The sequence below is a fragment of the Pelobates fuscus genome, chromosome 2, assembly GCF_036172605.1.
Source record: "Pelobates fuscus isolate aPelFus1 chromosome 2, aPelFus1.pri, whole genome shotgun sequence".
In the NCBI taxonomy this organism is placed as follows: Eukaryota; Metazoa; Chordata; class Amphibia; order Anura; family Pelobatidae; genus Pelobates; species Pelobates fuscus.
Window position 1 is genome coordinate 48509145 of NC_086318.1, and position 144179 is coordinate 48653323.

The window sequence follows — 144179 nt, forward strand, 5'->3', positions numbered from 1 at the left end:
TAAGCCCCACACCAGCGCAGATGGGACCGTGGTCTCTGCGCCCAAGCTACAGGGAGCTGAGGGGGCCGTCCTCCCTCCCCAGCGGCAGTGTGATTTGTTGGGAATTGGGAGCCCAGTCTCCATTCCCCAGCGGCAGTGTGAATTGCAGGGAATTGGGAGCCCAGTCTCCATTCCCCAGCGGCAGGCTGAGTTACAGGGGGCAGAGGCAGTTGGTCCTACCCCCCAGCAGCAGCGTGATTTTTTGGGAATAGAGAGCCCAGTCTCTATTCCCCAGCAGCAGGACACTGAATTGGGAGGAGAGACAGTCGGTCTCCCTCCACAAAGACTGAAAGTAGGCATGGGAGAGGAGATTGTTACCTCCTCTCCCCAGCGGCGGATCATCAATGGGCAGAGTGTTCTAATGGGAGAGGAGCTGGTTACCACCTCTCCCCAGCGGCAGCTTAATGTACCAGGGGGAGACTGTAAGCCCCACACCTGTGCAGATGGGACCGTGGTCTCTGCACTTCCAGCACAGGGGGTAGGGACGGTCGGTCATGCCCCCCCACAACAGGGCTGTTTAGCCAAAGGGGAGACAGTCTGTCTCCAGCAGCAGAGCTGTGTAACTAAAGGGGAGACAGTCGGTCTCCAGCAGCAGAGCGGTGTAACTCAAGGGGAGACAGTCGGTCTCCAGCAGCAGAGCTGCGCAGCTAAAGGGGAGGCAGTCGGTCTCCAGCAAGGCTCCAACCAGACTACTCCCGGGGTAGTGCTGGCACCAGGGCAGAGTACCGCTGGGCTCTGCCCCCTCAGCAACCCACCAAAACAGCCTACCAGTCCCCCACACAGCCATGGTGAGGCACCGGGACCTGGACAAGTTTTTCTCTTACTCAGGTGTAGTAACCATTTATTGTGGGTGGGCTGTACTGCTGTTTCTGTTTTGTGGGTGGGCTGCTGGACTAACAAGGGCACTGACCGGCAAGAGGTCAGGTACCCTGTTAGTCTGTTTGGAAAAGGGGAGAAATGTGGCGAAACCAACCTCGCCACTGGGCCCTGGAGAAGCCTGTTTGCTAGCCTCCTACCTACTGACTATGGCCCCTGGGTTATTTGGGGCATATTGTACTTTATATGGCGGCTACTGGCCCTTTAAGCACAGTGAATGGTATTTTATTGTACTGCTGCTGGCCCTTTAAGAACTGTCCGGGGACATATTGAGAATTTGGGTAACAATACCCTTTAAGACTATGGCCCCTGAAAACGTATGGACTTTTATTTGGTGTGTATGGCCCTTTAAGAACCGGCTGGGGACATCTTGTAACTTTGGTGAACAATGTCCCTTTAAGACTATGTCCCCAGACCTGTAAAATAACTTGTTCCTGGCTTTCCCCCACTTGGTTCAGTAAATAGGGCTTACTGAACCAAGTACCACACAGGCGGACCACCCAGAAGCTAAAGTGTGCAGGCAATTTACCTCCCAGGCTGTGAGGTTACTGCAGGTTAATTGCACGTGGCGGCGGCCATCTTTGTTCAGTCGAACGCGGTCAGCGGTATATGCTAAAGATTCTGTGGAACCAAAATCGGCTACACATTTTGCCGAACACCGCTGACCCTTACCTTCTCCCATACTGAACTTGCAGCTCCAGAGACTAAGTCCCGTTCGAAATGGGACTTAGTCGTTTTTTCGCATGAAATTGACCGGCCGCACAGCCCAAATCTATGGAACTGTTTTGGGCAGGAAATTGTGCTTGCGGCCGGTCATAAAGGACTTCCAGCTAACTTTTGATCCACTGGAGGGATTTGGCTGATTTTTGGAAGGGTGTATGTTTAAAGTGTGCTGATTCTAAATATGTGGTTTTTGGGAAGATTGGATGTATGGATTTAAAGTTATAGCACATGTATAAAAACTGTAGTTTTCCTGGCTGTAATAATTATGTTAACTGGTTATCTGAGGGGAGGGGATGTGTGGGTTGTACCATGTATGTGATTGGTTATTTTATGCCTCCCCCTGGGTGTGGCCTGTATGTGGATTAGTGTAATAAAAGCCAGGCTGGATGAGCCAGTCCAGAGTTCCTGTTTTACCCTCAAAGTGATGTGTCGTCTCATTATTGGGGAAAGGATTTAATGTATGCTGTTCCAGTTGACTGCTAGGAGTACAAGCCTATTCGTATGGTTCCTATTCAATGGTCTACAGCATTCATACGCTTGGGAGAATTTAAAGGTTTCTCGGATTCGGTGATTATGGTGTCTGCCAGAGTGCTTGGAGTCCTCAGGAAGCGCTAGGAGCATCCATTAACGGAGGTACCGAGTCGGGGTGCCAGGTGATCCGTTACATTGGTGGCAAGCGGTGGGATGGCGTCCTAGTGTGAGGTAAAGCAGCTCGGAGACACAGTTCGTTTGGATTTACAAATTGAGGGCAACGCTAGCAGTCGTGCAGCGCCCCTGGGAGCAGACAAGTATGGAAGGTTCTGGCTCTGGAGATGATTGGCTGGCCGAGGTGAGGCAGCGAGTGGCCGAGTATGGGGATGATATACCCATGGAGACACGCCGGGTGATCTGGAACCAGGTCATGGCCGAGCGAAACACAAGGCTGGACCGAGAATTCCGGTTGGCAAAAGAGAGGAAGTATGCTCAGCAGCAGGAGCGTTACAGCAGCCGGGTAGAGGCTGCATCCGAGGAGGTTAGCCGTCTTTCCCTGAGGCGGCGGGAGGAACCCGAAGTGGGGGTCCTCATAGACTGGTCCTGTGAGGAACCACAACAGGCAGGTAGAGATGGGACCAAGGTCACTCCACCGGGATGCTGGGCAGCCGGCCCAGATCCCCAGCAGCAGCCAGAGTTGCCACGTGGGGAAGCAGGTGGCCCTTACTCACAAATGTTGAGGGGCCTCACGGATTGGTCCTGGGAAGACCCACAGATGGCAGGTGGAGATGGGACTGCGGTCTCTCTACCGGCCCTACAGGGATGCTGGGCAGTCGGCCCAGATCCCCAGCGGCAGTGTGCGTTACAGGGAGCTGAAGGTGCCGTTCTTGCTCCCCAGCGGCAGTCTACGGTGCAGGGAGAGGAGCCTGTTATCCCCTCTCCCCAGCGGTTGAAGGTGTGTAAGGGAGAGGGGTTTGTTATTCCCTCTCCCCAGCGGCAGCACAGCTCACTAAGGGGAGACAGTAAGCCCCTCACCAGGGCAGATGGGACCGTGGTCTCTGCGCCCTGCCTACAGGGAGTACAGAGGGTCAGCCCTGCTCCCCAGCGGCTGAAAGTGTGTAAGGGAGAGGAGTTTGTTACCCCCTCTCCCCAGCGGCAGCTTAGCACACCAAGGGGAGACAGTAAGCCCCACACCAGCGCAGATGGGACCGTGGTCTCTGCGCCCAAGCTACAGGGAGCTGAGGGGGCCGTCCTCCCTCCCCAGCGGCAGTGTGATTTGTTGGGAATTGGGAGCCCAGTCTCCATTCCCCAGCGGCAGTGTGAATTGCAGGGAATTGGGAGCCCAGTCTCCATTCCCCAGCGGCAGGCTGAGTTACAGGGGGCAGAGGCAGTTGGTCCTACCCCCCAGCAGCAGCGTGATTTTTTGGGAATAGAGAGCCCAGTCTCTATTCCCCAGCAGCAGGACACTGAATTGGGAGGAGAGACAGTCGGTCTCCCTCCACAAAGACTGAAAGTAGGCATGGGAGAGGAGATTGTTACCTCCTCTCCCCAGCGGCGGATCATCAATGGGCAGAGTGTTCTAATGGGAGAGGAGCTGGTTACCACCTCTCCCCAGCGGCAGCTTAATGTACCAGGGGGAGACTGTAAGCCCCACACCTGTGCAGATGGGACCGTGGTCTCTGCACTTCCAGCACAGGGGGTAGGGACGGTCGGTCATGCCCCCCCACAACAGGGCTGTTTAGCCAAAGGGGAGACAGTCTGTCTCCAGCAGCAGAGCTGTGTAACTAAAGGGGAGACAGTCGGTCTCCAGCAGCAGAGCGGTGTAACTCAAGGGGAGACAGTCGGTCTCCAGCAGCAGAGCTGCGCAGCTAAAGGGGAGGCAGTCGGTCTCCAGCAAGGCTCCAACCAGACTACTCCCGGGGTAGTGCTGGCACCAGGGCAGAGTACCGCTGGGCTCTGCCCCCTCAGCAACCCACCAAAACAGCCTACCAGTCCCCCACACAGCCATGGTGAGGCACCGGGACCTGGACAAGTTTTTCTCTTACTCAGGTGTAGTAACCATTTATTGTGGGTGGGCTGTACTGCTGTTTCTGTTTTGTGGGTGGGCTGCTGGACTAACAAGGGCACTGACCGGCAAGAGGTCAGGTACCCTGTTAGTCTGTTTGGAAAAGGGGAGAAATGTGGCGAAACCAACCTCGCCACTGGGCCCTGGAGAAGCCTGTTTGCTAGCCTCCTACCTACTGACTATGGCCCCTGGGTTATTTGGGGCATATTGTACTTTATATGGCGGCTACTGGCCCTTTAAGCACAGTGAATGGTATTTTATTGTACTGCTGCTGGCCCTTTAAGAACTGTCCGGGGACATATTGAGAATTTGGGTAACAATACCCTTTAAGACTATGGCCCCTGAAAACGTATGGACTTTTATTTGGTGTGTATGGCCCTTTAAGAACCGGCTGGGGACATCTTGTAACTTTGGTGAACAATGTCCCTTTAAGACTATGTCCCCAGACCTGTAAAATAACTTGTTCCTGGCTTTCCCCCACTTGGTTCAGTAAATAGGGCTTACTGAACCAAGTACCACACAGGCGGACCACCCAGAAGCTAAAGTGTGCAGGCAATTTACCTCCCAGGCTGTGAGGTTACTGCAGGTTAATTGCACGTGGCGGCGGCCATCTTTGTTCAGTCGAACGCGGTCAGCGGTATATGCTAAAGATTCTGTGGAACCAAAATCGGCTACACATTTTGCCGAACACCGCTGACCCTTACCTTCTCCCATACTGAACTTGCAGCTCCAGAGACTAAGTCCCGTTCGAAATGGGACTTAGTCGTTTTTTCGCATGAAATTGACCGGCCGCACAGCCCAAATCTATGGAACTGTTTTGGGCAGGAAATTGTGCTTGCGGCCGGTCATAAAGGACTTCCAGCTAACTTTTGATCCACTGGAGGGATTTGGCTGATTTTTGGAAGGGTGTATGTTTAAAGTGTGCTGATTCTAAATATGTGGTTTTTGGGAAGATTGGATGTATGGATTTAAAGTTATAGCACATGTATAAAAACTGTAGTTTTCCTGGCTGTAATAATTATGTTAACTGGTTATCTGAGGGGAGGGGATGTGTGGGTTGTACCATGTATGTGATTGGTTATTTTATGCCTCCCCCTGGGTGTGGCCTGTATGTGGATTAGTGTAATAAAAGCCAGGCTGGATGAGCCAGTCCAGAGTTCCTGTTTTACCCTCAAAGTGATGTGTCGTCTCATTATTGGGGAAAGGATTTAATGTATGCTGTTCCAGTTGACTGCTAGGAGTACAAGCCTATTCGTATGGTTCCTATTCAATGGTCTACAGCATTCATACGCTTGGGAGAATTTAAAGGTTTCTCGGATTCGGTGATTATGGTGTCTGCCAGAGTGCTTGGAGTCCTCAGGAAGCGCTAGGAGCATCCATTAACGGAGGTACCGAGTCGGGGTGCCAGGTGATCCGTTACACCCTTTTATTCCAGAAGTTTGGTCCTTAAGGGGTTAAAGTGGCTGTGTGTTAGATAATCGGCCAGGTTTCTGGTTCTACGAAACGTCATAGATGGAAGTCTACACAGACCCCCTAAAAACCCCTCCACCACCCCAGGTACAACTAGGTTTATCGGTACATATGATAAGAACTGGAACCAGGCACTTAACGTGCTGACTAAAAATTGGCCTGTATTACAATACGACACTAGTCTTAAAAACACAATTTCTACCCAACCATCTATGACGTTTCGTAGAGCCAGAAACCTGGCCGATTATCTAACACACAGCCACTTTAAACCAGTACAAACTACTCCTACTTGGTTACAAACTAAGGGTTTATTCAGGTGTGGCCACTGTAAGGCCTGTGATTTTATCTTGTTGTCAAAAACAGTGCACAATAAAAGAACCTCCAAAGACGTGGTGGTCAACACTTTTATTAATTGTAGCTCTACCAACGTAATATATCTCATAACATGTGTCTGTGGTTCACAATATATTGGGAAGACATATCAACAATTACGTCGACGGATTCTACAACACGTTAACTCCATTATGAATCCCCACATGGATACACCTATTGCAAAACATGTTCGACTCAATCATGCTTCCCAACCCAGCGTACTGAAGTTTCAGGTGATCCAAAAAATCTTTCAGAACCACAGAAAAGGGGATATTAATATCTCCTTATTGAAAGCCGAGTCCAGATGGATTTATTCCTTTCAAATATTATAGCCGAAAGGACTTAATGAGGAATTTAACTTCACTCCATTCATCCATGCTTAATAGGACACTAGTGCTAATACATTGTCTATACACTACTGGTTAACAACTTGGGACACGGTTTAGTTTTATTGAACTGAATGATTTCAATTGACACATTGTTAAATATAAAAATTAATAACATACAAAAGATCAATTCTAATATAAGGCATACACATTTTCCCTTTAATCGACACCATCTTTGCCACAGGCTGGCATTGTATTGAATTACTTCAACTACCTGTTCCCTTGAAATCAGGGGTTAACATACTGAATCCACAACTGGTTTCAGGAACATTTTTTCACTTGAAAAATGATTGCATTACTCCTAGGACATTGGCATTACAAAATAGAAGCACTAAAAGAATCTTTGTTGCACTCTTAACACATAACTACTAGTATGACACTCGGTACATATATGCTCTTGTTACATTTTGTCCTCTCATTTATAAAAGTATCCATTTTGGGAGCAAATATGAGGGTTTATGCACTCTGTATCTAGTGCTTATGCATGTTATGCTCTTCGTGTATCTCCTTGTTGTAGCTGAATTACTATTATTTTTTATAAATATGTAATACCTTTAGGTATAATTTATTTGCTCATTTAACTGTGTACCCATCCGTGTATTTTGTTTCAGACCCGGACAGGGTTAAAGGACCACTCTAGGCACCCAGACCACTTCAGCTTAATGAAGTGGTCTGGGTGCCAGGTCCAGCTAGGGTTAACCCATTTTTTTTTAATATAAACATAGTTTCAGAGAAACTGCTATGTTTATAAATTGGTTAAGCCTTCCCCCTAATCCTCTAGTGGCTGTCTCATTGACAGCCGCTAGAGGCGCTTGCGTGATTCTCACTGTGAAAATCACAGTGAGAGCACGCAAGCGTCCATAGGAAAGCATTGTAAATGCTTTCCTATGCGACCGGCTGAATGCGCGCGCAGCTCTTGCCACGCGTGCGCATTCAGCCGACGGGGCGGAGAGGAGGAGGAGAGCTCCCCGCCCAGCGCTGGAAAAAGGTAAGTTTTACCCCTTTTCCCCTTTCCAGAGCCGGGCGAGAGGGGGTCCCTGAGGGTGGGGGCACCCTCAGGGCACTCTAGTGCCAGGAAAACGAGTATGTTTTCCTGGCACTAGAGTGGTCCTTTAATGACGGACAAGACCAGTGCCCACCCCCTCTCTTACGTAGGCAATTACCTTCAGCCTATCATAGGAGAGGGCGGGATATTTAAACGACAAATTTATCTTTACCCGGTTCCCTTGAAGAGCCGTCAGTCGGCGAAACGCGCGTCGGACTAAGCTAAGGGAGGGTGGAAGTTCTAGACACTCCTGGGCTATTTATTACAAGTATACCTACTCACCCCCTTTTGAGATTTATTTTATCGATTACATTTCCGTGTAGGACAGCAACTCTTTGAATAGACAGTAGGCTTTATCATAAAGCTCACGTTTGCAGGCTACTACCTAGCGATTAGTGATTCTGACGGGTGGAGATCTAGTTAACTTTGGAAAGTGAGGGAACGTTGGTGATTTTGGAGTTCAGATTTTTCCTTTTTTTACCCTTTCCCTCCTGTACTCCTTTATCTCTCTATTTTTTGCCACCTACTAATGTGTGGCAGCTTTCCTACTATATTTCAGTTATTTGATCTCCTCTCCTTTCACACATTTTGTGTGAGTTCTGTCCTTATTCATATATTTAGTTTTTTCTTTTTTTCTATTTAATATATTTACTTTTAAACTGACTATTAAAAGTTATATTTTAATCCTGAGACTGCTGACCTTAATACTAAATACCCTGCATTTGCAAGATTACATTTATGCATGCATTTATCAGTGGTACTAGTATTCACCTTGTTTCTTCATTTCAATTCAGTAGGGTTTATCCCCCATTCTATTTCAGCAGTTTGACACACTCTCTCTATTTGCAAAATTTCATCTTTATATATTTTCATATAGACCCGGTAATTTTGCAAAACACCATAAAACCTGTACATTGGGGGTAATGTTTTACTCGTGAGACATCACTGAATACAAATATGTGTACTTTATTGCAGTAACAGCTAACAGTATTGTGACATTCAGAGTAAAATGCCATGCAAAACTAAAAATCTTTTAAAAAAATTCTTAATTTCTCAATTTCTTTTTATATTAAATTGTGTTTAACCCCTTAAGGACCAAACTTTTGGAATAAAAGGGAACCATGACATGTCACACATTTCATGTGTCCTTAAGGGGTTAATATACAATTATTTGATGTGACATGAAAACCCTGTTTCTAAAAAATTATATATGATAAGTGTGGGTGCACATAATATGAAAGAGGTGAATTATGCCTGAACAGACATATAGCACAAAATCAAGGTTTTGTTTACGTTTTGTTTTGATCACAACTTGTACAACTACCTCAGACCATAAGGGGTTACACAGGTGGGCTAGAAGTCTACATAGGTGGGTCAAAAGCAGTGAGTGCCTGGTGCAGATGTGTCATATTGGTAAGTACTTCTAACACTGGGTGTCTCCTTACCTTATGAAGCTGAATGCTTAAAGGGACACTCTGGGCACCATAACAACTTAATTAAAATTATGTTGTTATGGTGCAAGGAGTGACCGGTGAATGGTCTAACCCAAATGTTGCCTCCAGTTCCCCCAGCAGAATCTGGAGGAGTGCCACAGGGAGACTCCAAACCAATCAGTAGCTTTCCATTCATATGAATAGGGAGCTACTTATGCACTTACTTATAGAGAAGCATTGATGGACTTTCTGTGCATGTAAAGCAAGCACCGAGAATATGCCAATCTGAGGCAGGGAGGGTGCATGGGATGCCAAAATAATGGATTTCGGGAGGGGAAGTAGAGCGGAATGGACACACATAATATGAGATAGGTAGTCGGAATTAGGAGCAGTGGAGAGAGAAAGAGCAGTGCCCTAAGAGAGGGAAGTGAAAGATTTCCATTGATAACAACACCAGATTGTGTGAGCTGCATGTGCACTGTCCAAAGTGCTTCTACTTTATGGTTAATCTGTGCTCTGCCAAAGTGTTATTTTTTTTTTTACTATTTGCTCTAGCAGCCATCAGGCAAATAGTACCGTACTTAAAATTATAGGCACTTGCAATAAATAAAGTGAATGATAATTTGCAAAAGTGTATTCTACTAGATGCATTCAGTTACGACTTTGTGTAGTATCAGTTCTTGGTAAATATTGTTCAGAAAAAAAGCACTGATAATAAACAAGATGTAGAATGCATGAGCGGGATGTAGAGACAGCATGACGGAGAGCGGGACGTAGAGACAGCGTGACGGAGAGAGACAGGGTGACGGAGAGAGAGACAGCGTGACACAGATAATGAATGTGTGAGAGGCAGTGAATTAAAGCGTGTGTGTGAATGAGACAGCATGTGACACAGTGTCACTCAGGCAGAGATTCCAATCAAAGCAGTTCCCGTTGATTTGAGTTTCCTGGTTCCCTTTGTATCATGTGACCTCTGTAGTCACATGGTTGCTGTTACGTCACACCCGTAGTTGGATGGGATTCCTGCTTTTGGGCGGGAACTCTAAAACCTGACAAGATGATGCGTTTCCGGCAGCGCGCAGAGTGGGCGTGGCCTAGCAGTTGGCGGCTCGCGCTGATCGGGCAGGTTAGAATGCTCACAGAGTAACGGACATAACGGATAACGGGGGAGGGGCCGTCACTGACTGACACCGGGTCACCGCTCTCTGGGGGGTAAACTGCTATGGCTGGCTGGGAGGGATGGGGATGGTGTGTGGCTGGGAGGGATGGGGATGGTGTGTGGCTGGGAGGAATGGGGGTGGTGTGTGGCTGGGAGGGATGGGGGTGGTGTGTGGCTGGGAGGGATGGGGGTGGAGTGTGGCTGGCTGGGAGGGATGGGGGTGGAGTGTGGCTGGGAGGGATGGGGGTGGAGTGTGGCTGGCTGGGAGGGATGGGGGTGGAGTGTGGCTGGCTGGGAGGGATGGGGGTGGAGTGTGGCTGGCTGGGAGGGATGGGGGTGGAGTGTGGCTGGCTGGGAGGGATGGGAGTGGAGTGTGGCTGGCTGGGAGGGATGGGGGTGGAGTGTGGCTGGCTGGGAGGGATTGGGGTGGAGTGTGGCTGGCTGGGAAGGATGGAGGGAGGCTGGCTGGGAGGGATATGGGGATGGTGTGTGGCTGGGAGGGATGGGGGTGGTGTGTGGCTGGCTGGGAGGGATGGAGTGTGGCTGGCTGGGAGGGATGGAGTGTGGCTGGCTGGGAGGGATGGAGTGTGGCTGGCTGGGAGGGATGGGGATGGAGTGTGGCTGGCTGGGAGGGATGGGGATGGAGTGTGGCTGGCTGGGAGGGATGGGGATGGAGTGTGGCTGGCTGGGAGGGATGGGGATGGAGTGTGGCTGGCTGGGAGGGATGGGGATGGAGTGTGGCTGGCTGGGAGGGATGGGGATGGAGTGTGGCTGGCTGGGAGGGATGGGGATGGAGTGTGGCTGGCTGGGATGGAGTGTGGCTGGCTGGGATGGAGTGTGGCTGGCTGGGATGGAGTGTGGCTGGCTGGGATGGAGTGTGGCTGGCTGGGATGGAGTGTGGCTGGCTGGGATGGAGTGTGGCTGGCTGGGATGGAGTGTGGCTGGCTGGGATGGAGTGTGGCTGGCTGGGATGGAGTGTGGCTGGCTGGGATGGAGTGTGGCTGGCTGGGATGGAGTGTGGCTGGCTGGGATGGAGTGTGGCTGGCTGGGATGGAGTGTGGCTGGCTGGGATGGAGTGTGGCTGGCTGGGATGGAGTGTGGCTGGCTGGGATGGAGTGTGGCTGGCTGGGATGGAGTGTGGCTGGCTGGGATGGAGCGAGGCTGGCTGGGATGGAGCGAGGCTGGCTGGGAGGGATGGGGGTGGAGTGTGGCTGGCTGGGAGGGATTGGGGTGGAGTGTGGCTGGCTGGGAAGGATGGAGGGAGGCTGGCTGGGAGGGATATGGGGATGGTGTGTGGCTGGGAGGGATGGGGGTGGTGTGTGGCTGGCTGGGAGGGATGGAGTGTGGCTGGCTGGGAGGGATGGGGATGGAGTGTGGCTGGCTGGGAGGGATGGGGATGGAGTGTGGCTGGCTGGGAGGGATGGGGATGGAGTGTGGCTGGCTCGGAGGGATGGGGATGGAGTGTGGCTGGCTGGGAGGGATGGGGATGGAGTGTGGCTGGCTGGGATGGAGTGTGGCTGGCTGGGATGGAGTGTGGCTGGCTGGGATGGAGTGTGGCTGGCTGGGATGGAGTGTGGCTGGCTGGGATGGAGTGTGGCTGGCTGGGATGGAGTGTGGCTGGCTGGGATGGAGTGTGGCTGGCTGGGATGGAGTGTGGCTGGCTGGGATGGAGTGTGGCTGGCTGGGATGGAGTGTGGCTGGCTGGGATGGAGTGTGGCTGGCTGGGATGGAGTGTGGCTGGCTGGGATGGAGTGTGGCTGGCTGGGATGGAGTGTGGCTGGCTGGGATGGAGTGTGGCTGGCTGGGATGGAGTGTGGCTGGCTGGGATGGAGCGAGGCTGGCTGGGATGGAGCGAGGCTGGCTGGGATGGAGCGAGGCTGGCTGGGATGGAGCGAGGCTGGCTGGGATGGAGCGTGGCTGGCTGGGATGGAGCGAGGCTGGCTGGGACGGAGCGTGGCTGGCTGGGACGGAGCGAGGCTGGCTGGGACGGAGCGAGGCTGGCTGGGACGGAGCGAGGCTGGCTGGGACGGAGCGAGGCTGGCTGGGACGGAGCGAGGCTGGCTGGGACGGAGCGAGGCTGGCTGGGACGGAGCGAGGCTGGCTGGGACGGAGCGAGGCTGGCTGGGACGGAGCGAGGCTGGCTGGGACGGAGCGAGGCTGGCTGGGACGGAGCGAGGCTGGCTGGGACGGAGCGAGGCTGGCTGGGACGGAGCGAGGCTGGCTGGGACGGAGCGAGGCTGGCTGGGACGGAGCGAGGCTGGCTGGGACGGAGCGAGGCTGGCTGGGACGGAGCGAGGCTGGCTGGGACGGAGCGAGGCTGGCTGGGACGGAGCGAGGCTGGCTGGGACGGAGCGAGGCTGGCTGGGACGGAGCGAGGCTGGCTGGGACGGAGCGAGGCTGGCTGGGACGGAGCGAGGCTGGCTGGGACGGAGCGAGGCTGGCTGGGACGGAGCGAGGCTGGCTGGGACGGAGCGAGGCTGGCTGGGACGGAGCGAGGCTGGCTGGGACGGAGCGAGGCTGGCTGGGACGGAGCGAGGCTGGCTGGGACGGAGCGTGGCTGGCTGGGACGGAGCGAGGCTGGCTGGGACGGAGCGAGGCTGGCTGGGACGGAGCGAGGCTGGCTGGGACGGAGCGAGGCTGGCTGGGACGGAGCGAGGCTGGCTGGGACGGAGCGAGGCTGGCTGGGACGGAGCGAGGCTGGCTGGGACGGAGCGAGGCTGGCTGGGACGGAGCGAGGCTGGCTGGGACGGAGCGAGGCTGGCTGGGACGGAGCGAGGCTGGCTGGGACGGAGCGAGGCTGGCTGGGACGGAGCGAGGCTGGCTGGGACGGAGCGAGGCTGGCTGGGACGGAGCGAGGCTGGCTGGGACGGAGCGAGGCTGGCTGGGACGGAGCGAGGCTGGCTGGGACGGAGCGAGGCTGGCTGGGACGGAGCGAGGCTGGCTGGGACGGAGCGAGGCTGGCTGGGACGGAGCGAGGCTGGCTGGGACGGAGCGAGGCTGGCTGGGACGGAGCGAGGCTGGCTGGGACGGAGCGAGGCTGGCTGGGACGGAGCGAGGCTGGCTGGGACGGAGCGAGGCTGGCTGGGACGGAGCGAGGCTGGCTGGGACGGAGCGAGGCTGGCTGGGACGGAGCGAGGCTGGCTGGGACGGAGCGAGGCTGGCTGGGACGGAGCGAGGCTGGCTGGGACGGAGCGAGGCTGGCTGGGACGGAGCGAGGCTGGCTGGGACGGAGCGAGGCTGGCTGGGACGGAGCGAGGCTGGCTGGGACGGATGGGGATGGAGGGTGACTGGCTTGGAGGGAAGAGGATGGGGATGGAGGGTGACTGGCTGGGAGGGAAGAGGATGGGGATGGAGGGTGACTGGCTGGGAGGGAAGAGGATGGGGATGGAGGGTGACTGGCTGGGAGGGAAGAGGATGGGGATGGAGGGTGACTGGCTGGGAGGGAAGAGGATGGGGATGGAGGGTGACTGGCTGGGAGAGAAGAGGATGGGGATGGAGGGTGACTGGCTGGGAGAGAAGAGGATGGGGATGGAGGGTGACTGGCTGGGAGGGATGGGGGTGGTGTCGTCAATACTTCTTGCTTATTTTATTTATTTTCCATCTCTAATGTGCAAAATAATTTATCCTGTTACAAAGTTAACATCTGATTTGAAAGTGAAACCATTCTTTTTCATGAAGGCTGTGCAGGTTATATGCAGGGAGGTGTGGCTAGGGCTATATAAACAGTGATTTAAAGGGATCCTTTAGTGCCAGGAAAACAAACCTGTTTTCCTGGCACTATAGGCTCTTGGAGTGCCCCCAGCCTCGGCGCCATCAGCCACTTAACTTAATCCTGCACCAGACTCCTTCGGCGCTGGTGATCTCTCCTCCCCTGCTGACGTCAGCTCCCGAGTGGAGCCAGAGGCGCGCGCATTCAAACTCTCCCAAAGGAAAGCATTACTCTTTGTTTTACTATGGAAATCGTATTTGACGATGGACTCTGTGACTCGGTGTAAATTGTGGAAGCTGCCTTTAGTTTCTTTGAAACTGTTTTCAGCTGCAGGTTTAAAACTAGGGGGACCTGGCACTCAGACCACTTCATTGAGCGGAACTGGTCTGGTTGCGTATAGTGGTCCTTTAACTCCTGAATGGCAGATAATTGCACAGTGAGACTGCAAATGCATGATCTATACACCAAAAAGTAAAGTTGCGTTTTCTAGAGTTTCCTTGTAAATAGTGTCCCTTTAAATTCCATAGCATTTAAAAGATATTGTGTATTTTTCCTACGCTTGACAAAAGGCGAAACAGCAGTCAAGTTTTGCAAAAGCTGTCTCTAGTAACATGTGGGGGAAAAGGCATTGTCTAGGACTCTAGGAGGCTCTTGCTGGTTCTTTTATCAACATCCGTGTTGTTCTCTTGCTGGCGGATGAAATGCCAGGAAGTGAAAAAAGATGGTAGTGGTAGCGGGGGATAGCATCTGGTAAGTATATCTAACTTACACTGCATCCCTGGGGCACAGCACATCAAGTAAAGATGTCACCACAAAATAGACAAAGACTTCAGAAGGCGCCTCTGGTGGCTGTCTAGTAGACTTAGTGCTGCAATGTAAACATTGCTCTAAGTGCAATAGGGACACTGCACCCAGACCACTTTAAAGGGACACTCCAGGCACCCAGACCACTTCTGCACATTGGAGTGGTCTGGATGCCAACTCCCACTACCCTTAACCCTGCAACTGTAATTATTGCAGTTTCAATGCTTTCCTATGGGGAGGTCTAATTGCCGCGCATGCGCATTAGGTCTTCCCGCCGGCGGGCGTGATCAGTCTCACCAGCCGGCTGACGTGGTAACGGGGAGGAGCAGTTTGCATAGACAATAGTTGAAGAACCCTTTTATACCTCTTTTTGGATAACTTATTTGGAATTATGTGGACTAACAACATTTCTATGCCCAGGACTAATGACCTGAAGCTAATAGTTTGTACTTCCCCTAAATGTATCTGATTTGTCTTGTTTTTTTTTGTTGTTTTTGTTTGTTTTACTATAAAAATATACGGTAGGTAAATATAATATTTATTAGGAGAAAAACGCAGACCTGCTCTTGACTAGCCATTCTACTACTCTTGTCTGTGGGCTCCATGTGATAATTTGTAATACTATTAAATGAACACTCCAGTGTTGTTATAAATAAAGACATTTATTAACCCCTTAAGGACCGCTGACGGTTCAGGACCGTCAGCGGTAAAATGTGCGTTTGGACCGCTGACGGTCCTGAACCGTCATAACGGTCAGGGGCTACTTACCTGATCGCCGTCGGTCCCACGGCGGCGATCAGTGCTCCTCCCAGTCCAGGGGGACTGCCTGTCTGCCCGGGCAGTCCCCCCTCGGCAGATCAGGACCCCACGGCCATGTGATCACTCGATCACATGACCGCAATAGGTGTCTGTGTATCTGCCTGCAGGGGGACTGTCTGTGCTGACAGGCAGTCTCCCTGCAAGTGTAAAATCAAAAATAAAGTGTAAAAAAAAAAACAATCAGTGTAAAAAAAAAATGTGTGTGTTTGTATATATATATATATATATATATATATATATATATATATATATATATATATATATATATATATATATATATACATACATACATACATACATGTATTATATCTATATATACCTATATATAATATATGTGTATATATCATATATAATGTCATACTAAGTGTATTTTTATATTTATATATACGTATATTAATATAAAAATACACTTATATTTAAATTACACACGAATATATACAATATATATAATAACTATATATATGGTGTGTGTATATATATATATTATTATAAAATACAAATAATATGTTAATAAAAATAAATAACAAAAATAAAAAGAATTTTTAATAATTACAAAAAAATTATATATATATATATATGCAATTTTATTCCAACAGTATTTTGATATTGATATATATATATTTATATCAAAATACACTTAGAATGTAATGATATATATATATCTATGTATAAATAAATAAATACAAATAATACGAAATATACATATGTCCACATACATAATTACATAAATAATTTCATAAATATACACGTAGACGTCAAATATATAAATATGTATATATATTAAAATTCTACGTGCATATTTATGTAATTTTTTTACCTAATTAAGTAATTTTAATGATTTCAATTTGAGGGACCTGCCTGCCAACGCAGGCCAAAAGTCCAGATAATTTAATTTGCTAGCACTGTGTTTAACCCTGTAACTTTCTATGACACCCTAAATCCTGTACATGGGGGGGTACTGTTTTACTCGGGAGACTTCGCTGAACACAAATATTAGTGTTTCAAAACAGTAAAACATATCACAGCGATGATATTGTCAGTGAAAGTGAAGTTTTTTTCATTTTTCACACACAAACAGCTCTTTCACTGAGGATATTATTGCTGTGATATATTTTACTGTTCTGATACACTAATATTTGTGTTCAGCGAAGTCTCCTGAGTATAACAGTACCCCACATGTAGAGGTTTTATAGTGTTTGTGAAAGTTACAGGGTCAAATATAAGGCTTGATTTTACTTTTTTTTTTAATTGAAATTTATCAGATTGGTTAGGTTGCCTTTGAGAGCGTATGGTAGCCAAGGAATGAGAATTAGCCCCATGATGGCATACCATTTGCAAAAGAAGACAACCCAAGGTATTGCAAGGTATTGCAAGCCTTTTTTAGTAGCCACTTAGTCACAAACACCGGCCAAAGTTAGCGTTTTTTGCATTTTTAACACACAAACAAATATAAATGCTAACTTTGGCCAGTGTTTGTGACTAGGTGGCTACTAAAAAAGACTGGACATACCCCATTTTGAATACCCTGGGTTGTCTACTTTAAAAAATATGTACATGTTAGGTGTGTTTCGGGGATTTATGACAGATAACGGTGTAACAATGTCACTATTGATACATTTAATATATATATATATATTGAAACCGCAATTTCCTACTTGTATTTATAGGCCTATAACTTGCAAAAATAAAGCATGTAAACACTGGGTGTTTTTAAACTCGGGACAAAATTTTGAATCTATTTAGCAGTTTTTTTCATTAGCTTTTGTAGATAAGTAAAAGATTTTTCAAGTAAAAGTCCAAAAACATGTTTTTTTTTTTTTTTTTTTTCACCATATTTTATTATTTTTTTTAAATACAATATATGACATAATATAAATACTGGTATGTAAAGAAAGCCCTTCTTGTCGTGAAAAAAACAATATAAAACTTGTATGGGAACCGTAAATGAGAGAGCGGAAAATTACAGCTAAACATGCACCACAAAAATGTTAAAACTGCTCTGGTCCTTAACGTACAAACATCGCAAAAACAGGCCGGTCCTTAAGGGGTTAATAATGCTGGTGTTTTGGGCAATCTCTCCTAGGCAAAGGCTTCCGCTTTGTGCCTCTGCACAAAGCAACCAGGAAGAGAACCCTCCCAGGTGTCTGACAGTTTGGAGATTACAACCATGTCATTTTATAAAAATGACAATTTCTCTTAAAATCTGCACTATTTAAAACTAACAAGAGGGCACTCTGTTGCATGATAATCATATATTTCATATGGTCATCTCAGCGCATCTAAAATATAATGGCAGTTTAGTTTCTGTAGCAGTTACAAATGCAAATGTACGTTAGTATAAGAAATCACCATGCGTGTGCTTGAGGAACCTCTGCTAAACAGTTCTTTCATAGCCTGGTACACTAACACTGGGCTTTGAAAGTGCTGTTATTTAGAGAGACCCCATGACACACAGACAAGGATCACAGAATCCCACGCAGGCACACAAACTGGGAGCCTCTGACCCATCCACCACAGAGAGTGATCACAGAGCACACTTTACTGTTAGTGCTGAGAGCTCCTCTTCTCTTTCACTCACAATCCACAGACAAGGAGGAGGTTGGTAAAGCTGCAAAAATGTGAGGCAAACCATTTCTCATTATAACTGCCATTACAATGACATGCTGGCAATAATTATAACTCCCTCCCTGCATGTTTACTAAGTAGTGCTTTCATAATCTAGTGCACACACACACAAGACTATGCATGCACTGTTTAGTAGACATGGGCATAAAGGCAAACATAAGGGTTATGGGCAGACCTGTAGAGAGGTATTTACCACATGTTGGCCTGTATTTGCATTCCCTTTCTTGCTCCATTCCGGTCTTGCATATCAGCATCCAGTGCTGCCAGAGGCTGAGCGGTGTATGTAATGGACTAAGGCCTGCTGTATGTTAGTACCAGAAGTGTGGGTAAGGAGACAGGCTATGGAGCAGAAAGCTGATAAGCTATCCATGCTTGCACATTCAAAAAAAAAAAATATTAATGAGGTCAACACTTGCCAAATACAAGATGGTATTTTCTTACCTATAGAGGTCCTTTCCAATACTTATCTAAAATATATTTTCCTATTTGCTTATTTACTTGTTACGTGGTAGGTTTAGAGAGATTTTTTTTTTAGATAATTAAAGCTTATCTCCAAAAAATAAATGTAAAATGTAAACTGATGTAATCAAGCACTCATTAAGGAAACATTTTTTATTTATTTTAAGGTTGTATCACATTTATTTCCTTTTGTTTTTCTTTTTCTTAGCAATGGGCAAAAGAAAGGAAACTAGTCCCGTGACCCCTGTGGGGCATGATAAAAGATCAAGGCGGGATGATGACTCAGAGGACGAATCGGAGTATGTAGAAGCTACGCCCCGTGCATCATTGGGCAGTAAAAGCTTTTCTGAGTCTGTAAGTTGAAAATGATGGCGGACCATGTCAAATTACTCCCCATTTTTTTCATCCTCTGTTAGGAATTGCTGTTCTCTATTGTAATGATTAAATGTTTTGCTCAAGACTTCATACTTCTACTTGGCACTCAGCCCTGTCAGGTTTATAATAGCATACCTGGCAAGTGTCGAACCTGCTATGTTTTAACTTCTCTTTTATTTTCTGAATGCTGTGTGAGGAGTATCCCATAAGAATGACCGTTTATAAAAGTGCTGATTACTATTAGAGATCAACAATTTTATAAATAATTAATGAAGGGATCCTCTCCTGAACTAACAGAGCGGCAGGCGTGCTCTACATGAGTGTGCCTGCATACCCCAGATCAGAATACTGGTCGTGCGGAGGGAGCCCTTGAAGAGTGTAAATAGGGAGGGCTTGCAAACTATTTTCAGACATACCCCCATTTAATACATGCATGACTTGTTTATAGCTCTCATTATATTGATGGCAATTACTTGTAAACATAGCTGCTTTTGTTACCTTGGACATTTGAATTTTTTTTTATACACTCTGACTCTATGCTTTTATTGTACATTTGCGGTAACCTTTAGTTATAGCTAGTATCTTAGGGACATGAATGCAATATATAATACTTGATCCTCCTTTTTAGACCACTGCTGAGGTTGGAATAATTGAAAGTATCTCGCTGAAAAACTTCATGTGTCACTCTAATCTTGGGCCATTTCGTTTTGGACCAAACGTCAACTTTGTAGTTGGGAACAATGGAAGTAAGTATGATACATGTGCAGTGTTGCAGAATGACATGTGATTGGGTTTCTGAAAGCTATGTTCAGTGCGTGTTTTGCATGTTTGCATGTTTAAAATATGTCTGTTGAATGGAGAATGTAAATTAAGTTCAGCCAGTAGTGGGAACTTGTATGTAATTTAGCGCAGAATTTGTTTGGTGGTTTTATTTTAATTTTATTTTTTACGTCATGGTTTATTTTAGCAGAAACCCCTCCCTCCAGACTATGAATACATCCTCAATAATTGAGATAAATAACAGTCAATAAACTATTTTGAGGAGTGATATCAATCACTATTTTGCGAAACTTCCCTATCCAATGCAAGAAGTGCTCCCTCTTGCTGTGCTGGAGAGTGTATAGATCTATGGCAAATTATTTAATGATCAATGCAGGAGAACCTATTTTAAATGGGTTTTTCTTTTGATCTATATATTTGCCAACAAGCCTGCAAATTTTAAGCAAGGCAAGCATGCACCATGACAGGCACGCTTTAAGGGACCCTCTACACGTCATAACCATTACATCGTGCTAAAGTGATTATGGTGCTTAGAGGCCGTCTGCCAGTAATCTGTCAAACTGTTTACAGATTGACACTTAAATTGCTGTGTCAGGTGCCCACTGTCCGTGCAGTCTGAGTTGATATGATTCATGGCATTGTAATCACTACATTTGTATGAAAAAATAAATAAAATTTATGAAACCATTTAATGGTGAGTAAAGGACTGTTTTTGAAGGTCTTGGCAAGTTTTATAGCACAACTTGTGTATTCTAGTGGTTGGAGCATTTGACCAGTGCAGCAGTTAATACAGTTGTATGAAATTCAATGTTTTAGAACTTTTTCAACCTTTTGCCAATGTGTATCCTGCATTCTTTTTATTTCAGGCGGTAAAAGTGCTGTTTTAACAGCTCTTATTGTGGGCTTGGGTGGAAAGGCAGCAATTACTAACAGGGGATCTTCAATTAAAGGATTTGTAAAGGATGGGCAAACGTAAGTCTTCTTTTTCTGCTTGATTATCCATGTCACTGATAGAAGTATTAGAGCTATCCATTTTTTTTGTCCCCCCCCCCCCCCCCAAATTCAACTGTATTCCTAATTTTTCTAGCTCTTTAGCTAGTGTAATGGGTAGATGAAATAGTGACAACCCTCCCAGTTCTGCATTGCCCTATATGGTAGCGGGACAGTGGTACCATGGCAGAGGTCTGTTGGGGAGTTCCAAGTGGGGTGTGCAGGAGTGGCAGACATATGAATTAATGGCATATGCCACCTTTCTACTTTGGGCACTCCCACTGTCTGTGCCTGCTTGATAGATCAGGCAGAGGGCATGCAGATCATTAGGACAATAATGTTTAGCCACAATAAAATCATAATAGGTGTTATGGGGAACTGGAAATATGCACAAGGGAACACTATGGGCACCCAGACCACTTATCTCTTTAAAGTGGTCTGGGTGCAGTGGCCCTGTTCTCAGAAACTGTAAAGTTTACCTTGCAGGGTTTACTCTACCTCTAGTGGCTGTTTACCAGACAGCCACTAGAGGCACTTCCGGGTCCTTAGCGGACATTTGGTCCACTAAATGACGCTGGACATCCTCACATTTTGCTTTCGGACATCCAGCGTCCGCTAAAACCCCGTAGGAAATCATTGATTCAATGCTTTCCTATGGGGAAGTCCTAATGTGATCGCCGCGCATGTGCATTAGGTACCCCCTGATAACTGAGGCGGGACCTGACCCAGCGCCTAGGGACATAGGCGCTGGAATCATGTAGGTGACAAAAGGGTTTTAACCCTTTCAGTCCGAGGTAGGTGTACACTTTAGGGCTACAACTTTGTATTCCTATTACTATAGTTTCCCTTTTAATGTGGTGTGGTGAGATACATATGCAGAGGATAAATTTAGGTTATTTAGAGAGGCATCAGGGGTTGAGGGAAGGTGTTGAGAGACACAGAAGGTGGTATGAAGGGATTCAGGAGAAAACTGGGGGAGTTGTCAAGTGACGCACACAAACTTACACCATGCTTCTAAGTCTTATTGAACATGTACGGGTCATGTTTAACCTTTTCATTCTCCAGGTCTCTTACCATCACTGTTACCATCACTGTTGAGGTCCCTCGGTTTCTCGACTCTTCCACTGCAGTTCCCACCCATGTAACTGTAACATAAGGCAATACATATGTATTGCAGTGAGCAAGAACACATTTCTGTAGTCTCTAAAGCAGTAAACACCAAAATGTACCTTTTTTGCTAGAACATTGTGTAGCTAAAAAGACTATATATTATAGTCTGTTATTGGGACTCTCTTGATGACTTTCAGAAAAAGTCAAATATTTGTCTTGCAGCTCAGCCGATGTTTCCATCACCTTACGGAATAGAGGAGAAGATGCTTTTAAACCTGAAGTTTACGGGGATTCCATAACTGTGCAGCAGCACTTTACTATTGATGGCAACCGCAGTTACAAGTTGAAAAGTGTTACAGGTACCCGACTAGTGAAAAAAAATAATAATTTTAAAGCAATTTGATTTGGCACAACAGATACCTACTAAAGATCAAAATAGACCATTTTCTTTTAAGGGGCTGGTACCTACAGCCTATGAGGTTAACTATTTCTGTACCAACTCTGTCAATATATTCATACCGAAGATATAACTATATTGGCATTTTTGTAATGCAGTTGTATAATGATATGTCTGGTTTCAGATCAAGCTTTCCATTTACCAAAAAGAAAATAAAAAAGTTTATAATCTTGTAAATTCGCTAACCCCCTCTTACCTGATCCCTAGCCTTCATAAACAAAAAATGTCACTTAGAATACCTTAAAATTAAAGGGACCCTATAGTAACCAGAACAACTAGAGCTTAATGTACTTGTTCTGGTGAGTATATTTTTTTTTTTTTTTTTTTTTTGTCTTTTTTTTTTCTAAAAAAAAAATTTGTTCAACCTAGACTACTATGTCACAATTTTTTTTTTTTTTTTTTTTTTTAATAAATCTTTATTAGACAAACATTTTTTCATTTTTTTGACATACATCAAATATGCAGGAATTAATACTTAGCATATATGCACATATTTCCAATAAATACATGGATCTTTTATGTTTAACATGCATAACACACAAATAGTAGTCACGTATTCACTCATAATCCGGCATATCAGTACTAACATACCAACAAAAACAACAGTAACAACAATAAGGCACAACAGAAACAAAAAAAAAAAAAAAAAAACATCCACCAGCTCAGAGCACATAATCAAAATATGTTCTTTTCCACCTATAGTGGGGTTATTGACTTCTATTTTCAATTCAAGCGATCTTTCTCTATTTCAACAGATATCTATATATCTCGTATAAATCGCATTGAAAGATAACCATCTATGGGGTATTTATCCAAATAGTGAACTGTAATTATCTAACCATTCCCTGTACCAATTGTTTTTTCTAGAAGTAGCATTCGCGTTTTTGATCATTTCATATTCCATTGATATTTGATGCCTTACTTGTTCTATCAGTGATCGTTTATTAAACGGCTTGGATATTTTCCAATTTCTCGCAATAATAATTTTAACAGCGACTAAACAATGGATAGCCAGACATATCTCTTTTTGAGAATCAAAAGGCAAATTCAAATGTATAAGAGCCGAAGCGGCATTCTCCGGAATTCTATCTACGGACATAGATGTAAAAATATTGAAGGCCCAGGACCAAAGAACTTTAACAACTGGACATGACCACCAGATATGTATGTAGGTGCCTAAATGGCTTCCACATCTCCAACAAGTTGGCTCGACAGAATGAAACATTTTGGCTACTCTAACAGGTGTATAATACCATCTGTAGAGAACTTTGAAGTGGCATTCTGACAGATTTAAACAGTGGATATATTTATTTACCCGCGTTAAAGAGGAGTTCCAGTCATCTATCGTAATTTGCACTTTCAAGTCTAGTTCCCACGTCTTGATCACTCTATAGGGAGACTCCTTAAGGGATTCCAACATTGCTGAGGCAGCAGACATGCTCTTTTTAATAGGTTGCAACTTAAACATAAATTCCAAATTTTTAGCAAAAATGGACGTCGATTTGAGCACGTTTTTGTGTATAAAGTTTTTTATCCGCAAATATGTGAAAATTTCTCTAGATGGAATGTGAAAAGTATCTTTTAAGGACTGAAATGACAAAATGTTATCGCCTTGCATAATTTGTAATATCTTAATTTTATCTGCATTAGCCCAGTTCTTTAAAGAAAAATCTATTATAAGGCTTTGCAGTATATCTAGTGTACATGTCTTGGGTATCTTATTGATTAGGCCTAGTTTTTTCTTAATTTTTATCCACTCTTCCAAAATTTGAAATAATATCGTAGATTTCTTGAACATATTGGTTAAAGAATTATTTGTAACTGTCCACATCGCAAATTGCAATGTGTCAGTTTGCACCATTTCAGACTCTAAAATATACCATGGTTCGAGGACCTGCACCGGATCCTGAAGAAGATAAATATGTCTAATAATATTTGCGTAATAACTATAGGTAATACTAGGGTAATTTAGTCCACCATTAGACAATTTTTTAGTTAAGATTTTTTGAGCAATTCTGGGTTTTTTATTATTCCAAATAAAATTGTTAAAACTGGCTTGGATCATAGCCAACCAAGGCCCCGGTATTTTGAGTGGCATCATAGAGAACATAAATAGCCATTTAGGCAAAATGTATGAATTAATAATATTAATTTTACCTTGCCAGGAAGTTTCTAAATTTTTCCATCTTTTAAGTTTGAAATTCATCTTTCTCATGAAAAACATTGTATTCCTCTCCATTATGTCTGTCACATTGGCGGTTATGAGGAGTCCCAGATAGTTTAATTCCACATCAGTCCATATAAATTTATAAGAATGGGTTAAGATGTTTACCATATCACTATCGAAATTCAAAAACATTGCTGTGGTTTTAGTTACATTTAATTTAAAATTCGACAAATTGGAGTACCTTTTAATTTCCTTCATTAGCGTTTTTAAAGAGGACTCTGGAGATGTAAGAGTGAGTAACGCATCATCCGCGTATAATGATATCTTAATATCCATCAAATTCGTTTGGACACCTTGGATTAGGGGATTATTCCTAATATTAATTGCCAAAGGCTCGATAGACAATATATACAGCAGGGGGGAGAGAGGACAACCCTGTCGTGTACCATTTTTGAGTGCAAACCACCCTGCCGTAATATTTGGACCCACCGTTCTAGCAGTGGGGGAGGAGTATAGGGCCATAATGGCGTTATGTATCCAGCCCGTGAACCCAAAAGCGATAAGGAGTTCACTGAGGTAGCCCCACCCGACCCTGTCGAAAGCTTTCTCAGCATCCAACGACAGGGCCAGGAAGGGCCTTCCATTTCTATTAGCCCAGTCCAAAGTATCGATTATTCTCCTAATATTGTTGGATACTTGCCTACCCGGCACAAACCCTATCTGATCTGGATGGATCAGCGTCGCAACAATAGACTTAATTCTATCCGCGATAATGGCCGCGTAGATCTTCATGTCCACATTAATCAAGGCTATAGGTCTATAGTTACTAGGATTGTGACTGGGTTTATCAGGTTTCAGTATCGGAACAATATTGGCCTGTAGTAATTCAGTTGGAAAAGATTTATTTAGAGCTATTTGATTAAACATTTCTGTTAGAGGATTAATTAATAGGGACTGCATTTGTTTATAATATTTATTCGTGAAGCCATCGGGGCCCGGAGTTTTGTTAGTAGGAAGTCTATTTATTTGAAATTTGACTTCATCAGCCGAGATGATCCTATTTAACATTAGTAGATCCTGCGGTGTAACTTTTGGGATCTGGGTTTCGGCAAGATAGTTTTGTATATCTTTTTGATTGGGCGACAATTTAAGATTATACAGATCTTCATAGAATTGATTAAATCTGTCCCCTATTTCAGCCGGTGTCGAATAGATCTTTTGGCCATCCGTCAGTTGTTCCACCCTGTTTTTTGCATACTGATTTCGTAGTCTTTTAGATAAGTTCTTATTGGCTCTATTACCAGTATAGTAATTTTTTAGTCTTAGTTTATGGATATTTAATTGAATTTTTTGTTCCACTTTAAGATTAATTTGTTTTTGTAGCCCATTTAACCTAGTTTTTGTTTCTGCGGCGGGATTTTGTTTGTTTAGTTTAGATAAATTATAAAACTCAATATATAAATCAGTTAGGGTCTTCCCGTTTTTGGACCTCATTATATGTGCTAATTTAATTAGGTAGCCACGCATAACTGATTTGTGAGTGCACCAATTGTTTGCAGGCGAAGTATCGGATGAGTTGTTTTCTAACCAAAAAAATTTTAATAATTGGGTTATTTCTTCCTTGTTCTTCGGGTCATTTATGAGGGCGTCATTCAATCTCCAAGTATTATACCCCCTTGTGGATTTGTTACCAAAGTCTAGTAAAATAAGGCTATGATCCGACCATAGACTCTCTTTAATTTCGCTTGATTTGCATAAGGGTATCACATTGGCCTCTAATAAACAAAAATCAATACGAGCGTATGAACCATGCACGCACGATTGATGGGAATAGTCTTTATCCGTTGGATGTAATAATCTCCATATGTCATGAAGGTTATATTGTTTACAAATATTTTTTAATTTCTTAGATTGTTTGGCAGTTCTTTTATCATTTGTAGTAGCAGAGATATAAGTTTTGTCCATTATGGGATCTCCCACACAGTTAAAATCTCCTGCTATTATTAAATACCCCTTAGCTACTTTGTCCACTCTATCCATTATTGATGCAAATTTTGACATAGGGTCAACATTCGGTAAATAAACATTTACTAAGGTATAGATCTTTTTATCCATTACGCATACAATAATTATATATCTGGCTTCTTGGTCTAGTTCAATATATTCAATTACCAATTCAATATTACTATTGAAGACGACTGCAACTCCTCTTTTTTTCTTGTCTCTTAAAGAAGCGTGTACAATATTGGTAAATTTAACCCCGCCCCATCTTTGTTTAAGATCTTGCAACCAGTGAGTTTCCTGTAAGAATGCCACTTGAATGTTATGTTCACTAAGGGTATCATATAATCTACTCCTTTTTTTGTTCGTGTTTAAACCTTGAACATTTAAAGATAAAAATTTTAACATCTGTGTCTATCAGAAAATTAAACAGGTGTAATTATATTCAAACCCCCAGTCACCCCACATAGGAGTACTCTTGTCATTTTTTTGCCATTCCTTTGTCCATAAATTCAGAAGCTCTGAGCGTGGGATAACATAAACAAACATAATAGAAAAAAAAAAAAAAAAAAAAAAACCAACCAAAAAACAGACAACAAAAAACTCCATCACATTAAAATTGGATCGAAAAAGATCCAACATGGTCATCCAACATACAGCTAGATTTAGAAAGAAGGTGATTCTTTCTGCTCTATTTTAACCGTAGATTTCCGATAGTAATAGAAATCAACGTCAATAATGTAGTATTACTACACCAAGAGGGGCGAGCCTACCACCGGGCCCAGAAAAAAAAAAAAAACGCCTTAGAGAAAACCACTTTATCGCATCGAAGGGGAGAAAGAGAGAAAGAAAAAAAAAAAAAAAAAAAAAAAATTTCCCTTTCAGGACATAAATCATTTATATCATTTAGACCAAATCAACTTCTCACATTAATATATTAATGAGACAACATCATATCAGCTATTAAAAATATATATACACTGTGTTTTTTTCTTTGCATTATATCATTGTTTCAGTATGTATCTAAGTATACCCCTTCATATTGGTCTACAGAAAATTGCCCTCCTAGTGCATGTATATGTGGTAACAATTTATGTGATATAATACTACCCTAGCAACAATTTCCAATCCTATCCCATTTACCGAAAATTATATCCCCATGTGGATTTATATTTTATCAATGTACCTCACTGAGGTCTTTTCTTATTTCTCACTACTGTGTCTCTTTGTTGTTTTAAGTTATATCCTTTTTCCATGTATCTTTAAACCCGTGTGTGTGTCATTATATTTGTGTTACTCCCGTATTTGAGTGCCGTTCTAAATTAAATTATGATACAGCAATTATTACTATACAAACATTTTGGTCAAATTCTTGTCAAATTGTTTACCATCGCCTTAGTGTTAAAACCCATATTACCGGCTATTGTTTATAATAGCCCTTTCATTAGGAGCCCTTTCCATATACTCCTCAGAACGTGAAAAAATCTTTACTACTTAACACTTGTTAGGTCAGAATTAATGCTCACCTAACAATTATAGGGGTTATTTCTGATATATTCCCATTATCTCAACCAAAAACCACCTACATATCCTTAACACCATATCCTATTACACCCAAGAAAAGAGGAAAAAAAAAAAATGAAAAAAATTCCCTTTAAGGACATGAATCATTTATATCATTTAAACCAAATCAACTTCTCACATTAATATATTAATGAGACTACATCATATCTTCTATTTGAAGTATATATACACTGTGTTTTTTTTCTTTGCGTTATATCGTTTTTTCAATGTGTATCTAAGTATACCCCTTCTTATTGGTCTACAGAAAATTGACCTCCTAGTGCAAGTATATGTGATAACAACTTATGTGATATAAAACTACCCTAGCTACAATTTCCAATCCTGTCCCATTTACCGAAAATTATATCCCCGTGTGGATTTTTATTTTATCAATGTACCTCACTGAGGTCTTTTCTTATTTCTCCCTACTGTATCTCTGTGTTATCTTAATTTGTATCCTTTTTCCGTGTATCTTTAAACCCGTGTATATCATTATATTTGTGTTACTCCCGTATTTGAGTCGAACCTTGCTGTGAAATAGTGTCGTTCTAGATTAAATTGAATTATGATACAGCAATTATTACTATACATACATTTTGGTCAAATTCTTGTCAACTTATTTACCATCGCCTTAGTGTTAAACCCATATTACCGGCTATTGTTTGCAATAGCCCTTTCATTAGGAGCCCTTTCCATAACTCCTCACTACGTGAAAAAATCTTTACTACTTAACACTTGTTAGGTCAGAATTAATGCTCACCTAACAATTATAGGGGTTATTTCTAATATATTCCCCTTATCTCAACCAAAGACCAGCTGCATATCCTTGACACCATGTCCTATTGCACCCGAGAGAAGAAAGAAAAAAAAAAAAAAAAGAAAAGAAAAGAAGAATTCCCTTTCCCCTTCCTTCCTTATAATATCAGATACTAGCCCTGGCCCCTGACTCCGCTATTTACAAAGTCAATTTGTTCGCTTTCAGCCAGTCCAGCAGTTTGGTATTTGACTCAAATACCTCTCTTTTCCCTTCAAACGACAGGCTTATTTTGGGCGGATAAAGCCACCTATATTTTATCTCATGACGTCTGAGAACTTGAATTGCTGGATTAAACATTTTCCTTTTTGCTCTCGTCTCGAAGGATAAGTCCTGGAATACTTTTACGATTTGAAAACTGCCCGAAGTTGGGTGATTCTCTCTTACGGCTTTCCACACTTTTTCTTTATAGTCGTCTGTATTAAAACATGCAATGATATCTCGCGGCGCATCATTCTGGATGGATTGAGGTTTGAAAAGTCTGTGGCACCGATCTATTAAGTGATTATGTGAATTACACTCCACCCCCAGCGCAGAAAAATATTCCATCAGGGTTTGTCTCACATCTTCTGGTCTTCCCTTTTCTGCTATATTTCTAAAACGCAGATTTTTACGTCTAGACCGGTCTTCGATAGCGTTCAATTTAGTCTCCAGGTCCAAAATCTTATGATTGGCCGTTTGGCAGTCTTCAGCTAGATTTTGTACATTAAATTCCAGCTCTTTAATTTGGTCCTCAAACTTGTCTATCTTTGCCGCAAGTACATTTATTTCTTGTTTAATTTCTGATTTTATTTCTGTGGCTGTTGTAGCCAACTCCATTTTGATCTGTTGCAAGTTGTCCTTTAAGGTAGAACAAAAAAAAGTGATTGTTAACGGCTCTTTATTGGTCTCCGAATCCAAGCATTCCACGCTAACGTCTGTGTCATTCATCATCTGTTTGGAGTTTTTATGTTGGGGAGAGAAGTAAGTTGATAGAGATTTATCTTGCGTTGTATCTTTTTTGTCCTTCCTTCAAGGAGGATTTTGTGTCATGTGTCTTTTTAGCAGCCATATTCAGGAGGCACTTAAGGTCATATACAGTATATAATACTATACAATTGCTTCCAATATTTAATGAATTTGATGAATATTAGGTGGATTATATTTAGCAGCAATATATTTAGCAGATATATTGCCACTTGATATTTTTACAAATCTTTCGGATGCAAAGGATCGAGAGAAGAAAAAAAAAAAAAAACCCACGTCCACTATATTGGTCCCAAGGTGCAATTTTCATGCTCTGTACTGTATATTTCACGGTTTAAACATATTATGCTCATATTGTGCACTCATGATAAATTATACCCTTGGGACAACTTTTAGCATTAGGTTGTAGCCCTTTCCTCTTTTCTTTCTCTTTCTCTGTCCCTCTAATGGTTCAGTTACAGAATATGGTCGGAATAGGCATTATTAAAGGCATTGAAGGCATTATTAAAGGCTTCAGACTTCAGGCTTCAGGCTATTTTACCATGCAGAGGCAGAATACGCTGAAAATTTGAGTCTTCACATACCACACAACAAGTTGAAACAGCACAGCGGCTGATATATATTACCGCACTGAAGCGTCGTTGGGACTCCGATTATTTCAATTTTCAGCGTGGCTGTTGTTTTAGGGGCTGAACCACTTGGGTCCGGGCATCCGGCGTTTGTATAAGGCTGTCATCTCTGTCCTCATTCAAGGCTGCAGATGGTCGGACTGCCGCCTATAGAGTTTCGGATTACTGCAGTGCGCAGTTCTAAGTCCCCCCTTTGAGTATTACCAAATTCCTGGCATGCGATTTGAAAAGCCAGTTGCTGGTATACGGTATGGAAGCAAGTAAAAACTTAATGGTGCTCGCGGTCGTCTCTCGCCGGGCGCGCCATTACATGGCAGACCGCCCCTCCTCCTCCGTCATCCCGCCGTCAGCACGCCTCCGCACATCCGCACGTCATGACGCCTCTCCTGTTCTGGTGAGTATAATTGCTCCCTTCAGGCATTTTTACGCAAACACTGCCTCTGAGGAGGTGCTGATTGGCAAAAAACAAACAAACTGCGTTTGGTCCTGCCCCTTGCCCATTTTAGCCAATACAATGCTTTCCCAATGGGCTAAAAATCTGCAATTTTGATGATGTCACCAGGGGGCGAGACCAGCGCCGCAGACACGTGGAGAGCTGAAAATAAGGTGAGTTTTAACCCATTCTGAGTGGACTAAGGGAGAGGGGGGAAGCGGGGGCGGCAGTCACCTAAATGGTAGGTTTTCACTATAGGATCAGGAATACATGTTTGTGTTCCTAACCCTATAGTGATCCTTTAATATAGGAAAAGCTCGATACCCTACACTCATTCAGTACTCATTTGTATTAATCTACATACATTTACAAATCTGTAAGAACTGTTCCAGTTTTGTTAAATATCTATACTAAAAAATCTACCTTCAGGTGGTCAGTGGTACCCACCATGACTACAGATGCAGTTATATTTAAATATACTTTTTAATTTTGTGGAGGCAGAAAGTTTAGTTTTGTACTTCCTAACATCAAACTATGGAACAAGCAGCCAAGAATTGGAGTATTTGTTGTGAAAGCAAAAGGAACACTATAGGGCCAGGAACACAAACATGTATTACTGACCCTATAATGTTCCAACAACCATTTAGCCCCCTTTACCTCCTTAAATATAGTAAAATCTTACCTTTATTTCAGTCTACTAGTGCTGGCTCAGCCTCTGATCTGCCTGCTTGACTGACATCATCAGAAGTGTTGATATCAGCCAATCACAATGCTTTCACATAGGAGACTATCAAGGAGACAGATCGGGGGTAGAGCCTGCACAAGCCAAACACAGCTGTGGCAGATCAGCATCTCCACATAGCACTGCTATGAATCAATCACTGCATCCCTATGATAAAAGTTCAGTGTCTCCATGCAGATGGTGGAGACACTGAATGTCAGTGCTGCACACTGTGCAGCAATCCCACAGGAAGCACCTTTTAGTAGCCATCTGGGGAGTGGCCAGTGGAGGTATCCCAAGCTGTAATGTAAACACTGCCTTTTCTCTGAAAAGACAATATTTACTGCAAATAGCTTGAAGGAACTGATTATCCTTAACAGAACAAGTGCAATAAGCTTTAGTTGTTCTCGTGAATATAGTGTCCCTTTAAGGGTTCTTGAGAATTCTGTATCCTGTATATAAATCCAGCCGGCTAAGCTTGGGAAACATTTTGATCTATTAATATATTAGCAAGAAATTATACTCTTGACTTGATCATAAACAGTTAAATGACATTTGCATTTTAAAGCTAAAATGACTCCTAATTAATTTGGACTGCAGGATCAACTTTAGTCATAAGTTAGTTGTGGAGTTATGGAGGTTGTTCTGTTCAACGCCTGCACTGCCTCTGAAGCAACAAACCGATCACTGATTTGGGAACCCAGACTTTAACCTTCTAAAATACACGCTTTATTTCAACATTTGCTTACTGAGGAAAGCTTAGTTTGATGAGCATTAAGAGTGGTGATCATAGGAAGATTACGTTTCTATAGATTCACGTGTGTGTGTGTGTGTGTGTGTGTGTGTATATATATATATATATATATATATATATATATATATATATACACACATACAATCCAGCTCACTCTCTTAGTCACTAAACAATGATTTCAAATCTCACAGATTGTAATAGTTTTTATTTAAAAAACCCTCACCTAGGCAAAAAATAATGGGGAATAATAATAAAGGGCAGACATTAGGCTGCTAGAGTAGGACCTGCCAAGAATGGGGTACATTGACGTTGTGGCTGGCTTATGCAATATGATCATATAATGTAACCAAACCCCCATTATTTTTTGCCTAGGTGAGGTATTTTTTATTTTATTTATTTAAATAAAACGATTACAATCTGTGAAAAATATACATCCAAAGATTCCGTGCTCTTCAGGCTTAACGTCTTGATGTGTACTAAATGCCGGGTGCCGGATCCAGGTCATATATATATATTCAAAGTGATGGTCCGCACTCACGGTCTCCGTTAAAACAAAGTTTTTTTACTCACATAAAAGTACAAATTATGATGACATGTAATGTCAACGTTTAACGTATTCAAATTCACATTAACAGATTAATGTTTCGACCACTCAATGGTATTTATCAAGATCTTGATAAATATATTTATTATGAGCATGCATATTTCCTACCTAAACATGTGTTGGGTATTTTTTTTTTATTTTTTTATATTAGGGGCACTGGTTTCTTCTAAAAAAGAAGAACTTACAGCAATCTTAGACCACTTCAATATACAGGTAAGAGGCATGATAGCTCAAGTCAGGGTAAAGGAGCACTCAAAGCACCATAACTACTATGCTCCTAGGAGTGCCCTGGTGCCATCCTAGTGTTATTTTTCAAACCGTTTTAGAATAGTCCACTACCAGATGCCTACAGCCTCAGCTTCCATTCAGCCGGTGAACGGGGTCCTGTATCAGTCTGCTTTGCTGCCAAGAGACATCCTGCTTCTACTGCAGGAGAAGATGGGATGCTGCACGGGTGACAGGAGTACCTAGAAAAGGTGTCAAATCTCTCTAAAACAGTTAGAATAATAACACTAGGGCACTCCACACGCATCTGACTGCTATGGTGCTTGCAATGTTCCTTTTAACATAATATGGGTAACTGACTAAGAAATTTAAATCTTTAGACCACAAATAGTTAAATTAGAGAGATTCTCAGTTTGCCATTTGTTAAAGCTGAACTATTTTCACCTAATATTTATGATCTCCTGGTCAGTTTCCCAGAATACTCAGTTTAATAATTAGCCATTTATGTTACATAGCTGTAACTATGTAACATAAATGTGTTAAACTATCTAAAAGCATTCAGCATTCCGCTTTTTTCTCTATGTGTGTGTGTGATCTGTCTTGAAACCCTTCTTTGTGATATATAAGAATTGCCAAAATTCAGCTGTTTGGCAGTTATTTCAATTTTAATAAAGGTTAGTTTTTTTCGTTTATTTCCAGGTAGAAAACCCTGTGTCTGTTCTTACTCAAGAGATGAGTAAACATTTCCTGCAGTCAAAGAATGAAAGTGATAAGTATAAGGTGAGAGAGCAAATCCTTCAACACATTCGTATTTGTATATTTTTTAGAATTGACCGTTTTTTTTTTTTTTCATGTTTTTGCAAAACTACAAGCATTGGAAGGGGGGTACAGAATAAAGAAAAGGGGGGGGGGGGTAACATTGTACAATACTATGTTTGCCAACATTCACCATCATCTTTACCATACTTTTGGCTTTTGTACCTGTGGTTGGCCGTATTTGTATATTTTATATATATTTTTGTCCTTTTACATTATAAGAATCTATACCTAGAATAATTTGGATAAATGTTCACCTATAACTTTTTTCAGTCGGGAATACAGACTTACCGTACGAATATTGGTTAGGTTCTAGATTACCACAGTAAAGCAAAATCAGTCTATTTTTGAAATTTTTTTTTTGCTTGTGCATATAGAAGTTACCTTTACACTATCATGCCTTATAAGTAACCAAAAAAAGTGTTTTAAGCAAACACTGTTTTTGGTTAAAGTAATGCAACAAAAACAGAGAATATGAGAATGGACAAAAGCTTAGAGAAACTCTGTAGCTGGCCCTTTGATAAATCCCTGCTCAGATCTCAAAATAGGTTTTGCTCACTTGTGCCATTACAGAGAGAACAGTTCCGAGGCGCATCATACTATTCTCACCAGGGCCGGTGCAAGGATTTTTGGCTGCACAGGCAAAAATAGATTTTGCCGCCCACCCCCTTCACCCCACAGACGCTGGTTCTCTGGGTACTGATAGGCATGCAACACTTCCCCTGCTGCTGGAAAGGCCTACAAGAAATCTCTGGTTAGTGCCACTGACCTACGCCCAGCCACGCATTAACTCTCTCATTGGCTAACAGCGCTTAGCTGAAGCTCTTAACCAATAAGCGAGGTCCTACATGGCTGGGCTTAGCTCAATAACAGGAGTTTCTGGTGGCAGCCTCCTGAAAATTAACCCCCTACCCAAGCAATATTAATAATCACATAGGCCTGCCGTTTACTCCATGCCTACCAAAAATTGGAAGTCCTTATTTCTTTGCAATTATACCCTCCTAAACTAAAATTCCATATTTCTCTGCAATGTACCCTTTTCTCCTCAATTCACATCATGGCTAGCTTTCCATAGCAATTAGGTCAATTACCCCTTCCAGGTTCCCTGTGTGCACCCTTTTCTAAGCTTTTCCAGCTACTTCTGCTCTACACACTTACAGTGTAACAGTCACAAAACACTCACTCACAGATAGGGGCACACAGTCATACACACAGGAACATAAATTCACAGAGATAGACATAACAATGACATACAAAAACACATTCAGTTACAGTCAAATAAAATCACAATCATAAATATTCTCATACACATTTACAGTGACACTTACACACTCACAGACATACATCTACAGTCACACTCATAGATGCACAAAATCACACAGACACAGACTTACAATTATGCATGCAGGACATGCACACTCAGTCAGACATTTATGCTCTGACACACACAGAGACAACACACTCACATTCACAGACCCTGATACCCAATCACTTTCATACACCAGACAACACACTCACATTCACAAACCCTGATACCCAATCACTTTCATACACCAGACAACACACTCACTTTCACACACCAGATACTCACTCACAGTCACTCATGGAGACACACCATAGGTGAACCACCATCAGACCTTGTAGCTCCTCATGCACACTGAGCTCCTGTTGCTGAGAGCTACTAATTCCTTTATGCCCCATAGTGCTCCTCACTGTAACAGGCAGTATGTATGTTGTGGCAGCTCCTACCTGTAGGAGCTGGAGCCAGCCTTCAGAGTGGGAGCTTGTTTCCCACTCCCTCGCGGTCTGATGACATACATCATGTTATGGGAGGGCTGATACAGAGCAGGGGGGCGGAGCTTTGCGGACAGCAGCCAATTAAACTTCTGCAGGGCTGTTACAATGCCTCAGGGAGGTCCTGCAGCATCCAGGCTTCCATAGTGTGCCTCCGTAGCAGCAGCTCTGCCCTTCAAAACACCGGCAGTGTGTGAGTTGTGAGGGGCGTCTGCTGTGGGCTTAGGGTGTCAGAAATATTTAAAAATCCAAGTCTCTGGCCAGGTGCCAGAGATTTGGATTTTTGCGCCCCCCTTCTGTGGCGCCCTAAGGCGGCTGCCTGTGCCGCCTTATGGACGCGCCGGCCCTGATTCTCACCCATAATGGCAGTCCAAAACCAAAATGCCAGCAAGTTCTTTGCACAAAAGATACAGCAACCCAGGACAATCATTTTGGCCTTTTTTGGGTCTAATAGGCGAGGTGTAGTTGATACCCCTCTAGGCAGAAGAGGGGTTAAAGTTTGTGTAACATTTCATTGTGAAACGCTGCACATGACCACTTCAAAACACTGAAAAAGATGTCTTTTTTTTTCTTTTCTTTTTTTTTTTTTTTCTTTAATGCACCATGTATATTAATGTTAAAATACTGGAGATTCATCATCTGAATATAATTAAAGTGCTGTACTTGCGAAGATGTGTAAAGCAAGTTTGAGTTATTACTGTATCCCTTGTTTCCCCAGAAGTCATATAAAAAAGTATAAAGATTTCCACCAACATTTTTGCTTTTTTTTATTTTTTTATTTCCTCATGATCATTTATTCTGGTTTATTTTAAGTTCTTCATGAAAGCGACCCAGTTGGATCAGATGAAGGAAGATTATTCTTATATCATGGAGACAAAGAATAAAACGAATGATCAAGTTAAATATGGTGTTGAGGTAAGAGATGATCTTTAAACTGGGCGAGCTTGTGTCTAGGATGGTTCTGAAATCCTAAGGCATGACCATATCAGGTCTGTTCACCAACAAATGACGACGTTGGCTACCAATGCAGTAGCCTTATTGTGTGTCATTGGATTTATTTTGGTTTCATGTCTTATTTGGTTACTAGCTAGAATGACCGTGCCAGTGTGCAGATTTTATTTTTTTTTTTAAATTCTTTATTTTTGAATCGGCACGGAGTGCGGCATTTCGAAATACAGTGGCTCACGCAGGGGCCGAGTACAAACATTTTTACAGGTTATACATCAGTAGACAGATGATGTTTTCGCATATTAGGTGTTGATTCATGCCGCTCCGTGTCGCTTTTAAATGAAATATAAAGGAAAAAAAAAAAAGGGGGGGGGGGGGCCGTTTCAGCCCTGTATTCAGGGGAACAGGAAAAAAACAATAGCATAAAAATAGAACAGTACAATACAATGGAAACATTGAAATGGATCAGAACAATGCAATTTAGATGAACAGTGTTATATATAAGTCGTTTCACATGGATTGAGTCATAATGGTGATTTACGGTCTGTGTTGCCTGTGGCCGTATAGGCTTTGACAACTGTGAGTCGTTTCGGTGCTGAGCTGGCTCTTTGAGGTGTTACGGCTCATACCGAGGTCGACCTCCATGATGTGATGTGTGTCTTACAGCGTAAGCTAGTTGTATATTAGCCCTTACGGTCTTTAGGCCGCGTATAGATAGAGAGGACAATGTAATGCATTGTTGTGTTCGAGAGAAGCATAAGAATCTGTTGTAATATGTCCAGTTGTTTGTTGTTTGTGCAACCAACAACTGGAAATGGTGAAAAATAAGAACAATGGGGGGGGGGGGGGGGGGAGGTGGGAAGGGTGGGTAGGGATGAGAGGCTGAGGGGTGGGGAGGGGGGGGGAAGCACCGGTCGTGGGGGGGGGTGCGGCGGAGTGAGGCCAATTCGGCAGCCTCTGTCTGTCAGTGTCATATCGTAAGGTCCCTATTCGTCTAGGTAGTCTTCCCAGGGTTGCCATATTTTTTTAAAAGATTTTTCTGTGTTTCTGATTTGGGCAGTGAGTTTGTCCATCAGATATGTGTCTTTGATTTTTACAGTTACGTCTGCGTCTGTGGGTAGGTCAGGTTTTAGCCATGCTTGGGCAATGGCCCTTCTGGCCGCTAGTGTGATTTTGTCAAAGAGTCGTTGTTCTGTCCTGGGGAGGCCGTCTATGGGTTTGGACAATAAGATCGACCAGGGCTCCAGCGCAACAGGTTTCAAAAGAACGTCCGTCAAGAGCGTCTGTATGCGCGTCCAGTATTTGTGCATTTCGGGGCATTCCCACCACATATGTATGAAGGTGCCCTTACCCCCGCATCCCTTCCAGCATATGTCGGTCGTGGTTTTACCCATTTTGTGTAGTTGTACTGGTGTGGTGTACCATCTCATAAGCATTTTATAGGATTGTTCTTGGTGTAGTACGCAAATAGAGGTTTTGGCTGTCGCTTCCCATATGTCAACCCAGTCCTCTCCCTCCAACGTCCCTCCCAGGTCCGTCTCCCATTGGTTAATATATCGCGGGTCTGTGTCGTCTTTGACGGGGGCGCTGAGATGTGAGTAAATAGCGGTTATTAAGCCTTTTTGTACGGTTTCGGCATTACATAGCTGTTCGTAAAATGTAATTGGGGCGTGTGCTGCTTTTTTAACCTCTGGAGATCTGGCGAAGTCTCGTAGTTGCATGTGGCGGAATACGTCCTTTGTAGTCAGGGTCGTCAGGAGTTTAAGACTGTCAAACGTTCTGAAGGCTCCGCCTTCGTACATTTGTCTGTATCTTTGCATCCCCGTGCTCTCCAAGCCCCTAAAGTCCCTTGCGCTCAGCCCGGGCTCAAACGCCTTGTTTCTCAAGTACGGTGTCAGTGGCGAGGGGGTGTGCTTGAGTGCGTATTTGATAGCCGTCTTGTCCCAAATTCTTACCGAGTTTAGGACTGACGGGCAGGTAGTGTTTAGGGCGGGTCTGTCTTGTTTGGGGACCCATATCCAGTATTGTGGCAGGTCTGGGCCCATGAGCTTAGTTTCCAGGTCGACCCACCTATGGGAGCCTTCTGGAGCGTGCCACGCCACTATTTGGGCTAATTGGGCCGCTAAGTAGTAAAGATGTAAATTTGGGAGTCCAAGCCCTCCTCTTAACTTCGGTCGATACAACACCTGTCTGGCTATTCTATGTCGTTTTTGTGCCCATATGAAGTTGTCTATGTGTCTTTGTAGCGTGGTGAGGTCTTGTTTACTAATTTTGACCGGTAGAGCCTGAAACAAGAACAATAGGCGTGGAAGCAGCGTCATTTTTATGGCATGAAGCCGCCCAATCCATGAGATTGGCTTCTCTTGCCATTTGTCTATGTCTTTACATAGTTTTTGCACCGTGGGTGTGTAATTCGCGTCGTATAGCTTCTCTGGGTCTGCGGTTAATTTGATCCCTAAGTATTTGACTTCGGTTCTCGAGAGGTGAAGGGGGTGGTTGGCTTGTATGGCAATGCTTTCTGCTGCACTTAATTCCAGTGGCATTGCCACTGATTTATCAAGATTAACTTTATAGCCTGATACTTGCCCGTATTCATCTAGGAGGGAGAGAAGGTGTGGCAGGGATCTCTGGGGGTTGGTGATTGTGACCATTATGTCGTCAGCGTACGCTGAAACTTTGTACTCCTCTCCCCCTGCCTGTATGCCTGGGATGTTCCCGTCTTCCCTTATCCATTGCAGAAGTGGTTCAAGCGCTAGGACGAACAATAAGGGGGAGAGGGGGCAGCCCTGCCTGGTGCCGTTGGCGGGCGTGAATGGGGTCGTGGCCGCTCCTGGGACAGCTGTCTGCGCCCTGGGTGCGGTGTATAGGGCCTTTATGCCCCTTATGAACTTCTCCGGCATTCGGAGGTGCTCCAAGAGCGAGAAGAGGTAGTGCCACAGGACCCTATCGAACGCCTTCTCCGCGTCCAGGGAAAGGATCAGTGAAGGCGTCCGGGTCTTCACTGCCCACCATATGACATCAGCGCCTCTCCTAGTGTTCTCGTATAATTGTCGAGATGGCACGAAACCGACCTGATCCGGGTGGACCAGTGTTACCAGCAGGGGGTTTAGACGAGTCGCTAGAATTTTGGCGAACAACTTAACATCGAAGTTTATAAGCGAAATGGGCCTATAGTTCCCCGCCTCCGACGGATCTTTACCGGGTTTCGGGATGAGGGTGATGTCTGCTGTTAGTGTTTCTGGGTTGGGATGTCCTCCGTCCATCCATTCCGCATATACCTTAACTAGTCGTGGGATTAGGGTGTCTCTAAGGATCTTATAATAGGAACCATCGTACCCGTCCGGTCCCGGGGCCTTGTTACCTTTAAGTGCTGAGATGGCTTTGTCGACCTCCTCCTCCTCTATTGGGGCATTTAGTGTCAGTATGTTCTCTGCCGTGAGATGTGGTAATTTTGTTTTGTTCAAGTAGTTTGCGACAGTGATCGCATATGTCGCATTGTTACTATTTAAGTCCGGGGAGTGGTCATATATGTTTGCCAGGAGCTCCGTAAAGACCTGGTTGATTTCCGTGGGGTTGTGTGTGATCTGCCCTGTCTTGTTTCGGATTGCCGTTATGGTTTTAAACTGTTGTTTGGGGTTGAGTGCCCGGGCCAGGAGGGTGTCCATTTTATTAGAGCGTTCATAATAAAGTCGTTTTTTGCGGACTAGATCCCTACCGAGTTCCTCAACCGCCAAGGACCTAATCTTGTGACGGAGTTCCCGAAGGTCTTGGAGACCTTGCTCCGTGGGGGTTTGTTTGTGCTTGGCTTCGGCCCTCCTCAGCGCCTTCTGGAGCTCGAAGAGGGTTTCCGCCTTCTGCTTTTTTCGCCTAGTTGCCAATTTGATAAGGGAGCCCCGGATGACCGCCTTATGGGCGGCCCATATTGTGGTTTGCGTTGGGTCCGGTGTGTCGTTTTCCTTGAAGTAGGAATCGATATCTTTCTGAATAAGTATTGCTATTTCTGGGTCTTTAAGGAGTGTGCTGTTCAACCTCCATTTCCAGGGCGGCCTAGGGCCTGGGATTCGTAATGAGAGTTCTATATCTGCGTGGTCTGACCACGTAATGAGGTTGATCCGCGCGGAATGGATCCACGGGATCCCGGCCTGATTAACCAGAAATAAGTCTATGCGGGAGTAAGTGGAGTGTGCCGCCGAAAAGAAAGTGTAGTCTCTTTGTCCCGGGTGTCGCAGTCTCCAGGGGTCAAGTAGTTGTGTATTTTGCATGAATTGAAATAGTAATTTATCTTGTCCCCCAACCCTCGGGGCCCTCTGACCTCCCGCCGGTGTGCTACGATCGACTGGTGGACTGGGGGTAGCGTTCAGGTCGCCCCCCAATACTATTATACCATGCGATAGTTTCTGCACGATACCGTGTAAGTTGTCCCAGAAGGTTGGGTCTGATTGATTAGGCGCATAGATGTTTATTAGGTGATAGGTGGTGGCGTGTATGGTCCCAGTAAGGATGATATACCTACCCGTGGTGTCGGATTGTGTAGTATGAGTGATAAAAGGGCAATTTTTATGGATGAGTATTTCTACTCCGTTTTTTTTCACCAGAGCTCTGGAAGAGTACGCCCTGGTGTATAGGTGGTCGGTTAGGTGAATCCGGGCTGAGCGCAACATATGAGTCTCCTGCACGAAGGCTATGTCTGTCTTTTGTCTTTTAAGTTCCCTCATTAATAGTCGCCGTTTGGTCGGCGTATTAAGGCCGTTAACGTTAAGGGAGGTAATTTTAAGTGTGGCCATGTTTCGGTTTAAATGAGGTCCTGTCGGTCCCGTGAGTGTCGCAGTCAGGTCTGTCCGCCGCGTCCCCCACCAGGGAGCGGTGCTTGTGGACTAGGGGGGGGGGGAGGCAGTGACCGGGTTCCTTTTAGAGGCCGGTGTGGAGGTGGGAAGGGAGTCCTCGCTAGGGAGAACACGTTCTATCTGTGGGTGGAGTAATTGGAGGCTGTTCGTGGGAGGGCCGACGAGGCCCAAGGGCTGTCTCGGCCTTGTTGTACAAAGGGAGGGTAAGGGGAAGGGGAGGGGTAGTGGTACAAAACGGGGGGTAGGGGATCACTCCGGTCTTATTCGTGCCGGGTGTATCGGGGGGTGGATGCCCGCTCCGCGAGTACTTCAAGTAGCACGGAGGGGACAAACAATCGCCGAGCACCCTGCCGAAGACCCGAGTATCTAGATATCTTAGGATATAAACGTTAGTACCCTGCCAAGTTCGGTAAGGGAAATGTGTAGTCTCATACCAAATCAATTGTGCGTTCACAGAGTTACAATACAGTTACGAAGCAAGCTTATTTGACCTTAAGTAGACATTCAGTATTTGCGTAAGTTACATTAGACATTAAACATTAAACCTGAGGCATTTACCACTTTGAATACATTTAGAGCTATTACATCTAGTACCCCCTCAAAAGTCCTAATCCCCTCACCCGGGTATCATTCTGGGTCAGCAAGGGGGGGGGGCATCGACCCGTCTACGTCAGAGCTGCCGGGGTATGCTACTTTGTCACCCGTCCCGTGGGATAGGGGGAGGGGGGGGGGGCAAGGGAGAACAGGGATGTCCGGTGAGATTAAGAAGTGTTAGTCACCTCTGTGGGGGTTGCCCCGGAAACGGGTCTGGGGGGGTGGAGTTAGCCGTGGGGTATTAAGCATTATCCCATACCACATATCACCCGATAGTCTAAGTCATGACCCCCAGGTTCCGTCATCACCAGAAAGCCCTCAAGGTCTCCTTAAGTACTGAGAATTACACGTAAAAACAGAAAAGCAGAAGATAGTAAAACAATAATGAGATAATAATAAAACAATAGAGCAATAGAGTAATACTGAGGGTTGGGGGGAGAGGGAGTATACACTTGCGTTTCTGGCCGTGGGTGCGACTCTGTGCAGCGTCCCAATGCCTGGGGATAAACCAGTGTCCCATTCGGTAGTGGACTCTGGTACTGTCCTGTTTGTAAATGGGTGGTGTAAGAGTCACAAATCCGTGCAGCACGGTGGTATCTCGGACGGGCCAAGCACGGGTAGGTCTTCTGTATAAGTGTGTTCTCGTCCTTGCACAGTTTCTGTTTCTACGCAGCAATTTGAGACTGTGGTCGCGGGTTAAAGTAGTAGCCGTTCCGTTACTGCGTCATATTTCTTCTTATGTTGTCGCGATGTAGTTAACGGGCGATGCTTAGTTACCCATCTAGTATCGGTCCCTTGCGTGTCATACAAAATGCTAGGGTATATTGTATTCCGTTTGTTTTCGCAGTGTCCTTTCTCAGGCCCCTAGGTGTTGTACTTTGATGTGTGGTAGCAATCCTTCTGCAACAGGTCCAGTCTTGTCTTGAATTCATGAGTGTTGTTTACTTTGGATTTTTGAAGAATGTCTCTGATGTTGGTATCGTCTGTGGGTTTTGCGGTCCGCAGCTGTAGCCATCTGTGTTCAATTTAGTAGTCCACTTTTGCGTTGTAGCTTATGATTTGGGTCTGATTCTCATCTTGCTGATTTGTGCGGGGGGGGATATCGTTAGGGTGAGTTTGGCCAGTAGTCAGTAATGTTTGGTGGAGGGAAGGCCCCTGTGGGACCCCTATAGTGCGCCGCCATCCAGGCCTGCTCCATCCCTGGGCAAAAGGCCTAGTGCTGGAGTCCCTCGTTGGGGGAGTCGGAAATCTTCTGGGACTTCTATACCTAGTCCCCGGAGGAAGGCCTTTGGGTCCGCCGTGGGCAGGAGTACAGCTGGTCGCGGGCCGTTGAACACCAGCATTTTAAAGGGGTGTCCCCATGCAAAATTGAGGCCCTTTGCCCTGACTAGGTCAGCAACAGGCTTCCATTCCCGTCTCCTGGCTAAAGTGGCAGGTGCAATGTCCTGGTAAAGGTGGAGTGTGGAGCCATCCAGCGTGTAAGTGTGGCGGCGTGCGCTTTTAATAATCGCTTCTTTGGTGGAGAAAAAATGCCACCTCATTATCACGTCCCTAGGGGGGCTGTCAGGTGGGCCCCTAGCTCTCAGCGCTCTGTGCGCCCTGTCGATGGTCCATAGATGTTCCGGTATGGCAGGTAATTGATCTTTGAACAGTCCCAGCAATACAGTTGTTAAGTCTGCATCTTTTATTCTTTCAGGTATGCCTTTAATTCTTAGGTTATTCCTGCGGGACCTATTAGAGGCATCTTCTATCTCTGCCTCTAGTTCAGCCACTCTAGTGAGTAGGTGGTTGGTGGTGGAGGCTGTTTCATTATGGGCTGCTACCACGTGGTCCATCCTCCATTCCAGGGCCTCGGTGCGCTGGCCCACTGCTTGTATCTCCTCCTTAACCTCCCTTGCTGATCTCTCTATCTCCCCAGCCAGATAGTGTCTTACCTCTGCAATTGAGTGCAGGATTTCGGCATTAGTCGTCTGCAGAGGTCTGTGCCCATATTCTCTTGATTGTGGGGAGTCCGGAGAGCCCGCGTTCAGATGGCCGCCGCCTATTTGGTTACATGCGGCCTGGGCGTCGCGAGGAGTTCGGCGACGGAAGGGGTCCCTTCCTTCGGCTTTTTGCCGGATTTTTTGTTGTTGGCCATTGCCCTGATTGTCCACCCTTCAGCAGGCAAGTTTGTAGGTCGTTGGCAGGGGTGAGTAGCGTTTTGCTTAGCGTTTCGGGTCTGGCAGGGCGCAGAGCTCTTCGCCTAGGCAGCCATCACCGTCGGCGGTCAGACCACGCCCCCAGTGTGCAGATTTTTAATGGTCTCTGTTTATTTTAACCTGCAGCAAACATTGACTTGGTAATTTTCACTTTTATTTCCTGATTTGCATTATTAATTAAACCTTTGTTGGATTGTAATGGCAGATAGTGGGGATAAACTCACTTTATTGATTTGTTCCAGGGCCAACCATACATTATCATAGCCTGAAACGGACACTTTGGGCAACAACGTAACATTAACGGAACACTATACTGTTGGGAATACAAATCTGTATTCCTAACATTATCCCGGCCAATGAAGGGTTAAAAACCCTTTTTCATTTACCTGATTCCAGCGCCAATGTCCCTCGGCGCAGTCTCACTAAGGGCAATAGAGGCACCGTAATCAGACCACTGAGCTGAAGTGGTCTGGGTGCCTATTGTCCCTTTAATGCATTTGTTAGGTTTTGGAACACTAAATATACTGCATTTTGTGCATACTCAAATCTTTTTTTTATTTATTTTTTATTAAGAAATGAAAAATGTATTCCCCATCAAATTCGGGCTGCTGCAGTTCAGCTTACTTAGTGCTGTCTACATATACTTAGAAAGAAGTCTCTTTGGGATGTGGCATGACTTAAACTACAGAGATTTGAGCATGTACAGAACTACAACATTTTAGTGAGCAGCTAGGGTTCCTCTGTGGTGATACCTGGTGGGATCCACCAAGCAGGAGCACCTTTATTCCTCTCTCTATATATGTACTAAACACCCTGGAGGCCGTTTGACTACTATCAGAGGCATTTACTTTTGTAATTATATCCACATACCCCTAGCTTTTGTATGCAAGTGGTAGCATTTATATATTCTATAGAGACAATTTTACTCTCTTTTCTCTGATTTTATTCCCCTTCATACATCTTTGCCTATACTAGTGACTGCAATTTTGTCTGCCCCCAATGGTATTACAACCACTGCCAGGCACTTTACTTACATTGCCTGTAAAAGTGATTACAGCCTTCTGCCATCAGTGGCACCATAACCACTGCCAGGCATTACTTATCCCTACCAATATTTCTTTTTCTGACTAAATGCTAATACTGTAGCATATGTATTGTACACAGTGTATATTATGAAATCCCATAGAGTACCATCTGTAGACCACTATATGTAACGCAGACATATTTACTCCAGATATTTTCTAGAGCACTTTATCTCACTTCACTCACACACTTTTGGTAATTTCTTTACCAATTTTAAATCAATTTATAATTAAATTTTCTGTCCCAATAAAGGTTGATACCCCCCCTTTTTTTCATGTGACGTTGACCTTAAGAGGTATATATTTTGAGAATGAGTATGGATCCCACTTATGTGTAAGTGGTCTTCCATCCCATTCTCTTCCTTTCTTTGTGTTATTTTACATTCTGTTTAATCTACAATTTCTTAGCTCCTGCTCTGTTAATAGCCTTCTAAATCCTGCTGGAGCCTCCTGTGTTTGATTAAAGTTCAATTTACAGAGCAGAAAATATAAACTTTTTATAACACGTTAACATCTGATTGAAAATTACACTATTTTTGTTTTTATGTATGATGTGTCAGTCACGGCCAGGGGATGTGTATCTAGGACTGCATAAAGTGAAACAAAAGTGATTAAACGCGTCAATGTCAGAGAATTGAGCAGTGACACTGGATGGTTGTGCTGAAGTCTGTAGCATCCCTTTAAATATTACTTACTGACATAATTCAAATTATTTGTTTACTTAATATTTTTTTTTCCTGGCAGTAAAAAATATGGTTGGCTATTTTTCTAGAGACTTCATGAACTTCGACGTGAGTGTATGGAAAAAGAGGAGCGATTCAAGAGTATTGCATCTTTGGGAGAAAAGCAGGAAAAACTGGAAGATTTAAAGCGTAAAATGGCATGGGCTGTGGTGAGATTCCGTTTTATTTTTAAGTGTTCAGTGGTTAAAAAGATGTGAAAATCGGATTCAAATCTTGCAGGTTTTTCCTTGAGAGATAACGTTTTTTGTACATCCAAGACAATACATTGCTTTTTATGTTCTGTCCATTTATTTTAAGCTTTAGTAGTAAACACTACTCTGGTTAACAAGCTCCTAACCTGATTAGACCTCACCCAATGCTTAACATCTTAAAGACCAAGTTTGGAGAACATTTGTGACCAAGGCCTTTTTGGCACTTTTGCCATGTGTTCATTCTACCATAATTTCCCCTATATCTGTTTAAGTGCACTGTTTAAGTATGCCTTCTTTGAATTTTATGGTTTTACATTTCAGGACATAACAATCCTCTGTTTATTGGCAGATCTTAAGGTTAGGTAAACAACACATGACATTACACTGTGTTGATTTATCTGACAAAAATAAAGCCAAAATGGAGAAGAAATTTTGAAAAACTAAGTACACCCCACACTTGATTGATTTAATGCTCGGAGAAATTGCAAAAAAAAAAAAAAAAAAAAGTTACATTTCCGACTCTGCAGAGCTAAATTAGCATGTTGGCCTCTGGGAACAACTCTTAAAGGGACACTCCAGGCACCCAGGCCACTTCTGCCCATTGGAGTGGTCTGGGTGCCAACTCCCACTACCCTTAACCCTGCAAGTGTAATTATTGCAGTTTTCATAAACTGCAATAATTACCTTGCAGGGTTAAGTTCTTCCCTAGTGGCTGTCTACTAGAAAGCCACTAGAGGGCACTCCTGGGATCATAGCACAGATAATCTGTGCTATAGCGTCGCTGGACGTCCTCACACACTGTGTGATGACCTCCAGCGTCGCTAAAATCCCCATGGGAAAGCATTGAAAAGCATTTTCAATGCTTTCCTGTGGAGAGGTCTAATGCTATGCGCTTTGGGTCTCCCCAGCCAGCGTGCGGGATCAGTCTCCCCCGCCAGCTGACGTAATGACGGGGAGGAGGAGGAGGAGGAGCGGCGGAGGAAGAAGCAGCGACGTGGGACATGTCGCTGCCTCTGGTAAGTAACTGAAGAGGTTTTCACCCCTTCAGCAACCGGGGGTGGGAGGGAGAGGGGACCTGCAGTGCCAGGAAAACGGATTGTTTTCCTGGCACTGGAGAGTCCCTTTAAGTGGTACACCCATCACATGTCTGTGTGGTAACTAAATGAGGTAAAGCGCAGTAATGCGAATGGTATTTACCTAACTTTAAGACCTGCAAAGGAACAAATAATTATGTCCTGTTATGTAAAACCATTGAACTCAAGAGGGTGTAATTTCTTCTTCCATGACTGTTTATAATCCTGTAAAGGTAAAAAAGAACATTCTTTACCCCTTATGTATACATAACACAATATTAAATAGGAATAAAATATTTTTTTAAATGGATACATTTAAAAAAAAAAAAAACTAAACCTTTTCTCTGTTTTACATGTAATCATTTGTCATCGTGTGCTAAAGCAAACTAGCTCAAAATAGATTTACTAATTATTCCTGATTGTTTAAATGCCCAATATGTGCAGGATACCAATACATTTCTAGAAGTTTTCAAACAAATACTGCAAGGAGTGATTTCCGGTTTTAAATCTAAAACTTTGCAAAATTTGGCATTCCTACATTACAACTTTTACAGTAGTCACAGAATCCAAAACTGCTACGCCAAAGTATATCTTTGTAGAAAGTTCATCCCACAGGCTATGTAACTAAGAGCATTTCAAAACTTTTCAGTTAACCATTTTATCACAAACTTTGTTCAAATTAGTTACCTTTTGTGGTTGTTTATTTTTTTGGGTTTTTTTGGGGGGGTGGTTGTACAAATGTTATTTTAGGAAAATGTAGACCAAGCATTATCTAGTTTTACATTTTGTTTTTGGGGGTAGGGACATTTGTCTTAGGCCCACAAACTACCTAGCATATTGGCAGGGAAGCTGATGTTCATTCTTTCACTTTAAAGTGGCACTGTAAATCCTTCACCCTCCCCCTTAAAAATTAGTATTTCATAAAGGTAGAATCTTAATGAAATAGTAATTGACTGTGTTGGAATTTAATTCCAACCCAGTTAGAAGAGATACTTAGAAAAAGTAGGGACTACGGAGTTACCTCTGTCTAGAAGTGTAAATCCCCCAGCAGTGACTTTGACTCACCAGGAGCTGAAGAGAACCCGCCACCGGATGGGTCCACCGGACCACCAGCAGCTATATCCCCATTGGGGGTCTTTGCAAATTCTGAAAAGTACCCAGACTGTGACAGTGCCATTCAAACTTCAGGTTTTCTTGCTGGATCTTTTTGCCATTTATTTCTTGTATATGCAAGTGTATATTTTTTTTTTTTATATCACACATTTTTGGAAAACAATGTGGAATATGTTGGCTTTATATAAATACTACTACTACATTTACAGAAAACATGTTTGATGTTTGTTTCCAATTCAATGTTTGATTTAGGTTAATGAGACTGAAAAACAAATTAAGCCTTTCAAAGAGCAGCTTGTTGCTGAGGAAAACCGTACTTTAAAGTTTGAGCAGAAGATCGAAGAATGGCAGGTGGGTGTGTATTTGGGAGTAGCTTGGAGACCTTGATTGCATTGACTTGCTATTGGAACTTTAACAATTTTTTTTCTTCTTCATATTCACCTTTTAAGTGCACTTCCACTTCCGATGTCCATTTGTCCTCCTGAAATGTCATTCTGTAGTGCAGGTGTAGGCGACCTTTGGCACTCCAGATGTTTTGGACTACACCTCCTGTGATGCTTTGCCAGCATTATACGTGTAAGAGCATTATTTGGGGTGTAGTCCACAACATCTAGGGTGTCGAAGGTTGCTTATCCCTGCGTGTAGGGCATCACATGGGTTATCAAGTCAAAACATAGACTTGCATCCTTAGTTAGTAGAGAACGGGTGTGTTACTTCCTACAGTGAGGGGGGAAAGTATTTGATCCCCTGCTGATTTTGAACATTTGCCCACTATCATAGAAATGATCAGTCTATAATTTTAATGGTAGGTGCATTTTAACAGTGAGACAGAATAACAAAAACAAAAGAAAAGGGCATGTCAAAAAAGTTATACATTGATAATTCCCAGATTTTACGTAAAGTCATGATTTTATTAAAGACACGGAGGCGAGTATTATGCATAACTCTTTCTTTATTTCCTCAGCAGCAAAGATAGAGGAATATAAATATTATCAAAAATGAAAGAAAAAACTGTATAGGCATAACAGGCAGCCAATCACATCATATAGGAAGTAGCTATATAAGTCCTGTGTCTCCCATAATCCCCCTCTTTCTTGCGAAACCGAAAACCAGGTAAGACTAACGATGCTCCATTAGATCCAAACAGGAAACAGGAGACAATGCGAAAACTTCAAGCTACAAAAGATAGAAAAATATGGTAATTTCCAAACTCAAAACTGTAGACTTACCAAACATAACTGTGAGGAGCCATACATAAAACCGGATTCTGAAATATAAAATATATAGAATTAGAAACTAGCAAAAGCTTCCAAAATCATCTAAAATATGATAAAATACATGATCCAAACTTAAGATAAAAATACAGACCTGAAAAAACATACCTGAATCGTATCGAAGCATCTCTTATCCCAAATCCACACCGGGAGGGTGGGAGGGAATAATACTCGCCTCCGTGTCTTTAATAAAATCATGACTTTACGTCATGATATTAGTAAAATCTGGGAATTTTGTTAAAGACACGGAGGCTCATATTATGCAAGTTCAAAGCTGTGCTACCACTCGAGATGCGATGTGTTCAATGGGTCTGAAGTAGAAGTCTCGAAAGGTCGATTCCCGAGACCAATCCGCCGCTCGCATAATGTCTTCCAGTCGACATCCCACCGAAGACGCTTTCGAAGCCATCGCGCCCCGCACAGAATGAGGCGTAAATACAGAGGTGTCTATACCCGCAGAAGATAGTAGCCAACGCATCCAACATGCCAGAGTAGGAGTTGAAACTGGTCGGTGAGGTGACCTGAAAGATATGAACAGATCATGCAGACCTGCTGAGCGAAGGGAACGTGTAACCTCCAGGTAAGCTTTGATGCAATCCACCGGGCAGAGTGCCGGACAACCTGAAAACCTAGGGTATGTAAATGACTTGGATGCAGACTTAGTCCTCCTGGATATGTCAAAAGTAACGCCCTCCGGGGTGAACGCAACTGCGTCCCAATCCAGGGCCCTGACGTCGGAGACCCTCTTGCAAGAAATCAAGCAGAATAGCATCACCAACTTGGATGACAATTGCTTGAGAGTCAGTTCCAGGTTAGGGTACCATGATGATAGGAACTGTAACATCACGTTGACATCCCAAAAGGCAGAAAAGCGAGAACGAGGAGGACGAGCAAGGCGAATACCCTTGAGAAGGCGACATACAAAGGGGTGCCTGCCGACAGGGAAACCGTCCAAACCCTTGTGGCCGGCCGAAATAGCCGAGCGGGAAAGGTTGATCGTGCGGTATGCCTTGCCTGAATCGAACAAGAATGTGAGGAACTCTAGAATCAAATGTAGAGGGGCAGATACGGGATCCACTGCCCGTTCCATGCACCAACCAGACCACGATCTCCATGAAGCTCGATAGGCTGAACGAGTGCCTGGGGCCCAGGCGTTATCGAGGAGCAGGAGAGTTGCCTGCGGAACGTCTGGGACAGTCCAAGGTCCCCTGAAAGGAACCACGCTATCAGGGGTAGCTGGTGTTGCAACACCAGCTCGTGTGAGTTCCCATCCGGATCCAGAAGGAGGTCCTGGAAGACAGGTATCAGCCGAGGGTAATCTATCGATAACTCCATCAAGCGAGGGAACCATGGTCGTGATCTCCATAGAGGGGTTATCAGTGCCAAACGACAGTCGTGGCGGACCATCTTCAAGATCGTGCGCGCGATCATGTTGAACGGGGGAAACGCGTACAGGTGACCCCGTGGCCATTCTTGGAGAAAGGCGTCCGTCGCTACCGCTGCTGGGTCCGGTCTCCAGCTGTAGAACTCCGGCAGCTGAGTGTTCAGCCGAGATGCGAACAGATCCATCTGAAATCTTCCCCACAGCATGTCCAGGCCCTGGAACACCGAAGCGTGTAAGCGCCAATCTCCAGAGTCTCTTAAGTGTCTTGAATTCCAATCCGCTCCCGAATTGTCCAGACCCGGAATGTGTTCCGCTGTTACCGAAACGTTGTTGTAGAGGCAGAACTGCCAGAAATCTTTCGCCAGAACCGCCAACATCTTGGATTTCGTACCCCCCAGGTGATTTATGTAGCGGACCGCCGATACGTTGTCCATCTTGAGGAGAACGCAGCAATTCGCCCGTCCTTGGGTAAGGCTGCGGATCGCGAACGCCCCTGCCAGGAGCTCCAAGCAGTTGATGTGTAGTGATTTCTCCACGTCGGACCATCTGCCTCCTGTGGAAACGTCGCCACAACGAGCACCCCAGCCGTGCAAGCTGGCATCGGACTCGATCACTACGTCTGGGATGGAGCCGAAAATTGCTCTCCCGTTCCATGCCTCCATGTGTGCCAACCACCACACCAATTCGTCCCTGGACTCCGCGTCCAAGCGTATCCGAGACTCGTAGGAGTGACCTGACCGAAGGTGTGACCCCTTGAGCCGTTGGAGGGCCCGGTAATGTAGCGGGCCTGGGAAGATCGCTTGAATAGAGGCCGCGAGAAGGCCAATTATTCTCGCCAGCTGTCTGACGGACAAGTCTGAGACACGAAGAGCCCTTCGAATTTCCTTCTGGATGGCTTTCACCTTTGAACACGGTAGGAACAGAAATTGTTGGACGGAATCCACTCTGAAGCCCAGGAACTCTATGGACTGGGCGGGAACCAGGACCGACTTGTCCCAGTTGATCAGAAAACCCAGCTTCTGTAACAGGTTGGTAGTCCACTCCAGGTGAAGGAGGAGGTCCTCCTTTGATTGGGACAAAATCAAAATGTCGTCCAGGTAAATAATGAGGCGGACCCCGCGGGTCCGGAGGAACGCCACTACAGGCTTCATGAGCTTGGTGAAGCACCAGGGAGACGAGGAGAGACCGAAAGGCAGGCAGGTGAAGCGCCAACGACGCCCATGCCATGTGAAATGGAGGTAGTCTCTGAACTCCAAGGCAATGGGAACCGTGAAGTAGGCGTCCTTCAGGTCCAGTTTGGCTAACCAGTCTGACTGGCGTAGAAGGTCTCTGAGGCAGTGTATACCTTCCATCTGGAAGTGTTGGTAACGTAGGAAGGCATTGAGGGGACAAAGATTTATCACAGGGCGAACTCCGCCCCCTTTCTTGGGCACCAGGAAAAGATTGCTCGTAAAGCCTACTGCGGCGAACGGCAATTCCTCTATAGTGCCCTTGGATAGCATTTCCACGACTTCCGTGGAAATCATCTCGTCCTGATCCGGTGGAAGAGACAGTTCTCTGGGGGAACAAAACTGGACAGGCATGGAAACAAAGTCTAGACGGTACCCCTTTACACATTGCAGAACCCAAGCATCCGAGGTGATATTTTCCCACTCTCGGTAACATAAAGCCAGCCTCCCCGCCACCTGAGCGGGAGGGGAAGAAAGGGTACTCACCGTAAGGACGTCTGCTGGGGGTACCACCGCGGGGGTATCTGGAGCCCCAAGCCCGACCTCTGGCTGGGAAGAAGGGAGGGGTTCTCTGATCTTGAAATCCCCGGGAGGGAAAAAAGGAACCTCTGGTCGCGCGGGGTGCGCCTCGGAAACCACGGCCGGGTGGACGGTTCCTGCTACGCCCGGCCCCTCCGAAAACCTTAGGCGCGAACACGCGCTTCATGTTCGCCTGCGCCTTGTCAATAGCGGTGAAGGTCTTGACATACGACCCATGTCCTTAACGAAAGAGGTGCCGAACAGCAAACCCTCATCGGTCGGCTCAGGCTCCGCCACATTCATGGCGACCAGCTTAGGGTCAATCTTTAAGAGAATAGCTTTTCGCCTCTCTGTAGACATCGCCGTATTGGCGTTCCCTAGTAAGCATATGGCCCGTTGGACCCAACCTACGGCCACATCGATATCCAAGGCCGAGTCGCCAGTCCTGGCAGAATCAAGAAGCTCGTATAGCTTCGAGAGGGGTCCTAGCGTATCCAGGATCTTGTCCTGGCACCCCTTCAGGGAATGGTCAAGGCCCTTCTTGGGCTTCCAGCCCGACTTGTTTAAGAACTGGGCAATCTGCGGGTCGATGTCTGGGGTCTTACCGGCAGCGCCCGGGAGGGTAGGGCGTGGGCATTCGGCACGCAGTTTATTACGGCCTTCCTTAGAAAGGGGGGTGCGGATGCGTTTAGCCACATACTGGGCAATATGGTCCGGGGGGACCCATTCAGCGGACCTGAGGTGACGCAGGTCATCTGGGTCAAACAGGGGGTTACCCTGCGGGTCGAGGATTGTCTTGTCGTCCCCAGAGGGGCCTAATATCTGACCCAGGGCTTTGGCAGAGGACCCCGAGGGGTTCACGCCCGTAAGGGGCAAATCCTCGCCAGATATCTCATCATCAAAGGAGTCATACTCCATAACGTCGGATTCGTCCTCCACACTCCGGTCGGTATCCGACCCATCATCAAGGGCCCTAGCCCGTTTCCACAACCTAGCCTTTTTAGCCCGGCCAGGGGCTCTTGTGCGCGTGGGGTGCGCGCTATCTGTGACCGCCTGTAGCGTGTCAGTCATGGCAGGTAGTACCTGCATCGAGGAGTGGGAGCCGACATTTTTAGATTTGGCCCGAGCCTTACGGGCCCCAGGCACAGTCTGAGTAGGGGAAGGGGACCCCTCACCCTGGGGGGTAGGGGTAGTCATAGTAGGCAATACCATAGGATGCAGGGAGTGGGAAAAAGAGGAGGATACAGCCCCCATGGCTGAGGCAATAGCCTTTTGTATAGAAGAAGCCATAGTGGCCTCCAGTAGGGCCTGAAACTCTTGAGAGGCCATAGGGCCCTCAGTATTATCTGAGTGAACGTCCCCAGGGGGGCCTGCAGAGCCATCCTCCCTATCCTGCATACTGGAATAACAACAGTGAAGGGACTAAATAAAATAAATTAAATAGAGCCACTAGAAGAAAAGGGTTGATTAACCCACAGCAGAAAGAACAAGAACAAGAAGGACCAGACCGTCAGAGTGCCAGGGGATCCAGAGAGGGAGAACGAGGCGACCGACCGCGCGGCAGCACAGCAAGCAGAGCAAGGTCCGCCCAAAATGGCCGCCGCACGTGAGGGAGGCGCTCGCGGCCGGGCACCCGGCGGGGGAAGGGGCGCGTGCACCCTACCCGCGCGGGCAGCCCGTCAGCGGGGAGAGGAGAGCACTCAGCCTCGGCCGCGGAAAGAGAAGCGGTCACGGCAGGGAGGCAGTGCCCGGACCAGCGCGGACGCGCGGGAGAGCAGGGGAGGGAAGGGATGGAAACCTCCTGGCAGAGGGATAAAAGCCCCCAGGGAATCCTGGAGCACACTGACGGTACAGGTCAAACAAACAGGGAAAATGCACAATAAAGGCAATCAAGGCAAATAAATTCAAACTGAATACACATAAATGTAAAACAGCTATCAGAATCAGAGCAGAGCAAAAAACACTTATCTGTCTGAGGAAGCAGCAAAGAAAGAGGGGGATCATGGGAGACACAGGACTTATATAGCTACTTCCTATATGATGTGATTGGCTGCCTGTTATGCCTATACAGTTTTTTCTTTCATTTTTGATAATATTTATATTCCTCTATCTTTGCTGCTGAGGAAATAAAGAAAGAGTTATGCATAATATGAGCCTCCGTGTCTTTAATAAAAAAAATTTTTGTCAGTGGGCAAATATTCAAAATCAGCAGGGGATCAAATACCTTTTTACCCTCACTGTAAGTCCCCACTAGGAGCAGAAAACGTGAATTGCTTTTGCTTCTCCCATATACAGTTCAGCATGTAAAGTATGCCTTGCTCAGCACAGGACAAGGTCAGGAACCTCTAAAACTGGTCTGGGATTTTTCTTAACCCATAAATGGCTGTCCACTATGTCTAAAATCTGCCAGGACTGATTATAGCTGAATTTTGTTGCATAGCTCCTTTAAAATCTAGGAACTAATTTCAACCTTCTTAAGAACAGAGATGGTTAGAATGAGATTGGTTTATGCATCAAAGAAGCACTTCGGCATTAGGAATATATACATTTATTTCTAACTGTAAGTTACTTTCCTACTATATATATATATTTTGGTCCCAAATTGTCCAAAATTAGAAGTTACTCGCTTTTAGGCAAACCATGAAACGGTGAAGCTTCTTGTTGTAGCTCCACCCCACCTCTAAGAGATCATCACTGGTGATGCTCTCCTGGACCAATGCAATGCATGTCATTGAGAAGTATTGAGGTGGGATGCACTCAGTGAGTTAGGAGTAAATTAAGCAAGCCTTTAGCAATTATGGCAGTAATGCCTAGTCTCCTCTGCTACCTGGGAATCATGGGAAATGTAGTTCACACATGTTTTGGCTGCTTAGATTAGTCATCACTGACTAGTTAGTACCTGTACCAGAGTTTTTCACATGAGTTTGAGCACTTATCCCATTACAGAGAGAACATCTCCACTCCAAAATGCAAAGCAGGTCTTGGCACAAGAGATCGATCAACCCCAGAAACTGGTACTTTTATTAAAGTATTAGTTTTAAGACTTCTCTGACATTGCTAATTCTATAGAAAAATGCAAAAAATTTGACACTTTACAGAAATTAACTTAATAAGTCTCCCCATTGCCCCATCCTCTATTTAGCCTCTTCAGGGACATTCAGCTGATATTACTCTAGGTTTGAGCAATGGGCTCAATACCTGTTTTCTTTTTCCAGGAAAAAGTGAAAAATACTGAAGGAAGGTTCAAAGCCATACAGGAGCAGCTTGAAAAGATAAGCCAGGATGCCTTGGCACTGAAGCCACAGGCTGTGGCCTTAAAGGATGATGTCCAAACAAAAAAGAAAGTATGGAATGAAGCAGAGGTAAAGTGTTTTTTGTTTTGTTTTTCTTTTCTCAAATCATTTTAACCCAGACAAGGCACTCTGATAATTTATTTATTTATTTTTTTTTTTTTTTTGGTTTCCCAGGAACACTGTAGTCATCAAAGCAATTTTAACTTAGTAAAGCAGTTTTGGTGCATAGATCATACCACTTGCAGTCTCACTGCTTATTTCTCTGCCATGTAGGAGTTAAATCACTTTATTAATTCAGCCCTAGTCACACTTCCCTACATGTAACATGCACAGCCTTCCTAAACATTTCCTGTAAAGAGAGGTCTAATGTTTTATACTTTATTTGTTTATTATTTGCACTGATTATAGCTTGCTAGACATTGCAGGAGCCTCCGGTGTGTGATTAAAGTTCAATTTACAGAGCACGATTTAAAAACTTCTTACATCTGATTGAACATTTTTTATTTTTTCATTCAGCCTTTGTGAGTCACATCTAGGTGTGGTGAGGGGCTGCATGGACAGAAATAAGTGATTTAGCTCCTAAATGGCAGATGATTGAGCAGTGAGACGTACACAAACTGCTTCATTAAGCTAAAGTTGCTTTGGTGACTTTGTCCCTTTTAAGGACATCTCTAGTGGCTGTGTTCCTCCAGAACAGAGCCAAATACAGTTTTGGAATCCAATGCTGCTCATTGGAGGAGTGCAGCGTTTGCCACACATGCATATTTCCAATCGTTTGCTTCTCCATAAGAAGCATTGTATTGTTTGAGATTGCGGCAGATGTTTTCAGAGGCAGCAGTGGAGGAATCTTAGCACTGGGGAAGAGCTGAGAAATATTAACTTTTTTTTTTTTTTTTCGTTTAATTTCTTAACAAAGGATATCACAATGATGGAAGCGAACCGATCGTCCCAAAATCGGTTGCTATAGGCTATAGGTTGCTTTTAAACCTGCAGTTTTTTTGTAAATGTTGCTTGTCACACATTTTGTTACCACAATAACACAATTGCCAGGCTGCTGAATGCATTCAGACACACACACACACACTGCCACTCTCACTGCTGTACACATACATTAATTCACACACACTTAAAGCACTCTCTTCTTGGTGCCAGGCTACTGAATGCATTCTTTCACTCAATACCACTTCTCACTAACTGGATGCTGAATGTGTGTACAAACACACACTGGTTACCACTTCTCCGCTTTGCCATGCTGCTGAATCTCTTATTTCATATGCATAATGCCTACTTTGCACCCTAGCTTACTGATTGCTTACTTTTAGGTAGAAAATGCCACGTTTCCTCACTACACTGCCAGGGTGCAAAACCCACCCTCTTTTTCACTTGACCCAAAAGGCACTGCCAGGCTGCTGATTTTGCTTTAAGTAGAAGCAGGAGATCATGCTTTTATTGTGTTTTTCTAAAAAAAAAATATCTTCTCTTGCTGTTTTTAAGGATCTTCTTTATTTGCATAAATACAATGTTTTCCTAATTTTAGGTTTTTTATAACCGGCATCGAATGGATTTAAGACGCCTTGAAAGAGATTCGGAGCAACTTCGTAAGCGTATTATTGAGCTTCAAAAAAGGTTTGTTTGGATTGGATATATTTACTGCACCTTTCCTCAAGATGTTAGTAATTTTTTCATAATTTGCTTTCTTGTTAGTTAAAGGGGCACCTTTAACCTGTTCAGTGTAGTGGTTTTGTTTCCTGGGTGCCATTTTTGAACAGTTTAACCACAAAGTGCTGTTTATGGCACCCATCCTATCGGCACAATTGTTTCGTTGTCCATGCCCCTACATGAATACAAGATCACTGTGCTTCCATTGAGAGAAATGGTTAGAAAATATGAAGGCACCTTATAAATGCCCTCCTGGCCTTGCATTGTTGACGGAGTTCAGACTTTTGTGTTATTTTTCTTTAAAGAACTGTCACCTCGGCACTATATTTTTTTTATCGTTTTTTTTTTTTCTTTTAAATCAAGTTTTGAAAGGAAATAGATTTTATTAACCTCTTAAGGACCAAACTTCTGGAATAAAAAGGAATCATGACATGTCACAAATGTCAGGTGTCCTTAAGGGGTTAAATGACTTATATGTTTAAAAAAGAAAGTGTGAGACACTAATCACTGCCTTTAGTATATAACAGCATCCTTCAGCCATATACATGCACCTTGGGTCAGACAGTGTTTGAATTTGTAAAATCAAAAATCCCCAGTTGCAGGGTGTATATAATAAATGATACTCGACACCTGTCCCACATGCACAATAACAAGATATACGCATAATAGGTGAAGTGCTTAAAAGTTGTAAAATAGTAACCTATAGGGATAGAGATAAAAAAGAAAGGGAAACAAATATTGCTTTCCATAGCAAGTACAAAGTACGCCGGATGTGAGGAGCCACTAGGTGGAAATAATCATTGCGTTCCAGTAGTTAATCTCATTCTATCATTTGGGTTTTAGTAGGTGTCTTTCCTAAAATCAAACTGCAGAATCTCATGCATGATATCCAGAGCTTTGTATAGTTCCATTTGGCAGTATGTTTAGCTACTGCTCTACTGTAAGTTAATAAAGTATTTAAAGGGACACTTCACTTCCTAAATCAAAAAATAAACAATTTTTTTTTTGGATAGGTATACCCCAATAAAAATATGCATTCATGGTAGTGAATCTAAAATCATCTTGCAAAAGCTCCAATTAATTAATGACCATTAATTTCCTTTAATGACCATTATACCACATTCATTTAACTCCTGCACCTGTTATTGGTATTATGCTCTACATCTCCCATTATACTCTCACAGCCATAATGCTATCAAAGCATCAGGGATTATTAATAAACTCAAAAATAGTTTTGTGAAAAGGAAGACAAAATAATCCAGTGTGCCAGATTCCATATGAGGCCTCATCATACGGTTTCTTCTACATTGGAAGTAAAATTAAGAACACCTCGAAGAAGCCTTCTTTTCTGCAGTGGTTAGGGGTTTCCTTGTGAGGTGAATAGCCACCGTGCACCGTCTCCTAGAAAAGTACGGGAGAGCCTGGGGTGTGTAGCAATGACTTGTTTGGTTCTTGTATTGTTATACATATTTCATTTTCTGTTTTTGCATTTAGTGCTGATAATACATCTGAAGATGAGAACATGGCACGAATGAGAGAAATTGCAGAGTTAAAAGAGAAACTGAAGGCTCTTCAGGACCAAGAAATGACCACCAATCAGCAGATCGATCAATTTCAGCAAGCTATTTATAGATACAAGGAGGAACGCACGCGATTATAGTAGGTTCACCTGGTTAGTTTTATTGGAGGTTTGTTTTTGTTTTGTGTCTGTGTGTCTCGCTTTAATAATTTCCAGGCAAAATATCTGTAATTCAGCATAGTCTTCTTCTGCTCATATGGTGGGTTCATTTGAATACAGAAATGAGCAGTTAGCTCCATATTTTATTTTAGGAGTATGAAAGAGAGTAAGATGTAGCATATTATAAACATTGTACAACAAACAGCTGTTAGCATTTTTACTTACATTATAATGCTATTCTGAAACCCTGTTATATCTGCATGATGGTATGGTCAGTTTGACATGAGCTTGCTGTGATAGTCATGTATTCTGTGTCTTGTAACACCCCGATTTTGGAGTGTGCAGTATGTATGTGTCAGAAGGCAATAAGTCAAGATCCTTATCCAGAATCATGAAGCCTTTTATAGGAAGTGCTGATCCAAGTTTAAAATAACCCCTAGAACTCAGTGCAGTTCTTAATCGCCCCAACATTCTCGACCTTTGTTAACATAGCAAAAGTGTATTTTCAGTTGGGCATAATTGACTTGGATAATGCAAAAGTGTAAACTCCACATTATCAAGGCCACTGAGGAGTGGGCAGTCTGTCTGGGTGCCGTGGAGAGCTCCCATTAATTTATTAAAAGGTGTAACCGCATGCACAGACTCTGTACCGTAACAACTTAAACTGAGCTGTAGTGTTTTTTTTGTGCATAGAGTGCCGGTTTAAGTTTAGTGCTGGATTTCATAGAATGTCAACTTTTTGAAACAAAGAAAATAAGAAATTATTACTCCTAATAAATTGATATTTATTAATTTTTTAAAAATAAACTACTTAGTAACATTTATTTGGATTTAAGGTTTAAGGTTTACCTCATCGTCTAGGCCACCTGTAATGGAAATATGTATTTATATTCTCTAACAACTGTCTGGTGCATAGACCCTGTCCTTGCAGTGTAAATCATAGTGAAGCATTGGAGTCAAAGCCTTTGTATGAGAAGCATGCAAATGGCAGAGTGCAGAACCTGCCACACATGAGCCATAGGTCCCCATTCTTCCATAGGAGAACGAAGCATTGGATGGGATCAAGATAGTCTCGATGGAGGATTTGGCCCAGCGGAGTTCATCCTGCTACTGGATAACTTGTGACTTTTTAAAAGCTTTGTTTTTATTTTATGGGAGGCCCTGACAACCAAAGAAAATCTAAGGTTTATAGTATGTTCATTTTTATCCTTAGAGTGTTGCTTTAAGTTGCTATTGCTTTTTATAATACAATTGTGAATTTGCCTTATGTTAATTGTTTTTGATACACTTATATTGTTTTGATCTTCACAGTAATGAAGAGCGTGACATGAAACATAAGATGGAACAACAAAAAAGGCAGCTGAGGGAGTTGCAGGACAGCAAAACTGATCGGTTGAAGAGGTTTGGACAGAATATGCCATCCCTTCTTCAAGCAATTAATGATGCTTATAATCAAGGACGGTTCCTAAAGAAACCAGTTGGACCATTGGGTAGTTTGATGAATTTTTTGTTTTGCACAATTTAGACCGCACATTAGAAATCTGCAGAAAAAAAATGGTTTAAAATAAGGTATCTGAATTCGCTGTGTTTTTACAATGTTCTCTGACCAGACCAGCAGGGCCGTTTTTAAAGCGGGACAAACTGGGCAGCTACCCCATGGGCCCCGCTGTCACCACCCTTAGGGTCCCCCTCCCGCCTGGCTCTGGAGAGAGGAAGGGGTTCAAATCTTACCTTTCTCCAGCGCCGGGCGGGGAGCTTTCCTCCTCCTCTCCTCCTTCCTAGCAACGTCATCGGCTGAATGCGCATGTGCGGCAGGAGCCGCACGCGCATTCAGACAGTTCATAGGAAAGCATTACAATGCTTTCCTATGGACACTGGCATCTTCTCACTGTGATTTTCACAGTGAGAAGCACGCAAGCGCCTCTAGTGGCGGTCAATGAGACAGCCACTAGAGGCTGGATTAACCCTCAGTGTAAACATAGCAGTTTCTCTGAAACTGCTATGTTTATAAAAAAGGGGGGGGGGGGGGGGGTTAACCCTAGCTGGATCAGGCACCCAGACCACTTCATTAAGCTGAAGTGGTTTGGGTGCCTATAGTGGTCCTTTAAGCGTGACTGGGCCCCTTGTTTTACGGCAGCAGGCTGGGAGGAAGTGACTGCCATGAGTCACTTCTTCCCAGATAGAGTGAAACCGCGCAGGATTGAGGAGAAGGCCGTCAGGAGGGAGCTGGAGTGCCAGAGCCTCACTCTCCCAACTACCTCAGTCTGCCACTGGACCCCAGGGAACCCCCCTCCTGAACCCATAAGGTAGGGCTGTAGGGTGGCTTTATAAATGTAAAATTTGCATGTGTCAGTATTTGTGTGAGTATGTCTTTCAGGATGTCTGTGTGTGTCACCATTTCTGTGTGTCTGTGTCACCATTTCTGTGTGTCTGTCTGTGTCACCATTTCTGTGTGTCTGTCTGTGTCACCATTTCTGTGTGTCTGTCTGTGTCACCATTTCTGTGTGTCTGTCTGTGTCACCATTTCTGTGTGTCTGTCTGTGTCACCATTTCTGTGTGTCTGTCTGTGTCACCAATTCTGTGTGTATGTCTGTCAGGGTGTATGTGTGTATCTGTATTTAGTAGATATGTTTCTCTATGTGGTCTGTGTGTATCTGTATCTGCGTGTCTGTATGTTGTCAGTGTGTGTACCTGTATACCTGTGTACCTGTACCTGTGTGTGCGTATGTTGTCAGTGTGTGTACCTGTATACCTGTGTACCTGTACCTGTGTGTGCATCTGTATATAGTCAGTGTTTTTCTGTGTATCTGCATGTGTGTCAGTGTTTGTATATATGTCTCCGTATGTGTGTCAGGTTGTGTCTGTATGTATTAGTGCGTCAGTCTGTATCTGCATGTGTGTTAGTGTGAGTGTCAGATGTGCATACATCTCATCATTCAAATCGTCAACACTACACACAAGTACACCCCTGCATTCAACCTTCCATCACTACATACAAACACAGTCCTGCATTGAAACGTCAACAATACATACAAACACACCTTTGTGTTAAACACCAAAAAGCATAAAAAAAAAAAACTACACATAGATGCATGCTTGCATTCAAAAACCAACACAACATACAAACACACCCCTACATTTACACAAACATACTCCATACAAAAACATGCTTCCATTCAAACACACAAACACAGCTCAGTGCTAAATACAACTCTGCAAGCATGGGAATATGGTTCCGCTACTGCGTTGGGAAGTGGAGAGCGTGATTGGATGTCAGGGGGCCCCACCAAATTCTTGACCATTGCCCAATCAATATTAATGATGGCCCTACAGACCAGTAAGTAACTCTACCAGTCATTTTAATATATTTGCTTAGACTTCTTTCACAAACTCCTGTTATATGTAGTGTCTTGTATAGGACAAATGGAATTTATGTCTGAGCACATAGCATTTACACGGTGATTACTAGAAGTTTAATGAAAGCTCCATGTCATTTTGCAATTAGAGATGTCCCCCCTTATTGTTGCAATTCTAAGCAGCAAGACTGTGATTAGTTAGGGCAGATACAGGGATCTGTGAAAGCAGACAAGTGCAGAGAGACGGGGATCTGTGAGAGCAGACAAGGGCAGAGAGACGGGGATCTGTGAGAGCAGACAAGGGCAGAGAGACGGGGATCTGTGAGAGCAGACAAGGGCAGAGAGACTGATCTGTGAGAGCAGACAAGGGCAGAGAGACGGATCTGTGAGAGCAGACAAGGGCAGAGAGACGGATCTGTGAGAGCAGACAAGGGCAGAGAGACGGATCTGTGAGAGCAGACAAGGGCAGAGAGACGGATCTGTGAGAGCAGACAAGGGCAGAGAGACGGATCTGTGAGAGCAGACAAGGGCAGAGAGACGGGGGATCTGTGAGAGGTGCCTGCCTGCACCTTAATCACTAGATTGTTTTTCCTCTTCTTGACCATGAGTCAACCTGGCAGTTTTTCTTCTACTGGATCAGGAATTGCTTTGATAGTTTGGATTGTTTGGCTATTTTTGTTAGGGCCACAGACTCATCTGAAGAATATAATTCCTTCATCTTTAAATATATCTGGAGCATGCACATTTTAACTCTTTTGTGTTCAAATATATAATGTGTTTGCTCAGAGCAGCTTCATGTTTCTCAACATAACTACTGATATTTCGTATATCATCTGTTATTTTTGTTGAATATAATTATGGAGCTTTTTAGTGTGTCTTGTCAATATTCTGCTATATTCAGGAAGCATAAAATGTTTAAAAACAATAGTTGTTACTGAATGTTTGCCATATTAATTTCTCTTTTTTGTACCTTTTAGGTGCCTGCATTCATCTCAAAGACCCAGATCTTGCTCTTGCAGTTGAAAGTTGCTTAAAGGGTCTGCTCCTTGCGTTCTGTTGTGATAACCACAAGGATGAAAGAACACTGCAGCTTCTAATGTCCAAAACGTTCACCCATGGTCAGAGGCCTCAAATAATTGTCAACGAATTTGTTAATGAAATTTACAATGTTGAAAAGCGGTGAGTTTTCCAGTCACGTCTAAGAAAATACAGGAGACTGTGTGTTTTTCCTGCAATTCCTAACATTGGCCATAATTTATTTATTTATTATAAAATATTTTAACAGGAAAGATACATTGAGAGTTCTCTCGTTTTCAAGTATGTCCTGGGTCCTCAAAACATTGCATTGTTACAATAGGGTACAAAAACAATATGAATACACAATATATACAAAATATATAGAACAGGTAGGAAATATATATTTAACCATGACCGGTGCATTCTGTTTTGAGATATGTAGAGAGGGATCTTTGAAAGGATTTTAGGCCTGGGGAAGATTTGAAAGAGTGTGCAAGAGGTCGTTCCATAATTGCGGTGCTCTGTAAGAAAAGGAGGATCAAGCCGCTTTCTTTTTGTATTGAGGTAGACTAAATAAAGTGCTGCTACTGGATCGGAAGGGTGCGCCTGGATTCCAGCGACAGCCAGTTTAGTTCTTTTAGCATGTCACAATAGTGGGTCCTGTAATTACATTGTAACACAAAGCGGCAGAACAAGTTATACAATGTTTTAAGTTTATTAAGGTGGGCTTGCGGTGCAGGTGCATATAATACATCCCCATAATCAATGATTGGCATCAGCATTTGCTGTACAATATTTTCCTTTACTGTAGGGCTTAGGCAGGATTTGTTTCTGTATTTACATTGCAGCTGTAAGTCTTGTCGGGAGCTGATAAAATCACTTCACATAAAAGGAATTTGTGAAAAAAAAAATATTTTGCCTTAAAATTATCGGATTTGGTGACTCAGTGCTCTCTAAATAGCATAAAAGGCTAGCAACTTGGCAGTTATTGCTGCTTAGTACCAAATAATCGGAAGTGTGGAGCATAGCAATTCCCTCTTTCATGCCCCCACAGTGGGGCTCCAATTAAATAATAAAGTGAGGGGGGTATATTCTCCCCAATTCTCACTCCTGAGTGGCAGGTGGGGCTCTAATTTTAAAACCATGGGTAGTTAGCAGCCACTCTCTACTCAATGTCAAGTGGACATTCCCCCACTCATGGCATGGCGTTTGTGGTCATGGTGGATGTTTTGACCCCCTACAAGCGTTTTGGTTTTTTTTTTTGTGGGTTTTATTTGTTTTCATTTATTTCTATTTTAATGATGAAAAAGGTTATTCATTACAGAAGGCCTATAAATGTTTCCAGAGTTGATTTATCCGATGATATTTATCGAGCAACTGACCAGTTTATTGGGTTCTGCTGACATTAAGTCCATGAATAAAATTATTTGACAAAGCCAGTTGATTTTTTTTTTTTGGCAGTTTCTGGCCAACAGAACGGAATCGAGGCCATTGCTTGAAAACATTAATAGATGAACTATACAAAATATGTGTTTCTTTGTATATTTACTTAACATCAATTCAATTTATTCCTATTTGGCTTCTGTAGACACCAACGTTATTGTCTCTGTTTTAAAGTAGTATGTCTTCAAAATATTTGTATATTTCTCGATCATATATATTTCAAAATAAACACTGAATCCTTACACAAATTGCAAAATATAAGATGTGTATGTGAAAGCATTTTGACTGTGATCAGGCCAGTATCAAGTCTCTTTGAGGACCATGCCCGAATTGGAGAGTTGGAAAATGTTTCTGATTCGGCAGTTTTGGTGTAAAATTCGAGTTTACTGAGTAACTAGGTAGACTTTCAGGCTCCCATCAATGAATAAGCTCCTCTTTGGGATGGGTTATAGAAGATTCGAACCCTTTTGACCAGCTGTTATGCTGTAGCCCTGTCCAGTATGGATTGTACCATTATTTGTATTTCTTCCAGTGCAGCAAACTAGCATCTGAATTATATTTTTATAAATGTACTTTTCTATAGCAAGATCGGTTATCTGCTGACTTTAAAGAGGCTGTCTAAGAAGCATAATCTCTTTGTGTCTATGTAGGGGGTATGCTGCGTGTTTTCAAACAAACTGACCAATACAAGTTCATGATCTTGACATCCTTGCTGCCTTTTTGACTACTTTAGACAACCATCTTAAAGCTGCAGAAGTTTTTACAGTTCACATGTATAATTTATAAAACAAAATTGATTCAGTGCTTAGAGTAACCCTTTTGACCATTTAAAACATGACTAACTGGAAAATCAATTTCAAAATAAAAAAAATACACTTCAGGTTACTCCATTACCTGTGTGAGAGCTGCTTCAAAATGTGTTTTTTTTTTTGTCACTACTTGACAATTTTAAACGTATTGGGATAATGAGTGCATATTTACATGAGCTTGCTATGTCTGCTGGTTGGGAAGCTTTTATGAGCGACTTTATTTTCACAGTAACATTGTCATTAATTTTTGTAATTTTTTTTTTCTAGAGCTGTTTTTCATCCCAACTACCCAACAGTACTGACCGCATTGGAAATTGATAATCCTGTAGTTGCCAATTGCTTGATTGATATGAGAGGCATCGAGACAGTCTTGTTAATTAAAGTATGTAAAACGAATGGTAAAAAAATATTCTTACTTGAAATCTGCCATTTTTAGAATTTGTTAGCATCCTTGGTACTTCTTTAGAAGGTGCTGGGATAGCAATTAACTCTGCTTCTATAATCTTCTAATAACAACCACGTTACTGGAACAGTGCCTCCAAATTTAGGGTGCAAAATGTGCCTTAAAAAGTGACGAAAATTGTATCCATCTCTGAATGCAACACTGTCCTTGTACCATTTGCCAAGGCAAAGATTTTAGCAACTTTTCCCTTTCTCTTCTATTCCCTTCAGGTTCACTTGTTAATGATGTCATGTGCTGCATTGTCTTATTTCTGGAGGTTCATTTGTTTTCTGGTTTCTATGTATTACTTTAACACATGTTATTACCATCTTGCTTTTTCTCTGGGAATGTTTAATGGTTTTGCACAATAATTAAACTAGAGGCTGTTCCATTGTGATCTCTCCCTGTTAGTTTGTAGCCCTCAGTCTTCAGTGAATACAAAAAGACAAGTAGTGCTCAGCATTGTAATTAACAGGTAGTCATATTAGAAACATAATCTGCTAATCAAAATATAACCAAATTGCAGACCATCTAATTTCAAGATATAGAGTGAAATATGTATTTCTGGGTGTCCCACTCACATTTGCCAGAGCCTTCTCAACCCAGGCTCTCTGGGTGTTATCACTCCACTTGTGAGCTGTAAAGAGTGATAACACTCTGGCAAATGTGAGAGGGACCCCCAGTGATACATCTGTTGTAGTATTGCTGTTTTTATGTACGCAGATTTTTGTTTTTCTTGATATATTAATACGTTCATAGACGCATACATTTATTGTTTTTGCTTCTATAAGCTCTTTAACTGTTTTGGTTACATGTATCAGTCTTGTATCAGTCAGTGGTTTGGGGTGTTTTTCTTTCAACTTTTTGTAGCTTCAAGAAGTGTTCAGCGAACTTTGTCACTGGACCCACCTACCTTAAGGAGATTTAGTCAGGAATTAATCTAGCAATATCAACACATTGTCACCAAAATCCAGAAAAGACCCTACAGCAAGCAAGCTTACACTGATCAGCCGCTTTAAAACCACTGACCGGTGAAGTGACTAACATTGATTATATTGTTACAATGGCACCTGTCAAGCCTTTTGGCATGTTCCTGGTATTCATTGGTTAGTAGTTACCAAAAGTGATGCAAGGAAGGACAACTAGTGAACTGGCATTCGGTTTGTGTGCGCCCCAGGCTCATTGATGCATGTGCTGAGTGAAAGCTAGCCTCTCTGGTTCGATCACACAGAAAAGCTACTGTAGCTCAAATTGCTGAAGAACTTAATGCTGGTTATGATAGAAAGGCATCAGAACATACAGTGCATCACCGTTTGCTGTGCATGGATCTGAGTAGCCACAGACCAGAACTGGACCATAGAGCAATGGAAGAAGGTTGCCTGGTCTGATGAATCACGTTTTTTCTTAGATCAGATGAGTGGCCTGGTGTGTGTTTGCTGTTTACCTTGGGAAGCGATATCAACAAGATGCACTATGGGAAGAAGGTAGACCAGCGGACGGATTTTGTTCTCTAGGCAATGTTCTGCTGGGAAACGTTGGGTCCAGGCATTTATGTAGAGGTTACTTTGACATGTATCCCCTACCTAGAGAATGTTGCAGACCATATGCATCCCATCATGACAATAAGGTTCACTGTTGCCAATGGCCTCTTTCAGCAGGATAACGCACCCTGCCCCACTGCAAAAATTGTTCATGAAAGGTTTGAGGAACATGAGAGTTCCTAGTGTTACCTTGGTCTCGAAATTCCGAGATCTCAATCCGATTGAGCATCTGTGGAACGTGCTAAAAAAAAAAAATTATACAATCTATAGAGGCTCCATTAAACTACTGCTGCTCATGTCTTGGTGCCAAATACCACTGGACATGTTCAACGGTCTTGTGGAGTCTATGCCTTAATGCATCAGAGCTGTTTTGGCAGCACGAGGAGAACCTACATGATATGAGGGAGGTGGTTTTAACATTGTGGCTGATCAGTGTATGTATTCTTCAGTTCATTGCTGTACAGAAATTAACATTTATGTTACATTTATCTTTGTAATTAATAATTGCTTTTATTTACTCATTGGCCTTCTGATTACTGTTTATTTTTTTGTTTGCGGCACGCTTCTTCTAGAATAACAGTGAGGCTCGAGAAGTAATGCAGAGAAGAGCACCTCCAAGAAACTGCAGAGAAGCCTTCACTGGCGAAGGAGACCAGGTTTTTACAAACCGCTACTATTCATCTGAATACAACAGAGCAAAATTGTTGAGTGGAGATGTAGAAGTGGAAATAAGGTTGGTGAATTAAGGTGTTTTTGCTGATACTCATTGTCATGGATCTTTGATCATATTTGTGAGATACACTTCCAGTCTATGTAGGTCCTCAGAAGAGAACTTTCTCACTGTGGTTTGACTTTACCCTAAAGCAGGCACCGTCTATCTTGGCTCTCCTTATGAGTGACTAGGGTTTCCTTAGTTTTCTGGAACTCTTTAATTGACAAAGCTTGTATGGCTTATAATTAATTGTGAGTTACAGGGCTAAGATTAGACACCGTGCCATTTATACCAAAGGCTGCGTGCAAGCATCCCTTGTCTTATTTGTACAATATTTTCCTTGTGCAGCATCCTGTTTGCGGAGAGTGGCGTGTGATTAACTCATTGTGACTTTAGTATTTCTTGACTATCAAAGTACTCTGTATGTCGACATGTTAAAGGGACACTCCAGGCACCCAGACCACTTCTGCCCATTGGAGTGGTCTGGGTGCCAACTCCCACTACCCTTAACCCTGCAAGTGTAATTATTGCAATTTTTTTTTTTAAACTGCAATAATTACCTTGCAGGGTTAACTCCTCTAGTGGCTGTCTACTAGACAGCCACTAAGAGGGCACTTCCGTGTCTATAGCACAGGTATTCTGTGAGGACCTCCAGCATCGCTCAATTCCCCATAGTAAAGCATTTTCAATGCTTTCCTATGGAGAGCTCTAGTGTGTGTGTGTGCGTGGCATTGGCGGGATCAGTCTCGCCCACCGGCTGACGTGAGGAGGAGCAGCGGCGGCGAGCAGAAACCACCGCCGAGGGACATCGGCGAGCGTCTCAGGTAAGTGAGTGAAGGGGTTTTCACCTCTTCAGCAACTGGGGAGGGGGGGAGGGAGAGGGGACCTGCAGTGCCAGGGAAACGGATTGTTTTTCCTGGCACTGGAGATTCCCTTTAAAGTAAATTAAAAACCAGGCCTTGCCAAGTGAGTCCAGCAATAGACCCTCTACATTCAAGCCGGAGACATCCGGCAATAGATGTAGAGTATGCACCCCTGACTTTGGAACACTGTCTCAAGCCTGAGAGATCCAGCAATAGATTAAAGAGCATGCTCCCCCGAAAATGGGACACGGTCTCAAGCTGTCACAGCACTCTGATGCCTGACAGCACTGCTGCAGGGCTGACAAGCAGGCACTCCGCCCAGTGTACACCAATCAGTCTTCTTTTGCAGATGGTATGAAATGATGAATGCCAGTGGAGTTAGGGGCAGTTATTTTGTCCAAAAGTGACAAGATCCCAGTAAAATAACCAGTAAAAATGTTAAAACTGAAATTGGTGTGTTTTGTAATTTAATCCTATAACTAGTAAGAAATCTGGTCTACATGAGAAAATTATAATGTACATGAAAATCCACACAAAAAATTTTAACAGCATTTTTTGTCTGGGTTGGTGATGAAATAGCTTAATGAAGTGTGAGAATGACTTTGATTAAATAATGAGGTCTATACTTTAAAAAAAAAAATATATATATATATATATATATATACTTTTTGTTAATGGGTATTGGATTGTATTACTGCTTTTAACATTAGTCTCAGCTCGCTTTAAAACAATAATTCACTCCATGCAATATTAGTCCTACAGTTAAAAAAAAAAAAAAAAATCTCAGCACCAGGCAAGTTGGGTTGAGCAGCAGTTGTTCAGATTATATATATATATATATATATATTTTTTTTTTTTTTTTAATTTAATGAAATTTAATTATTAAAAACTGAGAATTGAAAACTTTATGACTGTTCTTTAAGCATACAAATGTGGTATCAGAAGAAAGCCCTACTAGGCCTCTAAAAATGATTTATTGAATATGTGTGCAGTAGAAGAATGTGTTTAAAAGGATACAAAAAAAACTTTACTTACCTTATCCCAGCGCCGGTGTCCCTCGGCGCTGGGTCGTGGCTCCGCCTTCTTCTTCCTGCGATGAGCGGCACTAATGCACATGAGGAAAAATCAGATGCTGAATGTCCACCGGACCAAAGATCCATCAGGATGCAGGAAGCTCCTTCAGTGGCTTCCTGCATCCTAATTCTCTGGAATTGCAATGTTTGACATTGCAGCACTAAGTTCAATAGGGACTCTGCACCCAGACCTTCAATGAGTGGAAGTGACCTGGGTGCCTACAGTGTCCCTTTCAATTATGGTGGAATAAACACAAAGCAAAAAGGTCTGAATAGGCCAAAATGCACAGACTCACAAAACCTCTAAAAAGTATTGATCATGAAAGGCAGACCTGCTGCTGCCAAATTTTATTTTCCCAGCTGTCACTAGTGATGGTTGTAGGCATGGTCTATGGCTATGGAGTCTTCTGCCGGATCCTCCATAGGCCTCAGTGTTGCATTCTCCTGCACGCGCAGGTCCCGTTGGGGCTCTTTGCAAAATCTGGAACTTGTGCCGCTACATAAAATTTATGTTTTCCCTTTTAAAGTAAGCTTGCCATCCACAAATCAAGTGCATCTCAAGTTCACATTCCAGTTCTGGGCTGTTCACATGTAAAAAGCATTCAGCCGAGACACACACATCCTTTTTTTTTTTTTTTTTTTAATTATATCTTTATTGAAAAAGTTTTTCATTATTATTTGACATAGACAACGAATATGCTGAAACTAATACAGATCTACAAGTATGCACAAGTATCAAACAAATACATAATTTTATCGTAATTTATGATACATAGTACATAATCAAACACAATGATCACATATTCACTTATAGACCAGCATAGCAGCATACTAACATAGATTAACCACGACAAAAAAAAAAAAAAAAAAAAAAAAAAACCCTTAGAGCATCTTATCAAACAAAATCCCTTTCCCTGGACTGAGGTTATTGGCTTCTGTTTTAATTTTATCCCATCTTTCTCTATCTATGCAGATATCTAATATAGATTAAATTACAAAAAAAAAAAATTCTGTCCATAGGAGAACTATCCAAATAATATACTATATTTGTCTAACCATTCGCAATACCATTTCTTTTTCCTAGAAGTAAAAGTCGCATTGTTGATCATCTCATATTCCATTGATAATTGGAACCTAATTTGATCTATCAATAGTCGTTTATCAAACGGCTTAGATACTTTCCAGTGTCTTGCGATAATGATTTTAACCGCAACTAAAGAGTGAATGGCAAAACAGAAATCTCTTTGTGAATCGAAAGACAAATTCAAATGTAAGATAGCCGAAGCAGCATTCTCCGGAATTCTGTTTGTAGTCATAGATGAAAAAATATTAAAAGCCCAAGACCAGAGAGACTTAACAGCTGGACATGTCCACCAAATATGTATGTAAGTACCTAAATGGCTACCACATCTCCAACAGGTTGGATCAGAAGAGTGAAACATTTTAACTAGTCTAGCAGGTGTATAATACCATCTATAGAGAACTTTGAAGTGGCATTCCGACAAGTTCAAACAATGGATATATTTATTCACCCAGCTCAGAGAGGAGTTCCAGTCGTCTAAAGAAATTTGCAGTTCTAAATCTTGTTCCCACTTCTTAATCAAACTATAGGGGGACTCTTTAAGCATTGATAAGGCAACAGACATGCTCTTTTTAATGGATTGAGACTTAAATATAACTTCCAACTTTTTCGCATAGATAGAAGACGATTTGAGCACATTTTTATGAATATAGTTTTTTATCCGCAGATAAGTAAAAATTTCCCTGCATGGAATGTGGAAAATATCAATAATGCTCTGAAATGGCAAAATATTATCTCCTTGCATAATTTGTGAAAACTTTATTCTATCAGCGTTAGCCCAGTTCTTTAAAGAAAGATCTTCTATAAGGATTTGCAGTATGTCTATTGTACATGACTTGGGTATCATATTTCCTAGGGCTAATTTTTTCTTAATTACTAACCACTCTTCTAAAATTTGGAATAGTATCGTTGAGTTCTTAAACAAATTCATTAGAGAGTTCTTTGTAACTATCCACATCGAGTGTTGCAGTCTGTCTGTTTGGACCATTTCAGATTCAATAATATACCATGGTTCTAAGACCTGCTCAGGGTCCTGAAGGAGGTAGATATGTCTAATAATATTAGCATGATAACTGTAGGTAATACTAGGAAAGTTTAAACCTCCTTTAGACAGTTTTTTAGTTAATATCTTTTGAGCAATTCTAGGTTTTTTATTATTCCAGATAAAATTATTGAAACTGGATTGAATCATAGCCAACCAAGGCCCAGGGACTTTGAGTGGAATCATAGAGAATAAGTATAGCCATTTAGGCAATATATACGCATTAATAATATTTATTTTACCTTGCCAGGAAGTTTCTAAATTTTTCCATCTTTTTAGTTTGAGATTCATATTTCTCATAAAGAACAGTATATTCCTCTCCATTATAGCTGTCACTTTGGCAGTTATATATAGTCCTAGATAATTTAATTCCGAGTCTGTCCATATGAATTTATAGAAGTGGGCTAAAGTATTAACCAGATCGTTGTTCATATTCACATACATTACTGTGGATTTGGTTATATTTAGCTTAAAATTCGAGATTGTAGAATATTTATTAATTTCGATCATTAGAAATTTTAAAGAAGACTCTGGGGATGTAAGAGTGAGTAACGCATCATCCGCGTATAATGATATTTTAACGTCCATCAAGTTCGTATGGACACCTTGGATCAAAGGATTATTCCTAATATTGATTGCTAAAGGCTCAATAGACAAGATATACAGCAGGGGGGAGAGAGGACATCCTTGTCGTGTGCCGTTTTTAAGTGCAAACCACCCTGCTGTAATATTTGGTCCCACCGTTCTCGCAGTGGGGGAAGAATACAGAGCCATAATGGTGTCATGTATCCAGCCAGTGAACCCAAACGCAATAAGAAGTTCGCTGAGATAACCCCACCCGACCCTGTCAAATGCTTTTTCGGCATCTAATGACAGGGCCAGTAAAGGAATCCGGTGTTTGTTGGCCCAGTCTAGAGTGTCAATTATTCTTCTAGTATTGTTTGATGCTTGCCTACCCGGGACAAACCCTATCTGATCTGGATGTATCAATGTCGCAATAATGTCTTAATTCTGTCAGCAATTATGGCCGCATAGATCTTCATATCCACGTTAATCAAAGCTATAGGTCTGTAATTACTAGGATTGTTGCTAATTTTATCAGGTTTCAATATCGGAATAATATTAGCCTGTAGTAATTCAGTTGGAAAAAATTTGTTTAGAGCTATTTGATTGAACATGTCTGTTAAAGGATTGATTAATAAGGACTGCATCTGTTTATAATATAGATTCGTAAAACCGTCAGGGCCCGGTGTTTTATTAATAGGGAGTCTATTTATTTGGAATTTAACTTCATCAGCCGAAATAATCCTATTTAAAGTTAATAGATCATGAGCTGTAACTTTTGGGATCTGAGTGTCCGCTAAATAGTTTTGGATATCAATTAAATTAGGGGACATTTTAAGGTTATATAGATCTTCATAAAATTGATTGAATCTCTCCCCTATTGCGGCAGGTGTTGAATAGACCTTTTGGCCATCTATCAGTTGTTCCACTCGATTTTTTGCGTGATAGTTTTGTAGTCTTTTTGACAAATTTTTATTAGCTCTATTACCAGTATAATAGTTTTTTTTAATCTTAGTTTGTAAATATTTAATTTAATTTTTTCTTCCACTTTTAGATTAATTTGTTTTTGTACAACATTTATTTTAGTTTTCATTTCTGCAGATGGATTTTGTTTATTTAACTTAGACAAGTTATAGAACTCAATATACAGATCAGATAGGGTCTTACCCTTCATAGACCTCATTATATGGGCTAATTTAATTAAATAGCCTCGCATAACTGATTTGTGTGTACACCAGTTATTTGCCGGCGATGTATCAGAGGAACTATTTTCTAACCAAAAATTTTTTAATAATTGGGTTAATTCGTCCTTATTCTTCGGATCATTGATAAGAGCATCATTCAGTCTCCAAGTAGTACGCACCCTAGAAGATCTATTACCAAAGTCTATTAGAATGAGGCTATGATCAGACCATAGACTCTCTTTAATTTCAATTGAATTACATAAGGGTATCGAATTTGCGTCTAATAAACATAGATCAATACGTGAGTATGAACCATGCACACACGATTGGTGGGAGTAGTCTTTTTCCAGTGGATGTAATAGTCTCCATATATCATGTAAATTATATTGTTTACAGATGTTATTAAATTTTTTAGACTGTTTGACCGTTCTTTTATCAATTGAAGTAGCAGGAGTATATGTCTTATCCATTTTAGGGTTCGCCACACAGTTAAAATCTCCAGCTATAATTAGATACACACATCTTAAGTCCCGGGTTAGTAATGGTGGCACTCTGCATTGCTACCTGACGTATTTTTTTTTTTTTATTGTGAATGTTAAATACAGCATAGATGTCAAGCATGGAATTTGTCATGTGATAGATACAGTATCAGGAGTGTATAATGAAGGAAAGAGCTTAAAACAGCGTGAATATAGAATGTGATAAACCGTGGGTAACTTGTTGTTACTCACAGGTAATAAACTTCTAGCAGGCACGTAAAGGTATCTTTATAGGACGCAAACCTTCTGTCCTTTTTCTTAATCCATAGACCATATAGGAAATAGAGGGAGAAAAGCAAACAGTATATTTCTTTAAAAATTAAAACACCTTTTATTTTAAATTGCACTCACAGAATGGATTCTTTAGGCTTACATATCGTTATATGTATATCCAGACCCAGGGTATGGTGTGATACAGTCCTCTGCAGTCGGCAACAAGATTGCAGATTTTAATCCATACACATCAAATAAATGAAATTTTTAAAAACAAAACAAATTACAAAATACAATTAAGTAAAATTATAGTCACTATGTTCTTCTCCCAGCCCTACGCGTTTTGTCCTTCAAATTGACTTCCTCAGGGGCATCTGATAGTAATATATGGTCTATGGATTAAGTAAAAGGACAAAAGGTTTACGTCCTATAAAGATACCTTTACGTGCCTGCTAGAAGTTTATTTATAAACCATCCTCTGCACTTACTTGAATTTTCTCTGCCTCACCCAACGTGGCTTTGAAAGTATGCAAACTGCATCACACAATTTGTAGTATGTAGGTGCACCTTTTATAATTGTAGTCTTGACTGCAGTGCCAGAGACATGGCAGTAAATCTAAAAAAAGGTCAAGTAATAAAACATTGAATACAACTTAATTTATAGATTTGCTAGCACAATGTGTAGGTTATATTCTCTTTAAAATTGCAAAGTCCTCTGGTAATGAAAGGTGCACTTTACATACACCATATAAATAATCCAACCTATTACACTCAATGTCATTAACATTTTGAAAATGTACCACACTGGCAAATATGTTAATGTACTGGACTACCTGGAAAAGATTAAATTGCTCACTGTAGGGATCAAGCCTTTACTGCTGGAACAGATATAGTACAGGAACAGTGCAGCTTTAAGGACCAAACTTCTGGAATAAAAGGGAATCATGACGTGTCACACACGTCATGTGTCCTTAAGGGGTTAAGCCTTGCACTATGCTTCTATCCTGCAGTGTTTAATCATTGCCAACCTGTTTCAAGCTCTCCGGTATGAAAGAAATCTGACACAATCAACCCATGGTTGCATCTGTCAGTGCTCTTGAGTAATATTCAGGATCATTTGTCGAAAACTGTCAGATCTTGGAAGATTACATTTAATTGCTACTCTCCTACATAATTTTTTTCGGACCTTATAGAGATGATGCAGAGCCTTATCTAGAAGCCACTTTTTGCTTTATGTCTGAGAGGATGACCTGAAGTAAAATTGAACAGGGATAATTGAACCACTTGACTATGTTTTTAATTTCATTTTTTTTTCCTTTTGGGAAGTTTTCTGGACAAGGAGGTTAAAAACATGGCCGCCCAGTTGTCTACAGTCCTACAGCGCGTACGTTCCGTTGAGGGCGATTTAAAGCAAAATGAAAATTACATGCTTCAATATTACAACACAAAGAAACGAAAGCAGGTAAGCAGTACACGTTTATGGTAATTCTTACTGATTCTTCCTTCCATTCTGTGTAGAGATGTTTTTTAAAAGCATGCTCTGATTAAAATAATAAATAATGCAGATTTCGGGGTGTAATTTGTGTGTATATACATACATTTTTGTTTTTAATGTGTTTGTTTTGTTTTTTATTATTTTTTTCATGAAAGGGCGATTTAAACTTGCGTTTATTCCACTGTCGAGACTGACTCCTCACAGCAACCTTATCCCTCCTCATGTGATTTTCAATAAGACTGATGGCCGAGAGTTCTGACCAATCAGATTATTCTCATAGAGAAGCACCGGGGGGACACAGCACATGCTTTGCAATTGCTGCTGTCTGCTAGTCCAATGCTTCTCAGAAAGAAGCTTTAAATCCAGAGCTTCTCATTAAAAAGTAAAGTACTACATGTATAGTTCAATTACTGAATCTATAGGATATCCAGCAGTCTTATGTTAGTCTGAAGCCACAGCCAAAAATAGAACTGAAAACCTCAAAATCTATCAGTTCCGTGTCTCAGAAATTGCACTATTTTAATTTGCAAGACTGAAAGGGCTGCAGTATACCCCGAAATCACAAGCACCACTTTTATTTTTTTTATATATATATATATATATATATATATATATATATATATATATATATAAAAAATTTTTTTTTTTTTTTTTTTTTCATCCTTTATGTTGCATTCTCTACAACTCAGTTGTTATTGTGGCATCCACTTCCCATGTCACATTGTGACTCCCTCCTTCTGTACGCATAGAACGAATCTGGTCCATATTTTATGTCCTGATGAAAGCTCCATGCTAGGAGCTGATATGTGGAATTTTTTTTTGTGGATTGCGGTTGTTGTTCTTGCCATTTATATAGCACCAACAGATTCTGTAGTGCTTTACAATGTTATAAGAAGGGGAATTTTAGTATAAATAGGACAATTACAAGAAAACTTACAGGAATGATAGGTTGAAGAGGGCCCTTGCAATCTATAGGAGATGGGGTGTAAAACACAATAGGACAGTAAATCGCAATCCAATAGCAGAGCTGGAGGAGAGAGTAGAGTGCTGCTCGTTAAGAGAGAGCAAGAGACAGGTATGTGAGTTATTGGTTACTCTGGGAGGCCATAAGCTTTCCTAAAGAGATGGGTTTTAAGGCACTTCTTAAACGGTTGAAGACTAAGGGAGAGTCTGATGGTGGTAGGCAGGCTATTCCATAGGAAGGGAGCCGCCCGCGAGAAGTCCTGCAAGTGTGAGTTGGCTGTCCGGGTGAGAGCAGTGGACAGTAGAAGGTCACGGGCAGAGCAGAGAGATCGAGAAGGGGCATACCTGTGGATCTGTAAAGAGATATTATTCAATGCTTTATAGGTATGGGTTAGTACTTTGAATTGACTTCTATAGGATACAGGAAGCCATGATAGAGGGTTGAGGTGTGAGAGGACAGACTAGAGAGGAAAATCAGTCTGGCGGCAGCATTCATTACAAACTATAGCGGGGCAATACAGCTTTTGGAAAAACCCATTAGGAGAGGGTTACAAAAATCCATGCGCTAAATTACTAGAGCATGGACAAGCTCCTTAGCCCGCATCTGCCCATTTCTTACGCAAGATGCTACTATGTTGTTAAGATGGAATCTACAGGATGTGGTAACATAGTGGATGTGCAGCTCATAGGTGAGGACAGAATTAAGTATGACGCCAAGATTGTGCGTTTGCAAGGATGGACTGATGTGGATACCACTAACTTGAAGGGAGAGCAAAAGAGGAGGATCATTATTAGGAGGAAAGTCAAAAAGCTCAGTTTTAGAGAGATTGAGTTTCAGAAAGCAGGAGGACATCCAGTCAGAGATTAAAGAAAGGCAAGTAGTGACATGTTGCAGGACGGCAGAGGAGAGGTCCGGGGAGGAGATACATATCTGGGTGTCATCGGCGTACAATTGGTAGTGGAATCCAAATGAGGTAATACGTTTGCCAAGAGAGGCAGTATAAAGAGAAAATGCCAACTGAGACAGGACTAAGGGAGGAGACATCATTTATAAAGGAGACTCTGAATGAGCTTTGGGAGAGATACGAGGAAAACCATGAGAGGACAGAGTCACAGAGACAGTGATTGAACAGTTTGAAGAAGGAGAGCATGATCAACGGTGTCAAAGGCAGCAGAGAGAGGTCAAGAAGAATTAGTATGGAGTAGTGGCCTTTGGATTTAGCTGCGATTTAGGTTGTTGGTAACTTTAATAAGAGCAGTCACAGTAGAGTGGAAGGGAGGGGAGGAAGCCAGATTGAAGAGGATCAAGGAGAGTGTTGAATTGAGGAGGTGAGATAATACGGGTAAAGACAAGTGTTTCCATAAGCTTTAAGGAAAAAGGAGCAGGGATATGGGCCGATAGTTAGAGGGGGAGGATGGGTAGAGAGTTTTTCTTTTTTTTTTTCAGGATAGGTACTACAGTGGCATGTTTAGGGTCCGCAGGGACAACACCAGAAGAGAGAGCAGTTAGAGATGTGTTACAAAAGGCACAAGACAAGGGGAGAGAAAGCTGATAAGGTGAGATGGGATCGAGCAGGCAAGTGGTGGGGCGAGAGGAAAGGAAAAGCGCAGCCACCTCTTGTTAAGTAGCCGGGGAGAAAGTCTGATGGGTAGGAAAGCCAAGTTCCATTTTATCTATATGCCAAGTCCCTGGATTGCGGTTTTTAGTTTTGTTTGTTTATATAGATATACAGATATAAATGGATAGTGTGTGACAAATGCTCAATAGGCTATTATAAATAACAAAAAAGGTTAAAGTAACCTTTTAATTCCCATAACCTCCCCTCCGGTTATCGATCTTGTATGTACGTGCATGAGAATTCTTTTGTAGATTCTTATAACTATTCCTTTCATTCTTTTTATCACAAGCTATTCTAATGAGAGCATCCTGTTAACTACGAGCATGTTTCAACCCTTTAAATACCATGCTTTTGGTTACTGGTTCTTTGTTTTTTTACATTTTGACAAGTCTTTGTTCATGCTTCCTGTTTCATATTTTTCCATTTACCAAAATTAGAGATGAGACTAGGTCAAGTATACAAAATGAGTGCAAAACTCTTGTGATTGTGGATCCATACCAATTAGCAATGATTTGAGCACATGCATTACACAGATTATTCTCTGCGGGCTTTGTTCTTTGCTGATTTCTTTCTGTTATTGTTCTCATGATTAAAGATTCCCTACATTGAAGATGAAGCTTTTACTAAACGTACCATCTAATGCCAGCTATCTTGGTGAAACCTGTAATTTAATCTACGCAGAGATTGAGCTGTATTTGCTCTTATGATGGCAGGATGCATTGACAGACAGTTTGAGAGTAGCTATTAAATGCTATCTGCAGTCTTCTAACTAGCCCCATCGCAATTCATGTAAGAAACTGTACATCAAAAACAGAAGGATAATATCTCCTAGTGCAATGATGGAAATGCTTTTCTATTTTCAATATTTGGGCTTATTTCATGGATTTCTTTAGGATTGAAGTTTAGTTGCTTATCTCCTATGCTTTGGCTTGTTTTAAACATTTGCAAGATATCAGGTGCAATGGACACGTTATGTGGTAATTGAACTGTTTTTGTGATTAGTTGTGATACCTTGCTGGAAACAGAGCATTTGTGATACGTCCAGAGCTTTGATGTCTATGCCTTTCTTGACTGTTGAACTATGTGACTAACACGAACGGTTTCTCAGCCCCCGCTGGACACCCTCTTCCTCAGTGTTTGTAAAGGCTTAAGTAACCTTTTATTCACCTACCTGATTCCAGTGCTGATATCTCTCGGTGCTCGGCCGCTGTCCGCCTTCTTAAATGTTATCTAATGGGGTGCCTATCGTATCCTTTCTTAGTTAAGTATAAAAACCTTTGTGTAGACAGAATTAGAATATAATAATTGGATAGCTAGGTTTGGATGTTCGACAGGTTGTTTTATGTCGGTTGTAAGAACATTTTGCAGTGTAGGGGAAGAGGTATCAAATAGAACGTGAATAGAATGATAGACTAAAGAAGGTGATCGGTCTGGAGAGTAGAGATAGCACAGTGTGTCAGTTACTTACACATGATTGCAGGAGATTTAGGGGAATATGACCAAAGTGGCAGGTGGGTGGTGATGTTGGCAGAGGACATATGAGCCCTGTATAGGGAATAAAGATGTTTAGTTGTGAGATAGAGGATGCAAATCATAGTGGTGTAAGAGCGAAACATAAACCTTCAGTGGCGGTAGACTGCTTTCCAGGACTAGTTCTGAACATAGCTGGTGTATGTAAAGTGCTATAGAAACATAGCATGTGACGGCCGATAAGAACCATTCGTCCCATCTTGCCTGCCCAATTTTCTAAATACTTTTATTAGTCCCTGGCCTTTTAATAATAGCCTTATCCCTATTTCACGCATGCTTAAACCCCTTCACTGTGTGAATCTCTACCACTTCAGCTGGTAAGCTATTCCATGCATCCACTACCCTCTGTAAAGTAATACTTCTGGATATTTTTAAGCCTTTGCCCCTCTAATTTAAGACTGTCCTTTTGTTGCTATAGTTTTTTTTTTTTTTTTTTTTAAGTCTCCTTTACTGTGTTGATTCCCTTTATGTATTTAAAGTTTTCTATCATATCCTCCGTCTCGTCTTTCCTCCAAGCTATACATGTTAAGTTCCTTTAACCTTTCCTTGTACGTTTTATCCTGTAATCCATGAATCGGTTTAGTAGCCCTTCTCTGAACTCTGGCCTCCAGTACAGCTTACAATACTCCAAGTGAGGTCTCTCCAGTGTTTTGTACAATGGCATGAGCACTTCCCTCTTCCTATACAACTAAGCATTCTGCTAGCATTTCAGAAATAATCACCCCTAAATCCCTTTCCTCAGATGTTGAGGTTAGGACTCTATCAAATATTCTATACTTTGCCCTCTTTAAGTCTAAAATGCATTATCTTGCACTTATCCACATTAAATGTCAGTTGCCACAGCTCTGACCATTTTTCGAGTTTACCTAAATCATTTGGCTTATCCCTCCTGGAATATCAACCCTGTTACATATCTTAGTATCATCAGCAAAAAGACACACCTTACCATCAAGACCTTCTGCGATATCACTAATAAAAATATTAAAGAGAATGGGTCCAAGTACAGATCCCTGAGGTACCCCACTGGTAACTAGACCTTGCTTCGAATATACAACCCTCTGTTGTCTGTCACTCAGTCACTGCCTTACCCATTCAACAATATTGGAATCCAAGCTTAAAGGGACACTATAGTCACCAGAACAACTACATCTTATTGAACATGTTATGGTGAGTAGAATCATTACCTTCAGGCTTTTTGCTGTAAACACAGTCTTTTCAGAGAAAATGCAGTGTTTACATTACAGCCAAGTGATAACTTCACTTGCCACTCCTAAGAGGTCTGTTACCAAACCAAAAAAATCAATAAGATTAGTTTAGCATGATCTCCCTGAAGTAAACCCATGTTTTCTCTGATCTTGAAATCTATGTGATTTTAGATGTTCAACAATTTTATCCTTTAACATGGTTTCCATTACTTTCCCCACTACTGAAGTAAGGCTTACTGGCCTATAGTTGCCAGACTCCTCCCTTCTATTTGATTGGTTAAATAAAACTGTTAATGATTTTGCTAGTACACCACTAAGCTCTTTTAATAGCTTTGGGTGTATTCCATCAGGCCCCATCGACTTATTTGTCTTTACTTTTGACAGTTACATAGAACCTCTTCCTCTGTAAACTCAAATGTAACAAATTACTCCTTTGTTCTTTTTCCTAAATGAGGTCTATTTCCTTCATTTTCATCTGTAAATACTGAACAAATATATTCATTGAGTCAGTCAGCTAGACCTTTATCCTCTAATACAGGGGTTCCCAACCCAGTCCTCAAGTACCCCCTACCAGTCCAGAATTTAGGGATTACCCTATCATGTCTATGGAGTAGTTTGTTTGGTGTTTTTTTTTTTTTTTGTTTGTTTGTTTTTAAAAGCACCTTAGACCCAACTGGGTAATCCCTAAATCCTGGACTGGTAGGGGGCACTTGAGGACTGGGACATACCTTCCTTCTTGTTTTACTTTCCTTTTCTTATGTATTTAGAAAATGTTTTGTCTACTTTTTTACTGACTGTGCTATTTTCTCTTCTGTGTGCTATAACTTGCTTAGCCTTTTTCTGCCTAATCTTATAGATCTGTATATTTTTCTCACACTGGCCACTTCTGCTGAGTACCACAGTGGTTTCTTTATTTTGTTTGCTTTTATTGACTAGCCTAATGCAATTTTCTGTTGCTTTCAGTAGTGCAACGTTTAAATAATTCCCTTTCTCTTGGACTCCATTTAAACTGCTCTAGTCTGATCAGGACTCCTTTACACATTCTAATTTTAGAAAAGTCTCTTTTTCTAAAGTCTAAAACGTGTGTTTTTGTGTGGTGTCACTGTTCTTATATTAAACCACACTGACTACTGATCACTGGTTCCTAAACGTTCACCTACAGTAATATATGATGCTAAATCTCCATTTGTTAACACTAAATCTTGTATCTCCTCCTTACAAGTTGGCTACTCGGTGACTTGTTTTAAAGACAATCTCAGTAGGGAGTTTAGAATATGTGTGCTCCTGCCACAAGCAGCTGTTTTGGTTTTTCAGTTCACATCAGGAAGATTAACGTCACCTATGATGATAACTTCCCCCTTAATTGTCATTTTAGTGATTTCCTCAACTAGTAGATTATCTAACTCTTCTATTTGTCCTGGGGGACTATAATCACACCTACACAAGTTACTGTGTGATTACCAAATTCTAACGTAACCTAAACGCACTCTATGTTCACCTCACTAACTTTTTTAGGCTAGATTTTATGCTATCCTTCACATACAGGGCCACCCCTCCCCCTTTCTTGCCTTCCCTGTCTTTTCTATATAAAAAGTACCATGGTATTGCTATGTCCCAGTCATTTTTCTCATTATACCATGTCTCAGTGACACACTTATAGCTATAGCTGCTTTACAAACACTTCAAGGAGTGAGATGGTGTGGACAGCCACCTCACTAGTGCCATAGTACTGTTGAGTGGATGTGAGATTGGGGCAGGCGATGTTGGACATACACGTTTGAATGAAGTTGTTTATTTCCTGTAGGTCACCATCAAAAGCTTCTGAATTTTTGACAAACCTCATGGATATAAAGCTCGTAAGAGCATTGAAGGCAGGACTTGCATAACTCCTTTCTTTTGAAGACCACATTTTGGGGACAGCAGTAGGAAGTTATGTACTGTATATAAACATTTTATTATTTCATGGTGTGAATACTAGGTAACAAAACACGCATTGTCAACACTTAAAGTGACACTATAGGCATCAAAATGACTTTAGCGTAATTAAGCTGTTTTGGTAGGTATATTTAAAGTCCTTGCAGCTTCACTGCTCAAACCCCCTGCCATTTAGGCATTAAATCACTTTTGTTTCTGCCCATGCAGCCCAGCCACTCCTCCCCTGGCAGTGACTGACAACCTGCATGAAAACAAAAATTATTTCATTTTAATAAGATGTTAACCCCTTTAGATGTTTTTTATCTCCTGCTGTCTAAATTGAACTATCCTGCAGGGTCTAGAAGGCTATTAACATAGCAGGAGCCTAAGAAATTCAAAATTAAACAGACTGTGCAATAAAGGAAGTTTAAACATTAGATTTCTCTTTACAGGAACTGTTTTGCAAGGCTGTTCAAGTCACATGCAGGAAGGTGTGACTAGGGTAGCATAAACAAAGTGATATAACTCCTAAGTGGCAGGGAATTGAGCTTTGAGACTGCATGTGCATGATCTATACACCAAAACTGCTATATTTAGCTATAGTAGTTGTGGTGCCTGTATTTATCCCTTTAAATGCCAGCTGGGAAAATCTCCCTACTCTGGGCATAATGGCATGAAGGTGAATATCACCTCACAAGAAAATAAAAAACTCCTCCTTTAAATGGTTAGTTTCCTTGGTTAAGTTGAAAACAAATCTTGTTTTATGATTTATTTTTTTCTAAAGTTTATTACTATTACCTTGTTTGCAGGCTGAAGCTCGAGAATTGAATGCACGTATTACCGAATTGGAGAATGTGGAAGAGCAGCCATCAATAGACATTGCTACACTGGTAAGCAATGCTTGTTTTCTCTTTAACTGTTTTCCCTTATATGAAAAACTGGGACTTCAGTTCCCACAATTGTCAAATGAGCAGCTGTCTGAAAATAGTGTCCACAAAAAAATGGAAGGCTACAATTTGGCAACCTATCATAAAGCATCTGCTGCTGTTGGCTTTCTTTATTTAAAGGTTTTAAAAATAAATCACTCTCACTAAGTGACAATGCCTGGGAGAGTTTTGGGGGATTGCTCTGTTATGTCCCTGTAGTGCTGGCATGTTGCTTTGATATTATGCTAAGCACAGGTAGACAGTTGCATTGCTTGACTGAACATATTACTGAATGCAGAGATCTATTGCTCTATATACCTTTTTAGAATTATGGACTTTTTTTTTCCTGAGTTGTGTATCCATTAAATCAAAACCTTCGAAGTCTTAAAGTCTACTTTTCCCCTATATTTAATGGAGTACTCCAGAGTTAGGCAACTTTCGGCACTCCACGTTATGGAGCACATCTCCAATAATGATGTGACGGCATTATGGCTGTAAGAGCATTATGGGAGATGTAGTCCACAACATCTGGAGTGCAGAAGGTTGCCTAGCCCATGGAGCACTCTGTTAGAAATGAAAATATGCAAGTAAGTGTAAATTAAAGATCATTTAACGTTTAGTCTCTCCACTTGCTTAGATGATCTATGATTTCTACCAATCCAATTCCCCCAAAGAGATCCGCACCTCATCAGGAAGATGCATTAACTTGATACATCCATATGCGATTTATTGGTGAAGAACACCTGTCCTGTCCTCTAGTGCCTGACACTCAGACAGTCACAAGAGGTGTTTTTAAAGCTCAATGTAAACACTGCCCTTTTTTCAAAAAGGGCAGTGTTTACAATTGAGAGACTGCAGGGATTAGTGTCTTTGCTCCAGAAACTTTACATTTAACTGCATTGGTTCTGGCTTTAATTGTAATGGCGTGAAATTTTAGTTCTGATTTAAAAAAATAAATAAAATGACATTCGGAGATACAAAGTTTTAAATGTTGTTTCGGGGGGGAGTGTGTGTGTGTGTGTGTGTGTGTGTGTGTGTTCGTGTTCTGACACTGTCTTCTTTGGTGGACCCTTACCCTCAGGGTCCCCCTCCCGTGGTGATGAAGGGGTTAAAACCCATTCAGCCACTTACCTTAATCCAGCAGCGGGTTCCCTCTACGCTGGTGACCTCTCCTCCCCTGCTGACGTCTGCTTCCTAGTGGAGCGGCAAGAGCCGCGCACGCATTCTAACAGTCCATAGGAAAGCATTTCTCAATGCTTTCCTATGGAGATTCTGCACGCTGGATGCGATTTTCACATACAGCGTCGCAGAAGCACCTTTAGCGGCTGTTAGGAAGGTTGGATTAACCCTGCAATGTAAACATAGCCGTTTCTCTGAAACTGCTCTGTTTACATGTGAAGGGTTAAAACCGGAGGGACCTGGCACCCAGACCACTTCATTGAGCTGAAATGGTCTGGGTGACTATAGTGTCCCTTTAAGTGATTTGGTTAGTCCATAATTTGCGTATATTTTGCCTCAGAATTCATCTGAACACCTAATTATCCCAAATTTAAATCTCCATCACAAGTGTTTTCAGTGCATAGTGGCCCCTTAACAAACATGATTGGGATGTCTAAGAAAATAAAACATAATCTAATCTAGAAATGTAGAAACAAACACCATTGGATCTGAGTGCCCCTCTCTCTGCTCCCTATTAGTCAAGGTTACAAGCTTTGTGCACTATTGAAGAATGGCTCATCAGCTAAAGTGAAGCCTTCTTTTATACATATTTTAGTTATTCTAAATCAAATGGCAGCTGTGACCCTTTGACTGAGATGCTGATGGCAGATGTCTGACATATCTAACCTATTAAGTTATTGCTCTATTTGTACTTAAATTACTGTCATACATCAGCCTGTCAGGAAGCAGGAACAGCCATCAGATCATCATATTCATTCAGTGATCAGAGACTGGAGCAGGAAAAAGTTTTTTTTTAATTTATTTATTCTTCACTCCCATCCTACCCTTTTACAAACTGAACCACAGCCTGGCCGAAGTAAAATTGTGGATAAGGAGAAACAAGGCGCACAATGCAACCAGATTTATAAGGCTGTGCTTTTCGAGAACACTCTAATTACAATTTTTACATGGTTGTCACTATATCAAAGGCTAAACAAATAACTAAATCTCACTCTTGCCTAATCTTCAACAGGAAACTCCTGGCACCGTCACAAATTTAATGCAAAATATAGAATTCAGTTTTTCTTTTTTTCCTCATGTTAAAATGTCCATGGTTTTTGCACAAGATCAAAATATGCACCATACTACCCTTAGCCACACCTTCCCATTTCGGAGACATTTCCCTTTATCTGCCAACAACCCACCATATGTACACAGCTCAGCCGCAGACAGACGTATCTTTTGTTTTTCTTCTGCTCATTTAATTGGTTTGTTTACGGAGTGCAGCGTATCCCATGTGTTGGAGTATAGCACAAAGAAGCTTGACTTGCTTTACATAACTCGATGGGTTTCTGGTTACATAGGTAGTTTACATAGGTAGTTTTAAACTAAATTCAGCTAGTTCTAGCCATGATCCATGTTTCTGGGCGCCCATTTTCAAACCTGATCCATATGAATCTTTTTTTAACTTTTTTTTCCCTTTTAATATTTACATAATTTATAAGCTGTCATATAGAGCGCAAGAACATTGAGTGAGTGTGTGCTTTTGCATCATGGGATCGTATCTGTGCCTGTACCTAGTAGCCCTGTGCTAGCAAGGCTATAACTGCCCACTTCATGACATTGGAATTGCACTTACCAGCATGTGCAACATTATAAGAAATGGCTTCATGCTGCAATGTGGTATCTTGGAATTATACTGTGGACATTCCTGTAAACTGTAAAGGGTAAATGTCAGCAGTATTTTTCACTCTCACAGCTGGACAGTTTCAGTTGCTGCTCAAACCATAAGCAAATGAATTGTGTACTGCCTATTAAATCCTTATTGCATAGTATGTCACATTGACAGATCCTTACTCTGTTATGAGGCTTTATACAGAACTCTTTATCAACAGTCTTCCATGTGTAATTGGGTAACTCTACCAGCTGCATCTTTTTATTCATCTTAAGTTATAATTTTAGTTAATCCTTCTGTTCATCAGGAAAGTGAAGCCCAAGACATCAAGAATAAGACCGAGCATGTTCGAAAGGAGATGAAGGAGGCGTTGGATCGAATGGAGGACTTAAAATCCTCACTTCAAAAGGCAGAGCATCAGTATGATGAAATCAAAATGAAGATCAGCTCTGTATCTGAAGTAGCTGAACCTGTAAAGGTAGGTGGGGGTTGGTGTGTGTCAATCTTCTTTGGCTGTTCCTTTATTTTTAAAGCGGCACTGTCATGGCCGAATCCAGTTTGGTTTTTTTTAAGCCCCCTCCCGACTCCACTACATCTAACTGTCCCCCTAGTCACCCCCAAATGCCCCTAAGCCTCCCATATTACCGATTTTATTTTTTTTATCTTTATTTCATGCCCGGACCTAGGTCTTGGGTGCTGTCATCTTTGTGTGGGCAGATGAAGTCCCTTTAGGTCACGTCATCTGCCCACACTAGATAGCGCTGTAAAATTCCCGCACATGCCCAGTTAAACACTTGGGCATTGCTATTGTCCAAAATTCGGACGGAATTTAGTCCATTCATTCGTCAGAAAGACGAAGGAATGAATAGAAGTTTAAGACGAACAAACAAACACAGGTTATCTGTGTCCGCTTGTCCAGTTTATTACAAACAGGGAGCATCCAGCACGCAGCTCCCTCCTTGTAATATGTAAAAAAATAGAAGTGGCAGGGAGCTGTGCTCCCCGCCACTTCCTAAGCCCAGACATGTCCTTCAACATGACCTCCATATTAGCATAAGGGAGATTGAAATCTCCCGAATGCCCCTACTGAGCACTTATTGGTTGGGTGTATTTATTTTAAATTACAGGTATTTAGTTTTATTGTCTCCCCCTCACTATTTTTAGGGTGAGAGGGGTAGGTAGGGCTTTATTCAATTAATTTTTTAGGGTGGGGGGTTGTGAGTAGGGGCTTGGGGAACCCTAGTCACTTGGGGTTGAATTTTTATATTTATTGCCCATGTGTGGGGGGGGGGGGGGGAGAGGACTATGTCTGTGTGTCGCCCCGCCACCTGCTAGTTAATAGGTGCCCCACCACATGTGCTCACTGTTTACTAGACATACCCCTACTTGCGATATACCGAGTAGGGGCAGATTAATTACTAATATGTACTAAGTAATCTTTATTTAGTATTAGTAAAGTTGGCTAAATAACCAATCTTGGTCTTTCAGCCTTTTAGTAGATAGCTCCCTAATACTGTGGGAATCAGGGAGCTATCTGCTATCCGGCTGCAAGATGCAGCCGCAGCATGGATCTGATCGGAATTTCATTCATTCTAATGAAATTTGGAACCGACTTAAACATACCGAATGTCGTCCTACATGAATGAACAAACTGTTCTCATTCTGTTAGGACAAAACTTGGTCATTTTGTCTGCGTTCTGTCTAGGGCTGGGACAGCTTCTCTCAGCAATGCCTCACAACGAAACCATTGCTTCTAAATGAGAAACATTTGTGTTTGGCATAGTGATGCCATAGACATTTTGTGAAAGATGGTTTGAGTTTCGTACAGATGTGACTAGTTTGAAGAAGTTACTGGTTTTCGATGCCTCTGTGAGTTTTGTTTGTTTTAAGAGGTAGCCACAAACTCTCCTCATATAGTATATCTAAAGGAAGTCTACCCAGCTGGATATTGCTGATCTCTGCAACAGACTATTTCTTAAAAAAAAAAAAAAAAAAAAAGTTAGTTCCCAGACTGCAGCTTGAATATTGTTTAGTATGTGGCATTGTACAGAGCTGTATTGGCATATTTACAATGTGAGTCTGGATGCAAATACATCTTCCAGATGTATAATGCAGCATTATGTTGGCTATTGATGAACGCGGTGTGAGCTATCCCCTCCGTGCTCTCCTCCATTCTATGCATTGATTTTACTACATATATGTTTGTATTCCTACATGTTCTTAATATGATTAATGTGCCACCCAGACATTTCAGAATAGAGCGACAGGGCAGCACTGCCATCTCCCAAATAGGTTATGGCTTTCTACGTGAGTAGTACATTATTCATTTTTAAAACACTTGGCACTTTCCCACCATTTGCTAGCTTTACAACTTTACAACAATAGCTTGTTCCCCCCCCCCCCCCCCTCCCCCCTGTGGTTAGATTCTTTAGAGAAGAACTGTAAATGTTTAAATGGTTAGGGACAGGTTCCATTCACAGGACAGGACATTTATTATTGCGTGTTATTGGATGTTCGGGAAAAGCAAGCATATCTGACCGATAGCTTAGCACAAAGCAGTACACATGTTATGTACTCCTATTGATTTCACATCACACAATGTATGAAAGAGGCAGAATCGTCCAGAGTTGGGAGACAAGGATCACTAACCTGTTTGATTATTTCTTAAAGGATGAACTTCATAAAGTGGACCAAGAAGTAGAAAGCTGCAAAACTCACAAGAAGCACTATGAAAAGAAAATGGCTGAGCACTTGGAAGGTATCCGGAAAAGGAAAGAAGAATTAATAGCCAAAGAAAAAGACCTCGAGGTGAGCTGTGTCTGCATCATTTGGCCACCTCTTATTCCTACTCAATCTTGCGGCTGGTTGTCGTCCTGCAGTCTCCAGCTGTGCAGAGATACCCAGACCCCAGGGAGCTCATGCATGAAGTATAATTTGCAGTGGTGTTAAGAATGGCCCTTTAACATTCTGACTGGGCTTTTAGAAAAAAGAATCTTAAGTCACCACAGTTACAAGAAAATAACTTGATCATTATTAGCAGATTTACTATGTCAGGCCATTCAAATCAGGGGATTGGATAGTGCTAGAGCACACATTATATCTACAACAGCAGGATGATTTGTAGTCTTGGTGCATGTGTGTATTAATCTATAGTTTGCGGGTTTAGTCATTACTGGCTGCTCTTAGGTTATTTTTAACACTTTATTTAAGAATAATTTACAAATACATTAACACAGAGGTATGAAATAGAGAACAATATAACAAAAATCTAAAAAGAAAAACCTAGGACACGTCTGCCAGAAAGTTAGAGCAAGAACATCGGTTACATTCAAAATGGTTTTAAGATAGAAAGTAGAAGTGTGGGTCAAATACATAAAAAAAATACTATCAAAAGAAACCAAAACCCGAATCAACACCAAAATAAAGCAATAGGGGCAATATATTTGCTGGTTTATTCATTAAAGGGAAGTTTCAAAATAAGGCCCAAATAACCAAATTAGGAAAAAAAAAAGGATATATATTAATTTGGTCTAAAATGTAACATTTTTAATCTCCGAACTCTGAATACAAATTGCAACAGGGATTGTCACTGTGTATCTTGAGAATGGAGTGAGAAAGGGAATAGGAACAGAAATACTTTTTTATTTTTTTTTTAAATATAGTTTAATTACAAATTGTGAAGGAACCCAGTAGTGTATTTACAGATATTATTTTGTTGCTGTATAGGGATTAATCCAGTTTGGGTCCACTTCCTCTATTTTGTGTCTTCCTTATGCATTATTTGTTTTGTAATTTTGGAGGTTATACAGTTTTTTTTTTTTTTGTGTGTGTGTGTGTTTTGTTATTTACTATATATTTTTTATAGTATATAAATGTTGCAAACACTAGAGAAATTAGGGTTACTTGAACATACAATATATATGGGAAAAATGTAAAGTGAACCTGACTTTTATAGTCTTGTTTGGTGTTATTTTAGGAAAAACTCTGTCAAGCAAAGCAAATCTTTCCGGAGCGAATAGAAGTTAATAGAAGTGCTAGAAGCCTTGACACAGAAATTGTCCGACTAAGAGAAAAAATTAACTCTGAACGTGACCTCCATGGGGACAGGGATGAAGTAATTCGGTAAACACAATGTAAAATGGATCTTGTAAATCTCTTGATTGAATTTGCTGTGCTATGTATTGTAATACTTTTTCTTTCTCATTGTATAGTAGTTATATCCCCAAAGTAAATTTGCATTTCATTTGTTTGCATGTTTTCGGTAACCTATATGAATTCTTGACATGCAAATGTATAAATATATTATTTGCAGCAACTGCAAGCCGTCCCTTTCTTCACAAGTACAGACTTTGTGACTCTTCAATCACAGACTTCTCAATGAGATGCATTAAAGCTCATTGAGACGCTTTTATAATGCAGGTGGTCTGGGCATTTGCTTGCTTCTTAATTTTGGCTTCACAAAGCTAAACTACCAGAAAGTAAACTAGCTGGTTGGCAGTGGATATGCATCAAGGTTAAACAATAAAAGTGCCAATTTCTCTTGAAATCAGAACTTTTATAAAATGAAAAATAGAGGACAGTCTTGTCACGTAAAGCATTTCAGCAAGCTGAAAAGCTTTGCTAGGTGTGTTCCTTTAAGTCATTTTTGTCCTTTAATTTCAAAACTAATCCAAAGGGAAACATCATTGCCATTGAATCAATTAGGATTTTTCCTTTTTTTGTGGCAAAAGTGGCCTCAATTGGCATCTCTTAAATTGGATTTATTTGGCTTCTTATGAATCTACAGCCTGAAAAGATGTTTTTTTTTTTTTTTTTTTTTAAAGATTGCATGTAGCTACTATGTAACATTACAATAATGTTTATACTCACATGCAATAAACCTAGGAAGTGTGTACTTTTTGTAATCCATATATCAGTGAATACCTGTTTTTAGAATCTTACTCTTGCTGTAGTGAAAGCAGCCATCTTTAGGCTACTTGGAATTCATAGAGGGATTTGCAAATCTCATTCCAAAATGAAACATTTCCCATCACTGCAATGTTTGCAGTTCAGTGGTTTTGCCTTCAAATTCTTAATTAGTGAGTAACCCCAGCAATATTTAAGCAGGTTTGATGGAAAATAAGAACGGAGCATTAATGAACTTGATTGATTTAAATGAAGTTCTTTTGTGTGGCCTGCCATCAAGTCATGCATGAGTGTGGAAATACATTTTCCTAAAGATTTAGCTCATGATCTGTAGAGTTGCTGGTCCCTCTCTTAGAGGTGTTTAGAATTTTCCATTTTTCCAAGCTACCGTATTTACAGCATGGTGGAAACAACGAAGCACACATTTGTTGTTACTACCATACCCATGCAATGTGGTTGGGATTCTTATTTTCCCACCATAATAGATTCTAATCTCTTTGTCATTTTTCAGTATAAGCAGTTTATTTGAATACTAAAGGTATCTGCATACTATTCTACTCCATGAAGCCTCACTCATTTTTACTTTTTGTTATGATTACCACCTGGCAGAGAAACAAATTCTCCACCAGAAGGCACTAATTACTAATATATAATGCCTGTAAATTTGCTAAAAGTATATACACACTCCCAATTTTTTTTTTTTTTTTCCATTCTATATTTTTGTGAGTTATTGCAGAAATATGTTGTGTGAATTGCATCTGAGCATAAATGACTAGACATTCATATCACACAACTGAACCAACTCAATTTAGTATTTTATAGCTAAGGTTCCCAGTCTTTCCTGTAATATGTCAAATAAGCTCTTATCTAGGGCGGATGCGGGTGATGTGCTTTGTGGCTTATTACTTTGCCATTAAAGATAGGCTCATGTAAGGCACCTCTGGAGTGATTTATAAGCTTTTTGAAGCCTTTAATAGCCAAAGGTTGGAGCTTTAACCCCTTAAGGACACATGACATGTGTGACATGTCATGATTCCCTTTTATTCCAGAAGTTTGGTCCTTAAGGGGTTAAGGAACAATTGCCTAGTCAGAAGGTTGTAATCGTGAGTCGAGCGTGCATTATTTTGCTTTTGTATAGAAAGCGATATCTTTGCAAATTTTATGTGGAGGGCAGGGAGAAGCTCATGGGGTGATTCCCGCAACAGTCCAGGCTGGGCAATCTGTCGTTAAGGACTTCTCCGCCAGTATGCCAAGGGACTGCAGGAAGGCTGGTGCTTCTGAGAGGTGCAACGTTATGTATGTCTTGCCAGACTTGTCAGCTATTATTCGGTGAGGACCCCAATTATAGGGGATGGGATGCTCCTGTAGAAGCTGGGTGACTGGTTTGAAGGATCTCTGCCATATCAGAGAAAATGACAGCTGTGCCCCCTCAAAAGATACTGTGGGGGAGCCCCTAACGGCCCCAATGATTACCCCACAGTCATAGTCCCACACGAGTTTCAGCAAGAAGTCCTTGGGTGCATCATGGGCTGCGTTGAGTCGAAAGCCTTGTTGAGTCAAAAGCAGTAATCCATTACCAGTTGTTTCACCTGCTTGGGCATAGGTAGAGTGGCAAGGAGCCTCCGGCAGTAGTGGGGGAGTTCAGCTCCCAAAATAGTTTCCGACACTCCCCAGATTCTCAAGTTTCGTGCCTTGGTCCTGTCTTCCATTCTGACTATCTGTGCCTGTTGGTCAGCGCATTGTTTCTGTAGTGCTTCTATAGCAGTATCAGTAGTTTATTGTGCAAGCTTGGACCCCTGAGTCCTGATATCTCAGGAATCCAAGCCGTTTTTTTTTTCTTCCCCATATCGTTGGGTATCTGGCTGTTACCTTCTGAGCCCAGTAGCAGTGCTGGTGACTTCAAATAGCCAGGTGTATTGGGGCTGGTTTGCAGGTCTGCCTCGGCTTGTGTAGGCGCTAGCTCCGCCCCTAACTCACTCCCTTTTTCCTGACCGTACAAGAAGTTTCACTTGGTGATACCATTTCTACTATCAGGTAATGGATAAGAGTGAATAGACAATACCATTTCACTGTTAGTAATGCATTAGCATTCCAGAGATTGATGAACATTGCTATAGCAGTTTTAAATACTTATGTTAGAAATATGATTTAATTGTATTTAATGCGTGTGGGTATTCTGCTCAAAAGCAGACATTTTTACACTTTGTTGCCGTTTTTAGTAAACTGTACTGCTAGTAATACCTCAGTGTCCTTACAAATACCCTATAAGCAATGTATTTGTCCATTTGTATCAATTTGGTCACATCTAATGTATGTGTGCCATTTTTTTGCTCTTCTACTAACATTTGTTGTTAGTATAGTGAAGGATGTGAGTGATTGGGTTGTAGTATTATGACCCATTTGTGTGTCTATTCTTCTGTTTGAAGTTTAGAATTTAAATGCAGATATTTTAATGTGCCTATCCCAGGGTGAGCTGTTTTCTAAGTTGCCAGCTGTGAAGTTAAAGGCATTAGAGGTGCATTTATGCAGTATTTATGCTTCTAGATTTCATACCTTGCTGTTTTCTTTGATTCCCTGGAGAAATCAGTGTGGGTGTGAATCACTCTTATAAATATTGCCTGCATCCATAATGGAGCATATCAGTGTGATGAAATGCTGTATATGATCAAGATGGCACTGCATTCGAACAGTGTGACTGGTGTCTGTCCTCTCTTACGTACATTTTTTTTATTTTAATAAATATATATATATATATATATATATATATATATATACCAGTAGTAATTTAGGCACTCACCCCTGAATAGAATACAGATATATCCTGCCTTTGGTGCATCCGTCGTCCAAATATATACCAAAAGATAAATTGGAGCACTCAGAAGGACTTTTCCATAGTGGGTTTATTGGTGCAAAAAAAGTTACATCAAAGTGTAAATCCTCTGTTTCGACGTTTCGACCCCTATATATATTTTTCTAGTGGGGTTTTATGGTGCATTCCCTATTGATGGTGCGGTAACTAAAATGGTAAAGTTATGTTTTTTTTCTTTAGAAATCGGCAGTATACATCCGTGTTTCCCAAATTAGTCCTCACAACCCAGTAACAGTCCAGGTTTTCTTAGCATCTCCATTGGCGTAGAAAAGGGAAATACATAAATCCTGCATTGTTGGTGGGCCATGGGGACTGGTTTGGGAATCATTGGTATACATATTCTCCAGATACCCAGGTTAATCTTCTGTGCTGAACCTATAAATCACTAAATACTAATAAAAAAAAGGGACAATGTAAGTATAAAAATACTTATAAACATACATACAAGACACTCTAAATAAAAAAAAAAAAAAGATTTGGTCAGCCCCTTGACTTAACATGATCCAAACCTACTGGATGAAGGAAATTAACAACGCTACCTAAACGCCTACCAGCACTGGCTAATACAAGGCAGGACACAATACTGGTCATGAAGAACCCTCTCATTGTAACACCATATAACCAACGACCAATCACTTGTCTGTCCACAACATGGAAGGTCATGTCAAGCATCATAGCCTCCAAGATCGTTGTGCATATGAGTCAGTACATGAGGAATACTCGGAAGGGAATTTGAAATAAGACCAGCGGACCAAAGCACCAACTGTCCGAACTTTCAGCTGTCTGCAATGAACAAATCAAACAAAAGCAATTGAAATAGCTCAAATGCTTCAAGTGGTTTCTGTTAAACCTTGACAACAAACCTGATTTTCAATGGGGGTTGAATAACTTACCGTATATACTAGAGTATAAGACGAGTTTTTCAGCACATTTTTTGTGTGCTGAAAAACCCCCACTCGTCTTATACTCGAGTCAATGTCTGTATTATGGCAACTTACATTGCCATAATACAGACCAGGACCGCCGGGCTCATTACAAGTTTAAATAATATACAAAATTTAAATAATAAAATATAAATGTTAATAATATAATAAAATAAAAATTTAAATAATAAAATAATATTAAAAATGTATAATATTAAAATTTAAATAATATTGAAAAAAAATTAATATTAAAATAATAAAAATGCCCACCCACCACCAAGGTTACACACTCTGCATCACATACACAAACACACTCTGCATCACATACACACTCTGCATCACACACCATATAAAATATACACACACGCACTCACACCATCAACAAGAATCTATAATGTTGCATATACATCACATTTTATGTATATATGTTTATAGTACAATAAAGAACTTCATAATCTTCAGAAATGGGGGACTATACTTTTTTGGAAGTGCTGGTTAGTGCACCTTTGAACAGCGTGCTAAACCCTATTGTCCTCTTACCAAAGAGAGATACCAGGACATTGATACTTTGAAATAGGGATGCCTTGAAGGTATGAAAGTACTTTGCATGGGCATGGCCTTTTAAATTATTATCTGAATAAACTGCATGTTTGTTTGTTTTTATAGAAAAACAAGCAAACTGCTGAGTATTTTTTTATGAAGTGATAGTTCTGTAGTTTGTGCTTAATCCCAAATAGTCACTGTAGAACTCTAACATTATATACACAGTGCACATTTAATGTCTGAGTCATTAGATTCGAACTTTAATACTGCGGCAAAGCATCCTCTGTTTTGTACATGATGTACATTGTGTTTTGTCTGCACAGTAAAGCAAGTGAATAATGGATTAGAACAAGTTCATCTCTACCTTCTTGTGATGAGTTACAGCATCCCAAAAACCATTCCCTCTACATCTAGCTCGATTTAATTCAATTCCTTTGTTGCAGGTTAGACTGCCAGTACAACTTTCACATGTTTTATTTTACAAGAGCATTCTATAAAGCCATTTAAGTACTATATGTTCAAATAAATATATATATATATATATATATATATATATATTTATTTATATTTATTTTTTTCTCTTCCATCAAAATTGAAGAATAGATGTTTTTTTGTTTTTAATTCAGTTCTTTAGTTAGGGTGGAATACTGTAGTACTGTAGTACTGTAGTACAAAATAAGTAGTAATTTGCATTGTGCAGTAAGTCACAACATATGTATGGTCCTCAGCCAGTGTTCATTACTGCACTAGGGAAAAAAGGAAACACTCTTTGTACATCCCTGCAGTGAGTGGGGCCTGCATTATTAGGGTTGTGATGCCCATTGTTGAAAGAAAGTCACCTCTGAAGAAGAGGTAATCTTATAAACTGACTCAACCTTACACTGTTGGTGCTGTTGGTACAGACCACTGGTATTCCAACCCAGCGGTTGGAATTGAGAAGTGATAGGGCTCACAGATATTTTCTGTAATGACTGTGACAAACGCTCTTTTCTACGGTCGTTTGCCTCAAACTCCTGGAGGAGTATGGATGCTGGCCTCCAGCCCACCGACAATTTTCCAGGTCGTAGCCCCCATTCAAGAGTTACCCTGCTCGGCCACCATTATGAGGTTTTCCTCAGTGCCCCTGGTTCGGCACTTTCCCTTCATTTGAATGGACCGGCTCAATGGCTGCAGTTCACATGAACCAGCTCACGAGCTGTCCTCAGTGGTACTTAGCCGACAACCACTATGGAACTAATTTCAGCATGAGGACTTTGTGATTCCCAATCACCACGAATGTTGTGGAACTCTTTTCAGCATGAGGTGACCGTATGGTGCCCGGATAACTTGGTCCGGGGTTTTAAACCACTTGTGACCTGCCAGGAGAGCACTTTTTGGAGGGAAGGTGGCTAAGACTAAGGGAAACTAACTCTGAGAGCCAGCTGGAGCACCCCGTATTTCAGACGCAGGAGCTCCTGAAAGTTGACCGGCAAAAGCACACATTGCTCTGGAACTATTTGGGGCATAGGACCATGTGTGTGTGGCTGGTCAGAACTGTGCCTCGGTGGAGTTTCCCCTACACTGCATGGATCTGAGCGCTATTTGCAAAACTTGGGTGCTCAGATCAGGGCTGTTTGGGGATGAATGACATACGGGGTTATTATATGGTTTTTATGATGTCAGGGTACTTTTGTTTTTGTGTTTGGCTCCTTGGAGATAATTAGCTCCATTATCTCCCAGGCACAGAGATTCCTGGAAGGGGCTTGTATTGTATTGTTTGGAGACCCCTTGGTGGGGTCTGTGCATAAAATGCAGAGTTTAGCTCATTAAAATCAGTTTTACTCCCAGAACGGTGTGTCCTCGAGTTACTGGGGAGGAGGAGAGCTATTCATTTGACATGTGCAATTCGTTTTTCGGTCCGAATGTCAGAATTTCCAAAGTGCTTCTGAAAAGTGGCAAAACAGGAGAAGGAGGGGAAATTAAAGGAATGATGACAGGAATCAACCCCTAACCTTAGTAGGGTTGGTGTTAGGAGTAGGGTTAGTTTTAGGGAATTGCCAACGTCCCTAAATTCAGAAGTACCAAACCAAATTTTTTGCCCATGCACATCCCTACTATTTACATTTCAGAGCCTTGTTCCTGAGTTCCAGCTACTACAGATCCAGTGGAGGAAAGTCCAGGTCAGGACTAGCATTTCGATACAATGACCTTACCCAATCCACCCTATTATGGAAGATGTATTGAGACTCATTTTTTTTTTATTCTTCTTCTTATGTTGTCCAAGCTCAACTTATTACTTAAAATAAACATTTTTTTTTATTGCATTATTCAGTTTTGTTCAGTCTCCTTTACAATAGGGGCAGTCTTTTACCATCTGAAATTGCATTTATGCTTTAGTATTTTTTTTGAGAGAACTTATGTTACAAATTTCTCGAAACTATGTAAAATGTAATGATGAGAAAAAGTATCAAATGCACATAAGGCACACTCCAGACCCTGCTTTAAAGTCCTCAAACTCCGGCCCCCCAGATGTTGCTGAACTACAACTCCCATGATTCTCTAGCTATCTATGTAATTCAAAGAATCATGGGAGTTGATCCTTTAAAGGATCACTATAGGGTCAGGAACACAAACATGTATTCCTGACACTAAAGTGCTAAACCCACCATTTAGGTGGCTTCCCCCCTATAAAAGTTTAAAACTCATCTTATTTCCAGCCCTGGCATACCCGCATTGTCCAATTTTTATTTTTTTAGCCAATCCAATGCTTTCCCATTAAGCTGTAGTTGTTCTGGTGACTATAGTGTCCCTTTAAGCATTTCACTTTGCTAAAGTGTAGGGATCGACCGATGTTTTTTTTTTTTTGGAGCAGATAATCTGTGAACTTTTAGGCCGATAGCCGATAACTTGCCGATATTCTGTACATTTACCATTTTGAAAAAATACAACTATTTCTAAAGGTAAATGCACAAAATATAAATGCCACATGTTGTGGATGCAGTGTGTTTAGACAGGGGAGCTGTGTGTGTTTGTGTACTGGATGCACTGTGTATTTGTGTAGTGTGTATGTAATAAATGCAGGGTTTGTTTGTGTAGTGTGTATAGTGAATGCAGTGAGTGTTTAGTGTGTGTGTATATAGTGAATGCAGAGTGTGTTTGTGTAGTGTGTATATAATGTATTGTGTGTGTTTGTATAGTGTGTTTGTGTAGTGTGCGTATAGTGAATGCAGCGTGCGTGCGTGTAGTGTGTGTGTATATGATGCAGATTGTGTGTGTTTGTATAGTGTGTGTATATGATGCAGATTGTGTTTGTGTGGTGTGTGTATATGATGCAGAGTGTTTGTATAGTGTGTGTGTATATGATGCAGAGTGTTTGTATAGTGTGTGTGTATATGATGCAGAGTGTTTGTATAGTGTGTGTGTATATGATGCAGAGTGTTTGTATAGTGTGTGTGTATATGATGCAGAGTGTTTGTATAGTGTGTGGATCTGATGCACAGTGTTTGTATAGTGTGTGGATCTGATGCACGGTGTTTGTATAGTGTGTGGATCTGATGCAGAGTGTTTGTATAGTGTGTGGATCTGATGCAGAGTGTTTGTATAGTGTGTGTATCTGATGCAGAGTGTTTGTATAGTGTGTGTATATGATGCAGAGTGTTTGTATAGTGTGTGTATATGATGCAGAGTGTTTGTATAGTGTGTGTATATGATGCAGAGTGTTTGTATAGTGTGTGTATATGATGCAGAGTGTTTGTATAGTGTGTGTATATGATGCAGAGTGTTTGTATAGTGTGTGTATATGATGCAGAGTGTTTGTATAGTGTGTGTATATGATGCAGAGTGTTTGTATAGTGTGTGTATATGATGCAGAGTGTTTGTATAGTGTGTGTATATGATGCAGAGTGTTTGTATAGTGTGTGTATATGATGCAGAGTGTTTGTATAGTGTGTGTATATGATGCAGAGTGTTTGTATAGTGTGTGTATATGATGCAGAGTGTTTGTATAGTGTGTGTATATGATGCAGAGTGTTTGTATAGTGTGTGTATATGATGCAGAGTGTTTGTATAGTGTGTGTATATGATGCAGAGTGTTTGTATAGTGTGTGTATATGATGCAGAGTGTTTGTATAGTGTGTGTATATGATGCAGAGTGTTTGTATAGTGTGTGTATATGATGCAGAGTGTTTGTATAGTGTGTGTATATGATGCAGAGTGTTTGTATAGTGTGTGTATATGATGCAGAGTGTTTGTATAGTGTGTGTATATGATGCAGAGTGTTTGTATAGTGTGTGTATATGATGCAGAGTGTTTGTATAGTGTGTGTATATGATGCAGTGTGTTTGTATAGTGTGTGTATATGATGCAGTGTTTGTATAGTGTGTGTATATGATGCAGAGTGTTTGTATAGTGTGTGTATATGATGCAGAGTGTTTGTATAGTGTGTGTATATGATGCAGAGTGTTTGTATAGTGTGTGTATATGATGCAGAGTGTTTGTATAGTGTGTGTATATGATGCAGAGTGTTTGTATAGTGTGTGTATATGATGCAGAGTGTTTGTTTGTTATAGTGTGTGTATATTATTATTATTATTATTATTATTATTATTATTATTGCCATTTATATAGCGCCAACAGATTCCGTAGTGCTTTACAATATTATGAGAGGGGATTTAACTATAAATAGGACAATTACAAATAAACTTACAGGAACAATAGGTTGAAGAGGACCCTGCTCAATCGAGCTTACATTCTATAGTATATGATGCAGAGTGTGTTTGTTTGTATAGTGTGTGTATTTGATGCAGAGTATGTGTGTTTGTATGGCTGAGGCAGACTATATACATATGTTGTGGAAATGCAAAGTAGCAGCTAAATTATGGAATATAACTTATGAAAAACTTCAGGCCCTATGGAAATTTAAAATAGACAAAAGAATTGAAATAGCAATATTACATCTTGACTGGCCGGATTTACACCCTAGACAAGCTCTAATGTTAACTCACTTTTTTGCTGCCACAAAACTATTGGCCAGATACTGGAAACTGGATGTTTCTGTTAGTTGGCCAATTCTAAAAAAGCGAATTGTATTCCAGTGTAAAATGGAACAGGGCCTTAAGTGGATTAATAAAAAGGCTGATCAGAACAGTAGTTGGATAGCAGAATGGATGGATAAACTGACTTGATCTTGAGTGAACATGATATTTGAAGTAAGATCTAATTCATATTTTATAATTAAAACCTTATTAATTCAATTAATTAGTATATACAATATACTCTTTAGTTTCTTCCTCAAAGGTATAATTGAATGAGCTTCCTCTAAGATGATAGATAGGGTTTTTCTTTAAGGGATAAATTCTAAGACGACTGGTGCATTGTTATGTCATTGTGTGTTATGTTTGTGGTATTGTTTTTTTGGGGGTTTTTTTCTGACATTTCATGATTTTGATGTATTTGGATGTCAATTTTTGTAAATTTTATTGGCGGGGTCTATTAATATTAATTGCATATGTGTGTTTGTAAAGTATATGTGTTTGTAAATTATAATGAAATAAAAATTATTAATACAAAAAAAATGCATAATTAAAGGGAGGCATGTTTTCAATTATGGTATATATAAGCAGTTTTTATTTATTTTTGTATTTTGGCAGTAGAAGTTTGGGTATTACCTAGCATACCAGGGGTCGGTGACCACTCATATTGTATGAGATTTAACACTCGTTCAGTTCTCCTTTGTAATTTGTAACACTCTTTTTCTTCTAGTTTTCTTTCATTCCATTTCAAACTTAAGTCAGATCTAGAACACAAACCATATGCTGTATGTTGTTCTGCAGGTCATTGGCTTGATGTATTGTCTTTATATTGCAGATAGTGTTTTCAGCAAGACTTTTTCTTTGTTTAGATTCTGGATTTTATTTTTGTATTTTGAAGTTTACTTGTTTACTTTTTTCTTTCTACCATGTTACTTATTGTTGATCTCCGTGTCATTGAGGGATCCTTTTTTATGTTGCATATGTAATTTGAGTAATTATGTCATTCTTTGTTAAAGGCAATACCATGCTGCAAAAGAAAATTACCAAGATGTAGAAAGTAAAGTTAAGAACCTCAAGAAATTTATTAATTTGTTAGATGACATAATGACACAAAGATTCAAGACTTATCAACTGTTTCGGCGGTAAGACCACACTTTATTTTTTTTATTTATATTTTTTTTAACTGTAGTTGTACAAGTAAAGTGTAAGGGATTTTTTTGTTTTTTGGGGGTGGGGGTGTTCTGATGGCAAATACAAAATTAAAAGAGGAAAGAAAGAAATCTGAACTCTAAATACTCACTAATATGCACACTCTCTAACTAAATAATTGTGCTAAATGTTGCACTGGGATGTAGTGAAGCACAGCCCTCTGTTACAGCACAGAGACATACAAAAATAAATCCATACACTTTGTGTGTATTGTCCCTGGTATCTCCTTATTATCGAAGAGCCACTATAGATCCCAAACAGGAATCCCAGGACTTCCAGTAATCAGTGAGAAGCGAACCATTGGTGCCTTATCCCCTTTTCTTAAAAACCTAAACACACACATCTTTGTTATATTTCTCAGTCCGGTCATTAATCAGCTAAAGGAAAATACATTCTTCTATGTCCTCTTTCCTAAAATTGATAATCTCTCCACACAAGAGTTTTCAGTTCCCCTTTACTGCAGCTTTATGGAAAGAAATTTGTTCCAAAATGTATTTGTTCAAAGAGACAAAAGTTCATAGTTGTCCTTTGCATATTTCATTTTCAGTTTTGTTATTTGCATAAAGGTAGCCACATTATCTTATAATCTTCTATTTCCTGCCCTTTAGAGGTTTACCCCCAATTAAATGAATTGACCAACACTAATGGCTGTAATGTTATGATGTAATGAATGTAATGTTATAAGCACAGCTAATAGCACTCCTAGCTAATGATGTCTCTCATAACCCCGGTCCCATCTCAGCAAACCCACCACGTACTAACTCACGGAACCACACCAATCTCATACCCATCTCCTGCTACTCTTCCTCTAAATCCTCCTTCAATACTGTCCTCTGGAATGCACGCTCTGTTTGCAATATTACAAAATCCACTGCTCTCCACGACCTCATCTCTCGTTCCCTAGATTTACTTGCTACCCCTGCATCTTTTATCCTTTGGTGGTCTTCAACTTACACACAACCCAAGACACTCTGAATGTAAAGGTGGTGGTGTAGGGTTCTCCTCTCACCTCACTGCTCCTTCAAACCTCTACCCTCTATTTTAAATTCATTCGATTCGCCTTTTTAAACCCTTCTCTGTTAACATTGCCGTTATTTATCACCCCACTGCTTCCCCTCTCCTCTTCCTTGACCACTTTTCTGCCTGGCTTACCCTACTTCTTCTCTTCTAATATTCCATCCCTAATTCCGGGGACTTCAATATTCCCATTAACCCACCTTTGACCTCAGCAGCCTCTAAACCACTTTCAATTCCTTCCTTCCTCGGGCTATTACAGTGGGCTAATTCTACCACCCATGTTGCTGGCAATACCCTCAACCTCATTTTCTCTCATGCATGCACAGTGCCTAAAATCTGCAACACTCCATTTCCTCTCTCTGATCACCACCTCTTATTGTTTGCTCTCAAGTGCCCCCTCACCCAACCTAAGCCTAACCCCTCTCAACTCAGGAGGAACCTTAATTCTATCGACCTTCAGCAGCTGTCAGCTGATATTGATTCACAACTGCTATCCATCCCTTCCATCTCCTGTCCTTCACTGGCCATTTCCACATATAACACTACCTTCACCTCTGCCTTGAACACGGCAGCCCTGCTCCAAACATACAACTCGAAGAGGTCACGCCCCCAACCGTGGCATACAAAATCAACACACTACCTGCAAAGATGCTCCTGTTGTGCTGAACGCTTTTGAAGGAAGTCTCGCACCCAGTCAGTCTTTCTCCATTATAGATTCATATTGTGTTCATACAGTGCAGCCCTTGCCCTCGCCAAACAGTCATACTTTTCCTCTCTTGTTAGTTCATTCCCTCACAATTCCAAGCATCTCTTTGACACCTTTAACTCTCTTCTTTGCACTGCTGTGGCCACCCCCCAAACTAACCTTACAGGCGATAGCTTTTGCTTTACCGACGAGATTGAACAGCTAAAGAAAGAATTCTCCCCACCTTGCCGTTCTCTTTCTCAACCACACATAGATCATGCCTTTCCTACCCTTCAGACTTTCTCCCCGGGTACTGAACAAGAGGTGGCTGCGCTTCTCCTTTCCTCTCGCCCCACTACTTGCCTGCTCGATCCTGCCCCATCTCACCTTAATAGATCTCTCTCCCCTTGTCTTGCGCCTTCCTTAAAGGACCACTATATACACACAGTCCACTTCAGCTCAATTAAGTGGTCTGGTTGCCAGGTCCATCTTGTGTTAACCCTGCAGCTGTAAACATAGCAGTTTAAGAGAAACTGCTATGTTTACACTAGGGTTAATCCAGCCTCTAGTGGCTGTCTCACTGACAGCCGCTAGAGGCGCTTCCGCGCTTCTCACTGTGAGAATCAGTGAGAAGACGCTGATGTCCATGGGAATGCATTGAGAAACGCTTTCCCATGGACTATTGACTGCTTTTGCCGCACATGCGCATTCGGCGCAGAGGGAGGAGAGTTCCCCAGCGCAGAGGTAGCCCGGCGCTGGAGAAAGGTAAGTGTTTAACCCCTTCAGCCCAGCGGGAGTGAAACCCTGAGGGTGGGGGGAACCTAAAGACCCTATAGTGCCAGGAAAACAAGTTTGTTTTCCTGGCACTCTAGTGGTCCTTTAACAAACATCTTCAATTGCTCTCTCTTCTGGCGTTGTCCCTGCTGACCTTCAACATGCCACTGTAGTACCTATCTTGAAAAAACATCTCTCGACCTGTCCTCCCCCTCTAACTATATCGTCCCATATCCCTGCTCCCATTTTCCTCAAAGCTGTTTCACTTCCTCAATTCCAACCCTCTTCAATCTGGCTTCTGCCCTCTCCACTCTACTGAGACTGCTCTTAACGACCTAATTGCAGCTAAATCCAAAGGCCACTACTCAATAATAAATCTTCTTGACCAATTTGCTGCTTTTGACACCGTTGATCATGCACTCCTTCAAATTCTTCAATCATTCCTTCTCTGTAACTGTCCTCTCATGGTTTTCCTCTTCTCTCCCAACGCTCATTCTGTGTCTCCTTTTCTAATGATACCTCCTCCCCTCGTCCAGTCTCTGTGGGTGTCTCCCAAGGCTCTGTCCTTGGTCCCCTTCCATTTTCTCTTTATACTGCCTCTCTTGGAAAACTTATTGCCTCAATTGGATTCCACTGCCATCTGTATGCTGAGGACACCCAGATATATCTCTCCTCCTCAGACCTCTCCCCTGCTGTCCTGCAACGTGTCACTGCTTGCCTTTCTTCCATCTCTGACTGGATGTCCTCCCGCTTTCTGAAACTCAATCTCTCTAAAACTGAGCTCCTTGTCTTTCCTCCTCCTAATACGGATCCTCCTCTTTCGCTCTCCCTTCAAGTTAGTGGTATCCATATAAGTCCATCCTTGCAAGCACGCTGTCTTGGCGTCATACTTTATTCTGGCCTCACCTTTGTGCCCAACATCCAGTATGTTGCCAAATCCTGCAGATTCCATCTTAAAAGCCTAGCAACTAGCAGTAAGCAGCATGAACAGTAAATTACCCAATTTATTATAATAAGAGCAAAACACAAGGGGGAATCGTTTATAAAGTTATAAAACATCACTTTTAATATAATTATTTAAAATATTAGGAACATTTGGTATTTATGGTAGGAAAACACCCTTATCAGATCATGGTTCAAAAAAAATGAATGAAAATGTAAATGTTCAAATTGCTCTGAATCAAAAAATAATAAATTTTAAAAAAATTGTAATAGGGTGTTTTCCTATCACATATACCAAATGTTCCTAACATTTTAAATAATTGTATTAAAAGTTACGTTTTATAACTTTATTTCATTTTGGGTTACTCTTTACACACGGTTCCCCCTTGTGTTTTGTTATTATAATAAATCTTATTATAATAAACTCTGTCTGGGGATTACCCCCCTTCTCTTATCAGAGTAACCTGACACTTACTCCCTAGAAGGTTACTATCACTTAGTAAATTACCCAAATTTCCCATAACTCCCACTCTTCTCAGCTAGCAAAATATATAATTTTAAAATATTTAAATTAATGAAATTAATTGACCCCTCAGGGGTTAAATACTGTGATCTGTATTTTGATCACTGTAGAAGCAGATAATCACTGATCCGTCTCCCTGCACTTCCCACTGGACGTGGAAGAGCAGGGAGACGGATCGTGAGTCCCTGTAGCACATGTGCTCGCTCTAAAAGCCTATCTGCGATTACAGCTGCAGGGGCAGCGCGATTGGGTGCTCCCGGTCTGCCTCGAATACCGAGGTAGACCGGAGGAGCGTTAACCCCCGCGATCGCCGGCACCTCTGCGATCTTGGGTTACTTAGCGCGTGGCAGACACGTCTGGCGTTAAGGGGTTAATTCCCTCCTCATAATATTGTAAAGCGCTACGGAATCTGTTGGCGCTTTATAAATAGCAATAATAATATCTTCATTTACTCGGTATTTTAAAGACCTAATTGTGAATTCACCATAACATTGTTTTTTCCAAGCTCTTTTAGGATGGAATTGCATTTAGTCATGGTAAGACTTTCATTTAATTGATGTTGCTGATACAATCTCTGGAAAGAGATTGATAATTCAACTAATTTAACCTTGGCTTCTTCTCCAAGGCCCTTTTGACATTGTTCTTCTTTAGAAAATGAAAGAAGGGAAAACAAAAACTTAATACCACTTCATTAAAAAAAAAAAATAAATATCTAGCGATTTACGTTGAATCATTCTCTTATATTACTCATGATATTGGCTGGCTGGGGAGATTCCGATGTCTACTTTAAATGCCCACCTATAACATGCATTAAAATACCAAGAAAGAAAGGGTGATTGGTGCAGCATTTTTTCCTGTGTCTTTTCATTTGATTTCCAATCTTTTCCTTTCCTACTCTGCCTTTGTGTGTTTTACATTTAAGTGTATATTATATTATTGTAGGTAAATACACAAAGCTGCACACCAAAAGATACCTTGCACTATACAGAGTTTGTATCTGGCCTGGTATACATTAGCTGCACTCTATTACTGTCTCTTACATCTAGATATACATACCACTCAGCACAATTTTGTGTTTTTATTTTGTTTTCATTTAGTATTGTCCTTTTAAATAGTTTTTTCATATTTCTACTCCTTTTACAGGTGCCTTACTTTAAGATGCAAGTTTTATTTTGATACCTTGCTATCTCAGAGAGCCTACTCGGGGAAAATCTCTTTTGATCATAAGAATGAAACTCTCTCAATAACCGTAAGCCTGCCTCTTCATGTATTAAGCAATGCCAATAGCCTACTGCAAGTATTCATCAGTGAATATCTTATAAGAATATAGTTCTAACAAGTAATGTATGAAAACCTATTAAATTGTTGTTGATTTAGAAATCTTTCATTATACAAGGAAGCATTCCTCTGCACTCGGAGCACTAGTCTGTATTCTGCTCAGTGTTTCAGTGTATGAACATGTTCACCTCCTGAACCTTCCATTCTTAGAAACCATAAATCCGTTATTGAGTATGTGTACAGGCAGACGCTGTTGGAGATCTGATCAAAGAGTTGGTCATTTAATAAAACACACAAACAGAATGATTGTGGGGTGAGGGTCACTGGGCAGGTACTGTGGCCTCTTTAAAATGCTTTTTTTTTTATTTATCCAGCTCTGTGCAAAGGGCCAGAGCATTTCTTTTTACACAAGCCTGACAGCAAAATCTTTGTTATAATCATCAGGATTTAAATGCTATTTCATACATACATACACACATACACACATACACACACACACATACATACGTACACACGTGCATATACACACACACATACATACATACACACACACACACACACACACACAGGAAGGACCCTGCCCAAAGTCTAATAATTTGACAGTTAAGTGCTCTTTAAAGAAATAGGAATGGAGTTTGAGGTATAGTCTAGTGCTAGGCAGCCTTCGCTATTGCAGATGTTGTGGTCTACATATTTCTTAATGCTTTTACAGCCATAATGCCGGCAAAGCATGAGGAGAGACATAGTCCACAACAGCTGGAGTGCCGAAAGTTTGCCTACCACTGGTCTATGTTAATGAGTAGCTATTAATGTGTTCCACCAACAGGTGCCAGTAGCCACTGAAGGCCTACCTCTCTGCCAAATACTGGTTATTGCACAATACAGCACACTTGACACTACTAGTCCAAGCTAGATATATATGCTGGTCTTATTCTTATTTCACCTATCTAATCATGCTTGATATTCTTTGTGCAATTTAGTAACCAACTTTAGTGAAGTCACCGATTCTTTCTTTAATTCCAGGTTCAGCCTGGGGAAGGAAACAAGGCAGCATTGTCTGATATGAGATCCTTGTCTGGAGGCGAACGTTCTTTTTCAACAGTGTGTTTCATCCTTTCTCTCTGGTCGATTGCAGAATCACCCTTCAGATGTTTGGATGAGTTTGATGTTTATATGGTAAAGCTTTTCTTTCTTTATTGTAGTTATTACATTCTCAAATTGGTCAGCAAGTTAAGTACATCCACCCTCTCACAATCCTCAAACTTCGATTGTGAGATTCCTGTACCTTCTTCTATTGCTATAATCTTTTTCAAAATTATTATTGTCCCATGACGTCTGCTTGTCACAATCACCACCTCAAGCATATTAGCTACCATACACCTCGAACAGAATTTGCAATATGTTACTTTATTGTAGCCTGTCCCCCATGGGGTGCTTAACTTTCCTTATATTCAATATTTCAGCCTAGCTTTCTTTTTTGTGAAGAATAGTTAACTTAAGTATCGTTTTTAAGAACCATTTGACTTGTGATAAAGGACCACCCCAATCTTTTTCACATTGATAATGAGGTATTAGCACTGTCCATTTGATCCGGCATGGGGGGAATTGGCATTGCTAAGGGGGAAGTGTTAATCAACGTTGTCAAGTAGTCTGAGGAGGGCAGTTTGCATAAAGAGCCTCTGCTTTTATTTTTAAAAAAATTCTAAACTTCATATCAGTAATCTTTTATTTAGAGGGCATCTTTAAAGGGATACCATAACTGGCAGAGAATTGAGCAGTAAGACTGCAGGGGCATGATCTGTACACCAAAACTGCTTCATCAAGCTAAAGTTGTTTAGGTGACTATTGTGTACCATTAAGTAATAAAACTCTTTTTATTTATTTTCATGTTCAAACTATTTAATCAAAATCAAGCAGCTCATCATTTTTAATACAACGACAGATGACTCCTAAAAACCTCAGTTTCTATATGAAAACACATGAAGATCACATTAAATACCAATCTTTATCATTGTGCTGTATAGTGTACGTGTCAGGGCTTCTAATCTTGTCATGTTATCTTTACATACCACAGGACATGGTGAACAGAAGAATTTCGATGGATATGATGCTGTCCATGGCGGATTCCCAGAGATTCCGACAGTTTATTTTGTTAACCCCACAAAATATGAGGTAATTTGTCTACTCTTTAATTGGTGTCATTGGGTCCATCTACACATGCTCAAAGAATTGATGAAAACGTTCATTAAGCATTGTTTAATTTCCATTTTCCATTATGATCAAAGTCTCTTGGTGTGCTTTAGCAGGATGAGAAACTTGGAGGAAAAATGCAATGAGTTATTACAAGTAGATTAATTGATCTGGTTTACTGGGATTTAAAGTCATAATACAGCTTATAAATAACTGCTTTAAGGATTTCTGTTTTTGTTAATTGCCATTTGCCAGATTGGCTATGCTGCCTTTCAGACGGTATGGCAGCCCAGAAATGAAAATTAACCCCACCGTGACATACCATTTGAAAAAAGTAGACAAACCAGGGTATTCAAAATGACGTATGTCCAGACCTATGTAGTAGCCACTTAACCACAAACACTTTCCAAAGTTAGCATTCATATTTGTTTATTACAATTTATTTACACAAAAACTGCACTTTTACTGCTGATTTCATCGTCGTGATAGGTTTTACAGTTTTAAACACTTATATTTGTGTTTAGCATAGTCTCCTGAGTATAACAATACCCCCCATGTACAGGTTTTATGGTGTTTTGGAAAGTTACAAGGTCAGTATAGTGCTTGCCAAATTGGTTTGCTGGTTCTGTGTTGCCTTTTGAGACCATATTGTAGCCCAGGAATGTGATATAACCCTATCATGGCATAACATTTTCAAATGTAGACAACCCAGGGTATTCAAAATGGGGTATTTCCAGTCTTTTGTAGTATCCACATGCTGGCCAAAGTTAGCATTTTTATTTGTTTTTTTATATAAAAAAAAAATCTCTCCCCCTCCTCCCTCCTGCACCTTTCAGTTTGAGGCACATCTTGTGCTATTTATGACACCTCACTCCCTCCCCTTCTCTAACATCAGTTGTTTTAAGTGTTAACCTCTATCAGATTTGATCAGTTTTGCTTCAGACCTGAAGAAGAGTCGAAAACTATCGATAGCTTGTCTTTGTAATATTATGTTAGTCCAATTAAAAAAAGGTATCATTGCAATATATATACACTGCTCAAAAAAATAAAGGAAACACAAAAATAATACATCCTAGATCTGAATGAATTAAATATTCTTCTGAAATACTTTGTTCTTTACATAGTTGAATGTATTGACAACAAAATCACACAAAAATTAAAAAAATGGAAATCAAGTTTTTCAACCCATGGAGGTCTGGATTTAGAGTCACACTCAAAATTAAAGTGGAAAAACACACTACAGGCTGATCCAACTTTGATGTAATGTCCTTAAAACAAGTCAAAATGAGGCTCAGTAGTGTGTGTGTGGCCTCCACGTGCCTGTTTGACCTCCCTACAATGCCTGTGCATGCTCCTGATGAGGTGGCGGATGGTCTCCTGAGGGATCTCCTCCCAGACCTGGACAGTCTGTGGTGCAACGTGACATTGGTGGATGGAGCGAGACATGATGTCCCAGATGTGCTCAATTTGATTCAGGTCTGGGGAACGGGCGGGCCAGTCCATAGCATCAATGCCTTTGTCTTGCAGGAACTGCTGACACACTCCAGCCACATGAGCTCTAGCACTGTCTTGCATTAGGAGGAACGCAGAGCCAACCACACCAGCATATGGTCTCACAAGGGGTCTGAGGGTCTCATCTCGGTACCTAATGGCAGTCAGGCTACCTCTGGCGAGCACATGGAGGGCTGTGCGGTCCCCCAAAGAAATGCCACCCCACACCATTACTGACCCACTGCCAAACCGGTCATGCTGGAGGATGTTACAGGCAGCAGAACGTTCTCCACGTCGTCTCCAGACTCTGTCACGTCTGTCACATGTGCTCAGTGTGAACCTGCTTTCATCTGTGAAGAGCACAGGGCGCCAGTGGCGAATTTGCCAATCTTGGTGTTCTCTGGCAAATGCCAAACGTCCTGCACGGTGTTGGGCTGTAAGCACAACTCCCACCTGTGGACGTCGGGCCCTCATACCACTCTCATACCACCCTTATGGAGTCTGTTTCTGACCGTTTGAGCAGACACATGCACATGCACATTTTAAATTTGCCCTTCACGCCCAAATAACACTACATGACGGATTTGAGAACCTCGTAGATCTCAGAGAATGTCACCTCAAGCAAAGTTGATCTGTAAACAAGACTTATGGCATCTGCTTCCTAGGATAAAACTCTGCCTGCACCTCACCTATTCAGCCTGGGTGACTGGCATTGTGGAGAGTGCAGAGGCCCAAACAGTAACTCCTCAGAGAAAGCCATGTAAGATAACGAACGAGAATGCAGAGTTTGCCCTTTCTCTAGTGTTAAACCAGTATATAACCTAACTTCTCCTGTCCATGGACTTGAAAATAGTTTTTAGCAAAAACAAGTTAAGATTAATTTTTTTTATTTTTTATAATGACCTGTAACCATCCGATTTAATAAATGGGAAAGCTATGTAAGATGGATCGGTGATTTTTTTTTTTTTTTTTTTTAAGTTAACTTGAAAATCTCTAAAGATATTAAAGCACTGATTTAAATAAAGTTTAATTAAACCAAAATATTTTACTAAATTGAAATGTGATTAAAACTGAAAGCAGTGTGTAATAGTCTCAAGATTCAATAATTGTCACAAGATTCCCGAAAGCCAGTTTTTTAAAAAAAAAAAAAAAGCCTTATAAAGTAAACCATAAAAAAGTGGATACATTTTCTCTTTAAGCTTGTAGGTTTCTAATGCACATCTTGTCAGAAAACACTTGTTCAAATCTTCCTTGAGAATACTATGCTCTTGATTCTTCTAATCAGAATCATTCAAGCAGTGTGTAACTGGAGCATCTTAATCTGATTTACACAAATTCATGAAACTGATGTTATATCATGAAGTTTATATAATGATTTATTAGCTCCTCCCTTTCTAACCCTGTGTATACACCTTATAAGAACAGTGACTGAGTAACACCACACAAAAACAAAAGTTTTAGACTTTTAGAAAAAAAAACAGACTTTTCTAAAATTAGAATGTGTAAAGGAGTCATTATCAGATTGGAGCAATTTAAATGGAGTCCAAGAGAAATGGGATTATTTAAAAGTTGCACTGCTGAAGGCAACAGAAAATTGCATTAGTCTTGTCAGTAAAAGCAAAAAATTATAGAAACCACTGTGATACTCTGCAGATGTGGCCAAAATAGTAAAGAACTAAAAGTTAGCATTTAGTAATTATAAAAAAAAAAAAAAACCCAGAGTGAGGAAGACAGAATGATCTATAAGATTAGACAGAAAGAGGCTAAGCAAGTTATATGAGCTTCCAAATCACACACAGAAGAGAAAATAACAGTCAGTAAAAAAAGGGGGACAAAACTTTTTTTTAGATACATAAATGAGAAAAGGAAAGTAAAACAAGGATTAGTTAGATTTAAAAAAAAAAAAGAAGGAAGGTATGTAGAAGAGGATAAAGGTCTAGCTGACTGCCTCAATGAATATTTTTGTTCAGTATTTACAGAGGAAAATGAAGAAAAGGGACCTCAGTTAGGAAAAATGACAAATAAGTCATTTACATGTGAGTTTACAGAGGAAGAGGTTCTATTTCAACTGTCAAAAGTAAAGACAAATAAGTCAATGGGACCTGATGGAATACACCCAAAGCTATTAAAAGAGCTTAGTGGTGTACTAGCAAAACCATTAACAGATTTATTTAACCAATCATTAACAGGAGTAGTCCCAAAAGATTGGAAGTTAGCGAATGTTGTGCCCATTCACAAGAAAGGTAATAGGGAGGAGTCTGGCAACTATAGGCCAGTAAGCCTTACTTCAGCAGTGGGGAAAGTAATAGAAACCATGTTAAAGAATAGGATTGTTGAACATCAAAAAATACATGGATTTCAAGATCAGAGACAACATGGGTTTACTTCAGGGAGATCATGCCAAACTAATCTTATTGATTTTTTTGATTGGGTAACTAAAATAATAGATCAGGGTGGTGCAGTAGACATGCTTACCTAGATTTCAGTAAGGCTTTTGACACTGTTGTACATAGAAGGCTTATCAATAAACTGCAATATTTAAGTTTGGATTCCAATATTGTTGAATGGGTAAGGCAGTGGCTGAGTGGCATGCAACAGAGGGTTGTAGTCAATGGAGTATATTCAAAGCTTGGGCTTGTCACCAGTGGGGTACCTCAGGGATCTGTACTTGGACCCATTCTCTTTAATATTTTTATTTGTGTTATTGCAGAAGGTCTTGATGGTAAGGTATGTCTTTTTGATGATACTAAAATATGTAACAGGGTTGATGTTCCATGAGGGATAAGCCAAATGGCAAATTATTTAGGTAAACTAGAAAAATGGTCAGAGTTGGGGGCAACTGACATTTAATGTGGATAAGTGCAAGATAATGCATCTTGGATGTAAAAACCCAAGGGCAGAGTACAGAATATTTGACAGACTCCTAACCTCAACATCTGAGGAAAGGGATTATGGGGTGATTATTTCTGATGACTTAAAGGTAGGCAGACGATGTAATAGAGCAGCAGGAAATGCTAGCAGAATGCTTGGTTGTATAGGGAGCGGTATTAGCAGTAGAAAGAGGAAAGTGCTCATGCCATTGTACAGAACACTGGTGAGACCTCACTTGGAGTATTGTACGCAGTACTGGAGACCTTATCTTCAGAAGGATATTGCTACTTTAGAGAGAGTTCAGAGAAGGGCTACTAAACTGGTTCATGGATTGCAGGATAAAACTTACCAGGAAAGGTTAAAGGATCTTAACATGTATAGCTTGGAGGAAAGACGAGACGGGGGGGGGGGGGGGGGGGGGAATATGATAGAAACATTTAAATACATAAAGGGAATCAACACAGTAAAGGAGGAGACTATATTTAAAAGAAGAAAAACTACCACAACAAGAGGACATAGTCTTAAATTAGAGGGACAAAGGTTTAAAAATAATATCAGGAAGTATTACTTTACTGAGAGGGTAGTGGATGCATGGAATAGCCTTCCAGCTGAAGTGGTAGAGGTTAACACAGTGAAGGAGTTTAAGCATGCGTGGGATAGGCATAAGGCTATCTTAGATATGAGACTAATGAAAGTATATAGAAAATTAAGCAGACTAGATGGGCCGAATGGTTCTTATCTGCCGTCACATTCTTTGTTTCCATGTTGCATTTAATTTTCTATCATCACAAAGAAGCACAATGGTAATATCTAGAAAAGTGGTTCCCAAACCAGTACTCATGGCCCACCAACAGTCCAGAATGTATGGATTTCCCTGCTTTATTGGAAATCGGAGATACAAAAAAACATTTTTTTACTGTTTGTGGGTCTTGAGGAACAAAGGTTTTTTTGGGGGGGGTTTCTGCTACTAGGTAAATTTCAGTTGCTCTGATATGAAAATAATCAATTAACGTAACCAATCTAATTGTCAAGTTATTTAATCGTCTAGTACATTTGCAATTAGAAATAACACATTCTGCATAGAGTGTAAATATATTTGTATTTGAGTTTACGGAGGAAATATTTTTTCTTACAGGTCTTTAAAATTGAGAAATTCTGTATTGCTACAAATAGTCTGGTACTTCTCAGTAAATAAAAGTGGGTCATGTCAAAAATTTGTTTAGAAACCCTGCAAATAATTAAAGCATTTACTTCCCTCGAGAGGCTAACACTGAACTATTTAAACAAAATCTATGATGAAAATTGAATCCTTCAATTACATTGCACAAATTTATATTGTGTAAGAAGGCCTAAACATTAATTGCCACTGCAAGCCTGGGGAGTTCATGGCATGCCACCCCGGGGAGGAACTTCTACTCTCCAATTACTAGTAGGTGAGAGGAAAATGTTTTCTAATGATTGGTGAGCCAAATTTGGGTCCCAATTCTTTAAATATGATCCATTACATTAGACATTTAGTAGCATAATTACAGTGTAATCCTTGACATTATAATTACAAATATTTAATAATAAAAGTATTGCTATATGTAGATTTTGTTTGCATGGAAGTCCAAAAGATTGCTCCTCGGATGATATTTCAGCTTTTTCCCAGATACTTTTTTTTTTTTTTTAATTCTTTATTTTATTGTGCATATAGGTGTAACAGACACGCTCATGGTGCCCCAAAGACATTCCACTTGTTTGTTTTAGCAACATTTGTAACAATGGGGTACATATTGAGTTTTTCACATTTTTATATTTGTGAGTAAATATATAGGCTAAACTACAAGAAGGTGTTTAGGTGTTCATAGGAGACACATGAAAGCAGTATCGTTAATTATACATTTGTAGTGAGTACAAAGTAGGTAAGCCAATAAAGTATCGAACTGGCAGGTTCCAGTTTATCATTGGTTGCAGGCTAAGTGTAAGCTAAGCGTCCGGGAGTCTGCCTAGTGTGCTGATATGAATAAGGGGATTTGCATAAGACAGGTTATTATGGGCTTAGGTCTATGGCAAGAGGGGCCAAACTGCAAGTTATGCATGGGGGAGAAGCCACATGTAAATTAAATGTGCCTGAAACAACAAGGTATCAGCTAGTCAGATGAGTGGTTAACCCGGGTGAGCTTGGATGAGTAGCTGACTACATGCGTTTGGTTCTTTTACTGCACAAGCCTCACTGAACAAAGTTAAGTAACAGTCCCCAGAAAGTCCCCACAGGGTAATAAACTAAGCATGAGCAGATAGAGGTTTCAACTTGCAGTGCTCTCCCTGTGATCTCTGTTGGGTCCGAGAGTTCAGTCAGCCGATGCCTTCCAAAGGGGCTCTTCAGTCCCGCAGCTCTGAGGGGCACAGTGAGCCTCTGATTCTGACAGACGACAGGTGGGGTCGGTCTGCTGCTGGCGCAATGAGCAGGCAAATAGGGAAATTTGATAGTCCTCTGGTCGCAGGATCCGGGAACCTGGTGCAGCCACTGCAGGGCCTCTGGTGTCTTGATCTTAAGTCCGCCACGGTCTGTGTCGGGTCTAGGGCTGGAGGCTTGTGTGTTAGGCTCCTGATGGCGTGCCCTCCGCATTGCGGGCGTGTCGTTCCGCCACAGCGGGAAGAGAGAGTGCATGGTAGCGGTGTGGCTTATTACTCTGCTTCCCGCAGTTGCGGCCCGGGGGTGAGTCTCTGTTGTGGTTTCAAACGACTCACCAGTGGGCGAGGATTGGGGTGCCGCTGCTTGCGCCACGATCTTTGTTTCGCTGCGTAGGGGCCCCTTCTGTGTGGCTCTTTTGTGGTGCTTTGTCTGGGCCGTGAATAAGGGTGGCCCGGCGGTGGGTTAGATCGTAGCGTGGACTGCATTGTTTGCCGTTGTTGGGCCCTTGGTGTCTCTAGAGGCCTCTTCTCCCTCTGCGGTGCCGGTCGGCCGTCAGGGTGTTGGGGCGCCAGTCGGCTTTTTAATTGTAGCTTCTGCTCTGGGGGGTTTTCCCCTTGGAAAGGAGTTGATTGCCATAGTCTGCGTTCCAGCTCCATCCAAAGCTTCACGAAGTGCCTATTCAGCCTTGTGTGATAGTCTTGTATAGCCTCGTTGTGGCGCTCGGTATCTGCAGATTCGTCCATCTTGGGTGAGACCTTGCGCTTTCTCTTTACCCCTGAGGCAGCCTGCACTGCTTCAGCATGCCTGGGGTAGCCTCCGCTGTGCGGACCGCGATCTCCCCCACCGGTCCAAAGGGGGGGGGGGGGGGAACGGGACTCGCTCTCTTTGAATGTGTCGGCAGAGTACCTCCAGGTCGGGAGAGCGACCGCCTTCCCCGCTTGTCGTGTGCTAGGCCGCACCGCCGGTCCCGGTGTCAGCGGGTCTCTAGCGGGTCTCCCAGCCTCCCACTTCACGCCCTCTGTTGCGGGGTGTTTACAAGTATGTGGTGCCGCTGTTTCTCTCTTTGGATGCTGCCTTATGTCGCTTGTGTTGTCGGAGTTGAGCAGGAGCTCCTGAGACACACGTCTGGTCGCCATGTTGGTTAGGCCCCGCCCCCTTTCCAGATACTCTTAACTGGATTAAATAATGTTCTTCTGAAAATGTGAAAAGAGTTACCTTCTTGTGTTGATTTAATAGACCATATTAGTTTGTAAACAAAATACCGTGCTCCAAAATACAGATTTTAAATCTTTCAAGTCCTCTTAAAAATATCTGGCTCAAGTAAAAAGTATGACCATGTTATGCTATTCCCATCACTGCATCAGGTGTTCTCACCTCTCTATACATGGAATGTAATCTCAGTTAATTACACCATATCGTCATCAGGTATCACTAGTTTGTGTACCTCATGTCATTTTATATGGGGAGTGATATAAAATCAGGAATATGATGATTGTTCCCAAGCTTACACAAAAAAGTAATAAAAAAGAGAAGTGGGAATTTTATTTCAGAATATACTTTAACAATGGATCTACTGAGATTTCCATAACCATGCTTTTTATCTGCTGCACCACTTTTCAGCAATGAGAGTTCCGGTTGGTGTTCCCTCTTTTGCTATGTTTACTTTGCACGATGAGGATTATTTGTATTGTAACTGTATGCTATCATGTTTCCCTGCAGCTCCCTTCCTTCCAGCACTCTAATCCGCATCCTTCGAATGCAAGATCCAGACAGAGGACAGACAACTTTACCTTTTCTACCAAGGGGTCAAGAGGAAGAAAATGAAGATTAAATCGGCACTCTTCCCCTCCCTTGCTATGATGAAAGAATGTATTAGTGAATAAAGAAAATCACAATTAGTTTTTTATTAATGCTTCAATTTTCTGAAGGCAGGGTGAAAGAACCAAATCAAAACCTACTTCCAAGCATGCCTTGGACATGTACAATTTCTTTGTTTGCACAGAAAGTTTAGTTTCATATTGTTGCTACTAAATTTACACTTTTGTAGTTTAATTGTACAATTTAAAGTTTGTATGTTGTAGTGTTTTTTTTTTATTGTCTGGGAAGGAGATTTGTAAATACTGCATACTGTTTAAAAGATGCACATTTAAAAGTGATATTTTTTCTGTGAGAATACTTTCATGCTCTTTCTGTCAACCCTTTGATTTGTTATTTCTATGTTACATATATTGATGGGAAAAGTATTTTATTTTTCTAAACCAAATAGACTGCCATTAATGTAAACCTGTCAGACTGTTTGCTCTTTAACATGACCTGTTTTGTGTATATGCTATTTGGGTACCTCTGCGGTGAATACCTTTTAAAGGGCACCACTGTTATGCACATAATGAGTTTGATTTGGTGCAACTATTAGGCAATAATTCTGCTACACATGTGAATATTATATATATATATATATATATTCTTTATTTTGTGCACAAATCCTTTTCACTTGCGACAAACAAATCAAATTCCTGTTACGCCTATCTGTGCTTAAACAAATTGATCCGCACGATATAATGTGACAGGTTGATTTGTTCGGGTGTAAGTTAACAGGAATTCGAGTTAAGGAGTCACTACTCATACTGCATTATGTTCATGGAAAAGTGATGAAAAAGACCTGTATTCAAATTCATTGACACAAAGTACTTAAGAGGACGTGTTACTTGTAAATTCTGTGGGGGGGGGGGGGAATGCTTTCAGATATTCTGCATATTGGTGTCTGTTTGTTGAAGAATAGGGAGGTCTCGATTAACCTCTCATTCTCCCTCCTTTGCCCCACCATCTATGAGTTGCTGTAATCTGCATCTCGTAAATATTCTATAGTCTGTTACTGTTGGATGGGAAAATGAGGTTCCCCATTTTGGGAAAGGGCAAAAATATACAGCAATAAATTTATCAATGTTCCAGCTTTGCGCCTTTCTCTCAGTTTTGGAGGCATTCATAAGACAAGGTATTCTGACTTCTCTATATCCGGTCTTTCTTAAAATGAGTGAAGATATTTGAGCTGAACTTTGCCAGAATTATGTACATACAAACTGACTCGTGCAATAAAATGAAGAGAACCCGGAATAACACAAAAAGGACATTGTTGCATTTTATTCAAAACTCACCTTTTCAACCCTGGCAACGGTGACTCGGGTGTATTGCTAACACTATAGTGTTACTGTAAGAAGGTTTTGACTCCATTTTGGTGTGTTTAAGCTGCTTCTTTATTAAGCAGTGACCTGATAAAGTTGAAACAAAGTCCTATTTCCAGATTTTTGTTATCCTGATGGAAACAGATGACTGATGTTTTTGTGAAATTTGCAGGGTAGATTAAGTCCTTGTCGCTCCCCTCTCCTCCTATAACACCTATTCAGATCCTGCTTTCTATTTCTTATTTTTGAATGACACAGTGATATGGTTTGTCCCTTACCTATGGTGAATATAACATTCAGACTTGATAAAGGCTTAGAGAGAAGCTGAAATGTTGTCTCCACTTGTTTCAAATAAAAAATACTGCCTTTTAGAAGAAACCTCAGGTGTGACTGGATATTTCTTTTCTTCCATTTGATGTCTTCAGGGATTGGCCCTCCTTTTCTGGAGCACCCCCCCTTTTTTTTTTTTTTTTTTTAGAGTGTGCATTATACTCGTGTTTGTGTTTTTGTTTTGTTTTTTTGCAAACAACTGGCGGTGTCCCTAGCAAGTGAAAAGGCAGTGTTTACATGAAAATGCATGCAGGGACTGACTATACTCCCCACAATTACGAAGATCTAGTTGTTCTGATGACTATAGTGTCCCTTTAAAGCTCATATCTGTTGTATATTTGTACTAATGAATAAGTTGGCACTAAGAGGTTTGTACTGACCCTGTATATATTTGTATAGTGCCTTTTTTTTCTTTCTTATGAAGAAAGGCTAGAAATACTGCATTTTTCTTAACTGTTTTCCATCCCTCTTATTTCTGCACTTTTTCTAGCTCTACAATATCCTTCTTTAAAACTAGTGGCAAAAATGTCACCAAATATTCAAGGTGGCAGTCTTACCATTGATTTCTAAAGAGGCAATATTCTATTTTAGTCCTATGAATCAATACCCTTTTTATACATGAAAGCACCTTACTAACGTTTGCTAGTTTATCTTGAATTTTTCCCAAGTCCTTTTCATTTAATGTTATCACTAACTCAACCCTATTTAAAGGGAAACTCCAGTGCCAGGAAAACGATCCGTTTTCCTGGCACTGGAGGGTCCCTCTCCCTCCCACCCCCCAATCCCCAGTTACTGAAGGGGTGAAAACCCCTTCAGTCACTTACCAGAGGCAGCGACATGTCCCACGTCGCTGCTTCCTCCTCCCCCGCCGCTCCTCCTTCTCCATACGTCGGCCGGTGGGCGAGACTGATCTCGCCCGCCGGCCGAGGAGACCTAATGCGCATGCGCGGCAATGCCGCGCATGCGTATTAGCGCACCCCATAGGAAAGCATTGAAAATGATTTTCAATGCTTCCCTATGGGGAATAGAGCGACGCTGGAGGTCCTCACACAGCGTGAGGACGTCCAGCGACGCTCTAGCACAGAAAACCTGTGCTATAGAGCAGGAAGTTCCCTCTAGTGGCTGTCTAATAGACAGCCACTAGGGGAGGACTTAACCCTGCAAGGTAATTATTGCAGTTTTAAAAAAACTGCAATAATTACACTTGCAGGGTTAAGGGTAGTGGGAGTTGGCACCCAGACCACTCCAATGAGCAGAAGTGGTCTGGGTGCCTGGAGTGTCCCTTTAAGTTGCTTGTGGCTTCCTTATTCCAAAATACATGACTGTGCATGTATCTGTATTGAATCTCATTTGCCTGCCCATTTCCCCAATTTATCAAAATCTCTCTGTAGGGTAGCTATAGCATGTTCGGACTGTATGATCTTGCCTAGTTTTGTGTCCTCTGCAAACACGGATAAATTTAATTTCAATGCCCATTTCAAGATCATACATAAATAGTTTAAAGAGAAGTGGACCCAGGAGAGAACCCTGAGGCATTCGACTTACTACTTTTGTCTAATTTGAAAATTTTCTCTTTACAACTACTCTCTGCACGCTTTGTGCCAATGTTCTATCCAAGAATGTTTTTCGTCTAAACCAACGGATTTCATTTTTAATAGTAACATTTTATGTAGAACTGTATCAAATTGCCTTGGCAAAATCCAGCTTCTTCATAGAACACAAAGTTATTTTGGCAAGACCTGTATTTCATAAAACCATGTTGACTTCTGCTAATGATGATGTTGAAAAGTAATTTATTGAATATAACTTAACAGCCCTTCAAATAATCTGTGAAAGTAAATTTTTAAAAATGTTATGAAAGGGAGCACAGTCCTCTGCAATCAGTCCCAAAATTTTTTGACTATTAAAGGTATTTCTGAACAATTTAATGACCACATCAGTCTATGCCTTCGTGCATGCAGTTAGTGGCCATAGACAGATAAGTGCTTTGAAGTGGTTGTGGTGATAGCCTTATGTATGTGCAGTATTTCAGCTTGAGACACTGCGCATCCAGAGATATTTTTAATTGTATGTTGAGGACTAGTTACAACCCCAGCACATGTGACGTAGGCAGCTCAGAATTCTGTGCATATTTATTATGTTGTCAAAGAGCACTGAATGCTGGCAAATAATTAAATCTCTTCCCCTTGCTGGACGAAGATAGTTTATCCTCCCACCTCCTTCAGTTAGCCAAAATTGTTTTTTTTGAGGCTCAGATTGTGTGCATGCACTGCACAATGGTCCAATCACAGGTTTTGATACCGGAGAAACTGACGGAAGCGAAGCACAGAGAGATGGACACAGGTTTCTTCAGGAAGGAAGAGATTCTTTATTGGATCACTGATCGGGACTCAGAGGGACTAGCGTCACCAAAATACCACAAGTTCTGAGTCCCGGACAATAGTGCAGGCTCCCTATATAGGCACATAACTCCTCCCATATTAAGCTCCACCCGCACATTCTCTTGACCAATCAATACAAATAAGAATTAACTTCCTGCTTGACCGCATGGCTTGTCCAGCACAATGGAGGAGGGGGAGTACTACATCCTGTATTCTTGCACATGCTCCGTACACTACTGATCGTATCTTGCCTCGTGCAACCAACTGATCGATACGTACACATGCCACGTGGTAATCTCGGCCTACTAAATTTATTTTTACCGAGATTCCACCACATTCCCCCCTTTGATGCCTCTTGATATTTTACAATTACTTGAGGCATCACTTAACCTGGGTTTGCATACACCGCAAGTTACCATGAACCAGACCAGACTTTATCTATGATGTGAATCTTCAACACTCATCTTCCTGCATTGGTTCTCCCTGATCTAGAGCCTTATACTTATAAATCGCCATTATCTGTGCAGCAGCCTTCCTCTCTGCTATATTTTCTATCAGGCTTTGCACAGACCTAACTACTAAGGGTATAAGACACGGCAGGAGTAGACACAACATTAAAATCAGTAGGACTCCACCTACCACTGCCTTAAGCCCTCCAAACCACTCATACCAGCTACCAAACCAACTACTTGGATTATACCCTTTCCATACCTGAGTAGGCACATGCGCTAGTTTAACCATATGGCTAGTAAGCTCCGCTATTGCTTGCCCTTCGTCATCTATTTGAAGACAGCAATTGCTCAGGTTAAACTTCCCACATACACCTCCCTCTACTGCCAAAAGGTAATCCAAGGCTAATCTATTTTGGTAGACTGCTGTCCTCATCCTGGTATTATGCTTCGCTAGAAGATTGAGCGCTTGTGATGTTTCGTTAGTAATAATCTCAACCACCGCCTGTAATCTTATAATACGGTTGAGCATATAAATAGGGGTTCTATAACCAAAGGTACCATCCTCTGCCCACGTGGCTGGCCCATAATAATCTATAATAAAATGGGGAGGCCATTCATCATCTTCCCAGGCGCCTATCTCTATGGGTCCCCTTTTCTTCCTATGATTCACATCATACACTTTAACACCTAAAGTCTCACCTGTTTCAATAGGTAACAAGAAGAAGGATGGTTTGAGCATACCCAACACACATGCCCCTTCCCAGTCCTGTGGCAACTCCGAATAGGCTTTCTTACCACAGATCCAGTACAAATTTGCTGGGGCTCTCCAGGTAGATGTGATAGATAAATCAAACCACACATCCTTTAAATTGGCGTATCTAGCAAACGGGTTAGATGGTTCTGAGACATTTGAAGCCGACCACCAAGTTGTATTCTTTGTATCATCATCATAAGCTTTTTGCCCTAGACAAGTTAATTCTCCTACAGAAGTATTATACATTATTCCTTTCCTTGCTATGCAAACATAACCTATGATGGAGGTCTTTAATCTCCACTCAGATTTACCTCTAACACTCATATGATAATCGGCTTGTGTAGATATTAATTGGTCAACTGCCTCAGAACCGGACACTACCTCCTTTGCTTCCCAAGGCCATTGGTCTCCCATGTTAGTACCTCCACACACATAGCAGTTGGTAACATTAAGACTACCGGCAATACTTTCGGCTAAATCAATAAACAGGTTTTTAGCATTATGGGGGATCTTATTATCTATACTCATCTCTTCATAAAAGGAATGGTATACTTGATGAGTTTGGGAGGATACCGTATCAGTCTCTATCCCTATAAACAATACTGTCCCAGGATCTAAACCCGTCCCGTATATCTGAAACCCAAATAAATTGCCATATTTGTCTAAGAACTTATCGGGGTTATTTATAAGTATATGGATGGGATTACATTCCATAGACTTACAATATGGGCTGGTAGGCAACTTAGTCACTATCATGTCTTTGTCTACTGTCTGTCCCCAAGTCGCCCACCCCACACAAGACCAATATGGGCAAAAGTTATAGTCTTTATTTGGGCATCTAGGACTCACATATTTATTTTTACTACTGGGACAAATATATTTATCATTAGACCCATACGTCCTCTCCCATCTAAGATCCCCACATACATTCCACGGCTTTCTACCACTTGATATCGCCTTACACGCATCAAATAGCAGAACACCCGAAGAATGTACGGATTCTAACACCGTCTTATTAATTAGGGTCCCCTGAGGATCTCCATTCCTGAGAGTCAACCAAATTGTACGGGGTTGATACTCCGGACTGAAGCACTTAGGTTCTACTACTCCTAAATGGCACACACTATAATCTATATTTAAGTATCTACATCTCGATACATCTCCTTTACACTCGTATTGTGAATGCCAAATTAGGGTTTGGGAAATATGGTTACCTGTTCTCGTAGTCTTAATGCATACCTCACAGCTAGGAGTGTCGGTACCTCTACCTTCCTGAATATAAAAACACACATAAATAAACACTATCATCAACACATCTTTCGCCGTCATCCTCAGTCTTCGTCCGTGCGAAGGCACCTCAGCTTCCAGGATGTAAGGGCTGCAGGGAATGGATTTCTGCTCGTCTTCACAGGAGTCCCTTCGAGACTTTCCCTGGCTTATAAACTATATGTCGGTAAGCGGACAGGCTTTATTATGGCCGTCTAAAAACACTCACTTCACCAAATCCCTGTGACAATAAAATTTGTAATCCACAATAGTTCCTCGTTACTCCGACTGAGTAGTGCGTTTTAACCGGATCTTGCAGGGATTCTCTGGATCTGCTGTAACTTGCCAAGAATCGACTGCTGCTGGTTTAACCCTGGAGTGATGTATCCACGGAGTCACTTCGGCTACTTTTATCGCTGTAGGGGTAGACAAAAGAACAACATAAGGACCTCTCCACTTGGGCCCTAACGGTACATTATTCCACTCTTTAATCCACACTTGATCTCCTGGATGATAACTATGAACAGGGGGATAAATATTCACAGGTAATCTATCTTGTACCCATTTCTGTACCTCCTCCATAGTCTTACCCAACTCTACAACCTGCTGCCGGGTAATTCCTTCTCCCAACTGACTCAAGTCCCCCCTTAAGTTACCAAGTACGGGAGGTGGTCGTCCATACATGATTTCAAAAGGAGAGAGGCCCATCCTTCTGGTAGGGGTACTGCGGATTCGCAATAGAGCTATGGGTAAGAGAACGTTCCACTTAAGTTGGGTTTCCTGACACATTTTAGCCAACTGATTCTTAATAGTTCTATTCATTCTCTCTACCTTACCAGAACTCTGGGGTCTATGCTGTATGAAGCCTCCACTTTATACCAAGCATATGAGTCAGTTGTTGTAGGCACTGATGAACAAAAGCTGGACCATTGTCCGATCCTATAGAACAGGGTAGTCCATATCGGGGTATTATTTCTCGTAGCAGGAATCTCACAACTTCTCCTGCTTTCTCTGTACGAGTAGGACATGCTTCTACCCAGCCTGAATAGGTGCACACAATTACCAGCAGGTAACGATGTCCACCCGATTTAGGCATCACTGTAAAGTCTATTTGTAGATCGGACATGGGGAGTCCCCCCATAAACTGGACTCCTGGTGGCTTTACTGGTCCTTGTCTTGCATTATTTTTAGCACACGTTACACATCTTCGTACAATGGCCTGAGTCAAGTTGGACAATCTTGGTATGTAGAAATGTTTTCTGAGAGATTCTTCAGTACTGTCTCTCCCAGAATGTGTCCCGTTGTGATAATTTTGGACAATTTCTACCGCTAGTGATGCTGGTATGACTATTCTTCCATCTTCTAGCTGATACCACTTGTTCTCCAAATACTTTCCTGGTTCAGTCTTTAACCACTCCTCTTCTTGAGCTGTATAAGCTGGAGTCCATTGGGACAGTGGAGTTGGTATAAGAGCAGCTATATGCCCCACATACTCCTGTCTTCCTGATTCAGCAGCACGCTTAGCTGCACTATCTGCCATCCGATTTCCCTTGGTTACATCACCATCTCCTCTCAGATGCGCTCGACAATGTATGATACCGACTTCTTTCGGCTCCCACACTGCTTCCAATAGTTGTAGGATTTCAGCTGCGTATTTGATTTCTTTGCCTTCTGAATTCAGTAGTCCTCTTTCTTTATACAAAGCTCCGTGGGCATGAGTGGTTAAAAACGCATATTTGGAGTCCGTGTAGATGTTCACTCTTAAACCTTCAGCCAATTGTAACGCTCGTGTCAGTGCTATCAATTCTGCCTTTTGTGCTGATGTTCCTTTCGCCAGTGGCCGAGCTTCTATCACCTTGTCTATTGTTGTCACTGCATATCCTGCATAGCGGATCCCTTCTTTCACATAACTACTGCCGTCGGTGTAATATTGAACATCAGGGTTCTGGATGGGAAAATCACGAAGATCTGTGTGGCGAAACCAACCTCGCCACTGGGCCCTGGAGAAGCCTGTTTGCTAGCCTCCTACCTACTGACTATGGCCCCTGGGTTATTTGGGGCATATTATACTGTATATTGCTGCTACTGGCCCTTTTAACAGCATCTATGGACATATTGGGACTTTTGGGACTACTGTCCCTTTAAGACTGTGCTACATATTCTAGTGTACTGCCTGTAATATTATATGTGTATTTGTGTGTTAAGCTTAACCTGGGATATGTATGCAGCATTCATCTGATTGTTCGGTAGAATCACTCCATTCATTATATTGAGGGAAACTACCGAACAACCAGACCACCCAGGAATAAGTGTGCCTCCAATTACAGTTTGCAACAATGTTGCAAACGGGTAATTGGCAATCAGTGTAATGTATTCTTTGTCCTCTGGGTGGCCGCCATTCGGGAAACAAACACGTGGCGGCGGCCATCTTAAACTACCGAACAGCGGTGTTTTGCCGTCGAGTGTCTGGAACTAAAATCGGACACTTGACTAGGCAAACACCGCTGAGACCTCCATACTTCCAGAAATTCGTATGGAAACTACCGAATGACCCGCCGTTCGGTAGAAAGAACCCCTCAAACAAGGGAATTCATTCAAACCCTCTCCAGGCTCTATAACACAGGCAATTCGCCTGTTTTCATTCCCTTGTTTGTGACCGACCGCAGGGCCAAAATGCATGGAACTGTTTTCGGATACTTTACCCATGCGGTCGGTCAAATCTTTGGAACCCCATATCTCCCGAACCATTCATCCGAATGACTTGAATTTTGGATATGTTGTCCCCCTGAATAAGGGCTATCCAGCGATGCTGGATTTAAAGGTGTACCCCTGGGTTTTGGGGTACATCCAGAACTTGGCTGAAAAGGTGTACCGGATAATTGGGTTTAATGTTATCTGAGGGGAGGGGATGTGTGGGCTGAACCATGTATGTGATTGGATATTTTATGCCTCCCCCTGGGTGTGGACTGTATGTGTATTATTGTAATAAAAGCCGGGCTGGATGAGCCAGTCCAGAGTTCCTGTTTTACCCTCAAAGTGATGTGTCGTCTCATTATTGGGGGGAAGGATTTATTGCATGCTGTTCCAGTTGACTGCTAGGAGTACAAGCCTATTCATATGGTTCCTATTCAATGGTCTACAGCATTCATATGCTTGAGAAGGTTCATATGCTGAATTGGTTCGGTGATTGTGGTGTCTGCCAGAGTGCTTGGAGTCCTCAGGAAGCGCTAGGAGCATCCATTAACGGAGGTACCAAGTCCGGGTGCCAGGCGATCCGTTACAATCTGGTCTACTTGAGAATACTTCATCCATTACTTCCAAACAATCATGTTGACTTTCAGTAGGTTGTGGCAAAAGGGTAGCTGGATTTAAGGTGTTTACAGTCTCTAAATGCACTCTGGGGTTTTCACACAACATTGCTTGATACTTGGTCATACGGCTGTTACTAAACCAATGATTTCCTTTGTAATCCAACAACGTCTGTACTGCATGTGGGACTCGTACATAAAGTTCTTGACCCAGAGTGAGTTTATCGGCTTCAGCTACTAGCAGGGCGGCTGCAGCTACGGCTCTTAGACAAGGTGGAAGTCCGCTGGCCACTGCATCCAATTGCTTAGACATGTAGGCAACAGGTCTTTGCCATGATCCCAAGTACTGTGTCAATACTCCCACAGCCATTCTTCTTTGCTCGTGTACATATAAGTAGAATGGTCGTGTGTGATCAGGTAGACCTAATGCTGGGGCACTCATCAAAGCCTTCTTCACATCTTCAAATGCCGTTTGCTGTTCTTGGGTCCATAAGAAGGGGTCGTGCTCTGTACCTTTGATAGCTGCGTACAGAGGTTTTGCCAGTATCGCATAGCTGGGAATCCATATCCTACAGAAGCCTGCTGCCCCCAAGAATTCTCGCACTTGTCTTCTATTCTTGGGTATCAGTATTTGGCACACAGCTTCTTTTCTCTCTGGCCCCATAATTCTTTGACCTTCAGAGATATGGAATCCCAGATATTTGACAGTTGGCAAACACAACTGAGCCTTCTTTCTAGACACCTTGTATCCTGCCTTCCAGAGAATGTGTAGTAGATCGTGCGTTGCTTGCTGACAGATTTCTTTTGTAACTGCTGCTATCAACAAGTCATCTACATATTGTAACAATACACACTCTCCTGGGATGGACTCGAAATCCAGTAGATCTTGACTTAGGGCTGAACCAAATAGGGTAGGTGAATTTTTAAACCCTTGGGGCAGTCTTGTCCAAGTCATTTGGCGTTTTGAGCCCGTTACAGCGTTCTCCCATTGGAAAGCGAAAATACATTGACTTTCTGCGGCAATTCGGAGGCAAAAGAAGGCATCTTTGAGGTCTAAGACTGTAAAGTAAGTAGCCCCGCCCGGAATTAAAGCAAGCAGGTTATATGGATTGGGTACAACTGGATGTATACTAACAACCGCATCATTGACTGCTCTCAAGTCCTGCACAGGTCGATACTCATCTGTACCGGGCTTTTGAACAGGCAGCAATGGGGTGTTCCAGGGGGAAGTACAGAATTTTAGGATACCATACCGTATGAACTTATCCAGATAGGATTGGATGTTCTTCTTAGCCTTCTGCGGGATGTGGTATTGTCTTAGGCTCACTGGATAAACCCCAAGTTTTAGTTCAATTTTTATAGGTGGAATATTGCGGGCCAGTCCTGGTGGGTTGTTCTCTGCCCAAACTCCTGGTATGTTGAATAATGTCTCATCACTCCTAGGGTTTTGGCTAGTCAACGCTGTATAAAGTCGCCACTCTTCTTCCTTTGGTACGGATAATGTCATAATACCTGAAGGTCCATTAAACTTTAAGGATGTTGTTCCATTTGGTAGGAACGTAATCTGCGCTTGTAATTTTGATAGCATATCACGTCCCAGCAATTGGACTGGACATTCAGGCATATAAAGGAATTGATGTTTTACTACGTGGCCTCCCAATGTACAGAGTCGACTTTTAAGAACCGGTTTTTCAGCACTTCTTCCAGTTGCTCCTATTACAGTAATAGTCCTTCCAGATGGAGGAGCAACTAGATTAGTCACCACTGAATGTTCAGCACCAGTGTCGATCATGAACGCACTCCTTTTTCCCCCTATTGATACATCGACCATAGGCTCCGCTCGACCAAGGGGGATGGAGCCCGGTCGGTATCAATAGTCTTCCATGACCGTGTCAGCCAATCCTACAAAGTCCCTACCTTCTCTATCGCGGGACCTTTGCGCTGCTGGAAAATACCTGTCTTCCCTAACACTTCCTCTGTTCCCATTACTCCCTCTATTACCATTACTCCCTCCGGGGCCTCCTCTACCTCTCGCTCTGCCTCTAAAGTTTCCATAACCTATCCTAGGTCTGTCTTTCTCACACTGTTCTCTTCGAGGACACTCATTTCTCCAATGCCCTTCTTCCCTACAGTATGCGCACTGATTTCTACTTAGAGGTTCCTCATTCCATCTACTATCGCCTCTATCTGGGCCCCGTCTATCTACGCCTGCGATCGCTACCGCTAGCATGTCTGCCTTTCTACGCATCTTGCGCTCTTCCTCTTTCTTACTTTCTGTTTCCCTATTCATGTATACCTTATTCGCTACCTCCATTAGTTGGGTGATGGACATACCTGCAAACCCTTCTAACTTTTGTAGCTTGCGCTTAATATCTCCGTAAGCTTGGCTGACAAAGGCGGAGTTCACCATTCGGGAATTGTCTGCGTCTTCCGGATTAAAGGGGGTATACAAGCGGTATGCCTCCAATAATCGGTCATAAAAGACACTGGGCGCTTCATCACTTTTCTGAATCACCTCAACTGTCTTCGACATGTTAATGGCTTTCTTTCCTCCAGCTTTCATGCCAGCAATTATAGCGTCTCTATAGGCTCTGAGTTGAACCATATCAGAACCATTTACATTCCAATCGGGATCGGTGTTGGGATAATGTGTTGCGGCCCATGCTGATGGATTGGCTTGGTTTAAAGTACGGGCTTTATCCTCTAGTGCTTTAATGGCCGCTTGATTAATTCTTGTCCTTTCCTCATTGTTGAATAAAGTCATTAATAACTGCTGGCAATCAGCCCATGTCGGGTTATGTGTCTGTACTATTGAGGTGAACAGATCAGTCATAGCTTGTGGTTTCTCAGTATACGAGGAATTGTGGGTCTTCCAATTTAAGAGATCGGTTGTCGTGAATGGGACATATACAAAGACTGGGTCAGCATGTGCCATTTGGCCTGCGGCATCGATATAGGCTGACCCAGGATTCAGACGAAGAGGCATCTGATAGTGTTTTAATTGTTGGGCACCGGTCAGCTGTCGGGTCTGTATGGGGCTACGTGGAGGGGCGTCAGTCATAGGTTCCAGTCGGGGAGAAATAGGGTATGGGGAGGTGGGAGCTTGGTTTTGGGAAAAGGTTGTAAATAAAACACTTCGAGCCGAGCTAGATGAAGCTTGACCGGAAGTCTGAAGTGGCGCCAAATCAGGATATTCGTTTTTAATGGGGGTTGGTTCTGATTCCGGAAGGGGAGATTTAGTACGAGGGGGGGTGGATCCTGTACTGGAGGAGGAAGCGGAAGTGGATGGGGGTAATGAGGGGAGGGTTGCAGGACTTCCTGCATTTGCGTCACTTCCTCTTAACGGAAAGTAAGGGGGCGGCAAAGGGATCTCGGACTCAGGGGGCGTGTCCAAAATGGGCCTAACACCAGTCCTAGTGGACAAACAAGTCCTAGCTACCATGAGGCGACATTGCTCCTCGTGGCATGTCTGGAGCCATTTTGGCGAGTCATTTACGGCCTGTCTCCAACAATCAATATAAGGAAACTGGCCGTAAAGTTCAGGCCTACCTGATACAGCCACGTGTAAGCGCTGTACCAGAGTTGGATCCAAACTGCCACGTGGCGGCCATGCCGCAACCAAAGTAGGCCACTCCCTAGTACACAAAGTGACCAAACGTACAGGAGACATTTTAACCCCAAAATCACAAGTTTTGAATCCCTTTTTAAAATTCTTCACCATACAACCTAAGGGATCCGGAATCGTTGACTGCGACGCACCCATACTTAACAATGGAACGTCGTCGACAACGAATACTATGCACGCGTACTATTCAACAGTCACACCCGTTTCCTCTGGCAACAGCACCACGTGGTACGGTTACCAAGTGAAACGTACACAATAACAATAAACACTCAGGGAATTCCCGTACACACACAGCTGTTACACCAGTCACTAAATAATCAATATTATGCCCTTTGGCGTAACTATACAGTCACCCACGCTATAATTCTTTATATACGAATTACCCGTCTATAACACACCCCAGTAACATCGTCTTTTACAAATAGCGGTTACAGTACGGTTAGCATAGGTCAAAGCACAAGTTAAGGTCACAATACAATTATTAGTGGTTATGGTGTTAAACATGCAATGGACGACAATGATTAGTACTTATATACAGTGTCAGTAAATATACAGGGTTATGGTACCGTGCACTATGATACAGCAACACACTATTAACACTCTCGCTAGACGGCTGAGCTCGCGCTATCTAACAAGATATACACTTTACTAAACAATCGTTAACACATTTACAATTCCCAACTAAACTATTGGCCAGTACCTTGAATGGACTACCTAAAAACAATCTACATACGTTTTGGTTAGCCACACTGCCCAATCACCATATATAGTGAGCTAGAGGACCGAATTTACACAGACGCCTCTTAGTCGCACTATCAAAAGTCTAGTGGGTTCCAAATTTACACGCCTTCCCACTTAGCCCAGATAGGTTGAGAGCTAGCGAACCGAATTTACACAGACGCCGCTTAGTCTCCCGGTCCCTCCGACCTAGCGAACAAAATATACACCCTAGAACGCTAGTCTAGACAAGACACCGGTGTCCGGCTAGGGCTATTTACACCAGAGCCCCGCCTGACTAACAAAATCAAACGGTCTGACTAAAGCGCGGAACAGGAGTTTCTGTTTCCTGTACCCGGCCGGACTGACAGGAAGGTGCACACTCAGTGTGTGTGCACCTTCCTATCAATCCGGTCGGCACCGCGGACGCAGAGCCTCTCGGTCACGCTACGGGGAGGGGGTAAAAAGAGAGGGGGAGGGAGGAGTGGGTAGTTAAAAGAGAGAGGGGGGGGGGAGTTAAAAGAGAGAGGGAGGGGGGGTTAAAAGAGAGAGGGAGGGGGGGGTTAAAAGAGAGAGGGAGGGGGGGGTTAAAAGAGAGAGGGAGGGGGGGGTTAAAAGAGAGAGGGAGGGGGGGTTAAAAGAGAGAGGGGGGGTTAAAAGAGAGAGGGAGGGGAGGTTAAAAGAGAGAGGGGAGGTTAAAAGAGAGGGGGGTTAAGAGAGAGAGGGAGGGGGGGTAAAAAGAGAGAGGGAGGGGGGTAAAAAGAGAGAGGGAGGGGGGTAAGAAGAGAGAGGGAGGGGGTAAGAAGAGGGAGGGGGGGGTAAGAAGAGAGAGAGGGGGTAAGAAGGGTGGGGGGAGTAAGAAGAGGGGGAGGGGGAGTAAAAGAGGAAGGGGGGAGTAAGAAGAGGGGGGAGGGAGTAAGAAGAGGGGAGATTAAGAAGAGAGGGGGGGAGAAAAGGGGGTAAGAAGAGGGGAGGGGGGAGTAAAAAGAGGAAGGGGGAGTAAGAAGAGGGGGAGGGGGTAAGAAGAGGGAGGAGTAAGAAGAGGTGGGAGTAAGAAGAGGGGGAGGGGGAGTAAGAAGATGGGGAGAGTAAGAAGGGGGAGTAAGGAGAGGGGGAGGGGGGAGTAAGAAGAGGGGAGAGTAAGAATGGGGGTAAGAAGGGGGTAAGAAGAGCGGGAGGGGGAGTAAGAAGAGGGGGAGGGAGGAGTAAGAGGAGGGCAATTGCCCCCTCCCCTGTCCGCAGGCACCGTGCGGGCAGCCGGCAGGGGAGGGAGGAAGAGAGGACCCGGGAGCTCAGCCTGCAGCTCCTCTGGGTCCTTCTTGCGTGAGCACAGATCGTTGCCGCGGTTACCACGGCAACGTTACGGCTCTTGCAAGAGTAAACTCTAGCCCTGGAGCTACGGGCTAGAGTTCACTCTCAACACTGTGACCACCAGGTATTCCTGGTGGTCGCAGTGGTGAGAGTGAACTTTAGCCCCATAAACACACTGCCCCCACACCATACACATTCACACACTGCCCCCCATACACACACACTGCCCCCACACACACCATACACACACACTGCCCCCACACACACCATACACATTTACACACATTGCCTCACACACACACACACACACACATACACTGCCCACCCATACACACACAGCCCCCCATACTAACATTGCCACACACATACACAGCCCCCTCGTACACACATTGCCCCACACACCCTACACATTCACACACTACACCCCCTCACACACACTGAACCTTTCACACCGTCTGCACCCCTTACACATTGCACCACTGCTCCTATACCCTACTACAGCCTCATATCCCAGCAGACCCCAGGTAAGTTGTCAAACTGTTCTTAAACGGTTTGACTACTTACTCTGGGAGGGGGGCCCGGCCCTCCTGGCACCATAACGACTACACAGAGTAGTAGTGGTTATTGTGCATGGATTATTTCTTTAAATAATCTACGAGTGCCCCAGTAGCCAGCAAGCCAGCCAACCCACAGGCCAGCCAGCCCACAGGCTGGCCAGTAGACAGCCAGCCAGCCTACAGGCCACCAGTTAGGCTTAAAGCCAGCAACCCCACAGCCTGCCAACCGCAGCCAGCAAGCCACAGCCTGCCAGCCGCAGCCAGCAAGCCCACAGCCTGCCAGCCGCAGCCAGCAAGCCCACAGCCTGCCGGCAGTAGCCAGTAAGCCCACAGCCTGCCAGCAAGCCCACAGCCTGCCAGCCGCAGCCAGTAAGCCCACAGCCTTCCAGCAAGCCCACAGCCTGCCAGCCGCAGCCAGCAAGCCCACAGCCTGCCGGCAGTAGCCAGCAAGCCCACAGCCTGCCAGCAAGCCCTCAGCCTGCCAGCCGCAGCCAGTAAGCCCACAGCCTTCCAGCAAGCCCACAGACTGCCAGCCAGCAACAGTAATTAAGGTAAGAGGAGCCAACTTGGCCTAGGTATCAGCTATGTTGTGTTGCTATATTGTGAATAGGAACCAGAGTGTTGGAGAGACCCCCCTCCAGGCCCCATTAGACTCCATTGTAGTCTCTAATGGGACCTGGAGGAAATTCTTTCTAACACACTCTCTAAAGGACACTGAGATAGCCTCTGCTAGAATGCTCCCCCCTCCATGGCCCATTAGCCCTCAATTGTAGTCTCTACTGGGGCCTGGAGGCGACTGTTTCCAGCAGGGACACTGAGATGGCCTCTGTTAGAAAGACCCCCTTCCAAGCCTGTTAGACTCCATTGTAGTCTCTAATAGGGCCTGGAGGGGATTCTTTCTAACACACTCTCTAAAGGACACTGAGATAGCCTCTGCTAGAAAGACCCCCCTCCATGGCCCATTAGCCCTCAATTGTAGTCTCTACTGGGGCCTTGAAGGGATTATTGCACTTTTGTTCCTTGTGTCTAAAGATTGTGTAGGGTGTGGCTGGAGGCGGTGCATGGAGGCGGGACATGGGTGGCGCTTGCTGCGGAGTATGGGTGGGGCCTGTAAGGGGGCCCTTGATTTATTTTGCCCGGGGGCCCTGAGGGTTCTCAGTCCGCCCCTGATCTTAAACGTGCAACACAGAACGTAAACCCGACATCTTTCCTCGATGGAGGGCACAAGCTGCGCAGTCTTCAGCTCAGGAAATAACTGCACGTAGATTGTTTCACAAAATTGTGAAACAGACAGTAAACTGTCAGATGGCGACAGTGCCTAGGAACTAAACTACATATCCCATAAAGCCCTGTGTGACAGATGTTATAGAACAGTTATGGCGAACCTTTTTGAGCCTGAGTGCCAACCTTTTTTTCCCTCAAAGTGCCAACACGGCAATTAAACCTGAATACTGAGGTTTAAGTTTAGAATTAACAACTCATACAGTTGTCCGAACTAATAACTTTTGTTTTAAAATAAGAACACAACAGAGAGTTCAATGATACAAGTTTTAAATAATTATATAAATAGATGAAATGAAGCTTATATTTATTAGTATCTCCAAGAAATGCAATACATACACACCAGCCGCTAAATACATACACACACCGGTTGCTAAATATACATACACTGCTACATACACTGCTGAATACACACAGACTGCCGAGTACACACACCGGCCGCTCAATACACATACAGACAGACTGCTGAATACACACACACACACACACACACATACAGTCTGCTGAATACACACACAGTCTGCTGAATACACACACACACACACTCTGCTGAATACACACACACTCTGCTGAATACACACACACACAGTCTGCTGAATACATACACACACACACACACACACACACAGTCTGCTGAATACACACACACACACTGCATTGAGGGGTGCAGTGTGTGTAAGGGTGTGGGGGGGGGTGCTGTGTGGGTGGGTAGGGTGCTGTGTGTGGGTGGTAGGGGTACATTAAAAAAAAAAATATATATATATATATATTTATTAATTCTGTATCCCCCCCTCCCTCCCTTCCTCTTACCTTTGTTGAAGGAGGGGGGTGGGGGGGAGACAGCGATCCCTGGTGGTCCGGTGGTGGTAAGTAGATTTGTGTGAAGCAGCTCGCCTGTCCTCCGGCGCGATGCTGTGTGGGTTTCGCCATCACTGTTATAGAATAATAACAGTATTAAACCGACCAAAAAAGAGATGTTTCTAACACATGTAATTTATTTCCTGTTATGGTGGGGATCTCACTGATGTAGCAGTCACCTGTGGAGGTGCTACACAATTAAGTAATATTAATGATGAGTAGTATTCTTTTTCATTTTTTAAAATGTATTATGCGTTTAAAACTTACTAATTTGTGGCCAATAATCATGGCAGCATTAACTAATGGGTTAGCTCTGCACACTCACAACAGGAAACCAAACCCTGTTAGTATAAATAGGAAAGGCCATTCGATAACAGTCTTAGTGACCTTGAGTCTGACCGATACACTCTCCTGAAGGACAATGGGTGCTTTTAAACATATTAAATTGGGTGTTTTTAAAAAAAAAAAAAAATCTCCATTTGCGGATGAAAAGCAGAACTGTAGCAGATTATGTGCCTCTATCCCGACAGCTTAGTTTGGTTAGTTTTGGAGGGCAAATAGTCCGGATGTTTAAATTATGAGTCCGGATTTCAGCAATCCAGACCTGTATTTTGAACATTTGATCGGGACAGACTAAAAACTGGACGAAATTCTAGCTTACTCAGAGTCCATATCTTATTTTTTTTGCTCTGCTAACTGAACTTCAATCCTAAAAAATGAAAAGGCTCTAGCAAAAAATTTAGAAGATAAGAAATTCTAATTTAAAGACCATGCACAATAAGGGAAACTAAAAAAAAAAATGTCTGCTCTTTTTCAGGAAGTGTGTAGGAAGGCTGTGTAAGTCTCAGCTAGGGGAGGTGTGGCTAGGACTCCATAAACAAAGTGATTTAACTCCTAAATGGCAGATAATTGAGCAGTAGGACTGCAGGGGCATGAGCTATACACCAAAACTGAATCATTAAGCTAAAGGTGTCCCTTAAAGTAAAATCATTTTTCCATTCTTGCTATCAATTTATTTTCGTGATTGATCACAGCAACATGACAGCATTATTTCTCCGACCTTCTTTTTTTAGGTGTTAGGGCTTGCTATTAGGACAGTGTCTGTTTAGAATGATTCTATCCTCTATATGCTAACATCAAATATTTATTTCCTGTCCCTTCCACTGTGAGTTGACAGAGCTAACCAATTACTTAATGCTGCCACAGTGATCGATCAGTAAAGACATTTAAAGGGAAACTCCAGTGCCAGAAAAACGATCAGTTTTTCTGGCACTGGAGGGTCCCTCTCCCTCCCACCCCACAATCCTCGGTTACAGAAGGGGTGAAAACCCCTTCAGTGACTTACCTGAGGCAGCGGCGATGTCCCTCGCCGCTGTTTCCACCTCCGCGACTGATCTCGCCCACCGGCCGAGGAGACCTAATGCACATGCGCGGAAATGCCGCGCAGGCGCATTACGTCTCCCCATAGGAAAGCATTGAAAAATCATTTCAATGCTTTCCTATGGGGTTTTGAGCGACGCTGGAGGTCCTCACACAGCGTGAGGACGTCCAGCAACGCTCTAGCACAGGTTTCCTGTGCTAGAAACTAGGAAGTGACCTCTAGTGGCTGTCTAGTAGAGTTAACCCTGCAATGTAATTATTGCAGTTTATGAAAAACTGCAATAATTACACTTGCAGGGTTAAGGGTAGTGGGAGTTGGCACCCAGACCACTCCAATGAGCAGAAGTGGTCTGGGTGCCTGGAGTGTCCCTTTAATGGAAAGTCTGAAAAAATTTTCCTTAATTCCTGCCTAACGAGTCCCTTTAAGTACCCAGATTATTATGGTAACATATAATATTCTTGTTCCTTAAAGGGTTAACTCTCTTTATATGAACATACACTATTTTATTTTTCTGCCAAGGGTTTGATGACCTCCTTGCTCCATATCAAAATACCTTCACTTGTTCTGGCAGGGTTAAGACTGAACAGTAAAGGTAAAATATCAAATGATCAAATAATTGCGGTGGAATTCTATCCAATCTCTGCTCCACGTAACCCAGAGAAGTGTTGAAAAGGTCTTTATTCTGCGGCATGCAGCTCAATGTACCATGCACTATATAAATGAATCAAACAGTAAAACACACCATGTATGTGAGGACCCACGTCTTCTGGTGGTGCAATGCAGACAGATCACTAAAAGCTTAGTCATTTCTTAAAGCTACAGTGGGCTTTACTAACTCCCCATGCAGAGCTCACAGAGAGATCAAAGAAAGAGAGATCATGTTTTTTTTATTCTGATTTGATACAAATGATTGATGGAGGTGGCGGGTAAATCATAGTACTCCTGCCCTTCTGCTTTTTATTTTTCATATACACGTTTGTTTGTTTTTCTCTGTCACAATCTTCCGTGCGTTCTCAACTTGCTCCTATATATTACTGTTATAGGACATCGGAGAATTGGCTGTATTGGGTTTTAAAACACTCCAGTTTATGCATTATGATAAATAAATAAGCCACCCCATGCCATGTGCAAGTCTTAGGGTGATTACCCACTATCATTGAATATAGATTTTAAAGTCACTGTAAATAAATAAGAATATGGTTTGTTCTGTATTGTGCATGTGAGGGTGTCTATGTGTACAACCATTGTGAATACACGTGATTGTCTCTCTGTGTATAATCATTGTGTGTATCAGACCTTCTCTGCATGCACTGTCAGTTCATGTATGTAAGTGCTCCGTTATATGTTATATGTCCATGGATTTTGGGACTGTGTGTGTTGTTTTTTCTTTGTATGTGTATGTTGGTGCCCCTGTGTATGCAAGGTCAGTATATGTGTTGGCACGTACAATACAAGGGCAAAGATAGGCCATGAGCCCCCAAATGAAAAGTGCAATTCATCCAGTCTGGGAACTTTGCAGAATTCGCAAAGACCCTCAAGGGTGACATCGCTGCTGGTGGTCCAGTGACGAGGCGCAGGTAAAAGTGATATTTAAATACCTGAACCTGTCCTTTGCAGGCAATGCCATCTTCCTCCGGCCGGTGCGCTTCAGCTCCTAGCATTCCAGCTCCAGGATCCAACACTACTGCTGTCCTCTCCCACATGCACGAGAGTACAGAATTCAGATCTATGGAGGATCCCCATAAGACCACGGGATCCTCCATAGACAAAGCCAGCTCCCTGCATTCATCACTGGTGACGACTGTCAGGATTGACACTGTGACTCCACCTAGTGTATAGAAGTTTCAGGCATACGAAATATACAGAGACAACCTAGTCCCTACTTTAACTCTGTACATCTCTTGACTGGATTGGAATTTCAGTGAAATTAGTATTTTATAAAGATTCTATGTTTCTAAAGATTCATTTTTCGGCAGGGGGAAGATGGTGGTGCCACTTTAGTCCTGCCTGAGCATCAGTTTTTTTAACTCTCAAGAAGGCCTTTTGCAGTAGCGCCCCCTTTGTTCGTCTTGAGTGATTGCACAAGTTGCAGGTCTCCTATTTTGTGACATGCCTTTGAGTAATAACACATGCTGGCATAAAACATTTTTGCTTTTTTTGTTTGTTCGTTTTCTTTAGAAATTTGTTGTCGGTTTATTGTATGTTGTGATAAACTGTTACGTAATCAAAGTATTTTTGTCTTTATTTTTATTTTGCATTGTGTGATCACAACACATACTTTACCTTTCTTGACATACAAAGCAAAAAGACTGAGATTACGGGCTATCACAATATAATGGATTTTCAACTGTAAATTAAACTTTGAGAGGTGACTCAGAATGTAATTATGCTCTGGACAGATGGATGTTTTATCAGTATGATTACTGAATGTATCGACCCAGTTGATGCGGTCTAATCATTGCCAGGTGTGTTTGTGAGGATTTTTTAACTTCAGCTCTGAACCAGACAACAAACACATTGTGACGTTTTGTTCAGTTATTGCTAGGTCATTTTGTTTCCCCATTTCTCTCTTTCATCTTCAGAGTGCCAATGTATTTGCAGAAAATTTGTATATTAAAAGACAATATAATGAAAAAATATATATTATTTTTTTTTTTTTTTTTTTTTAAAGCTACGCTAGTTTAACCCCTTAAGGACACATGACATGTGTGACATGTCATGATTCCCTTTTATTCCAGAAGTTTGGTGCTTAAGGGGTTAAATATTTAGTTTTTTGACCCTGCTTTAAAAAGCAAAAACGCCAACTTTAAAAATGCACTTTAAAACGTACCGGTGTTATGGTACTTTTTGCAGTAAACCAAAATGTTTAAATGTCTATCTGTTCCTGTCCAAATCAATAAAATAAATTGCGTATATACGCTGAAGTAATTAAGTCTGACACACAAGGTTCAGGTTAAAATAACTTCGAGAAAATTTATTGGCAAGTGATTAAAAAGCGGACACGCAGGTCCTTTTAAGAGACATTTTACGTCATCATTGCTTATTAGAATATCAGTAAATAAACATCATTAATTGGATTAATTGTCAAGTGTCGGGATTAGTGTCCACCTATCAATATTATTAATTGGCTCAAAAGACTAAGTGGTTAATCCCGTGTCCACCCACCAAGAGGTGGGATTGTTCTGGACACGGGTGGGGGACAAGGGGTCTTGAGCGTCATTTTACACGGTCGGTGATCTCAGGCCTCGTGGCCAGGTGCAAGGTCTCTTATGAATAGAACATTTCATTACTACTGTGTTCGCATGGCCTTCAAATTATACTTTGTTGCAAATCTAAGGAAAAGTCAGCAATTCCTGTGTTAATCATATCTTTATAGAAAATACAGTCTTTGTTCTATTGTATTAGATGTGCTGGGAAATTCTGTCATGTAAGGTGATTTTAAAATGAACAAGTTAGGTTATGAGGACAAAATGGAGGATTGAAGAAGTCAGGTTAGGGGGACAAAATGGAGGATTGTCACAGTATAAAGTTAAAATGGAGTTAGTGCAATAATTGAATACAAATACAATAAGGTTTTTTTAAATAATCCCACATCAGTCCCCCCTATGAAATGTTAGATTCTAAGAGATAAAACTTTATTAAGTTAGTACCAAGAAGACGTGTTAACCCAAAGGCACAGAAACCCTGTGGCCGCTAGCTAGGTGTTAATGCAAAGTGCAAGGCTGTCCCTAGATCTGACCCTAATAGGCTAACTCATCCGTCAGTATGGCTCTCGAACACTTCACACCCAAGGGTATCCCATGGCAGCTAACCCACCACTTCTCCACATGGGGCCTTTACCATTCACTGACAGATGCTGTCCCTGAGCTAGTCCCTTCCTAGAATTCCTGCACTTTATCAACAAAAGGGATTGTTTGCAGCGGCAGACAGGGTGAGTTGATGTCTTGGAAATCTTGGTCATCAACTTCAAGATGGGCGAAAGTGGGTGCCGCTTGGTCAACAGTCTTCAGGAGGGATTTTCTCAGACATGGGAGAATACAACAAAAGAGAAGAGCAAAGAGAAAAAGAAAAATTAGTATAGCCATACCAATATGCATTAAAGCCTTTTGCCATCCCGTCATCCAGCCAAACCATCTTTCCCAGGGATCTTGTATCCCAGAATTCCTTTTCAACTCTATAGACAGGTCATTTAATTTCTCTATGGCTAATGTAACTTTACCATTAGGGCCTGTGTTTTCTGGGATATAGGTACAACATGTCAAGGTGTCGGGCAAAATTTTACAAACTCCTCCTTTTTCGGCTAAGATCATATCTAGGGCCATTCTATTCTGGAAAGCCATTTGGGATGTGGCCTGCAATTGTTCGGCCAATCCCTGGAGGGCGTCTCTGGTATAATTAACAAAACGCTGTTGATTATAATAAATGTAATTTATCCAATTTAAATTCTTGTTTGTGGTAACTATGGCAAAAAGTGATTCAAATCCTGCAGCAACTTCATCTCTTGCTTTAAATTCATTGGGCACCCCCCTAGGCACCCCAATGGCATCAATATAGACATGAGGATCAAAACTTCCTTTTACTGGGGCATCACGCTTAACCTTAGTGTGTCTGGACTCATGGGTGTTGAGGTGTGTGTCAGAGATGATATGTATAGGCATAATAGCTTTAGCCAAAGTACACTCCCCCCACCACTCCTTGTCCATTCTGGATCTTAACTGTAAATCCCCACACAACCAGTAGATATCCCCTAATGACCTGGTGTGAAACTGCAACAAGTTCATAGAGACACTCCTGTAGGTAGCACAATACCCCTTAGAGAAGTTACCCAAGAATTTACCAATTCCATCATAATTAGCATAACAAGTGTAATTACCTTTATACACGGTAATACCATCTGGGGGTTTGACATCCTTGGTTAGGAGAGGATACTCCTTTGTCCATGCAATACATATGGACCTGTTAAAATCATAGTGATAGGCAAAAAGGCTTAAAACACATTCCTCTATATCTACTGGCAGGATTAGAGGTACAGTGCCCAGGTGAGGCCGGGCACCACCACACACATAGCATGCAGTCTTATTATGCTTATTGGCATTATATTTCATCCATTCTAACCATAGATTTACATCATTAAAACCTGTTTCAGCGGTCATGGTATCTTCAAAGGTGGGGTTAGCAATGGCCATCATGTCTTGAAAGGTCTGGATGTGAGGTTTTAATGGGTTAGGGACCATGTGGGTGGCCCCTTGCCACTCAGAAGAGTTGCACATATCTTTTAAGAAGAAATGCCCTAATTTACGGTAGGAACCCTT

General features: G+C 42.0%; 1 protein-coding gene across 1 annotated transcript; it reads left to right on the forward strand.

Annotated features, from left to right (window-relative positions):
• Positions 1-9928: 9928 nt before the first annotated feature.
• On the forward strand, positions 9929-119846 carry SMC6 (structural maintenance of chromosomes 6). The gene is made up of 27 exons (XM_063442137.1): positions 9929-10006; positions 18664-18809; positions 19459-19576; positions 20477-20582; positions 21933-22069; positions 32971-33032; positions 33744-33824; positions 36468-36569; positions 46093-46212; positions 48693-48791; positions 56062-56208; positions 57677-57765; positions 59293-59457; positions 60788-60966; positions 63810-64011; positions 66369-66483; positions 68657-68817; positions 76682-76817; positions 84891-84971; positions 88148-88318; positions 90511-90648; positions 91817-91962; positions 103106-103231; positions 108383-108488; positions 109541-109693; positions 110592-110689; positions 119187-119846. The coding sequence occupies exons 2-27, from the start codon at positions 18666-18668 to the stop codon at positions 119296-119298; spliced, it is 3294 nt and encodes a 1097-aa protein (XP_063298207.1). The 5' UTR covers positions 9929-10006; positions 18664-18665; the 3' UTR covers positions 119299-119846.
• Positions 119847-144179: the final 24333 nt, after the last annotated feature.

Coding starts and splice junctions, on each gene's coding strand:
- SMC6 (XM_063442137.1), top strand. CDS start 18,666: ATGGGCAAAAGAAAGGAAACTAGTCCCGTGACCCCTGTGGGGCATGAT. Junction 19,577..20,476: donor TGTAGTTGGGAACAATGGAA/GTAAGTATGATA, acceptor TTTTTATTTCAG/GCGGTAAAAGTGCTGTTTTA. Junction 103,232..108,382: donor ACTTATCAACTGTTTCGGCG/GTAAGACCACAC, acceptor CTCCTTTTACAG/GTGCCTTACTTTAAGATGCA.